This window comes from Leucopleurus acutus (genome assembly GCF_964270905.1).
Source record: "Leucopleurus acutus genome assembly, chromosome: 12".
Taxonomy (NCBI): Eukaryota; Metazoa; Chordata; class Mammalia; order Artiodactyla; family Delphinidae; genus Leucopleurus; species Leucopleurus acutus.
The window spans coordinates 15,675,633-15,819,811 of record NC_139154.1 but is presented as its reverse complement, the minus strand read 5'-3'; the positions used below and the strand labels follow the sequence as shown (position 1 = coordinate 15,819,811).

The 144,179-nt window shown below is 47.1% G+C and overlaps 1 long non-coding RNA gene across 1 annotated transcript; it reads right to left on the bottom strand.

Annotated features, from left to right (window-relative positions):
• Window positions 1-43,004: 43,004 nt before the first annotated feature.
• On the bottom strand, window positions 43,005-99,355 carry LOC309970065. Its single transcript, XR_014326666.1, has 3 exons — window positions 99,205-99,355; window positions 46,685-46,886; window positions 43,005-43,249 (listed from the first exon to the last, which is right to left on the bottom strand). It is a non-coding gene; the product is annotated as an uncharacterized lncRNA (long non-coding RNA).
• Between the last annotated feature and the right edge of the window lie 44,824 nt (window positions 99,356-144,179).

Below are 144,179 nucleotides of genomic sequence, written 5' to 3'. Positions count from 1 at the left end.
ACCATGGGACTCACCCAGGGTGCCATGGCTGGTTCAGTGGCAGAAGAGAGCATGGAAGCCAGGTCTTCTGGTTTGAAGGGAGGCTGTTTATCAGGTAGAGGTGGATGTCACCTGTATGGCTGGTGTGGGTGAAGGGGGTCATGTCATACACTGTTCTGGAAGGTTCCGTCTATGGGCTCCTGGACATTTCAGTTTAATCTTGACGTGCTTCCCAGTAAGTCCAGGCACCTTTGTCCCCTCTTCTCCGCAGCTGGAAGAGGGACCCACCCCCAAGGCTGCCAGGTCACACAGGCGCTGTTCCAGGCAGCAGAGATGTCATTCCCTGCTCTTTCTTGCAAATCCGTGGATACGGCCGACAGAGGGTGTCCTCCCTTTAAAGTGTCGTGGGGATCTCCGAGGCAGGTCTGTTTCCAACCACTGAGGCAGCAACAAGCAAAACAGTCCTGTCGGCTTAGACACATGCCTCATTGTTTTCAATCTGAGCACGTGTTTGACATCAAGAGAAGGGCTGTGGTCGGGGTAGAGGGAGCCGAAGGGAGATTCAAAGGTTCTTCAGCTCTCAAAGATGTCAACCTCTTCAAAGTTTCAACCCTCAGAGTGCTTGCAAGGTTTCATCCCACTCAGCAGGAGCGCTTCTGCCCACACTCGGGTGCCACGTGCGTTGAGGGACTCGGCTGTGATCCAGAAGGACGGCTAAAGGAAACAAGACGGTCCCCTCGCCACAGACATTTTCCCCAGAGGATGCAATTTCCCCTTTGGGATTTGATAAGCTCCCTAAGGCACACTCATATGCAGAGAACAGGTGATTATCTGTTAGGGAGGCCAAGTCTAGCCATGGGTGGTGATGGATGTCATGAGCTCACACCTGGGGGAATGAACAGCTTCTGTCTGGGACCCCGGGCAGGTGGATGCTGGTCAGAGCCAGAGCCAGGGTGGACAGGTGATCGGGAAAAAGGAAAAGGGCTTGCATCCAGTTGTAGTCAATTTCTAGCCTCCGTGTTCTCATTTGCAAATTGGGAATAATCACTTCCTCTCATGACATTTTGGGGGTTGACCAAATGACATCGTTACCTGTGAGAGTGCCTGGCACAGAGAGATGAGGGCTAGTTCTGTGGACACGAAGGCATTCCAGCACCAGCGCCAGCTCCTGGCTGTCTTCTTTCTGAGACGGTTGCTTCCAAGGGGAAGGAACAGCAAGATGGTGCTTCCAACTTGTAGATCAAGTCGAGGCAAGTCAAGTTGGAGTATAAGGGTATCAATTCCCATGCTTTGTGCTCAGAGGGTCACGTGGAAAGCGGCGCGGCAAGGTGATGGGCTAGGGCCAGGGGAGCCCAGTCTGAGTCCTGGGGTCACTGCCTACACTTTGCTACCCAGACATGTCACTTCCCCTCCCTGGCCCTATTTGCCTGTCTGGGGACTGGAGCAGACTACACACACACAGGGTCTGGAGAAGCTCCTGCAGAGTGATGCAAGGTACTGGAACGTGTGTGATATGGTTGTTCTTCAAGGAAGGGAACCGGGGAGGGAGGAGAGAGGAGAGAGGGGGAGGGGAAGAGAGTAGCTTTTTTTTATTTAATGAAGTTTTTATTGCGGAATAATTTTAGATTTCCAGAAAAGTTGCGAAAATAGTCCAAAGAGTTCATCACATCTAGTTTCTTCTGTTGTTAACGTCTTACATTACTATGGCCCCTTTGTCACAATGAATGACCAATATAGATACACTGTTAATGAAAGTCTACACTTTACTCAGCTCTCCTTAGTTTTTGCCTGATCTCCATCTTCTGTCCTCGGAGTCCATCCAGGACATCATATTACATGAAGCTGTCCTGTCTCCTAAGGCAGGTTGTGACAGTTGGTTGTGACAGTTTCTCAGACTTTCCTTATGTTTGATGATCTTGCCATTTTGCAGGAGTGCTGGTCAGGTATTTTGCAGAATGTCCCCAAGTTGGGATTTGTCTCATGCTTTCTCATGATTAGGTTGGGCTTATGGACTTCTGGGAGGAAGACCCAGAAGCTGAGTCCCATTCCCATCACATTACATCAAGGATACAAACATTCAAGATGCCTTATTACTCTTGCCGCTGACCTTGATCATCGGGCCGAGGTAGTGTTTGTTGAGTTTCTCTAAAGCTTCTTTTTCTCCCTTTCCACGCTGTACTTTTTGAAAGGAAGTTGCCCTGCACACAGCCCACACTTAGGGAGTGGGAGTTATGCTCTGTCTCCTTGGGGGCAAATTATCTATATCAATTATTTGAAATTCCACTGTGTGGAAGATTTACCTATTCTCCATTTACTTATTCATATTATCAGCATGAAATTATCCATATTTATTGTATATTTGGGTTATTTATCATCCAAAACTACTTTATTTTATTGCTCAGATTGTTCCAGCGCTGGCCACTGAGAGCTCTTCTGCATGGCTGCGGTGTTCCTTTGACACACTTCCATCATCACGCATTGCTGTTTGTTTTTCTGAGCACTTCCTTACTCTCTAGCACCATAAAATGCTCCAGGCTCATCCTGCATCGTCCCTGCCCGTCCTAGAAACAGCCACGCCTCCAAGAAGTCCTAGCCCCTTTTATGGGAGAATGGTCGTAAAATCTAAGACCTGGGCACTAGGTGTGCTCATTGCTACAGGGGCATCATTTCTCTCAGGACTTCTTAGCTGACAGAGCAAGTAAATATGGGTATTTCTACCAACCCACACCTACAAATACTTTGTATGCATCCGTCTGTATCTCTGTTAAGCTGAACATGAGCCCCTATTGAAGTCTCCGTTGCTATTCCTCTACCCCGTGGATCACGGCACCCTTCCCCCCTGCCTTGTCTGTAACCTCCCACTCCAATGGTGAGAAACTTGGCTCCCACAATCAGCCATCCATTTGTTTAACTTTTCAGCTCCAGATTTCATGACTAGTGGCTTCATTTTCCATACCCCCATGGGAACCAACTTCCTCGACTAGAATACAGAGATACGTACGATTCCTCCTGCTTTTGGTCTCTCACAGTCTCCCATCATTTCCAATGCAACTTAGGTGGGACCCTCTTCCGCCCACCCCTTCAGTGAGGTGATTTCATACATTTGCAATACAGTTAGATTCTTTTCTCACATTCAGCATTCCATCCCAGAACCCTTCAACCTCTTAAATCATTTTTAAAAATTTGCATACATTTAAAAAATTTCCTAAGAACTTGAATGTGGGTTTTAGATCTTTCTGGTTTTCTTTTTCCTCCCTCCCTTCCTCCCTTCTTTCCTTCCTTCCTAACCTGTCTGTGCCATGCAGCTTCCACAACCAGGGACTGAACCCGCGCCCTTGGCAGTAAAAGTGCGGAGTCCTAACCACTGGACCGCCAGGGAATTCCCTAGATCTTTCTTTTGTTTCTAATATATGCATCTAACACTATAAATTCGCACTCTTCTCCTCTCTGTCACTGTAGATTAGTCTGCAACTCCTGAAATTACATGTAAATAGAATCAGGCATTTCGTATTTTTTTTTCTCTGACTTCTTTCACTCAGAGTAATTAGTTGCAGATTCATTCATGTTCTTGCAGGTGTCAATAGTTTATTCCTTCTTATTGCTCAGTATTCCATTATATGGACATGGTACTGTTTTATTTACTTGTTGCTATACGTTTCAATTGTTTCCAGTTCTGAGCCATTAAAAATAGAGCTGCTCAATCCCACTACTGGGCATATACCCTGAGAAAAAGGTAATTCAAAAAGAGTCATGTACAAAATTGTTCATTGCAGCTCTATTTACCGTAGCCAGGACATGGAAGCAACCTAAGTGTCCATCGACAGATGAATGGATAAAGAAGATGTGACACATATATACAGTGGAATATTACTCAGCCATAAAAAGAAATGAAATTGAGTTATTTGTAGTGAGGTGGATGGACCTAGAGTCTGTCATACAGAGTGAAGTAAGTCAGAAAGAGAAAAACAAATACCATATGCTAACACATATATATGGAATCTAAAATAAATAAATAAATGGTCATGAAGAACCTAGGGGTAAGACGGGGATAAAGACACAGACCTACTAGAGCACGGACTTGAGAGGATATGGGGAGGGGGAAGGGTAAGCTGTGACAAAGTGAGAGTGGCATGGACATATATACACTACCAAACGTAAAATAGATAGCTAGTGGGAAGTAGCCGCATAGCACAGGGAGATCAGCTCGGTGCTTTGTGACCACCTAGAGAGGTGGGATAGGGAGGGTGGGAGGGAGGGAGACGCAAGAGGGAAGAGATATGGGAACATACGTATATGTGTAACTGATTCACTTTGTTATAAAGCAGAAACTAACACACCATTGTAAAGCAGTTATACTCCAATAAAGATATTAAAAAAAATAAAAAATAAAGAAAGCTGCTATTAACATTCATGTGAGCAGACGTGTGCTTTCATTTCTCTTGGGCAAATACCTAAGAGTGGAATGGCTGGGTCATAGGATGAGCGTATGTTTAATTTTCTAAGAAACTGCCCATCTGTTTTCCGCAGTGGATGTGCCATGTTACGTGCCCACTGGCAGTGTGTAAGGTGCCAGTTGCTCCACATCTCAGTATGATCAGTATTGTAAATTTCAGATGTTCTAATAGGTATGGAGTGGTATCTCATTGTTGTTTAAATGTTCATTTTCCTAATTACTAATGATATTGTGCTTATTTGGTATTCATACATCTTCTTTGATGAAGCGTATGTTCAATTCTTTTTCCCATTTATAAAGTTAGATTGTTCTCTTATTACTGATTTTTAGGGGTTTTGGTTTTTTTTTTTTAATATTCTGGATGCGAGTCTGTTGTCAGATACGTGACCTGTGAATATGATCTAGTCTATGGCTTATCTTTTCATCCTCTTAACAGTGCCTCTCACAGAGCAGAAGTCCTTAAATTTCGTGAGGTCTCATGTATCAAATTTTTCATATGTCATGCTTTTGCTGTCATATCTAAAATGTCTTTGCCTAACCCAGAGTTTCAGTTTCAGTTTCAGAGGCTCTCTGACCTCCCCCTTCTGCCTAGAATTTTCTTCTATATTTTCTTGTAGAACTTATATAGCTAGAGGCTTTAAAATTAGACCTATGATTCATTTTGAGTTAATTTTTGTATAGAATGCAAGTTATTGACTGAAGTTCGACTTTTCGTGCAGGTGGATATTCAATTGTTCCAGCATGACTTGTGGAAAGAGTATCTTTTTTCTACTGAGCTGCCTTCTCATCTTGGTTGAAAATCAGTTGGTCTATTTCTGAAATACAGATTCTGTTCTGTGGATGCATTTGTCCCTCTGCATTCCAATACCATACTGTTTTATTCTTGTAACTTTATAATAAGATCTAAAATCAGGTAGTGTTAGTTCTCCAAATTTGTTCTTTTCTTTTTCAAAACCTTATGGCTATTCCAGGTCTATTATGTTTTCTTTTGAATTTTAGGATCAGTTTATCAATTTCTACAAACAAAAAAAAAGCCTTCAAGGATTTTTGACTGGGATTGTGTTGAATTGATATATCAACTTGGAGAAAATCACCATCTTAAAAACAGAGTGTTCTGACTCAGAACATGGTATATTTTTCTATTTATTTAGGTTTTATTTAATTCTTCTCAGCAATACTTTGTAGTTTTCAGCATACAGCCTTTCAAATCCTTTGTCAGATTTATTCCTAAGTATTTCTTATTTTTTAGGTTACTATAAATCGTATTTTTATTTCAATTTCTGGTTGTCCATTGCTAGTACATAAAAATGCAAGTGATTTTCTTATATTGCTCTTATAACTTGCACCCTTTCTGAACTCAGTGTTCAGTTCTAGTAACTTTTTGTAGATTCATATAACTTTGCCATTTTTTGTCTGTTTCATGCGAGAGGATCAATCTGGTCCCTGCTACTCCTTTTGACTGTAAGTAGAAGTTTAGAGGATCTGCTTTATAAAAAGTGTGTCTACTAAGGTGAGGCAGGGCATGGGTAGAGTTGTTGTTTGAAGTAAGGGCACAGTGTCAGCAAGACCCGCACACATTGGAAATAATGAATCTAGTCTACTCTGGTTGAGGCCCACAGATAGGGAGGGTGGGTGATTCTTAGAACCCTCTGCCCCAGTCAATAAGAGTGAGATACGTGAGGACTTGGCTTGAGAGTCTCATCTGCAGATGAGCATGTTAAACTCAAGGATGATTTAGTGTCCGTCGTTAAAAGGACACCCACCAAAGTATGGGACATCCATGTGATAGAATACTCTGCAGCCGCTAAGGCATGTCAAGTAAGCTCACTGGCATGGAAAATGCCTGTGGTTTATGACAGGATTCGTTTTCTCATGCTGCATAACCATTTATCACGAACTCTGGCAGCTTGAAACAACACCCCCATTTATTATCTCACAGTTCTATAGATTAGAAGTCTGGGTGGGCTCACTTGGGGTTCTGCTCGGGGTCCCACAAGCTGAAATCAAGGTGTTAGCTAGCCTATGCTCTTATCTGGAGGATCTGCAGAAGCCCCTGCTTACAGATGCTTTAAAGTTGGCAGAATTCTCTTCTCTGTGATTCTAGGGCTAAGATCCCCATCTCCTTACTGGCCGTCAGCTGGGGTCATTCTCAGCTCCCAAAGGCCTCCCCCATTTCCTTGGCTTGTGGCCCCATCTTCAAAGACAGCAGTGGTACATCAAATCCCTCTTATGCTTCGAGACTCTCTGACTTCGCCTTCTGCCTTTAAGGGCACATGGGATTCCCTTGGGCCCATCCAGATAATCCAGGACCACCTCCCTATATTAGAGTCAACTAACTAATAACCTTAATTAAATCTACCGAGTCCTTTTGTGCCATGAAAGGTAATATTTTCATGGGCATGATAGCTCATGGTACTCATAGGTTCTGGTATTTAGACATAGACTCTTGGGAGGCCATATTTAGAATTGTACCTTACACAAGCACCAAATAAGCCCAGATATGATGCAGTATGTGCAATATGACAACATTTCTGTAAGAAAAAAAAGGAAGGCAGTAAAAAACTATGGGTTATATTCGCTTTCTCCTTTATCCTCGAAGTTCTGTTTTTACAATAAATACATATCACTAGGATACTATGAAGAGTTTACATAACACTCAAGCCCATAAAAATTCATTTGCAAGATGGAACTCAAGGTACATTTTCCCATGGACACAATGTTTGGGGGTGACTAGAGTCCTATGACATTCCACAAAAGACTTAGTTCTAAAACTCCATGCCCTGTGCATTATTTCTAGTGGGCACTAAATTCCAAGTTCTAATCAGGATGCCAAGAACATGGCTCTTTCCTCCTCGCCTTCCAACCCCCAAGAAGCATCAGTGGGCAAGGGGGCTGGTGACCAGGAGCTATTAATATTACATCTACACGAGAAAAGACCACTCCCTGATGTTTACAAAAACATCTGCCTTAAAAGAGGAGGAGACGGGGCCGCTCACAACGCTGCTACACTGGGACTGGCCTTGTGTGCACACGTGCAAAACTGTGTGTTTGCAAAAGGGCGTGTGCAAGAGCAAACGAGGGAGCGTGTCGCAAGCACGTGCAGGCAGGACCTGTGCTTCCTCTTCCCCAAAGAAGAAGAGTCCATCGTGAAAGTTCCTGTTTGTCTGAGAATATGAGTCTCACTGCAAATAAGGAATCTACGGGGGCGTGATTACATATCTTATGACCTTCCACTCTTTGTAGCTCTCTCTTCATCCCCGATGGCCCCTCCTGGAGAAGCCACTTCCACCCCCCCCCCATCCCGCCCCCTGCCCCGTCATTCTCTCCATCCTCACTCTCTGTGCAGCCTTGTTTGTTCTCTCTCTCTCTCTCTCATTTTTTTGTTTCTTGGTTTGTTTGCTTTGGTTTGGTGGGGTCTCTCTCTCCATTCTCTCTTGGACCACTTTCTCCCTGTCAAAAACTACAAACAGCCCAGATGTCCTTTGGTGATGAGTGGTTAAACACACAAACCGTGGTACACCTACACCACAGAATAGCACTCAGCACTCAAGAGGGAGGCTGGGTATCAATACACCCAACAGCATGGGTGAATCTCCAGAGAGTTACACTGAGCAGAGAAGGCATATGTACCACGACCCCATTTATATATTATTCTTGAAATTATAAAATTATTAAAAGAGAACAGACCATTGGCTGGCAGGGTTGAGGAAGTGGGGAGAGTGGGAAGGAGTGCGCTTGGGTTATAAGTGGGCAACAGGAGAGATCCTTGTGGTGATGGAAATAAAACATACCTTGACTGTGGGGATAGATACGCAAACCAACCCATGGGATACAAATGCACAGAACTAAATGTGCACACACGCACGCACGTGCGCGCACACACACACACACACACACCAATGAGTATACATAAAAGTGTACTGATGTCAATATTCTGGTTGCGATATCTACTATCATTCTACAAGATGTTACTTTTGTGAATAAGGGGCACACAGGACTTCTCTGATTCATTTCTTACAACACAGGTGAATTTCCAATTATCTCAAAATAAAAATTTAATTGGAAAAAAGTGAAGGAGAAAGAAAGATTTTCTCAAACAAAAACAGAGGGCGTTCATTGCCAGGAGATCCGCCCTGCAGGTAATGTTAAAAGAAGTTTTTCAGGCAGAAGGAAAGTGATACAGGTCAGAAACTTGGGGCTGCACAAGGCAGAGATGAGTGTGGAAGAAGGAAGAAATGAAGGTAAAATAAAATCTTTCGCTTTTCTTATTCTTTATGGATCTAAGTTCCCAGCTGTCGTTTTGCATCTTTGTTCTTACACCTTGGAGCTGCTTTTTGTGCCAGTGTCAAGCATGTTTTTTGAAAGCTTGCAGGCCTCAGGCAGGCTCTGTGCTCTTGGGCCCATGGCAGGAAGACACAAGGGTCTCCCGAGGGTGCCCTAGCCTCACCCAGCCATGATCTTCATTCTCCCTGAGGAACCATGACAGTATTTATGGGAGGGAGCACACGGATGCTGTCCAAGGCCACCATGGTGAGTGACAGAAGCAAGGGCACTGGAATCAGGCAGACTTGAGTCAAACCCCACTTCTGCCTTTTAGTGCTGTGTGACCTTCGGCAAGTTACTTTACCTCTCTGGTCCCAGATCTCATATTTAACAGTACTTTTCAGGGCAGTGGTGGCAGTTATAAGACCTAACACACGGATAGAGTCTGCCACGATAGGTGCTAAAATACGTTCGTTTCCTCCCTTATCAGAATGTACATGACCGTTCCTCCTACTGGGTAGACAGCTGTCACTCACATAGGAGATTCCATTCCCTGACAAAATTCACATGTGAGGTCTACAGTGCTCTGTCCTCTCCTGAAAGTATATACTTGCAGGGAGGCAAACATAACTATCACTTCTCAGTTGTCCTCAAAACTTAGGCTGGGGACAAGTTTCGCAGGAAGGCTGGAAGTTTAAGGAAACAGCTCTTGACCCAAACAACCTGAAGAAACAGTGACCCCAACATCTCCCTCCTCCCCAAATCCCTTGAGAGCAGAAAACTCCTGCTGCCTTCTCGAAGCTCCGAAAACTCGGCATCTTGGTTTTAATACAATTCTACAGTCCATTCTCCGGAGACCCAGCAGCCAAAATGGCATCTTTAAAACGAACATCAGTTTGTGTCAGGCCTCTACTCCCTAAATCCACTCACAGGCTCACGTTGTACTTGAAATAAGAGCTGTTAATCAGGAAGGCTTGTTTACAAAGCCCCCAGACCTGACCCAGCCTCACCTACCTCTACTCCCCGGGGGTTCACACTCTCCCAGCCACCCTCACCTTCTCTCTGTTTCTCAACTCCACAAGTGCCCCAGGGTCTTTGCACTTGCTGGCCCCGCTGCCTGGACCGCTTCTCCCCTGACCTGAGACCTGCTCGTCTCCAATGTCAGCAGGCAGCCTTCCCTGACCGTTTGTCTAAAACAGACACCCTTCCTCGTCTCCAACAGCCTTCTCTTCTCTCCCTGTTTGTCCCATATGCTCTCTCCACAATCTGAAATCGTCACATCATTTACATACTTACTTGTCTTTTTTGCCTGTTATTTTTGCCTGTTTCTTCCTTCAAGAATGTCAGTTCCATGGAACAAGGGACCATGACTTTGAAGTCCCTGGTGCCCAGATCTGGGCCGGGCATGTAGTGTGTGTGGTTCCTAATACTGATTTGTAAATAAATAATTGTTCCTTCCCCTCCTGGCACAAGTACTCACACCCTGTATAGGCCCCTGATCCCTGGAGAACCATCTGTGGATCCCAAGCCGTCCCCAGACCACACTCTGGGAAGCTTGCCCAAGGGAAGCAAGCCAGTGACCCCAGACAGTCACGTCTGGTGTTAGGCCCAAAGACAAAGGCTTCTCAGGACAGGCTTGGGGGGAACCAGGGCAGGAGATGCTGAATAAGGGGTCACTGAACGTGTCACCTCCATGCCTGTGCAGTCATGTAGCCAGATTGCCTGGGATCAGGGAGCAGTGCCAATTCAGCTGCCACCCAGGCAAAGGGATTGTACCTGGGAAAGATTTACTTCTCCTCTTCCGTGTCTCAGGTCACCGCCATGCCCCGCCCCCCGCGGAGCTGTACCCCACTCCCTCTGTAGTAATAACCCGCTCAGCTGCCTGCCACTCAGCTGGCTGAGCTGTAGCCAAGACCAGAGCGACTATCTCCCCTGCCCCCAACTCCCCACCAATATGTACAGATGTCTAGGTATACAAGGAGGAACATTTGTCAGGAGGCTCCAGGAGAGAGATGACTCTTCCATAAAGATTTCATTTTTGTTGGAGTCTATCCACGTCTCTGTATCTTCATAAAAAGTCAATAAGAAACTTCCATTAAAAAAAAAAAAAACAGGCATAATTAAATAGAAATAGGGACAGCTCCAGGAGAGGCTGAAGATTAAAGACCGAGAGGCCCAGGGCAGACGGGGGAATTTTATGAGCTCCCAAAGAAAGAAAAACACACCACACAGAAAACGTGCCCAGTAGAAACCGTCTTGGCTGCCTTAGGCAAGGCGAGTCGGCCAGTCTGGGGAGCTGGTCTCTGCAGACCCAGGGGGTGGGGCCGTTAACCTCACCCTGTGCGTGGCCTCTGTCTGGAGAGGAGCTTGGACCCCCGAGAAACGCTGCAGCTACCGCTGTCGGAAGCCAGTGGAATGTCAGGCCTCTGAAGCAGAAGAACCCTGCCCAGGTGGGAGCCACGGCGGTCCACAGCTCGGGACAGGCTGATCCTCTGTAGTTTCAGGATCTGGGGCTCTCTTCTGAGATGCTCTTGGAATGGCCCTTATGGAATTTTCCAGATTCCAAGAATACAGAGTTAGACTTCCTTTCTGGGTTTAAGAGACTGAATATCCAAATGGACAATGACCAGACCGTATATGAACACAGACTCTGCCCCACAACCTGCAGCAACCTGCCTAGGGAACCAAGCCCTTATTCGCAGTAAACAGCTCAGGAAGCGAGCCTGCGCTCAGTCACACTCGCAGGAACCCAGATTCCTATTTTGTTTGACAATCCGGGAAGCTAAACAGTGACTCTGTAACACTCAGCCCAAATGGCCAGGGCTTGATGAATCCCTGCAGCTTCCCTAATTTTCATCCCCACTTCCAACACAGGACCATCAAGAGAAAGTCAGATGTGATCCCTCACATGGGATGCCCCGCCCTATACAGCCCGTCTCCAGATCCCCCAGGCCAATAGCCTCCAACCCCTTCCCACCCCTCCCCCACTATAAAGCTTTCCCGCTCCCTTGTCTGCCTTTGAGTCTCTGCCACATGCAAGTGATGGTGGCTGACGCCTTCCTCTTGCGAGCTCTGAATAAATTAGTTGATCTTCGAGACTTTCCATAGGTTAAACGCCAGTCTCCCATCTGTTAGTTGCACAACCTTATCAGATCCCTTCCGGTCTCTGAGCCTCTATCTGGGCATCTCAATCACACGTCAGTGGCAGTAGTTGCCTCCATGGCTTGTCACAGGGATTCGTGAGGTCATTCACGTATAGCTCCTGGCGGAATACCTGGCACGCAGTTACTGCTCAATGAATACGGGCCTCCATTTTTATTATTATGTCATTGCTACCCACCCTCCAAGAAACTTAGAGATGATCTTCTCCTGGAACTGTTCTAAGGGCCAAACAGTCTGGGAGGTATGAAAGCTAAGTCACCTGAAATTCACTGGTTTCAATCCTTAAATCAAAATGGGCGCCTGAAGCTTGGCAAGCCGTGAGGGCCATTTGGAGAGGGAGCTGATAGGACCTGGAAATTCGATATCTCCACGAGGTGGGTGGAAGGAAGCCAAAGGGACTTCTATCCACATGGCAGCACTTAAATACTAGGGACCAACCCTGCGAGGTATGTAGGGAATATCACACCCATTTTGTAGATAAGGAGACTGAGGCTCATAGAGGTTAAGTGAATCTCTCTGAGTCACACCGCTAGGTCTGGAATTCTAAGGTGCTTGGGGTTGCAACAAGCCAGGGAGAGGGAGTTTTCCCCCTAGAGTGTGGAGCCCACAGAATCAGAGGCAGTGCAGGACAGGGGCAGTGTCAGAGGGTTCCAGCAAGGGTCCTGGCAGAGAGAGCCCAGTGACTCAGAGAGACAAGGGGGACCAGACACGAGGGGTGGGCTGTGGCTGCAGTGGGTCAGCCCTGGTCTCTCGTGTGGCTTTCTGGGCAAGATTGGAGGGGACAGGGTGAGCTCCTGAGTAAACTCTCAGGTCAAAGAGCCAGGCTCAAGGGAAGCGGCTGGAGGGGTTCAGGAACCAGGCTGTGGGTGTCAGACCAAAGGCTGAGGGTGGATTTTAGAACTGGGCTCCAAGGTCAGGCAATGACCTTGGTGCCAAGACATTCAACTCACTGAACTGGCTCTTGAATTCCTCTGGACTAAGAAAGGCCCAGCCCCGAGGCCTGTAACCTTGGTGGCTTGCAGGTGCCTGCAGATGGCCTTGGCTGTGGGGAGGTGGGCAACTTAGCCCAGAGGTCCTTCTCACCCAGCCCTGTACACCCACACTCATTTACACACCTGTACCCATGGCGTCGATTGGTAAGCAGAGAAGATGTTAACAAATGAATGCTGTTCTAGAACCAGCCTGGAAGGACATGCAGGAAACTGGTAACAGTGATTACCAGTCAAGGGAAGGAAATTAGCCTTCGGACAAGGGTTAGGGGGCTTTTTGTACTTGAAGTTTTTTACAATGTGCATATGTTAATTTTCAAAAAAATAATTATGACAAAAGAATATCCTTGATAATGAGGATGACAAAAATGACAGAGTTGAAAAGACAGCTGAAAGACAGTACCGGGACCCAAACCACAGTCTAGGAAGTCCATCTGCTCTGTGTCTCAATGCCCCTAACTGGGCATGGGGACAACAACGGTGTCTTTGGCTCCAGCAAGAAAAGCAAAGGCGAGGAGTGTGTACAGGCCAGGGCTAAGGAGGCAGGAGGTAGCCAGACTTCCCTTTCACCTAAATGCAAAGAAAATTGGGATCTCTTTTAGCAATTAGAAATGTGAAATGAACAAAGGGAAAGGAAGCAAAATAATGTAAAAACGATGATGGTTCACACTTATATAGTACTTTCTACATGCCAGGAACTTTTTAAGAATTTCACACACAATAGCTAATATAATCCTAATAATGGTGAGATAGCTACTATTATTGTCATATTCTACAGATGAGGAAACCAAAGACCAGGCAAGTTAAGTAACTTGCCCAAGGTCACACAGCTAGTATGAGTTGGAGCTGGGATTAAACCAGGCAGTCTGGCTTCAGAGCCCACACATATTTTTATATGTGTCCTGATAAAAGAAAATTTCACATGTTGAGGTATGGGGAAGTCGTTCTGGCTTATCTATGGGTTAACTTGAATTTTATGCTGACTAAAACAGCCTGTTTGCGGCCTACCAAACATACATTGTACATCTGCTTTAATTATTAAAGAAAAGGGTGCGTTGACCAAAAGTAAAGAATGTCCGTGTTAAACATAAAGGTCAAATGCCTTTCTTCCTGGGACGCCAATGCTGGTACTTTTTGATGATAAGATTCCCTTCCCAGGTGCCAAAGCCATTCTGACTCACTATGTACACGATGATCTGGTCTGGTACCTTGAAGGAATGGATCCCCGACTCATGTAATGTTCTTTGTTCTGACAACATGTAAAACTGCTGAAAACCATGCTTCTGCGGAGCAGTTCCTCAGTCATCTGAGAGGCTGTCTTCTGGGCTATAGTCCTCAGTTTGGCTCAAATAAAACTCTTTTCCAGTCCTATTATAAATTGTTGATTATTTTTGTTGGCAGTCCGAAGCATTCAGCTTCTCAAATCTTTTTATTTGAAGAGCTCAGATGAAAGTGAAAAAAACCCCACAATTTACAGATCCCAGTGGACTGGCCTAAAGTCTAAAGGGGCCCCTGGTCCTGTTCTCACCCCACATATAATTGTCACAAATGGTGACAAGGACAGAGCAGAGGCAGAAAGCGAGGCTCTCTCAGTTCCAGCTGCAGGAGAAGAGACAAGGTCGAGAAGGAGAAAGAGATGGCGCGAGGGGATCTGAAGCCCCAGAAGGAATCATGCATCCCGCTCAGAGGGCTGCAAGGCCTGGACCGAAAACAGACCCCTTTCACATCTTATCTGCAACTGCCCCACCCTCAGGATTAGCATTGCACAACTGGAGGGGCCCCTGGCCTGGTGTGCTTCCAGCCTTGTTCTCTGGATATAAGACTGAGAAGGAAAGGATCTGACTGAGTTCACAGGGTTCAAGGTGGAGAAGAGACAGCCTTCCAGGCCTCCCGCTGCCGGTGTCCTGAACCTTCCATCACAGATGGCTGAATCCCCCTCTTCTGGGAAGCCTTTCCTGCCCCCTCCTTCCACAGCCAGTCTCTACAGGGCTATTGCCCCCTCGCTGCACCCTGTCCCAGCACCAGCCCAGGTGTCTTTTTGGTTTGGGCCATGTTGCATGTGGATCTTAGTTCCCGGACCAGGGATCGAACCCGCCGTGGAAGTGCAGAGTCTTAACTACTGGACCACCAGGGAAGTCCCCAGGTGTCCTCTTGAAATTAGTCCTGGCTGCAGTGCCAGGATACGGGGCCCTTGGGTCTTCCCTCTTTGTGACAGTGCTGGCCTGGCTGGATGGAAAACAAGTGGGAAAGGGTTTGATCCTGAGGTGAAGGGGATAAAAGCCTATGGTGCCCTGGAGGTTAGCGGCCTCTCCACTCCACGGGTTGACCCACTCCATGGGTTCTCCTTCCTGTGAGGCTGCTTCCTTGCCTCCCAGGGGATCTGGTCATCCCAATCCCAGACCCCTGAGATGGGTCTGAGGCAGCTGAACTGGGTCCTGGATTTCTGAGACAGCTCCGTACAGCACCGGGCAGGAGTGCCCTGGCCTCACCTGACCCTACTTAGCCGGCTGGTCTTCTGAGAGCACGAGTAGAAGTAAAGTGGCTAAGAGGCCTGGCCTCTTACACTCACTCTTACACACATGACCACACACACACACACACACACACACGTACACACGCAGCAAAAGGCACCTCGTATCTCTGGGTAGAGGCAATTAAAGGTTGACCTAAGTCCTTTTGAAGCAATAAAACTTTGATAAAAGTCTCCGTGGCTTCATGACCACTGCCTCCAATGGGGGACTCTGATTTCCCTGGGAAAAAAACGTGGTGAAATAAACTTGAGTTTGGCTACAGAAAATATATACTAAGGAATATGTAACATTTGCCTGGATGTTGGAGGAGAGATGAAAGGAAAAGCAATCTGTGTGTTTACATGACTCCAGTCCTTTCGGCTTTTACGAAAGACGGCAAGTGTTTGCCTTTGGAAATCTAGGAAGCAGGACTAAAGTGAAGTCACACACGCAAAGCCAAATCCAGCATCAAAATATAAGAAATGGGGCTTCCCTGGTGGCGCAGTGGTGGAGAGTCCGCCTGCCGATGCAGGGGACGCGGGTTCGTGCCCCGGTCCGGGAAGATCCCACGTGCCGTGGAGCGGCTGGGCCCGTGAGCCATGGCCGCTGAGCCTGCGCGTCCGGAGCCTGCGCTCCGCAACGGGAGAGGCCACAACAGTGAGAGGCCCGCGTACCGCAAAAAAAAACAAAAACAAAAACAAAAACATAAGAAATGAACATTGTAGCAAATAAAGGAAAACCTGGTAAGATACAATGGGTCCCGTGCTCAGTGAAAATTTGTTCACCTGGATTCCACCAGGTCATTCTTGCCTTGGAAAGTTAGTGACACGGGAATCACAGACACTTCAAAGTACACAGCTGCCCATCCGTTAAAATGCTCCCAAGACAGTTCTCCAAAATACTCTTCTCTGAGTTCACCTTTTTCTATTTTCCTCTCTGAACCATGGTAGATAGTAGAATTACTCCTTCACAATTAAGATGTGCCCCTGTAGGGGATTCCCTGGTGGCGCAGTGGTTAAGAATCCGCTTGCCAAGGCACGGGACACGGGTTCGAGTCCTGGTCCGGGAAGATCCCACATGCTGCAGAGCATCTAAGCCCGTGTGCCACAACTATTGAGCCTGCGCTCTACAGCCCGCGAGCCACAGCTACTGAGCCTGCGTGCCACAGCTACTGAAGCCCGCGTGCCTAGAGCCCACGCTCCGCAACAAGAGAAGCCATGCACCGCAATGAAGAGCAGCCCCCGCCCGCCGCAACTAGAGAAAGCTCGCGTGCAGCAATGAAGACCCCACACAGCCAAAAATAAAAATAAATAAATTTTTTTTTTTAAAAAAAGATGTGTCTCTGTGTTCAGAGCAAAGGCTGATCTTGGGTTTTGATCTCTGCACCCACAGTGGGAGTAAGTCTGTGCGACTCCAGGCAAAGTTTTCTGAGCTCCTTGGGCTTCAGTAAATAAAGGGGTTAAAGCTCTAGCCGACAAAGCTATCAGACAAAGAGAGATCCAGTGATGAAGTCTAAATTCATCTGCAGGAAACGCCCATCACTGCTCAAAAGGTCTGGGGCCACCAGCAATTCCTCTGATTCACTTTCTCCCCAAGCTTCCTATGTCCTAAAAGCCACACTTTGCTTATCAGTAATAATGCATTTTGCCATTTGGGTTGGCCAAAAACATAACTAACTACCAAGCAGAAGTCCTGACTAGAAAAAGAAACCAAAGTCTCCGTGAAAAATGTCATTTTAACCAAAAGTAATGTCACTTAAAGTTTTAGTTATGGGTAACTCTGCTTTTTATATTTGGAAATAGTGTTTGTAACTTATAAACATTGTCCTTCAACCCTATACTACCTTCATGACTCCTTTTGGGATCCAGGGACCTTGAACCAGGAATTACTGTATCTGGTGGTCTCTAAGGTTCTGGCATTCCATTATATTTAGCCTCAGAAATTCTGGCTGCCAAGGGGGCAGGATATCAAGGACTCTCATCCACCACCAGTGAGAATGTAACTTGGTACCATATTTGTGGAGGCCAGTTTTGCGATATATTTTAAAACCCTTAAAATGGGTATAGAAGAAGTTCTAGTTCTGATAATGGTATAGTAGCTCCTACCGGGCCAATTCCCCTGCAGATAACAAGTATAAACTCCAAACAAAATATTAGAAACCAACGATTTGGAAGCATTGGAGAGCAAGCAGAAGCAGGCAGGGGACTTTGACCTTTGAAAGAAGGAACCGCACTGCATGAGATCTATGTTTAGACAGTTTTCTGCTGAGGGCTCTCCTCAGTCTGCCAGACAGAAAGCTGCAATCTTACTGTTTGAAGTGTCAGAGGACAGAGTTCAGGGCTGCCAGAGTGGCTGGGAATTGAAGAGCTGGATCCTGAAAGAAGCTAAAACTTTTAAAAGCTGAGTAGAGATTTTAACTGCTGCCCGTTTAATGAGAGACAGAGTTTGGAGTGTGAATCCTGCCAGTTTTTCCAGGAGAGATTTCATAAACATGTTGGACTTTCTATTGATATCCAGGGAAGGGGGAGGGGAGGGGAGCAAAGATTATGTCCCAGGATTAAAGACATTTCCCTCAGACTAAGAAAACTATCAAAACAGATCCATCTTAAAGAGTAAAACTCAAGCTTCCACAACTTCAAGGTGATATGCCGTAATTAACTGCCTTGCTATCATCAAAGCAAGACAAAAGATACAGAATCTCTAAACCCACTGTCCACAAAACAGTATACAATAAAAAAAACTACTAGATATTCAAAGAAACAGAAAAATGTGACCCCTACTCAAGAAAAAAATCACTCAACAGAACTCCAAGGTAACCCAGATGTTGGAATTAGCAGACTGGAAATTTATGGTATTGACAGCTATTATAAATATATTTGAGGAATTAAAGGAAAACGTTGCCATAATGAGTGAAGAGGTAGAGAATCTCGGCAGAGCAACAGAAACGATTCTTTAAAAAGAACCAAATGGAATTTCCAGAACTGACAAGACTCAGAAGTGAAAAATTCAGTGGATAGCTCTAACATCTTGGAGGCAACAGAAAAAAGGGTAAGTGACCTACAAGACGGGCCAATACAAATTAGCCAATCTTAAAAACACAGAGCAAAGCAGATTTTTAAAAATGACAGAGCTTCAGTGACATTTGGTACAACACCAAGCATTATAATAAACGTGTAATTGGAATCTCAGAGGGGAAGAGAGGGAAAATGGGCAGGAAAAGTATTTAAAAGAATATGGTTGAAAACGTCCTAAATCTGATGGAAAACATTATTAACCTGTAAACCCCAAGAATCTCAATAAACTCCAAGGAAGATAAACATACACACACACACCACAGAAAGGCATATCACAGTTAAACTGCTGAAAAATAAAAAGTTTTGAGCAGCCAGAGAAGAAAATGACACAGATACAAAGATGAATCACGTTTGACTTTTTGTCAGAAGCAATGAAGCCAGAGATCATGGGACGGTAAGATAATGAAATGATTAATGCTAAAGTTCTACATCCAGTTAAATAAATCCTTCAAAAAATTCAGGTCCTAGACATTTTTAATTAAATGAAGCTGAGAGAATTCTTCATCAGGAAATGTGAAAGGAAGTTATTCAGGTTGAAGAGAAATGACATCAGAAGGAAACCTGGGTCTTCAACAGGGGAAGAAGCTACCAAAAATGGTAAACATGTGAGCAAAATAAAAGACTACCTTTTTGTCCTTCTGTAATTTCTTTTAGAGATAACCAGTAATTGTTTTTGCCTGTGATCTATACGATATCATACAGCATGTATTTCTGACCACACGGGAATTAGAAATCACCAACAGAGTATCTAGAAAATCTCCAAATAAAAATTAATCAGCACGTATTTAGGTTTATCCATTATAAACTTAAGAGTAAAATCCCAAAGCTACGAAACCTGTGGAAGAAAACAGAAGATCTTGGCAATCTTGGGGCAGGCAGAGATTTCTTAGGACATGCAAAGCCCTAATCGAATTTTTTTATGATACATTGGTCCCCATCAAATTCTTCTCTTTAAAAAGAGACAAGCCACAGACTGAGAGAAAATATTCACGATATATTTAACTGGCAAAGTACTTGTATCCAGAATAAAGAATTGCTATAAATCCATAATGAAAGATATACAATCCAGTATTAAAAATAGGCAAAGAACAAGCATAGACACTTTGCAGATGACCAATAAGCACATGCAGAGGTGCTCAACATAATTAGTAATTAGACAAATACAAATTAAAACCACAATGAGATATCATTTCTCATGCGCTAGAATGCTTAAAATTTTATAAAGATCGACCCTTGCAAATGTTGGCAAAGACGCAGAACAACTGGAACTCTCGTACTTTGCTGGTGGGAACACACAATCGCTTTTACTTATAAATTCAACATACACTTACAGTATGACCTAGGTATTTCTCCTAGGTATTTTCCCCAGTGAAAAAAAATAAAAAACATTTGTCCACAAAACGACTTACACATATTCTTCACAGCTTTAGTCACAGGACTCCAAAATTGGAAATAGCCCAAACTACCATCAACAGGTGACTAGATAAACAAATTGTGGTATAATCCTGCCACTGATGACTTCCCAGCCAATCTGAGGACAGACACAGGTCACAGCAGCCCTTAGCGCTGTGCCCATGGTGAGAACAGCCCACAAGTAACCCCAGACACAGATGCCAAGGTGGGGGACACGGTGAGGTCAGAGGCTGATGACCAAAGGCCAGGAGGGAGGAACTCTGCTTCCTTGGGAGGCCAGACCCTCCTTTCTGAATGTGACAGGGCACACAGGTCCGCTTCTGGCGCCTGGACTGTGTCTTGGAAAAGGAAAAGGGGGAAAGAAACCTTGGGTGACATCAGAAACTTAGATCTCACCGAGTCTAAGTTTTAAAGCAGTAGAAACTGAGGACTCTTCAGTTAGTTAAATGAAAAATTTTGTTGCTACCAATAGGAAAGGGGCTTTGAGTGCAAGATGAGCTTAGATATTAACAAAAAAAAAAGATGAAAGTTAAAGTTTTTTGCACTTCTGACATGCACTTGAGTTATTTGTGCATTTCTAGAGGATCAAAATATGAGAGATGGGCCATGAGAGAAGCAGCCTCTGGGAAGAGAGAAGGGGAAACAGTGGCCAGAGACCTCACGACTCCAAATCTAGATTCCAGAGTCCCTCTGCACTAAGGTGGACGCCTGGTAATAAGACATGCCACAGTAGGATTCATTGAGCTGTGTTGGCTCAAAGTAAGCTGCACTCCCTTTGAAATTCAAATGAACTCCTGTGTAGTTTCACCTCTACAGAAAGGATATTTTCTTTTTTTTTTTTAATTATTTTTTTAAATTGAAGGATAGTTGATTTATGTTGTGCCCATCTCTGGTGTAAAGCAAAGTGACTCAGTTACACACATATAGACAATTTTTTTTTTTTTTTTTTGCCGTACGCGGGCCTCTCACTGTTGTGGCCTCTCCCGTTGCGGGGCACAGGCTCCGGACGCGCAGGCTCAGCGGCCATGGCTCACGGGCCTAGCCGCTCCGCGGCATGTGGGATCTTCCCGGACCAGGGCACGAACCCGTGTCCCCTGCATCGGCAGGCGGACTCCCAACCACTGCGCCACCAGGGAAGCCCATATATAGACATTTTAAAATATTCTTTTCCATTACACTTTATCCTAGGATATTGAATATAGTTTCCTGTGCTCTACAGTAGGACCTTGTTGTTTATCCATCCTATATATAATAGTTTAAATCTGCTAATCCCATACCCCGAGTCCTTCCCTGAGAAAGGATATTTTCTACACCGACTCAGTCCCAACTCTGAGAAACATGTCTGCATTTGTTTGAATATTAAAATTTATTGTTAAATAGAAAATCTTATTATTCCCATGAAATCCTAAAGGTTTTTAAGCATTCACCTTCCACTCCAGAGTCCAAAATCCTAGAAAAGCCCTTCTTCTGCTCCAGGAGGGGATGGTAGGGTGATCCTTCCCCCTATTCTCACCCCACCCCAAGCGTAACCAGTGGACAACAAGGGCATCTTGGTGGCCCCGGGGACTGAGGCTCTTTCATCGCTAGAGGATACTAGAGACAGTTGGGAACTTGAGTGACCCACCATCCCAGCTGGCCTGAGACTGTCCCCGTTTTAGCACCGAAAGCCCAGTATCTCAGGAAATTTCTCAGTTACCCTGCCAGCAGGCCAGGAGTTGCTGGTCAGAGGCTGTCCCTCTCCACAGGGCAGCTGCCTCCTGACTTAGAGCCTCTGTTCAAAAGGCTTCTTGATGTGGGTGTCTCCACCTACATCCTGCCTGTTTCAGCCTGTTCTCCTGGCTTTGAGTTCTGTTTGATATCATCCACCCCATCCCATGACTCCTTGGATCTCAGCTACAATCAGTCTCTCTTGGCTTTTCTTGGTACCTCTAGCCCAAGGACACCAGGTTAGTTGCCAAGAAGACCCATAGTTTAGAAAGAGTTTTTAACAACTGTAAGTTACCTGTAAATTTCAGAGCTATCCATTCTTATGATAAAGAATATTTACTTCTTGTTGTTTTCTTTAGATCTATGTCATTCCAAAATGCTTGAAAACTGTACAGCATCAATATTCACTGCCCTTTTCTGAGCCCTCTTACCTTCAAGTAAAAGCCCGAGTTGGGGATTCGAGTTTTGATTTTGTTTCTGGTCCATGGGAGTCCTGGAGGGGTAAAACATATACACAAAACAAAAAGGAAATGAGCAACATTCACTGCTCTTCAGCTGGGTTTGGGCGCTTGTTGCTGAAGCGTGCCTGCAGCTTTAGATGGGCACGTCGGTCCACCAGCAAGAAGGCTGGTTTGGACTGCAACCTTCATTCATTCATTCATTCATTCAACAAATATGCATTGCACACTGAGGTGCTTCAGAGATGAAACTAAACAAAAACGCGGCCAGCACTCACTAAGGCTCTGGCCTGCCCTTACTAACCCTCATGCCCGCTTCTGCATCCTCTGTGTCCTGCAAATAGCCGGGTAAGTGGGAGTTTAATGAAAAACTATAGGGCTGAAGGAGAGGAAAAAGTCTCTCCTTGATCATTGTGGGGTCCTGGGGTCTGAAAACTAAACTGACAAAGATGAACAGGAGAAAAGCATACGCATTTATTTAACAGAAGTTTTTGGTGATCTGGAAGTCTTCATAAGGAAATGAAGACCCGAAGTGACAGTTAGACCTGAGTGTTTTGTGCTGGGTTTAATGAGGAGCGTCCAGGCATGGAGCAATATGACAGGTGAAGGAGTATGAGTGTATTAAACTGGGGAGATCTTAACAAGGTCTGTTTGTCAGGGTTCTTCTTGGCGTCTCTTTGTCTTTAGAGATAAGGATGCTCTTTTCCTCCAGGTAAAGGGAGGGCACCTCTCACAGGAGGGTTTTATGACCTGTTTCAGGGAAGAAGGGCAAGTGGGGTAGAGGTCAGGGTAAGCTTCCAGCTGTATTTTCTCAAGTCCCTTCAGCTTAAAATACCCGATATGTCCAGGTGCCCTATCTTGGAGTAGCATATTCTGAACCCCATCACAGCTCTGGCGGCAATGATGCCATTGTATGTAATCGAAGAGCCTGTTGTTGTACAATAGATACGCAGGGGCAGAGATCAGTAAAACCAACCCCATCCTCTAGCGCTGCCCCTGCCCCGCAGAGCACCCCCGGCACACCCCTCCTTAACCGCAGCCAGGGCCGTGATGCCGGGACCTGGTTTCCAAGACGCATCAAGCCATTTGTAAGACGGCACTAAAGTGAATTCTCAAGTCCTCCGTTTATTCAACACAGTAGACAGACAATCCTTGTATCACAGGTCCTGAGTGCAAGCAACAGAACTTTCACCTTTGAACTCCATCACAAAGGGCCTGTGTGCTAAGAACACGGCAGTTCCCTGAATCACGGGGAAGGCTGGGTCGCTGGGTTTGGGAATGGGCAGGGAGGAGAAGAGAATGGCCAAAACAGGCACAAAGCAGGACTAATGTGGTCAGGGGGGCACTGCTGAGCTGAACAAGGTGAGTGCCCAAGTCTCAGAAAACGGCATCCCAATGACGGAGTGTGGTGATGTGTCCCCCACCGGCTGCACCAAAAGAGTGGGGGAAGAACTGGTACCTCTCGCGCTGGTGTGGCTTTTGCAGCCATCCCCCCTCCCCAAGATATTACAATGCAAGGGAGGGGCCCCGCCCCAGAGGAAACCGGATGCAACAGAGACGGGTAGCCCCGAACATACTGCAGCTCTCCTGACAGGGTCTGGTTGCATCTTTGTAACTAGGCTTCTTCAAGTATCAGTGCTACTCAGGGGTGCAGGCAGCCTCTAGAAGCTGGAACAGTCGAGGAAGCGGAATCTCCTCTAAAGCCTCCAAGACAGAACGATCCTTTGCCTTGACCCCAGTGAGACTGATCTGGGGCATCTGGCGTCCAGACCTGTCAGCGAATACACTTGTGTTGTTTTACGCCACCAAGGGTATTACAGCGGCCACAGGAAACCAAAACACTCTGCATGACAAGCAGGAAGGTAGAGAGGGGCCAAGGGGCTCACTTGTCACAGCCCAGGAACACAGACCCTGCCTCCCGCTGGGGAGCATCGTCCTCGTGTCCCAACCCAGAACCTCTCCCTAAGTGGGAGAGTCCTCCGGGGCTCAGTAGAGCCCTGGGACAAGCGGCGGTCCTTCATTAGCTCCAGAAGGACGGCTCACCTGCCCTCAGCCTCCAGCAGACAGGGCATCCTATGGCTGTTCTGAATCTGGCGACACTCGCGCTTGCCAGGGCCCGGGGTGGGAAGGTCGTAAGAGCTCTCAGGGCTGATCTGGGTGCCGCCACGGTTCCCGTGAGTCTGAACTAGCGTATCCATTGTGTGAACAAGCGCATGTTGGAAACACCCAGATCGGAGTAGGAGCTGAGCTACAGGCTAGAAAGGTAAACAGTGGTGCTGCTCTGAGAGCCGCCGCTGTTCCTCAAGGCATTTTGATCCCGGAGCACCAGGCACACGGGCCCCGTCACAGGTATCCTCTGAAGATGCACAGACAAGCCCAGGTGAAGATGAAGCATTTTCTGCTCTTTTTGTTCCAGCCTCAGCCCAAATGTATTTATCTCAACACTTCTCAGCACAGTGGGGTGTGAAGCAGGGGAGCGGAGGGAGGAGACGCCCCAGCGACTCATCATGGGGAAGGGTAATTGGGTCAAACTCCTGTTTACTGGAATGGCTTTCTACTGACACACACACAAAAGTTCTGAAATAAAGGAGGCCTGTAATTGTTTGTTTCCTTTTGCTTTTTTGGTTACAACAGTAAAAACTGTCCTTCAGACTTAGCCCCCAAAGACATCAGAGCTCGACAATGACGAATGGGGAACAGATGTTTCTGGGCCGTCAGAATGGCAGCTTCCTCCTCGACACGTGGACTCCAGGATGCAGGTCACTGTCTGGCCTTGGAGGCCAGACAGACCAGGCCTAGCAGCCAGGGCTCGGGCTGTAAGGGGGTGTGGGATGATGGGCCAGGCTTCCCTGGACCAAGTTGGGCAACTCGGGGTTTTTAACTGCCTTGGGGATAAGCGTGTGTGCCTTGAATGAGGAACTAGGACAGGCCCTGACTTCCCAGCAGGGGTGCAGCTCAATGTACAAAGTTCTTGCTCCCCAAGGCCTCTGAGGCAGGGGACAGAGGAGGATCTGCTCTTCTCGGGGCCTGGGGGCCAGCCCTGCAATTCTGTGCCACCCACCTTCCCACGTCACTTCACTCCCCCACTTCCTTCTCCCTGGAAACCCCACGTGGCCAGCCTGGGGATGGCAGATGGGGGTGGACGGATCAGGGCTAACGGCCAGGCAGCCTCTTCCTCTCAGAGGTTCCCCACCTCATCCAGTCTCTGGTCCCCAGTGGCACCAGCCTCCCAGCAGGTCACCCCATGGTTCTCCAATGGCCTCAGTACCTGCTACTTGGGCACCTGCTGCCGGTGTCCTTGGGGTGTTCAGTGGGAAACCCAGGCTTCTGGAGGGTCTAAGAGGGTGCAGTGGACATGACCATGCCAACTCCCAGGGCAGCTGATACCAGAGGCTTGGGGGGCAGCCCACCAGGAGCCAGAGGGGACGCTGCCACATGCCCTGAGTTTCCTCCACATTCACAGCCCCTTCCCCACCCACCAGGAAACAGCAGCAGGGGTTGAGGTCACCCTACACCCTCTTTCCCGCCATACTCACAACATCACGTGCAGTGGCCCCATCTCCACTCCTATTAGGAACCACTGAGACCTACCGTGTGCCAGGCTCTCGACGCCAGCGGCTAGGTTAAGAGGCAGCCCCTGCAGTCCAACTCCCCGGGTTCAAATCCCAGCTCCAGACACATCATCCTCCATGTGCCTGCGCATTTCATAACCTCTGCGTGCCTCAGTTTCCCCATCCTTAAATGGTGAGAAGTTTAGTACTTTCCAGGGGAGCTGCTTGTGACTATTAAATGTCCAGTGCTGGGCGCTGGGCTGACACGTAGGAGCGCCAGTTACAAGAGGCTCAGAAAGCGGAGCGCCTGGCCTCAGGGGTGGACCCAAGTGGTCGGGCGGGCTGTCCTCCAGCCACGGACCCCACCCCTGCGAGCCTTCAGTGGGCTGGCAGTGCGCATGCGCGGGCCCTGCGGTCCATGCGCATGCGCACCAGCTCAGGCCGGGAACGCTGCTGGGAGCGGCATCCTCCCACCGAAGGTTCGGAGCAGAGGGCAGGGGTACGAGGGGGCGGCTGGAGCCCAGTTCGCTCTCGCGAAGCACTTCCTGAACGGCACATTCAGTTACCACAAAATGAGTCAAGGTCCCTTTCAAGTGGCTTGCTGAGCTTCCCGCTGATCTGTCACGGCCTCCCCGGGATGGACGGGCCGCAGCCTTTGCTGGTGAGCTGTCAGGCCCCGCTCGGAAACCCCTCCTCTGGGCACGAGCGCCGGGCCCTGCACAGGCACTGCGTCACTTCTCCCCTGCAACAACCCCACGGGGCAGGGTTTAGTCTTGTCCGCGTTTTAGAAATGAGGAAACTGAGGCTCAGAGAGGTTGGGTGAGTGGCCTTGGATCACACAGCTAGTCAGGGTCAGGGCTGGGATTTGAACTCATGCCTGTCTGGCTCATAATCTGCACGCTCTTCCTCCGGGCTCACTGTGGTGAGGGGAGGCCACGTTCACCTTGCCTGCCTGGGTCAGAGAGAGGCCTGGAAGCTCTCATTTGTAAAATGGAGATGCCGGGGAGGTGAGACTATGGAAATGGAAGGATTAGAACCCAGTTCTCACAACCCAGGAGGAAACAGGGGATTGTACTTTCTAGGCAGGAGATACAAGGGCCCCACTGATAGGGGTAGTGTCTCCCTGTGGACTGATTCCTCATAAGAAGGGGGTCCCTTTGCCCATAAAATGTCTCATCTGAGGGAATTCCCTGGCGGTCCAGTGGTTAGGACTCCACGCTTCCGCTGCAGGGGGCACGGGTTCCATCCCTGTTGGAGGAACTAAGACTCCGCAAGCTGCCGCGTTGTGGCCAAAAAAAGAAAAAAAGTCTCCTCTGAAAGACCGAGGATGAGGGAGAGAGCCACAGAAGGCTTTCCCTGAAACCTGGCTCTAGGAGCAGGCACCTGCCTGGGTGGAGGGCGAGCTTCAGCTGGGAAGGCCCTTCATCCTGGGGTGGGGAGGTGGGGGGAAGCAGGATGGGGCTCCCCAGCTCTGCCAGAAATGCATGGCCCCAAGGCCCGTGTGGGTCCCACCACAGGGAGGTCCTTTTGGGCCCCTGGGAAAGAGGGAGGGCTTCTCAGTGGTTCTCGGGGAAATAAGAAAGAAAAAAGGAAACAGGTGCATTTGAAACACAAAGACGGCCTGTGGAAAACCCACGCTGGCCAAAAGGGTCTGAGTTGGGCTGCGGGTGACTTGGGGCTTTGTTTTTGCTTTTGTCATTGTTGTTTTGATTCAGTTTAGGACTTTTCTTAGTAATCACCACTAGGAAAGTCAGGTGGCCACACAAATGGAAAAAAGAGAGAGAGAGAGAGAAAAACAAAACGGGGTGATAACAGCAGATCAACAAATCTAAGGACATTTTCACAGGACTCGCCCATCGTTTTGAGATGGAAATGAGTCTGCGCCTAAAATCACATCTTTTTTCCTGATTCCCTTTGTCTTTTTTAAAAACCAACTTTCAATTACAGAAATAATTCACAGCCTCCTCGTAAAATACTACACATGATAAATAAGGCTCAGGAACCCCTTGACCACTGCCCCGTGGAGGGGCAGAGGCCCTCCGCCCATCAGCCGCTGCGTTCCATATGCTGGAGGTCTTTTCCGACTGGACAGAGTTTTTTAGGCCTCTCATTATTTACTGCTTAGTTTTCAAGAGTGGACTCAAAGCCGGCGGCTAAAGCATGTGCTTAAAGAGGCTTGTCCTGTAAGTCAAATCCCAAGCTTCGCCACAATGCCTAGCTCCTCAGAAGGACCCAGAAAGGTCTGAATTGCTCCCAGACGCTTCCTCCAAACAATCACTCAGCCTTCATCGCAAAGCTGTCTCACACACCTCCCCACCAGCCCCCATGCTCCCAGCCCAGGCTTGCAGGCATCAGCATTTCTATTGTAGAGATGGTGCACCGAAAGCTCCTCAGAGCTGAGTCTTGCCCCAAACTACCCTCCCTGGATGGTTTCTCCACAACAGCAGCGACTCCTGACCTCAAGTCCTGCCTTCTCACTGAGGTCTCAGGAGGTGATGACCTTCCGGGCATAAATGTCCGGTATCCGTGCTCCCATTAGAGTCCCTACACTTCCTGACTAAAGCCAACTGTTCCTGTGTCAGGCTTCATGAAGCTCTGAGTCTGTGTTCTTATGGAGATTTGCCACCTAGTCTCTCAAACCAGGAGCACAGGAGACTCTTGAGGTTCTGGAACATTCTAGCAGATCATAAATACCAGACCTTCAAGCAGCAGGTTGTAGAAACAGGGGAAAGAGATGTGCCAGCCTCCACGCCAACCCTGTCCTTCTCACACCCTCCACTCTGAGCTCATCCACACTGGGTCATGGGAGACACAGTGTCCAAAGTCCCTGACCAGACCGCAGTGTTGCTCTGAGGATGAAGTGGGCTATTGTGTGCATGGTAGCAACTGAGGTGGGTACCCTCAAGTGGGAACAGGTGGGACAAGAGGTAGAAAAGTAAGACAGTATGAAAAACTTTAGGACCTGGGTCTAGAACAGTCTTCCCAGAGTGCAGACATCATGCTCTGCACACAAAGGACTGTGCACGAGTTCAGGCCAGAAGGGGAGACTAGAACTGCTTTCCCTTCCTGGAGATTAATAGGATTATTAGCACATTAAAGGCCCTGAGAAGTCTTGCAGTAATGGAAACAGTTTAATTCTCTAGCACAATGTTTCCAGAACTTACTAGTTCAAAGAACTCTTTTCTGGCAAAATGCTTGTTGCTATCTGTCTGTGGAACACATGTTGAGACCTGCTGGTCTGGCTATCTGGGGATAGTAGCAATGTTGGCCGCAGTGCTTCTTAAACAGTTGTCAACTTCTGCCCCTTACTGCGAGGGCCCTGGCTCCCAGCCTTGCTTCTGATAGGTTAGACAGACCCAGTGTCTAAAACCCTAGGGTGTTTTAATGATGGCTTGAGTTTCAAACTATAGGGTCTCAACCTGTGGCCCCTGGGCCAAATCTGGCCCACTGCCTGTCTTGGTAAATAAAGTTTTATTGAAACACAGCCACTCCCATTCTTTTCCAAATCTGGCCCACTGCCTGTCGTGGTAAATAAAGTTTTATTGAAACACAGCCACTCCCATTCCTTTCCATATTGCCTCTTACTGTTTTTGTGCTACAGTGGTAGAGTTGAATCGTCATGACAGAGACTCAAAAAGCCTAAAACCTTTACTATTTGGCCTTTGGAGAAAAATTTCGCTGAACCCTGGTTTAAGAGAAAATCAAAACTTACCTGAAGGGCTTCCCCGGTGGCTCAGTGGTTAAGAATCCACCTGCCAATGCAGGGGACAGGGGTTCGAGCCCTGGTCTGGAAAATTCTCACATGCCGCAGAGCAATGAAGCCCCTGTGCCACAACTACTGAGCCTGTGCTCTAGAGCCCGCAAGGCACAACTACTGAGCCCACGTGCCATGACTACTGAAGCCCGTGCCCCTAGAGCCCGTGCTCCGCAACAAGAGAAGCCACGACAATGAGAAACCCGCACACCACAACGAAGAGTAGCCCCCGCTCGCCGCAGCTAGAGAAAGCCCGCGCACAGCAACGAAGACCCAGCGCAGCCATAAATAAATAAATAAATACAAACTTACCTGAAATATTGACTCTATAAAGCCTCAATATCATGGAAAATTTAGACTCTAAATCCCTATAATTTGGCCCAATACAGTTGTGCTGTGGTAAGTTGTTGGTATTACTGGCCCACGCAAGGGTGTGTGTGTGTGTTAGGAGGATGAGAATAGAAACAGGGATGGGGAGGGAGGAAAATTTTACTGCTTAAGAATGTTGAATCTGGAGTCAGAGTGGGGCTCAAATTCCAGCTCCATTATTGTCACCCCATAATAAGCCTCAGCTTGATCTCAGGTGAAAAACACGGAGATAATTCATCACCTGGACAGGATTGTTATGGTCAGTGAATAAGGTCACATGTGCAGAGACCCTCTGCCACCTCGCAGAGGACTCAGCATTTCTTATTAAGTGTGCCCAACATGCATTAAGAGCTCAACAAATATGGCTTCCATCCAGGAATTATTCAAGGGCCCCATAATCATATTTGAGGGGCTGGTACCATCTGGGCAAGACAAAAAGCCCCGCTCTTTCCTGATTGGATGTGAGGTGCTAATAATTCGAGTCACCTCCTGGGTGTGACCCTCAGCCCCGTTCTCAGATGCCGTGTGTGGGCATCAATCACGTCACACGTACCTAGGGAACATCCAGCTACTCCATGGATAGACCACGTGACCGCCTGGGAAGCAGATGGTCCTGGAAGTGTAACCCACAGACTGAAGCCCAGTGGGCGGAAGCAAGGTGTGAGCCACTTTTATCCTGGCATTCGTGATGGGGGACATTTAGGATTCCGGAGGGCAAACGGAGCAGGGATGCTCTCTGTCACCCAGCAAGGTCTGCCAGGAGAGACGCTGGCGTTTACCCGCCGCATCCTTTAGCTTCTATTGCACTCACTTGCGTTGTATATTTAATGGGGAGATTTGCTGAAGTGGTTACTAAGCCACAGGGAATAAAGGAAGGGAGCGGGGAGCCCCTCTCTGACCCTGAGGTTGGCAAAGTCACCTCCTTAATCAGACCTGTGCTGGGCTATGACGTTATTCACGTTTAGGGCATCAAGCCTGGAAGCTACAATTGTAGCAGGAGCTAACTGGAGTACAGGCAGCCTGTTTCTGCCATAGATTTATGATGTTTACTCAACGATGGATGGGAACGTTCAGGGAAAGGATTTTCCCTCCCTCTCCTCACAGTACATTGTCAGTCCCCAGTGATCAAGGTCCTGACTTGGGGGTGGGTGTGCAGAGCCTTTTTAAAAATGTCTTCATGGGCGAGAAGAACAGATCCTGTATCTGACCTTCACCGACTGTTCAGCGCTAAGCTGCAGGAGCTGTCAGCGGGACGAGGGTTTAATGCGGGACTGAAGGACCGCATTGCTTTGCCCGAGATGCCCTATTGGGTGCTATCCACACAGGCCCGATGAATCAGGAGCATCTGGCCGCCGTGCCACCGCGCCGGAGACTTGGAGAATCCCCGACAGAGGCCTCCCCGCTCCCTGCCGAGGGTTTGTTTTCAGGTTCTTGGAGCTGATTGCTGGTGACTCCAGAAAAGGGAGGTCTCCCGTTTCCCAAGTTTTCCTACCTCCTTTCTGTGATGAGACACAGAAAAAAGGAGAGTCGCGTGTTTCTGTGTCAGTCTAGGCAGAACAAGCCTTCTGGACCTACAGAGTGAGGGAAAGGCATCGACTCTCAGAGGGGAGCCCCTTTCTGGAAGTAGGTTCCTTACTCGCGTCCATCCTGCACTTGGACCCGGAGGAGAGGAAATGCGCAAACCCTAAAGCGCTCAGGAGCGTTTGTCTCCCCTGCTCTGGTCCTGCTGGTCTTTAGTTGTATGACTTCGCCTTGGGCCTGGTGATGGGTGATAAACTGAGGACAATAATACCAACCACGTGAGGTTGTTTCACAAACTAAGTCCACATTTTAAACAGTTTGGTTAAATAAACCCACTCCGAGTACCAGCCTTGCCGCTTCCTCACGGGGTCATTTGGGGCAATTCGTTTGCCCACTCTGAGTCTTCATTTCTCCATCTTAAAATGGGGAGGAATGGGCCATGGATGAGTGTATGGAAGTGCTTTTTTTTAAAACCAATATGCTCAAAGGTTTTCAATAAACATTATTTTCATGTCTCAATTTGATGGAAAGATGTATTTCTCCTTGAATTTAAGGAGGAATCAGAGGAGATCGTACAAACACTGCCATAAATCAAGCTAAAAATCTATTTTTACAGGCACTGGGAGGGGGGGATCTAAATGACACCCCAACATGTTACTCTTAGAGGATTTGAAAGTTTTGCCTAATTTGAACCCTGTAATTTCACAACCTTTTCTTTATGAGAGGCCCAGCTTTCCAGTACTTGTGTTTATTTGTTTTGTCATTTAAGCCAGTGTGGTGCAACAGATATAAAGTAGGCACTGTTTTTTTCTTTTTCTTTTTTTCCAGTAAACACTAGAATTTTCCTGTTTGAACTCAATATAAGAAACAGGGAGTATTTGCCACATTCGGGGAGCCCTTTTCCTAACAGGGGTTCAGGAGAGGAGAGCTGAAGGAGATTCAAACGTGACTAGCAGTGGGGAGGATGAATTGTTGGGGAAGATTTGTTTACCAGTGGAAGGAATACTTTCAAATATACTTTTCTCGGGGCACACCACAACTTCCATACAAGTATTTATGTAACTTTGCAAAGCACTTTCGAGATAGAAACACACACGTGCACATACGCAGGAGCTATATTTAGTAATACTACCCATGCAGTCTTTGCCTTTAAAACTCCTATTTCATCATCTGGCTGGACAGCCAGCAGCCTAGTCATTACTAGGAACCCAGGGAGGAAGAGCCCCGTAGATACTAGAATCAAGCACCCAACCAGAGCAGGGACAGCAAGCACCACCACAACTAAATGACTTTTTCAAGATTACAAGTGCATCCTAAAACAGCACACAATTTTTCCAATTTCAATATTGCAAATGCAAATATTGCATTTGCAATGCAAATCAACAATGCAAATCAACAGATTTACAAAACCAAAACAGACTCACGGACATAGAAAACAAACTTATGGTTACCAAAGGGGAAAGGGGAGGGGGAGGAATAAATTAGGAGTATGGGATTAATAGATAGATAAATAGATTAATACACTCCAGTATGTATAAAATACATAAACAAGGACTTGCTGTATAGCACATGGAATTATATTCAGTATCTTGTAATAACCTATGATGGAAAAGAATCTGAGGCTGTGCATCTGAAATCAGCACAACATCAACTATCGTAAATCAACTATAATTTAATAAATAAAATGTTTTAAAGAAAAATAGTTTGAAATGAATCAAGAGGAAAAAAAGTATGAACTGCAGGCAACTGAATTTCTCAAAAATATTTTATTTACAAGTAAAGCCTTACAAGTGAATATTCAGACTCACCAGTCCCAGCAAACGTTGCACTGACTGATACCCTTGTCAACTAGAAAGGTCAGAAAATGAAGGAGAAGTTTCCATTCTGTAGTATTTACTGACATCTCCCCTTGTTTGATTTGGGAGAGTGGTGATTTACAGAGCTATTGCAGTGTGTGGAACAGTTTGCTGGTAATGCAAGCTCAGGCCTTCCAGAACTAAACCTTCAGATGAATTGCGGGGGACCAAAGACCTCCTTAGGCTTTTCTGCAGAGTAGACTCATATGTGTGTATGTTCATAACATTTACAGAAGTGAGGCGCCTGGAGAACAGGAAAGGGGTGCTTTACAACACAGATAAGCACTGATTAGGAGTATGAGGTCATCCATCAGATAAAAATATCATACACACAACCTGGATTTTAGCCCATTCTTTAATTTATTCTGAAAGAAAGGAGGGGAGAACGATGGGAACCCAGAGCCTTAGGAATTGACTTCCCGTGAGCTGCCTCTCTCAATACATTTTGTGGTTTGCTTCAATCACGTCTTTAAAATTGGTGGGAATATAAGTTGGTGCAGCCACTGCAGAAAACAGCATGGAGTTTCTCAAAAAACTAAAAATAGAACGGCCATATGACCCAGCAATTCCACTCCTAGGTATATGTCTGACAAAGCCAAAAACAATAATTCAGAAAGGCACATGGGCCCCAACATTCATAGCAGCACTATTTTCAATAGCCAAGATATGGAAACAACCTAAGTGTCCATCAAGAGATGAATGGATAAAGAAGTGTTTATATATATATATATATATATATATATATATATATATATATATACACAATGGAATACTACTCAGCCATTTACGATAACATGTATGGACCTAGAGGGTATTATGCTTAGTGAAATTAGTCAGACAGAGAAAGACAAATACTGTATGATATCACTTATTTTTGGAATCTAAAAAATACAACGAACTGGTGACTATAACAAAAAAGAAACAGACTCACAGATATAGAGAACAAAACTAGTGGTTGCCAGTGGGGAGAGGGAAGGGGAAAGTGGTAAGATAGGGGTAGGGGATTAAGAGGTACAAACTACTATGTATAAAATAAATAAGCTACAAGGACATATTGTACAACACGGGGAATGTAGCCAGTATTTTACAATAACTATAAATGTAATATAACTTTAAAAACTGTGAATCACTGTGTGTACACCTGAAACTCATATAATATTGTACATCAACTAGACCGCAATACAAATAAACAAACACATAAATACATAAATAAATAAATAAATTTTTAAGGTTTTGGCACTTTGTTTCATCTTCTCTGCCCCCTTCTCCTCTGCTTCTTCCTCCTTCTTCTAAGAGGGCAGCAAGAAACTCTCTTAGAAGTGCTTTCAACCCTGCCCTATATCTTAGGAGACTTGAAACATCGTCAGTTTCCTTGGCTTCCCTTCCAATGGGGGCATGACTTGAAGGGTAGGCTCTGCCAGCCTTCACCTGAGAGACACAACAGTTGGAGGTATAAAAGTCAGGAGAGGAAGAGTTTTCGGAGGCTGGGGTTGCTGTCGGGTCTTAGGAACATTCAAGGACTTGCCGTCATCCACTACGAGGCTGACGCAACTCCATCACAACTTGATATGGAGAGAGTTTCTCTTTCCTTCCAACTATTTCAAAGCAAGTTACAGATCTGGTGTTTTGACCACATCTCCCTGAGGCTTCAGAGCCCAAAGGTCCTATCTTCACTTAACAGTTAAGAAAATTACAGGGTAGAGGTTAAATGACAGTTTCAAGTGAAAAGCTCATGCTACAACCTAGATCTTCCTTGTTCTGGTTAGTTCCCTGTCCTGGTTCTCCTTTATCACAAAATACTCTTGCACAATCCACCCACGGGGACAGTGTTAGTAGACAGTGATGGCTGTGAGCCACCTGCCTGGAGAAAGAAAGGCTATTACATGTGTATATTAAGGCTTTAGCCTTTGCTGCCAGGACTTCAGATGCCCTCTTGACTTCCATTAACATCTCAGAAGTTACAAGGGCTGGAAATGGACCAAGACGGTGAGCCAGGGCCTGAATCTCCAGGGAAATGAAGTTCGGGGAGTTTCTAATTATAAACAACAAACTGGAGTTTGGATTGGTTGTTTTTCTTGTCTCAGAAACTTCTACAGAATGACTTTTCTCCCTTTATTGTGTGAGGTTTGCTATTTTTTGAATTGGTGTGTTTATACATTTTAAAGTGTTTTCCATCAATTTTCGGTGGCCAAGCGTCTCCTGAAGGCAGAGTTAAGAAGCAGAAAAATGAAGCTTTTAATCATGCTCAAGACTGACAATTAGCTCATAAAAATCCTTTTTTTCTTCCTATTTCCTCAAAAGGCAGTTCTCAGAAAAACAATTCATTTACTGTATGAACCCTGTTTACCAGCAAGGTTAAAAGTTCAGGAAAAAGAAAGACATCAAAACATTTACATTAAAGCAAATCGATGTCCCTCTACCATGTCTGGCTCTGCAGATGCAGGATCGGGCCCTTGTCACACTGTCACGGCAGAGGAAACCGCGCTCTGGCTGGCTGGCCCTGCACTGCTCTGGCTCGCTCGCTCTCTATCCCCTTTTTTTTTTCTTTTCCTGAGACTGCTGTCTCTGCTTCCTTTGCTTTCTAGATCTTTTCTTCCTTTTGCTATGATTTTACATCTTAGGTCATTAGGACCCCATCTGAGTATTTTTGCTGATGATATATTTCTAGCACTTCCTGATACATTTATTATTTTTTAAACCTCAATTTTTATGCGTTAAAATAATAGGATGATGGTCACCATTTATTGACTCTGTACTCTGCGCCTGGCGTTAGGCTAAGTGCTTTCATATGTCGTTGCAAATACCCTCCTAGGTCGGCGTGGGAAGCGTTATCCTCCCTAGTTGCTGATTTTGGAAACCGAGATTCCAAGAGATCAAACATGCAGACCAGAGACCCTGCAGACCAGACCTGGGGCCCGACGGATCGAGTTCTGGCATTTACGGCATCTCCATTTCTCCAACTCTAGAGGAAGGGCCCCGGCACTGACCATGCCTTCAGAAGTACTTTCCGGGGTCATTCTTGCCTCGGGAAGAGACAGGTCAGGGAACGTCAGGTGGCCCTCAGCTAACGTGAGCAATGCTCTTCCAGAGGGGACAGCAGGTGAGGGCTGGGCAGAGGAACATGCCGGCCATGGGCCAGGCCAGCCGTCCTCGCCCGTGGTCAGCATCTAGCCACTGTGCTGATCACTGTGGAAACCTGGCCTTGACCAAGAGAAGGGCCCTGCCTGGCTGCGCTTGGAGGCCTCTGCAGTCGGTCCAGGAGGATGCAGTATCGGGGTGCCAGCTGGGGACGCCGAGCTGAAGCGAGAAGGTTCTCTCTCCTCACGCACGGACACTGGACATGAAATGTGGAGTAAGGAGCACTCCTCGAGTGCCCCAAGTCAGTGAGCAGGGCAGAGGGAAGTGGCTTCCAGAGTGATTCTGCCCTGAGCACATCCTTCTTGAGGCCCTACTGTGTGCCAGTCGCCAGCTGGGCGTGAGCAACATGGCCCGGGCCCACCCTCGAGGGCTCCGGGTGCAGGTGGCTCAGGGCCTGGGCTCACCAGGCCCAGAAGGTGTCCCCATACCTTCCATCCACGTCACCTCTCAGAGTGGCTTCCCCAAAGTGATGGGGCGGGGGTGGTGGTGGGAAGAGGCCTCCCTTTCCGCGGTGTCAGGTGGGTCTGAAGGGAGACTGCCAACGACCCCCAAGGGCTCAAAATCACCCCCCACACCTACCCATTTCCACACACAGACACACCCACCCGCCACCTGCACATACCGTGGACACACACACACACCGCAACACGCACATGCACACACAGATCACAGATAGTCAAAGGCACAAACACATCACACACACACACCCAGGCCTCCACGCCCACTCCACCTGTGCGCCCTGCAAAGACACCCGCCACACACGCAGGAACACGGGTGCTCACGCCCCACAGACACCCATGCTCAGCCACGCACGGAGCACACAGGCCACACACACACACTGAGCGCACACACGTGAGCCACACACGTGCCATCCCCACGTCCAGGCTTACGCACGTGCACACGTACACACCACACAGAGCACACACAGCGGTGCCCACACCCGCCCATCCACGCACCACGCCCACATCACACACCCGCTCCACACGCACGTGCCACAGGCACCCAGCTCATGTCTACCCACACACCACACCACATCACACACACCACACACACAAGCGCGTATGAACACACACACACTCGCACCACAGACACGCACACCACCCACACATACCACACGTGCACCCCACAATACTCACATGACCACCCCCCGACACACACACACAGGTGTACATGCACGCACTCATTCTCACTCCCCCGTTTTTGGCTCTGCTAATTCTAGGGCAGCCCTGCCAAAACCGTGGATACGCTGCCAAACCCCTTTCCTTCTGGAAGGGGTGACAGTTGTGTGCAGGCATTAGTGTTTATAAAGCAACTTCTTGGGAAAATTCAAAAGCAGATATAAGGTGACCTAAAGATAGAGCATCCACTATTTTATTGTCCGAACCAGGACATGTTTGAGAGTGAAAAGCAGAGCGGAAAGGAATTAACAGGCACTAATTGATGTCTAACTGGCATGGATGGGATCGTCCTGGGCAAATACGGTAAATGGTTTCCTCCCCTAAAGGGACTGTCGTGTTGTGCTGTCTCTAGAGGTTCCAAAGATGAAAAAAATAATGGAATCAGAACTGGTAGGAGCTGGAGACAGGACGCTAGTAGTTTTGGATGATAGATTTCTCTCATTTTTTGCTTTTCCTTCTCAAATGGCAGCGAGGACCACTTCCACCGGCGGCACTCGTTTCATGGTTCCTTATCCTGGACCCCTTCTCCATCTCATTGATTCTTGAATGGCCCCGCCGTTAGCTGAGGGCTGGGGGCCTGCCTGGGGCCCCAGGAGCCTCTGTCTAACTGATTTCCTCACCCACCCCACGAGCGCCTCAGAAGAATAAAGACCAAATTCACTTTACCAGCCTTTCTTCAGCACCTACGTCAGGCAGGCATATGTTGGGCTTTGGAGGTGAAAGGTGTGACCACAGAGTTCTGACCTCAAGGGGCCCAGAGAGCAGAGCAAACAGCTGTGCTCTCCGGTCCCCTGGGATCTTGTTGAAAAGCAGATACTGGTGCCAAGGGGCCAGGGTGGGGCCTCTGCCTGTTTCACCCACCCTCCCACCACACTTTGAGAATTAGGCACTTTTCAGAGAACAGGTGTGTCCACATCCTGAACCTTTTGTGACTGAGGATCCTCACCCAAGGCTGGCAAGAGGCAGGGCCACCATGGTCACTGAGTTACCCCAGAAGATGCTCGCGGGCTGCCACCCTCTTGCAGGGCTGCCGCAGCAAGAAGGGGACGAGGACCTCACACGGATCATTTGATTTCCAATCGCCCCATTTTCCATGATGCTCTAGGATCTTCCTTCCAACTGGTACTTACCATGCACAGTCCTTCGTAAGGAAAAAATGGCATTTGCTTGTTGTACATATTTATAAAATGTAATACAGAGAGGCGCCGTGAGAGAGATGAGCGAGGCCAGATTGCTCTGGATTTCAACCAAGATGAACCATCACATTCCTAGTTTTGTGCTTTGAAACAAAGGGAAACTCGGTTTTCTTAGCTGAAATGAAAGGATAATAATCCCACCTCTGCGGCCGGTTATGAGGACTGGAAATAATGTTGTGAATCACCATAGAGCTGGGATGATTCTCAAGGTGCACCTCTATCAATCCATCTACTGAGCCAGTCATTACTGAAAACGCAGTACCTGGAGACCTGGGAAGATTGAGGCCGGGACTCCCAGCTGAAGGATGGGGTGTGGAGGGGCTGTGCCCCATTCCCAGCCATGGGGACTCAGATGGCTTCTGAGATCCAGGTTAATCATGGGAAAAGAGAGACAGACCCGGGGTTACAGAAGTGAGAGCATCACGCATAGGCAGACCTTCACAAGGGAATCCAAGTCTCACATCTGGAGACATCGGTGCTCCCCAGGCGCCTGTGAGTCAAGGCTAGACGTTCCCCAGGTAGACTCCCTGCCACTGAATCAAAGCAAACGTGACTCAAAAGTACTCCAGTCTTAACAAAAAGATACGTCAATCTAGAAATTTCAAACAGAGCCATCTATCAGAAAGCCTCATCCTCCATAAGCACGCTGCAGCTCGCCTAAAACGATGAAACCCTCATGGCTTTTGATAATGGAGTCAGAACCCAATGTGGGGGTTCACAGGAGCGAAGCCGGGCCCCGCTGTTTCAATCACAGTGCATTTCTGAGCCAGAGGCTCACGTGGGGAGCAGGGGAGGAATGTGGCCTCACCCCACGAAGTTTTCATCTCTACCGGATTCATTTTCTCTTACTGGCATCTCTGATGAAAAGGGAGCACGTGGACCCACCAGCATGAGGGGGAAGCCACCTGAATCCCAGGTGGGGAGCCTGTGTGTGACCATGTCCATCCGGACAAGTACATGGAACGCTTAGCTCAACCATGTTTGTGCTGTGATTGAAATACATGCAGATTTAACTTCAGAGTAACTTGCAAACATCTTAGAGATACTGGAGTGAAAAGGAGAGGGTCTGGAAGACTGGGGACGAGCAAATATCCCCACCACTTCCTAAAAGAATGGGTTCTAAAAACTACAGAAGAGAGACTCACTCCGATTTCCGGGCAAGCCCAGAAGAGGTGTGAGACAAAGCTCACAAGCGTTTGGGAAGAAAGTGGTGGTCTCTAAAGAGGCAACACGAGTTCTCTAAGAGAAAGTCATTCCATGCTAACCTCATTTCCTGTTTTGACGAGCTTCACCAGAACAGTCGATTAGGGGAATGCCCCAGAAAGTGTGTCTTGCTTTCAGTAAAGCATCTGAAAACCTCTCATCGGATCCTAAGCACATAAGATACAAAAGATGGGCCAGAGGATGGTGTGACCAGAAGAATTCACAGTTGGCAGGACAGACGTCCCAAAGAGGTCCACTCAAGGCATGGTGTCAATCCTGCTACCTTGAATCCCGCTTCAGCTGCTGGAGATGGCCAGGCTGGCCGCCTGGGAGGTCTTAGTTGGACAGACTATTCAGTATTCTCTCCCCTGTGGCAAGTATGGTTTGAAATGGTTCTCTGCAGCTCCACACATAGAGAAGGTTAAAGATTGCAAGGGGACGGTGTCATTCTGTAGCTAGTTTTGCACCAGTTATAACCATTGAAGGGAGGAAAACATGTTTCCATGAAGGGGCCCGGGGCCCAGTCCTATCACCATTTAAAAAATAACTTGACAGAATGGGTAAACAGGAAGGTCCTACTGTATAGCACAGGGAACTATATTCAATATCCTGTGAGAAACCATAATGGAAAAGAACATAAAAAAAGAATGTGTGTGTGTATGTGTGTGTATATATACATACATATATATATATACATATCTGAATCACTTTGCTGCACAGCAGAAATTAACACCACATAGTAAATCAACTGTACTTCAATATAAAAATCAATGAATTAAAAGATTACTTGGACGGAGACACTGAAAGCATATTTATCAAATTTACAAATCACACAAACCTCTGAGAAAAAAATGGTTTCAAAGAATCAACTCACACGAGTTGGAAAGCTGGGATGAAACAAGACAGAACCCATGTGAAGTCCGACGTTTCCTTTCAAACCACAGCTCACTGTAGGAGCACAAAATCGGGGTACATTTGATCCTAGTCGTGCCACAACTACTTGAGTGTGGCCAGACATGACAAAACAACATTTCAGAGTCTTCACCTTCACTCGTAAATTCTTTTCCATAATAATAAGCTCTTGGGAGTTTGTGACAAGCCCTAAAAATCCCTTTCCTGCTTATGGGACAGCCTTGTTGTGAGGACAAAATAAGTCAAAGGTGGTAAAACGCTTTGAAAAAGGGAAAGCTCTGAAATTCAAAATAGTATTATTATTTGGTGGAAGGTGCTTTCCCTCCAAAAAAAGAAGAAAAAAATCTGACAGTCTGCAAGCGATAAGCAGAAAGTGATTCAGCGCCGGCTTCTGTTTGTTTCTCCAGCCCTAACCCCGTGCTGGTAGAGCTCGCCGAGCCGCCGAGCTGAGCCCAGCTCAAAACCCCAACACCTCCCAAACGCCAAACCCCTCTTCTGGCGAGCTGCTTTTCCAAAAGCTCTTTCTGGAGGGCCTGCTTCCCCCTGCTTAAATAATCATGCAGAAAGTTCCCCTTCCAGGGCTGGGTCTTCAAAGATGCAACCGGATAAAATGGTCAGAGTGAACGCCAGACGACCTCAGTGGGGGGCTTAGACTTCTGCAAATATTTTAAATTCCTTTCAATCCCACCACTCTTGCTGCTTGTACAAGCTCTGGCTCGAAAGGTAGGTGAAAACTACAAGGCAGGCCCAAGACGGGAGAGCAGGCCTTAGTCAGGTAACAGACAGGGACAATTACCTTAAACTTCTTTCAGGGTCAGTTCACTAGGCAGTTACAGGCGTCAAGAGTTGCCCTAGACTGAGCTGTCTGGTAGAACTTTCTGTGACAATATACGTGTTCTATTATCTGAGATGTCCAATATGGCGGCCATGAGTCCCAGGTGGCTAGTTACATCTAAATTAATTAAAATAAAAAGGACTTCAAAATGTAGTGCCTCAGTTACACCAGCCCCATTTTAAGTTTTCAATAAATACTGTGGCCAGTGGCTACCATAGTGGACGATAAAACCCTAGACCAGCAGTTCTCAACCTTGGCTAAACGATGGACTTACCTGGGGAGGTTTAAAAAACACTGATGTCTGTGCCTGTCCCCCGCCCTCCCATCAACCAGATTCTGGTGTGATTAGTCCTGGTGGAGCCTGGGCATTTGGATTTTTTAAAACTCGTGGGTAATTTTAATGTCTGACCTGGGTTCAGAACCATTACTTCAAACATCTACCCACAGGGCATGTCCACAAACCCATGACTGGGCTGGGTTCCTGACACTCTCGGGGTCTTTGTCTCTGCTGCCCTGTGATACTTTTCTGCCTGTTTCCTCCTCTTCTAGAACCCAGAGAGATGGAACCAGCAGAGGTGGAAGAAAAGAATCTCAGAGCAGGGTGGGATCTTGGGAATCGTTTCATCTGGTCTTCCTAGTGTTCTGCGAAGGAAATTAGCATCCAGAGAAGTCTGGTGACTCATCCGAGGCAAGGATGAGAGCCCTGTCCTCCAGACACTCCTCGGAGGACACATGCCTCTACTACATGGTCACCTGTCATCTCCCGGAACGTAAGCAAACACAATGTAACTGAAGGATGTTTATTAGCAATGCAAAGCTTGGTTTCAGATGAGAATCTGAATATTCAGAGGGCAGAAAGCTCACGATCAAACTTTCCTGCTGGGCAGTGACCTGGCAGAAAGCCTGGGTCCTCTCCGAGGCTACTCTGTTTACCTCCTTAGCTCAGCAGAGTAAAGGGACTGGCAACTTCCTCATCCACCCAACTGTGGTTAGGATACTGGGCTGCTCAGCTTCACATCGTTGCTCTGAGAAGCAGTAAGATAATGGATCCGGTCAACACATCATCACTGAGCGGAGTGTCAGGTGCTGGGGACAGACTGAGGGATAAGACAGACTAGAACCTGCCTTTATAGAGCTGAAACCTGAGGGGCAGGTGAAGGGTGACAGCTAATTAATAAGTGAAAAAACAGGATAACTGTGGGGGGGGGGCGGGTCTCTCAGGACAGGTGGTCAGAGAGACCCCTCAGAGCTGGGGACCTTTGGGCTGTGACCCAGATATACGTCTGAGTAATAAGTGATTCAAGTTCAACACGCTTCTTCTAGACGCTGGCATAATGATCTGTGTGGTTATGGCAGTGTTGCCCTGTGGTCCTAGAGAAACGAATCTCAAGTATTATCTGGTAACCTTTCTATCAATATTTAAACATAACTAATAAGCAAACAATCCATTTTTCTTTAGTTATGCTTTTAATGAAGGAAAAGGATGAAGACACACAGAGACTGGCCAGACTAGACCCTAACCACAATATCGCAGAGACATCATCACGGAATGTGGAGGCCCTTAGAGTCCAAGGCAGATGGAGTCAGGTCCCAGGGCCAGCCCTTCCCCTGCACTCGGCCGTGGGCAGCAGGTAGAGGTGCTGCAGGGGTTGAGTCCTGGTTTTTCGGCGCCTGTGTCATTTTCGAGCAAGTGTGTCATAAAGCTTCCTGTTTAATCTCCCAGTTATTCTGAAACAAAAACATGCACGAAAAACACAGGTCACTGCCAACCGCATTGAGACACAGTCACTCCAGTACATGGAAACCGAAAAGGGAAAGACAGATCTTAAATGCCACAGTAAGATGGGGAATCAAATTATCAGCATCTATTCAAACAGTGATAATCAACAAAGATTGCGGTGGGGATGGGGGGCAGGGCATCGGTTTAAAAATAATTCACAAGACACTGTGAAGGCAGGTGTTCCCAGAAGCCCACTGCCTGTTTACTGAAAAGTTGAAGTCAGTTCTGCCCCTCTGGGTCCAGGTCTAAGCCTGGGGCACACCGAGGCCCTTCCCCTAGGTGCTCCTGTTGGTCTAGCTGAAGTCACATAGGACTCTCAGGACAGCTCTGGTGTTTGCCCAGGTGATGTCCTGAACACCTCTCCCCAGGGGTCCAAAGAGACTTAAAAGAGGTCACCGTGGAACTGTGGTCCAACGAGGATGGAGGAGGGGGATGGTGGCTGAACCTCTGGTCCCCTCTCCTCTTCCCATCCAAGAGAGCTGGGCTCCCAAGGACATCACAGCATCGTGATCAGACAAGCTTGTACCGAGAAGCCTCAGCGAGGTGGAGGGAACGAGAGATGGTAAGAGGGGGGACCCTGACCAAGCAAAGACCCTGAGGACAGCACAGGGTTGAGAACAGCTCCCTAACCTATGATTCTATTAAAAACTGCCTTTGCCACTTGAGACCAGCTCCCAAGCAGCACATCGTTGGCAGAATCTCATTCTTAGTTCTCCCAAGCAAATGAAGGGATACTTCGAGAGACTGACAGAAGGATTGCTTGATTCATAAATACGAACGGTGCCACCTCCCCCAAAGACCGGCTTTGTGCTTAAATCTGCCGCTCGGATGCTTGGAGTAGGAAGAGAGGGGCGGAGGCAGCATTGCCATGGGAGCAAGGTCAAATCCACGCCTGCCTGCTATTCCCAGCCATATTCTCTGACCAGCCACTACTGATGGCCAGAGAAGAAATGGGCTCTACCCATGACTGCTCAGAGCGTCCCTGAGGACCCTGCAATCCCCTCCACATGCAATCTGCCCGAGGTGCAGCCCTGAGTTCACGGGGAAAGTCAGCTGCCCTGGCCCCTCTCCATTTCCTGACTTTTGTTAACGGCACAAAATTATTTGCAAAAAGGTTGGGGTGGGAGGGGCTGCGTGATTCTGGAAAAGCTCCATCCTTCCGGGAGACATTCACTCACAATGCACAGTAACATACAGAAGACCCTGAGAAGTTAGGAAATAAAGAAAGCCGTTTACATTAGTTTCTTGTGTGCTTCCCATACATATGTGGAGTGGAAACCCTCTTACCCAGGAACCTCTGCCCGCAGCGTTCCACAGGGCAGCAGACAGCAAAGCTTCTCTTTGATTGAGTCCTTGCCGTCCTGACACTCACACGACAGTTGTGACAGTCTGCATTTATTTCTTGAAACTCTGTATTGTTTTCCCTCAATATCTTCCCCAAATGCCCTCCACGTATGAGTTAGCTGAAGCACACAGACTCCCGCAGCCTTTGTTATTTTTTTTTCTCAGAGGCCTCCTATCCTAGTGGCAGTGAAATACTGGCCTTTCTGAGAGAGGATGAGCCTGGCTGTGTGGTCGCTAGCGTTCTGGGGAGAACACTGCTCAAATGAGCCTGCTGGGAAAACCAGTTTCCTGACGTGTGTTCTATGAGCTAGCATTTTCTAATGTGACAATATCCGAATCTGGGCCCAAGATTTTATACGCAGTGCCTTCCTGGGTGGGCAAAGAGAAACAGGAACTAAGAAATGCATCAGTGGCTGACATGGGTGGAAGGGGCGACCTTGTTCCTTTAGTTTGAAATAGACAGCTTAGGAACCTACGCTCCTTTCCAGTTACCCTACTTCTGAGTGGGGAGGAAAAAACCAAAGTGCAAGAGCCCGGGCAGGATTCGGTATGGACCCAACCACGTGGGCTTGGACCAGGATCACAGAGTGAGAGGTGGCAGGGCTGGAAGGATCATCTGGTCAACCTGCATTTTACAAGCACACAGAGCAAGGAAGTCGGCAATCTTCCTAAGGTCGCACTGGAAAAGACATTGCTGGGACCGAGACCTGAGTCTCTCCCACCTTCGTCCCTAGATTCTGAATTGCAGCTTTCCACTGTAAGACCTGAGCTAATTTGTGTGCGAGCTTTTGCACACCTAAGTCAAATCCTGAGTGACTTCACGTTGACCTGGCTGTCTGGTTAACACTGAAGAAACCCAAGATGGAATATTCAGGAACTCTAAAAGATCTGCCCCCAATTCAGAGCTGATCGCACATCTGGCTTCCCTTATGCCAGCAGACACTGGGAGGGGGTGGAGACCACCAGCGCCTCCCCTGGGTCAGGACATTCCTAGAGAATCTTCTGGTCACACGTTACTTCCTTATTCTTACTCCCAGTTTGGCTGAGCTGTGCTGTTTCTGCAGGTCTGTAGCATTCAGGGGGCCCCCAGTAGGTCTCCCCACTGTGGGTACCCAGCTCCGCTTTCCCTCAGATCTGAGGGATGGCCTCAGGGTCACGTACATCACACCGTGAATATGAGTCCTCATCAGGGGCCTGAGATGCAGCCCAGGCAATCTCGTGGAAGCTCCCAGAGTCAGCTCCCAGATCACACCCTTTTGGTTCCTAATGGCAGAGGAAAGGCTTCTAGCCTGGGACACTGAGAAGGGGAGAGAGACAGCAGCTCAGATGCCCATCCCTGGACTGGATGGGTCACCTGTCAGGGCATTTGCCCTTGATTCCATCCAAACTTCTATTTCCCAGGCAGTATGTACCAGGGCAGGGGTGTGGGAAGCAAGGAGCACAAACTTCAGTTTGCTGTAACATCCATGACACTGCCAATACCTCAGTGTCGAAAAGCCAGCCCAGAGCCCCCAGCCACCCATGTGCAAAACACACACTCGAGCCCGCTGTGCCTCAAGGGTTCCGTCAACGCTTGGGAAAACAACCGGCCAGGCGCTCACATCCTGTTCGCGTTGACTCACGTTGGATTCGGACAGGCTTGGAAGCCACATTTTTTGAGTTTTTGAAACAGTTGCCAGGAGGGTGGGACCGGTAGACAATACCAAGGTGTTCGCTCTCAGGAGTCCTTGGCTTTTATGTCTCAGAAAGTTAAAACCTAGAGGACATGCTCAGAAAATGTCATCGCTTTTTACAGACTAATTTTAGGGATGAGTGATACGGATCCCGTATGTAAAAGATTAAGTTTTTGTGCCACTAGAGACATCAGGGCAGGGGAGAGAGGAGCCACCCTTGAGGGCCCCCTTCCTTTGCTTCTGGGGGGGGGGGGCCATTTGTAGAATGAAAGCCACATAACTCTGAGCAGACTTAGAACCTCTCCTGAGGGGACCTCCCCGAGAAGCAGTTTTTACGAAGTGTGCCACGCATCATTACAGACTTACCCGTGGTTCAGAAAGTTTCAGTCTTTAACTAATCCATCAGCAGAGTGCGAGCCTTCCCCAGGGCTGCCCCGAACACAGCCGGGTCCTCTTGGCCGCCGATCGTTTGTTGAGCTCATCCCATCCGCTAGATACTGCTCCAGATGTGTGCTCTCCTTTAAGCATCCGCCCTCTCAGGTTGCTGCTTTAGGAGAATCGCTCTCACCTGGGGGGCAGGGGATGTTCAACCACCAGCCAATACATGGTAGCACCCAGCCTCCAGTCCAGCATCCTGACCTTCACACTCTGCCACCTTCTGGGATGAACAGGATCTCACAGGTGATTCAAATACCCTGAGCCCCTGAAGATCTCAGAAGTTTGCCCACCTTTTGGTACCGAGAGGGACCCACAAAATACCTCCCTCTGTTCATACTAAAGGTTTCCACTAATGGAGATAAGAGTGGGCAACCCAAGGGCTGGGCCTCCCTGGATTCTTTCCTGATCTAGTCAGTACCGTCCCCCTCACCTTGGTCACTTTCTCTATCCATAAAAGAAAACCTACTTTTCAAAGAACTAAACCTCAAAAACATTTTAGCAGATCTATAGTCTGGTTGACATTGTAAAAGGTCAAAATTACAGGGAACCTTGCTATACCATTACTAAGAGATGCAAAGGGCTTTCTGAAAGGCTGGTTTTACCTCTAAGGTTGGTCTAGAACGCACGAAGAGCAGCTCAGGGTTAGAGGGAAAATGGAGACCATCTACAGGCTGCTAGCTTTTCCAGTCACCCATGGCCCATGGCGCTAACCAGTGGTCCTCAGTGAGGATCTCTGGATCCGCAGCATCAGCTGAGAATTTTCAGAAATGCAAATTTTTAAGGTGTGCTCCAGACCTTCTGAATTGGAAACTCTGGCGATGAGACCCAGGGGTGTCTGTTTTCACAAGCTCTCCAGTGATTCTGACGCACGCCCAAGCATCACCAGTAGTGAGCGATACCTGGGCCGCGGGCTAAGTCCCTGTGACCGCGGTGACTGCCGGTTGGCCATCTACTGATGTTCTCAGTTCGGTCAACTGTACCCAAGCTCCTCACTGGATGGCTCTGTCCCAGGATCCCCAGAGTGGGAGGAAGAAGCCAGCGGCCCAGAAACCATCTGAGACGTTCAACATGTTCTCGGGGTGACCTCGGGAGAAATGTTGGTATGATTCATCCCTCACCCCCTTTCCAGTTGCTGCTCATCTGTATAGTGTGGGGCAGGCACCATGGGATACTACACCTGCCCCCGGGACTTCCCCTCCGCATCACATTTCTTTCCTGGCCAAGCCCCACCCTCCCACACGGTAGCCTTCCTCTCCCCTGCTCTCTTTGCCTGAGGAGAAATCTCGAGCCAGCTGTCTACTGGCATTTCTCTCAAATAGGAGACTAGAAAATGTCTCCACCAGCTTGACCCTCCTGACTGCCACCCTGGGAGGAGAGGGGAGCAGAGCCCACTCTGCTTTGGGGCCCTGCTCACATCGACACCTGATGATGTTCAGGTGGGCAGCGCCAGCCAAAGGCTCACAGCCGGACAGGTAGGAGGCAACACATGACCAGGTCAAAAAAAAAAAAAGGTTAAAAAAAAGAGTTTGTTTATCATTTTAAAAAAACGAACCTCATACAGGAAGTATGAGAAGAAGAAGAAGAAAAACACAAACGCAGGCTATGACACTGAAAGTGGCACTGGATACAGACAAGATGAGGGCTCCTCAGTTTCCATTCCCACTTTGCAGGGGCTGTGGGAACAGGTAGCGTAGGGCACCAGGGGAGGGTGAGGACTTAAAACCCATGGGGACGCAACAAAGAAGGGGACCGTGAGTCACAAGGCACAGCCTTATCAGACACAGGGCAGTGTGCGTGGGGTAGGACGATGTCTCATCCAGGGCCCTCCCTGCAGGTGTGACTGTCCCAGCCAGACTTGGGGAAGAAGACACCTAAAATGGAAACTGCTCTCCGAGAGCATCCCACGCGCCGGCCTCTCCCACCCCACGTTCCACCCCTTGTGTGTTTCAGGTCAAGACACAGGAGTTACCAGATCATGATCACCTCCCCCCACGCCCTTTCCTAGCAGCAGTCAGCTAGGGAGACCCCACCATCCCAGGCCTTCCATCCAAGCTGGTGGCTGTGCAGACCTTCAGGACCACAAGCCCAAACTGGCCCGACGTGCTTTGGTCTGATGGGCACTGACACGAGGCCACCCAAGGCAGATAGGAGTCCAGTCAGATGCCTAACCCAGAGCCATCTGCCCCCGCTGAAATGTGGCTCAAATGGATTTTTTTGAAATGGGGGCATGGGATTCACAATGTCCACCCAAGAATTCAAATGAGGGAAAACAATGAGACTAAAGAACATTTCCTCTTTCACAGCACAAAACAGTAGGAGGATAGGAAATAGGAATCTTCCCTTCCCACCATAAAAAATAAATACGAATGTTCTAAAATGGGCCCACACTGAAAAGATACCAACGAAAGGACTCCAAGTCATGACTATCGCTGTCAAAGAAAGCCATTTAAAAAAGAAAGACAGAAAGAAAAAGAAAAAACTCTGCACACCAAAAAATCTCAAAATAGAACCAAAACCTGCAAATCATACTCAGGCGTCTATTATGAACCTATGTTTTAGCATGCTGTTGAAAAGGTTAATAATTTTCCTACCGAAACTGAATGTGGGTTGTGAAAGAACATTAAAATGAAGAAAATTTCCCCGTGGCTGCTACTTTATTATCACCAAAGCCATCAAGTTTCAGTTTGAGTTATTTGTATTTATTTGTGAAAACAAAGATTAGATAAGTAGAAACATAAACCTCATCCTAATTAATGCCCTGGAGTATCTGATTTTTAGAACAAAAAAAAAAAAGAACAACAAAAAAAAAGACCATGAGACACACACTCAAGGCATGAGAATTCAGAACAACAGAGGAGAGAGAGGATATCTCGTCCTATCACTTGAAAAAATGTATTGTCTCATGTAAAACATTAATATTTGTTTACAGTCTGTGACGACCACATGAGAGGCAATGTGTACTTTCAGTTGTTAAAACTTTTGTCCACTGTAGGCTCAGATAGGGAATTTTTTTTTTAAACTGCAAACTATCATTTTTGTTTTACACTTGCAAAAATGCAGTCACAGCCATGTATTTCCACGTTGGGTCCTGAAAAAAGGGAATTTACAGTGCTGCTTGAAAAGATCCAATTATGAGCTTCGAGACATTTACAAGCAGGTGGAGCCCGGATGAAACGTGGGGTTTAGGTGCAAAGCTGGATTTTAACTCAAATGTGTCTCAGATGCCAGGGGAGCAGCTTATTTTCTGAAGTTTTAAAAGAAATCCACTAGCTGAAATGGTTCATCAGAATGAGGGGTAAGCAAAAACCTCTCTCCACGTTCTGCCCGCACAACATAAACATCAGAATGAAAAAAAAAAAAACATGCAAAAAGCCCTGCAGTGGTCTCACATCAGCGAACAAACTGTTTTTCTACCTATTTTGTGTTGCTGGCTTTTGTTATCTGCCCAATCGGCAAACTGTGGCCAATTTTATCATGGTTGAAGCAGACATTTTGTTCCCAAACTGCTTTCAACATTTTAGCTACTAAATAGTTTATGAGTAATTGAAGAAGCCACAATACAAACAGAAAAGGTACCTAATCTTGCTAAATTAACCCCTTTTTCAGGCTACAATGACACACACACATAAAAGATTAAAAACAAGAATTCTAGCAAATTCAAATTCTGAAATAACCTAAGTAGAGTTTCCTGGAAACAAGAATAATTAATGATTAACCTACAGATTGGATTTTGAAACTAACTACATGACATTCCCTGATTCTGACCACATGACACCACGAAAGGTGCTTTTAATGATACAACATGGAATTTTTATTTTTCATCCACACACATCAAATGTTGTGTGAAAGTGAAGAGCAAACTTCTAAAGGAGTCAGTTGAATTATGCTAAAGGAAAAGAATCGGTTAAGCAGTTATTTACTACTGAAAATAAATGACACCCACGTAGTTCATCTTATATATTAATATTGAAACCAAATAGCAGTCTTCTACCACAAATCATTTCATTAAAAAAAATAATGAAACTAGTTAAAATGAAAACACAGGGTTTTATTTGATGAAACATTAAATATTCAGATCCAAAATGATAGAAAGCTGCCATGGCTTTTCAAAATTTGTTTGTGCTGAATGCCAACAACAAATTGAAGATTAAAAAAAGGATGAAAGAATCCTCGCTAAAAATCCAAGAATTAACTAATTGGAAGAAAAGCAGAATTTCAGACAGAAGACTTAAGAAAACTCTTCTCTGTTTGCAATCCTAGTTCATATTGGAAGGTACAGCATTATGTACATTTTTAGCCTTTTAAAATACCAGCATGCCCACACACTATCTCAGATTAAGCCAAGGAGAAAATGACACATTCTGAAACCATTTTCTAAAGCTCCTTTTCCTGATAACACTCAGGCACTCACAATCAATTTAATGAGTTTCTAAAAAGCCCAAACAACTCTCCATAAAGAGACAGAATTGTTCACAACAGCCTGCAGACATTTCTAGATTTTACAGGCAATACTAAGAGCATTAGTCCTTGCTATTTACACTCAGAAAAACTAAGCTGTTTTCAACATCTCTATCAGAAAGAAATACTACTCAGTGCTTTGGCTCATTCAATACAGGAACAATTTGAAAAACCCCAATAGATCCAGCCCAGCAGTCCCCTGATTTCAAACAATTTAAAAATTAGTTAATTCTGTCCCCTCCATGTTCTTTGCACAAATATATATTCTCCTAATCTATTCCTACTTGAAAATTCTTAAGGTAATAAAGAAAGTAAACACCCACAGAGGGTACGAAGTCATTTCTTCTGAAAGTGGATTTCTTCCTAAAATATAGGGCAGCCAAGTAAACACTGAAAAGCACTACAAACAAATAACACAACTCAGGATGAACACTGAGAACATGTACTGATGGACAGAAAACTCTGGAGGAATTTTCAATCCTTCAGAAGGAGGGACACACTTGTGGTGAATTTACAGCACTCTCTGGGACAGGATGGCAAGGCTTTTCGTAAACTTGAACTGAAGACAATATCAATGTAATCACATCTTCTGGTCAAGAGAATGTGTCAGGCTGCTCAACATCAGACATGTTTTAACATGTGGTTCAGAATTTACACACTTCTTGTTTTTTGATCCAGCTCTTTCAGTATTATGGGACTGATCTGACACTTTAGAGCAGGCAGCCTGACTTGTGTAAGACAACAGCGTTTAGGAACAAACCAAAAAACCTTGAATGAACCCTACAATGAAAGATGACAGGGAATAAAAAGTCTCTGGGAATCACCTGAATTTGTTACTTGAAGACATTTTCTGTATGAGTATCTCACCCTAGAATATCTGTCCTCACCCTTAACCAGCATAATCGAATATTCACATTCAGAAAACCCCTGACCTTAGCTAATGCTTGCCTCTTAAACCACATATATCCCCTTCCCCTGACATAAGACTTGGAAATGATTGTGATTTTAGTCATCTGGAAAGAGTGAAACATGACATGGTCCTCAAGCACTTTCTTCAGAACCGTTGTCATTTTAACTCTGTTTCACCACAAGTAAAAAGGCCGTGCTCACGGAACAAATTCAAGTTCCCCCTCAATTGTACCTATTACCTGGGAATTTCTTATGATCAGGGTAGCACAGGACAAAAGCTTTCAGTGAAGGAAGATTCAAAGCATTTTTTTAAAATTCCCAATTTTTTGGCAAGTAGAAAAATCCAAAGGTAAACTCTTCCATATTATAAATTAATGTTCTCAGCACAGCTACTTCACCTGCAACTAGCTAACTTATTCTTCCTTTTTTTTCACAAAATGCATGTGTTAACACCAAGGTTTTAAAATACCATTGTTACATTTAGAGCCATTCCTAAGTGTAAGTAAGGGTTTTCTCCCCCATTTATTAGATACACATTTTTACTGAGAGCCAATCCATTGTGTATGAAATGACACTATTTTGTTAGAGCAAATCTGGCTTTAAGGGTTAGGACAGGTTACACTGTAAAATTAAAATTAGAAAACCAAGCTTTTTTTTTTTTTTTTTTTTTTCTTTAAAGCAAGTAATAATTTTCCAGAATCTAGAAAAAACTGCAACTGGCAAAAAGAAAATAAAAAAGCCAGACAGACAAGAGTGAAAGAAAAGCTCAGAAACTCAGAATCCTTGCCCTGGAAACAAAGGTCTCTCACATTCCATTTTCTATTTTACACAAAGAAAAAACAGATAGCTCTCTAGTCCCCAGATGAAATATGTAACAAGTATAAGAAATGTGCAAGCTCACAAACACTAATATATCTAAGTGAACATAGGCATTGCATTTTTTCTTGTTAGTATGAATTCAACCTACTGTGTTGGTAAGTTGACAGAGATCAGACCCTGTAACTGCAGCATCAGAAATAGGACGATTTGTGTTGGAAACTCGAGTTTGAGCTAAATGATTCTCCTCTGACAGGGTCTGTTAGCACCATTAAAAAACATCGTGAACACCCCCTGGATCATGAATAGTATAGTATATTTTTGAGTCTAAAACTCTTCAATGATGTTGGCTTGAAAGCTGTTTAATTAGCTGTAAGATGCCAACCAATGTCTTTATCAAAGCCAGCTGAAAACAAAACTGAGAGAAACAGCTTGTGGTTTCACAAAAAATGTATTTACATGAAGTATATTTTAAAGGGAGTTCGATCATTAGGTACGATGTCATCTGGGCTGTGCGGTGCAGTTGACATTTAAAGATGTCAGAGGCTGTCAGATTTATCTCCAGTCTATACTTAGTTTAGAAGTAACCACTTCTGCTAGCAAATCTTGTTTTGTTGCTTTCCAGCCTCAAAATCTGCAAAGATTTAACTCTTATTTACAGAACACAAATCCTTTCCATGTCCTCTCACTTCCTTACCTAAGATCAACTAAAAAGAAAGTGGGGCCGTGGGTGACAAAGTGGAATCGAAGCCCGCTTTCACACCGAGTCACAGGGATGGGGACAGAGCAAGAAAACCACGGTGAACAGAGCACGGAGGGACAGAGTTATTACTGACAAGCATGATGTTTCCTGAAATAGAGAGGGGTCCAAACCTTTAGCCCACTACTTCCTGCTGCATGTCTTGGAAAAAACATTCTGATAAGACGGGGTGCCCTTCACTTAACACTTAACATTGTCCAAGATGAAGAAAACCCAGAGTGACACCAAAAGTTTTACCATGATGAAAGCTAGAGCCGTCTCAGTAAAAGTCCCATCAAAGGAGCAGCAAAAAGATCCAGAGAAACATCGGCCTTTAGGCATCTTCAAGCAGGAACATGGTTTGGTAGTTTTGTCAGACTGTTTAGTGACCGTAAATTCATGCTTTATATTTTATCAAGAGTTGGGTTAGTGAATCACCACCATTTAACTATCACAAGAAAGATGTTTGAAGAATGGATTAGTCACTCATTCACTCTTTTCCAAAGACCGCTTTTCATTTTGCCTAATTTGCTGAAAATGGAAATTAAGCTCTAAGACACATTCGGCTCAAGACAAGCTATAGCAGACCCAAGCGAGATCTGCAGCCAGCAGCACCCCTGAACCACAGAGCCTCATGCCTGGGACCACACAGATCTTTCAAACAGAAAGGGAAATGGTTGTTGATGTTATATGACCAACATGTACATTCAAATAAGAACACTGTTCCTTGGGACCCTTTGACCTTAATTCACATCATAGAGCTCAAGGGGTACCAGATCCAGGATATTAATGAAGGAGTTTGCATGCAGTTAGCAACAGAGTTTTTAAAGGGTTACGGAAAGAAGTGTTTTCTAAGACTGCCACTACCCATCAATTACTTTCCATAGTTTGTTTGAAAAAGGGCTTCTCCCCAAACCCAACTCTTTCACTGTTAATCATTTTGTTAAAAAAAAAAAAAAAGATGTAGCATAAAATGTGTCCATATAGGTTGCCGTTCAACCCCAGGAGAGCCAGGTCAGAGGAAATCCCCACCAGGGTTCTGACAAAGCCGCTAGAAAAGGAAGCAGTACAGGGGCCCAGGCAACAGGCAGAGGACAAAAATGGGTACGACTTATTATCTGCTCTGCAACTGCCTTGTTAGTGGGAAATAGCCATTTGATTTATTTTCTAAACTCAAAGGCAACTGGACTTCATTTACTAAGAGCTCTCTTCTTGCCTGCGCAGTGGCATTCGTCTGGGAAGTTGCAAAAACCAATGCCTAAGTACCAGGAAAGCTGGTGTCCAAGGAGGGTGGGAGAAAGGGGTTTCACTCTCCCCTAAACCCAGGGGGCTCTGCTTCTAGATTCTGAGAGGCTCCAATCTGCCCGGTCCTTTGAACACCAGACTGAGGTTCTGAGCCAGTGCACAGAGGTCCCAGGGACAGCGGATCAGCAAATTTGCTTGACGGATTGGTTTTAAGAAGGACAAATACAGAAGAAAAGAGTTATGAGATAGCACTGAAGCACTTCTGATGGAACGAATCCAGAGCGGCCATGCGAGCCTGCAAAATCCGATGTGAAATCTTCCAAATATTTCAGCACACCAGAGGGGTTCCCACATCGCCAGGACCCTTCCCACCTGCCTGTGGCCACGGGCATAGACAAGATGGCCGGGAGGTGACGCACTCTGCCCGGCGTGGCCCTCCCTCTGGGGCCGCCTTTGTCCTTGATGCTGTTCCCACTGTGTTTATTAGGTGACATTCTTGCAATACTTTCTGCTTTCTTTCCGCTGCTGCCTGTTGCTAGGGGATGAGCCCTAATCGCTTCAAGGGAACAGAAGCGGCCGCCACGAGCACTTGGCAATGTCTCCGTTTGGTGACAAGGTAGAAACAATCCTTGAGATCACCCTCATTTGCATGTTCCCTCCGAAGGATGGCAACATTTGCTCCACGCTGGAATGTGTGTTTTCTTCTTCTTAACGCTGGGTTTGGGATGGATCTCACGTCCTCACCGACTGTCTCTTCTTGTCACCAACCGTCCTGCCCCAGGTGGCGGCAGGCGATTAGAATAGCTTGGATGTGGATCACACTCCACTGTCTGCCTTTATTTGCTTTTTTCTTTTTTGTTCTTGGAGAGAAGCAAACCACATCGTCCAAGCGTTTAAAAACAAACCAAAGGAAACTCGGTTTCCAGGCTTTAAGTAGATGCTATTCACCCACAGTTTATTTCCAGAAATCACTTGGAAACCGTTGTCATTTTTCACTCAGATCCACTGAGAAGTCTAACACTGCAGTGGTGTCAATGATCTATATTTGCTTCTTGCCAGTGGGAAGCAAAGCCCAGTCTCCGTCTTCAAACCCAGACTCACCTTGACTCTCTGGACGTGGCTTCCCCAGCTCTCTCATGTGCCTTCCGTGGGCGTGGCCAGAGTCTGGCCCCTGCTGGTGGCCGTGACTCAGACGCTGGTGGAGATGGAGTGAGCCATTCTCTCTATAGACGCTACCACCCCTCATTTGAATGGAAGGGCAGATGTCACTTTGTGGTTTGATATGTACCGCCTGTTACCTCTCCCTGGGAGGATGGACCTTGTCACCGGGCAACATGTAGGCCTCATGCTTCAGGCTTCCTTCGAGCAGTTGGGTGACCAGGGTCAGGGCAGGCTCAGTCAGGCTCGCAGTGTGTCCCCTGCCAGCACGGGGTTTGGTCAGAGTTGGCCCTGGGCGAGAATCTGCTAACTGGGCCCATGAATGGCAGGTGGACGAGCTTGTCAGGTAGCACGAGCCCACTCGCTAGCTTGGGACTCACCGCAGGTCCAGGGTGGGCACAGATGGGTACCATGGGGTGACCAAGACTGACAGCTACCACTTGCTGAGGTCCTGTCCTAGGTGCATTGTGTAAATTACCGACTTTGCCCAAACTTCTGAGGCCGATACCCTTATTACCCTCATTTAGAGAGAAGGAAGCCACGGGGTCAGGGTAGGGGGTTTAACTGGCTGCAGATGACAGCAGTCGGAAAGGATGGCAGACGTCTGTTGGCCCCGCCCACGTCCTTGCCTTCTCACCAGGCCGCCTTCACCACTGTTTAAATCAGTGGCCACCACCCCACAGCCCGTGGAGCCCCTTCCACGGAGATTGCTGGTCCACAGATCCGTGTGTCTTGTGCACTGCGAGTTCTCCAGGACGGACCCCGTGGCTGGCTGACGCAGCCTCGCCAGCACCAAGCACCCTGGCTGGAGCACCCTGGACACCCCATTAGCGTTTAAGAAGTGGGTTGCCATCTCCTGCCCGTGGAGCCTTCCAAAGCCAAGAGGACAGTGTCTTCAGTACTGGGTGTTTGAGCTCATGCTAAGAGGAAGAAATCCGAGTAATAGGTTCATCCCTCCCGCCTGGAGAAGGTTCCTCACTCCCACCATGCACTTCGGTGAGCCTGGGTCTCCATCCTTTAGAGTCCCGTGGTCCCTGAGTGTCCCCCACAGGCCCTCCTCCACCATACCTGCACCAAGTCCTAACAAACACTACCGTCTGCCGTCCCCGCCCCCCTCTGCCCTTCCGTGGAAAGACTGAGGAGGTGGGCTGTGGTCATCCGCCCCTGGGCTCAGCCTCCCAGACCAGCGGTGAACACACACCTGGGGGAGGCTCGTGTGTTCGTGAAGCTCTCCAAGCAGGATTTCTGGTCTCTTTTCAGAGCAAACTTTGGGAGTTGGGAGGAGGGGAGGTGATGTCTGGAGATAAGACCGTCCCCACAGCTAGCAGATTCCAAGATTTCTCCCAGGGGAGCCCTTGGTGTCTGTTTCTCCTTAACCAGTTTCTTCTCCTGCTTGGCCCGCGGTACCACGTTGGAGAGCAGATGGCCGTGGTCACCGGGAAGGCCAGTGAGCCCCAGGTGGCACTCCATCTCGGACCACCCAGGGCACTGTGGCTTTTCTGTTCCTTCCCACTGTTGGTGCTCTGACCCATCTCGTTCCCGGGGTTCGGGGGGGAGCATGGGCCCCGTATGGCCAGCTTGGTGGGAGTGCAAACCTCTCTGAGTCTCTCCACAATTGGAAAAAAAATAATAAAATAGTTCTGCTTCTGTTATTTGCTGCTTCCCTTGGCCTTCTTCTCTTCCTGTACATTAATATATTAAGGGGTGGTTTCAGTGTTTAATTCTTGTCTTTTTTTCAAGCAAAAATACGAAAATAATTTTTCCTGTATTTTTTAAAGTAATTTATGTACATTGTTTTTTTTTTTAAAAAAAAGTGAATAAAAAAGAGAACACGAGGGCTTCCCTGGTGGCGCAGTGGCTGAGAGCCCACCTGCCGATGCAGGGGACGCGGGTTCGTGCCCCGGTCCGGGAAGATCCCACGTGCCGCGGAGTGGCTGGGCCCGTGAGCCATGGCCGCTGAGCCCGCGCGTCCGGAGCCTGTGCTCCGCAGCGATAGAGGCCACAGCAGTGAGAGGCCCGCGTACCTCAAAAAAAAAAAAGAAAAGACGAGGGGCTGGGAAAAAAAGCAAGAGGACAAAGAGAGGAGGAAGAGGAGACGTTTGGGAAGAAAAGAAGGAGGGAGGGAGGGAGGGATGGAGGAGAAATCCACACAGACACCGGGGTTCCTCCCGAGAGAACCTGATGGAAGACGGGGCCTCCTTTCTGATTCAGATACTTATTCCATGCAGTTTTTAAAAAGTAATTGTAGAAATTAAAGGGGAAAGGAGCTTCGGTCACAGAATCACTATTCTGTGGAGCACGACCCTTTCACGTTGAGAAGAGGCACTCTTCCCCTGTGATGAAAATATGACTTTGCCTACCTAGCAGTGTGACAGGACTATTTGAAAAGCAGGTCAGTACATGAAGCCAGGAAGAATTATCTCAAGACTGTCAACATGACACTGGAAACCCCTGCTATGGGACTAAATCTCCTTGCCTGCAGGGGGAAAACAAATCCAGCCAGACCACTCGGGGAGGCAACGGGACATTTCTAGTCAATTTTAATAAACTATGTTTTCATGGAAAATGTTCCGATATGAATGAGAATTCTGCAATGTATTTGGAAAGTCCAAAGACGTAATAAAAGAAAAGGTACACCCATTATGGTCATCCATGTCCTTCCCTGTTGTGGCCTCATAACACTAACTCACAGTGATAAAGAGGCTGTCAGAGGCACTCCAGCGGCCACATTTGGGACGCTAGGTGTTATGGGGACAAAAAGCTCAGTTTTCGGCAGCTCCTGATTCAGGGGCAGAACTGCAGGTGTAGACCTGGCTTCCCTGATGTCCTTTCGCTTGGTGGTGGTGGTGGGGGGGGGGTCTGTAAAAAGCCACACTGTCCCTTGGGCCCTTACCTGGCCCAGTGCCCTGCCAGCACACACCTTATTTGCTAGTTCGTCCTGTTCATCAGCTTTCCCTTCTAACCTTCTTGGCAATGTCACCAGAACCAGTCTCCCTGTTTTTTCTGATAAGCCCATTTCACACTCTGACGGACACACCCCTGTTGGGAAGTTAATTTCTAATATTAAATTCCAGGACGTCCCTCCTTTGTTTCACCCCATTACTCTGGTCACCCTTCCTACCATGCTAAACACTGCTTTTATCTCCTGGGCATCAGTCACCTTCACGATGGTGAGTTCTATTCCTTTTCCCGCCCGAGCTCCCTTCAGGCAAGATCAACGCATTTAATTGTCAAGAGACTTGGATCACCAGGCTGTCCGCGGTGACCTCCTTTCTACCACAGATGATCCCAACTGAACGTGTGTGGTCCGCTTCTGAAGGAGCTCAGACCCAGGGAAACACTCATCAGATTAGGAGAAATATATTTTCGCCTAAGATTCCCAGTGAGCTGAATTACAAAACTAACCACAGGAAACAGCCCGGAACAACCCTGATGTTGAAGGTGATATATCTGGCTCCACGTTGGGACGGCGTGGGTTGGTCACTTATAAAATCCCCCAGAAGTGCTGTCATTTGTGCAAGATTTTTCTGAATGGCATCTCCATGGGCAATGGATGGGACGAAACGATCCTTTTCTCCAGCAAGACGTATTTTAGAAAGCGAAAGGCAAAATGGCTTTTTAGTTGTAGTGCTGCCTCACTTGGAAAGAAAAAGTATGTCATGCTCTTGTTTCACTGACATGCCTGTCTCACACATCAAGCATTTGTGGTCCTTCGCTCGGGCAGTTCCTTCATCTCACTGCAGCCTCTACCCAGAATTATTAATGCTGACATTGGGCACAAATGTGTTAGAATAAAACCTTGCACGGGCACAGTGTTTACCCTCAGGAAGTAGGCAAGTCGTCTACAAGTGGGACTATAGCTTGTGTGAAATTGAACATAATTCGTGTTAATTCCAATGAAGTGGAATTTTTTTAGTCAAACGGGGCTCAAGAACTTGTTTGATGAAAGGGGCTATACACTGGAGTAAAAAATAAAGGCATATCATAGAAGAGGCTTGAGAGATTGTATTCCAACGCCACAGAGTGGTTATTGAAATTTGTTTCATGAGGGTTTAGCTCCCGAGCTGATTTAAACCACACTACAAACATCACATGGATAAGTCTCGCATATATACTTCCCTTGGTAAGATGGTACACTTGAGAAAAGTAGATGTAAACTATATATGAATTAAGGTTTGAAAGCAGAGATAGAACCCATCAAATCCAAAACTCACATCGAGGGACAGGTGTCTTGCACTCTGGGAGAGGCAGTGGGCTGCAAACTGCCCCTATAGGAGCCACTTTGGTTTCAAACACGATTTTCCCATGAAATAAAAACCTGTCACGGGGCTGGGGAATCAATCAGCCTCTGGTCTGGGAGCCTTCCCTTAGTGACGCACCCAGCTAACGCATGGACCATCTGGATTAGAGGCTGCAGGATTAAAAGGTCCTAGCTGCAGGGCTTTATCACAAAGCTAATCTAACCAATGGCACGGTTACTCCCAATGAGAAGGAATGGCCATTCTGGGGAGCGGCAGACAAGTGTCGTCTAAGAGTCCTGGACTGGTCTCCCGTCATCACTCAGGAGTGAGAACAGGCTTCCTCCCGGGCCTCAGATCTCAGATCTGTAAAACCAGACGTCTGGACTCAGTGGTGGCGATTGAGATTTTTTTCCCCCTATGAGTCCTTGCAAATCACATCTAGCATCTAACTTTATTACACATAGTGATTCAGATGCCTTATTTCCATGCATGTGGTTTTTTTTTTACTGTGGCAAAATATACATAACATAAAATTTACCATTTTAACTATTTTTAAGCTTAAAATTTAGTAGCAAAAAGCACATTCACAATGTTGTACAACTATTACCACTATCCATGTCCAGAAATTTGCATCATCTCAAACAGAAATCTGGTAACAAGAACTCTCCATTCCTCCTTTTCCCCAGTCCCTGGTAACCCCTCTTCTACTTTCTTTCTCTTTGGATTTCACAGCCCTGGGCATCTCATGTAAGGACAATCATACAATATTTTCATATTCCCGAACCTTCTCAGCATGGTGAGGATTAAATAGGGTTATGGTTTATTTGGTCCACTGTCCTTTTGCTTTCCTGCTACATGTAAGTTACATTAAAACAGAGTGGCCTCCTTTAGGGCCACTGGTGTGAGAAGTTTTTTCACAGATTTGAAAAATGGATGTGAGACCAGACATCTAATTGCATAGAAAGCCTACATGCCGGGAGAGGATCCAGTGATAAATACCGCTGTTTTGGTTTGGTAAAAGACACGCTTTAAAAACTGCTATTTTAAAAGTCATTTCAGAAGTAAAATTAGCCAGGCTGCTATCTCATACCCATCATGAGTCCTCTGTACGCGAGCTCGCTCTCACCACTGAGTAAACTTTTGAGAACGAACAGGAAACTCATCATGGATCCCAACAGAAAATACAGTGAGTAATTCCCCTGAAGAAGGGACGGCTGAGGTTGATGATTTAGTGGTTAAAAAATTAAAAAGAACCAACAAAAAAAAAAAAAAAAAAAAAAAAGAGGAGGGGGGAGAGAAAAAGAAAAAGGTTTTCTTGCTGCTAGGAAAGGCAAGTTTTATTTTTCAAATTCATCTGTTAACATCAAAAGTTATGGAAAAGGCCAGCACGTGTCATTCATTTTGTACATGGAACCACATGCATCTTGCTAATTTTTTTGACTGTGTACTACAAGATGAGCTGCAGCATCACAGAAAACTTAATTGCATAGGCAAGCAAATATGAAATACTAATTTAATAGGTAAGCAATTATGAAATATTTATGCCATGCAATGTGGGTGAATTTGGAGATTAAAAATCACTGACCCGGTATGTGAATTACTGATTAAAGAGCACTGTTTACTATATCATAACAACAGCAAAATATGTGAATGATCCTATGACAGTTCTAATTTGAAATATAATTCTAAATCATATTTACCTTAGATCTAAAAAGGCCTGATGTGTAAAAACTATTAAGGCTTACCAGAGGAAAAAAAAAAGAAAGCTAAATGCTCCATTTTAATTCAGAGCTGAGCAGATATCAACTTGTTTCCATTTCTGAACCCTCTCCTGTTGGGATTATTATAATGTCCTTTTTGATATTGAAAAGAAATGGAGGGGAATCAATTAATATTATTTTTCTCTTTAAAAAGGACTCAGATCATTGGTATATATACATTAGCTACATAAAATATACAATGTATAAATATATATGAAATATTACAATAAGCAAGAAGATTTATTAACAGGTTTCCTAAGAAAAAGAGGAAAATCTTCTAGAAGAGCAAATTCCTGATTTGGCACAATTAATTGTAGGCTCTTTGAATTATCTGGAGGGAGAGGCTACAGAGAGTATATATTTACATATATTTATAGAAGAGAATGGATCTTTCAGACCAATGACCAAACATTAAAGCTCTCAAATGACACCACTGAGGTCCTCTACTGTTTCCTTCTTTTGGACAAAATCTAATTTCCAGTCATATGCTGTTTGCTGCAAAGGCAGGCCAATTAATGGGCCAAGTTAGCAGCCCGGCCACACCAGAGCCAGACTCTTAAGACCAAGTCTGCTCACACCATAGGGTTTTGAAATCATCAAGTCACCAGACCACACACCAGGCAAGGAGAGATCACTTCACAAAAAGAAAATAACTATGTTTAAAACGAAAGCATTATCGACTTTGGTCTTAAGCTGGTAAAATGACCTTGGGGAAATTTCAAAGCGAAACAGATCAAATTCATTTTCAATCCCTCCTTAACTATAAATTGTCAAAAATAAAAACGGGCTGATCAGGCTCAGGGCACCAATGTTTAAAAACGACTCAGACAGCCTAGGTCATGGAAATTCCTGCAATTTCATAACAGGGCCCTTACAAACTGGTGTTCAGTCGGATTGCATTTTAGGGTAATAAATTGTCCAAACTTTCAAATGGCAGAATCCAAGGGTGGGTGACCTTCACAGGACTCTGGGGTGGGTATTTTATTTCACACACATCCCACTACCGCCAAATACTGTGACAGAGTGGGGACGAACATGCTTCAGAAATACCTCTCGCTCACACATGACTGCTAGTCAACTCGCATTTGACTGTGGAAGCCACAGAGGGGGAAAGAGGTCTAAACCCGCCACAGGGGGAGGTAGAGTGGTTCTGTTCTGGAAGCCTTGGCATCTGTGGGTGAGCAGACTATTTTCTAATGAGTAAGACTGAAATCAGTGAAAATGCTCAGCGTTACAGAGAAAAATTACTTATCTGCTCTCTAACCTCTAAGCCCAGCCATCTAAGAAAAGACTCAGCAATTCAGGGGCTATAATATACTAAAGCAACCCGATGCTTCTTGCAGAATATCTTCACCTGACTCGACTTTTGGACTTAACGCCAATCATTTATTCTCACAGACGTGGCAGGGCTCTGGTCCAGGAAGCATTTAGATGCTCCATTGCCGGAACGTTCTATTTACTGACAGGGGCTAACTTAGGTGGATACAGTTCTTGACTCTGGACAGAAAATAAAATGGTAAAAGGAGTCATGAGACTGCCGGATACCTATGTACTCAACCTAAAACGTGCAACATCTTAGGGAAACCCACGGCTCACCTTTTCCAGAAACAGTGACCACTGCCCTCTGAAAGCGGACTGGCTGATCCTGTCAAAATGAGGCTTCTTTGCCCTAAAAAGACCCTGAAAGGTCCTTCAAACACCAAGTTCCACATGGAGACATTTGTCTCCCCGGAACCTTTCCCCAGAACCTGAGGGGATGCCACACACTTATACACATCCTACTTCTTCCCCAAAGAGGGCTAAGCCCAGAAGAGACCTCATGGGATTTCTAATTGGTGAAATCCTACGGCCCCAGAGGTTTGCTTTTCTCCAGGTTCAGGGTGACAGAGAAGGGATTTATTTACTCTCTCCCATTTTTTGACTTTCACAGCAACAAGAGCTTGTTTGAATGGCATCGAGGCTCCGGACCGAGGGATCCCTGGGGCAGGGTCTGGGCAGTTGGCACTCTCCCTCTTACCTCTGCCTATGTTCATGTTCCTGTGACGGCATCTCTATCTTTTCCTTCTAGTTTTTAACATTGAGTTTCACTTAGTACTAAGTGCAAAAACAAGCAAGACAGAAGGGCAGGTTCAGGACAGGCAGCTGTCTGGGTGGCGCAGGCGTCAGCCACGGGCCCAGGCTTGACCAGAGCAGGCACTGGGGAGGTTAGATGAGACCCAGGTGGCTATGGATGAAAAGCCCGGGTGATGGTGGAAGGGGATCCCCTGGGTGCCTCTGGGGAGGGGCGGGGACCCTGGGCACACTTGGGACAGAGCCTGGCCTGCCCCCTCCCTAGCATCCCCTTCCTGCAGCTCTGCCCCCCTCTTTCCTGCCTGACATCCCCAGCTATGGGACATCCAGGGAGGTGACACCATCTTGGGGGAAAAAGGTAAAAAGCTAGAGGGTCTAAAACTCCAGGCCTGGTTCCGCAAGCCCTCACACAGACCGGGGAAGCCCTGGAAGGCATAGAAACCCCACAAGTGCAGGGTTAGAAGAACGGAGGTGGCATTACCCTGTGACCGATAACTGTCCCACAAGAATCGGCACATCCCCGCACCTCCCCTGTCTAGCTTCTGCTTGTCCCAGGGGCCGGAGCTCCCAGACCCCAGTTCACACAGGCCAGGACTCACTGAGGGGCAGAGTGCCTGGGGAGGTGAGGGTTACTTTCAGAAGTATCCATTCTTGCCCATCACCTCATCATAGATCATGAAACGAACTACTGCTGTGATTATTCAAGTCACCCTTTCAGCAAAGGAAAACAAGATTCAGATTCTCTTAACCACTTGTTCCAAATGGCAGCAGCCCACGGTTGTAGCCAATGAACTGTCTTAAAGATAAATAAAAGTCGCACATTCCTGTTAAATTGTTTGCTCCTGGTTCTTTAACACACACACACACACACACACACACACACACTCACAGACACACACACACAAATGAGCCTTCAGGGGAAATGAAAAAGTCTTGTGAACTCAGAATGAGGAGTAAAGAAGAAAAATATTTTTTTCCATAGGAATGGCCTTACTTTCACATCCTTAAAATTCTACAACTTGGTTCAGGGCCAATAAAGAGGAAACCACTGGGAAGTCTGAGCAGCCCCCAGGGTCCCGGAGGCTGAGGCTTCACGTGGGAAGCAGGCAGCTGCAGAGCGGGGCGGCTCCAGCAGCCCGACTGGTTCATTTCTTTTTTAACATCACCACCTACAGGGGCTGCTTTGAATAGGATGGTCTGGGATGGCCCGTAATAAGCCTCGTAAGAAAAACAACGCTCAGAACAATTGCACCACATTTTTTTCAACTTCCTGTTTATTAGTATTTTATCTAAGAGCAGAACAAAAGTCTGTATAAATGGGGGGAAAGAAAACAAAAGCGCTCACTCTAACATCTTACCACACACACACACACACACACACACACACACACACCATCTTTTCCAAGGCTGTTACATTTGGATTTTTTTCATGGAACCCACTTCAGGGCTTCAGATGTCTTTTGTGGCAGAGGTTAAGATGAAATAACTAGAATGCATCATCCTATAAAAGTTGTATGTTATTAAAAATATTTAAGTGGGCTTGTTTTCCGTACATCTGGATGACGGCATTCATTTCAATGCTGGAAGAGGTCACACGTTATCAGTAAGATTTTGCATTTTGCCAGACAGACCCATGAAGACAAGGGAAATACAAATGCCACCCATAACATCTGTTGCAAAGCTGGGTTGTGTAAGAGAAGGATGAAGATGCGGGATCAAGGTGAAGGGTGTCCACTGCAGTTCCCAGGCTCAGAGGTGGACAAAAGGCTGAGACACCTGTATTTCTCCTCATAGAAACAGGGCCCCTGAGAGGGTCATTCCAGCTAAGACATGAGGTGATTACTGAATTATCAGTGACTTTTGTGAACTCTGTCTTTCTTCCTTAATCTGACTACCATGTCATTCTTTGGGCTCCTACCCTGCCCACATTTTACACAAGATTCAGGGCCAGTGAGATTGAGGGAATAGAGAATAAATGGCCACAGAACTTAAAACATTGACCTGGTGGCCACATTTTCTCTTCAAAATGGCCTGGAGTGTACAGTCTATCTTTGTGGACACATGTTCATCAAAGGCCTCGGCCCAGTTCCATGCAACCCTTCTCTGAACAGTTCTAAGATCATGTCTTCTCTTCTCAAGAAGGACACCTGAGAATTTGGAATCATCAACTCAAGAAATTGCTTAGGTTATTTTCTGTGCCCCAGTAATCCGGAATTTTATATATTATCTCCATATCTTATTCTCTTATAACATTAGCATGCCTAGCCTTGCCTAGGTATTTCTGATACCAAATTACCTTGTTCACATGAAAATGAGAAGGAATAAATAAGAAGAGGTCTTCTGTTGTACGGGGTAACAAGAAACATATCTGCAGATAGGGAAGGCATAAATCAAAGCTGAAATGTGAACTTAGCCCTGGTCAAGACCATTTTAACTAATCAGAAACAGACTGCAAATGCTCTTGCAGAACACATAAGTGTCTTTCTAAATGGCTGAAAATGAAGTGAGGTCTAAAAGTGAACTGAACAATCACAATAAACAATGAAGTTCACCAAATAATACAGCAGCCATCATTTGCTTGCTGGTTGTAATCATTGAGAACTCACTGAATATGCCTTGAACTTGGATGACAAAGAAATAGGAGGTTGTTTTGTTCTGCTAAGTGGCCTTGATCGACCTCTCAGTGGTCAAAACCGAGAAAAGGGATTCTTATTAGAGAGAACATCTCTGCAGCATTTGACTGGCAAAACAGATGGACCTTTAGGTGACAGTTTCTGCTAAGGAAGGACTTGCTCCTTGGGCATAAGAGAAGACAAAACATTTTATCAACATCAGAGAGCATTTTGGAAGCAAATCATCCTAGCTAAACGACACACAGAGAAAGTCGGAAAGACAAAAGGCCTGTGTTTGCTTCACAGAAAGAAAGTGTGGTTGCATGAAACAAGGAATCCTTCTCAAACACAAAAGACAATGCTTTGGGCCAATACGGAAGGAGCTAGACACTTGGCACCAGGAGCTGGGGTTGCTGGGAGGGAGGTGGAAGAAACGACAGACAAGATCTAAATAGAGACTATCCTGCCACCAGCTGCACGCCAGGCTTAAGAATAATAGACATAATACTCAATTTGTAAGGGGCTACCTTGTAAGATACTGAGGTCCCTCTTCCAGCCAACCTACAAAAGGGATAGCTAGTGTGACAAGTAAGGGACGGATGGCTACTTGGACGTCAAGACATGGCTCCTTCGCAACACCACGAAGCATACATTTAGTGAGTCACCTGTGTCGGTGAGTAAAATCTAGTGGACACCTGTGGTTTGCTGCCTTAGTGATCCATTCTCAGTCTTCGTAACTCCATTGCCCAGGCAGAGGAGTGAAGGTAAGGCAGGTAAATCAATGAGTACATCACAGTCCTTCACCCTCTGTGATTGGCTCAGGGATAGGCACATGACCTCAGCTGGTCCAATCAGAGTGAGTTTCAGCACTTCTGCGGGGAATGCTGGAACAAAAGGTCTTTGCTGCTGGATTTGGACCCAGAGGACGAGTGGCAGCCACTTGAGGCCCTTAAAGTTGGGTCTGTTTGAGAAGGGAGTCAACACGTTAGAGACAGAACCAGGAGGAGAAAAAAGTTGAAATGTCTTGACTTCACTTGAGAGGTATCTGTGCGAATCCTATTCCGAGATTGCTTACTGACATGAGATGGTAAGTTCTAGAATTTGTTTAAGCCAGTTCGAGTTGCATTTTCTGTCACTCTTAACCTGGAAAGATTCTTAATTAAATCCGGAAGCCTCTGCAATGATATACTCTCCATTCCTGAAGGAAAGGGTCTACAAGTGTGGATTCCTCTTTTATCCCTAAAGTATTTGACGTTACTGAACGGTCCATCCCCTTTAACTAAAGACACAGAAATGTATGCCGAAAGATACAATCAAATTCAACAGAAAACAGTTCTCTTAGTCCCTCCTAGTCTTAGCACGATGAGAAAGCGTACTCCCAGAGATGTTACCCCAGGCTTCCCAGGTGGGTCCCTCTGAGAGTCCCTTAGAACTGTACAATCATAAAGAAAGTTAAAAATAGAAGTTAAAACATACAGAAAATAATAGAAAGTCAGATGAAACTGCTGAAACAGAGAAGAGTAAGTCAGACAAAGGACTACATGATATAATCATTAGACTTCCTTCTACTTTCAACATTATTTCTCATCCAGCCGCCATCTTATAAAACTCCAATTCCCCCTGCCCCAGGAATTCTATTTTCTTTGGGGCTCAACAGTCTTTGCTATGGAATCTGACCAAGTAGGTTAGCATAATTCTTGAAGAGCTTAAAATATAAAAGCTCTTGATTTTCATTTTATGATAAATAACGCTCATAGGTTTCTTGGCCTTACGGGTTTCAGAATAGCTCTGTATAATAGGGCTTTTAAAAGGTGTTCACACATTGTAAACTTTGAAATAATAAGAAATATGGATTCAACTTTGATCAAAGTGCACTCTTAAAAAATAATCTCGATACCATAAGTTTTGCTTTGCTTTGTAGGAATAACTCTAATCGTAAGGGCATCTGCTGAGATTTGACATTTGATCTGCCCTAATCTTTCACTCATTCATCACTGTGCAGCCCTGAGTACAAATAAAGAGCAATAGGATATTGAACTAGAGTTTAATGTGTAACCAAGATCCACTGAAGCAAGAACCAGGGAAGGAACCCCAGCCAGCCTCCCGCTGGCAGTGGCCGAAAGGCCAAAGAGAGCTGGTGGCACTGAAGCGCTAGTGGCCAAGTCAGCCCGGGAGCCCATCAGGCTGCCCGTGGGCCTCACCCTTCATGGCCTCTTTGGTCTACGAATGGATTCTGGTCATGGATGCCCCGATTCACCCTCTGTTCGCTTTCCAGGGCTGGCTATCCGGGATGCCACACCCCTTAGGTGAAAGCATCTGTCTGGCACTGGGAATACACCAGGTCCCCCTAAAATCTCACCTGCCCTGTGGAACTCCAGGGGTGTGGATTCTCAATTCCTTGGAGGCCGGCTTGTTCGCTCTCATTATATAGGTGAGGAAGCTGGTCTCTGTGCAGTCAGATCAGAGCCTTTGTGGGCCTGTCTCCAGGTAGAATTGCAATTTCTTGGTCCCTCAGAGGTTCTCATCTGTCCCTCCAGGAGAGAACACTGACATACAGGGAAGGAAGGAGCCCCCTTCATTTCGTCATCTCCCATCAGTTATCCACTAGCCCTTTGTCAAGCTTTCTTATGGTTCCCAGGCCTGGTTCCTCTCACTGGCTCAGAAGTCTAGAGCTTCACCATACCAGTCTTCCTAAAACATTGCTTTGGCCATGGAATTCCCCTGCTCTAGGACCTACTGTGCTCCCTATTGCCTCCAACACTGAATTTAAATTCTCTGCCCAGGTTAAGAAAGACCTCTACGGTTTGCTTCTCCTCTAGCTATGCAACAGTTTCCTCCCCGCATCCATCTCGCCACGGGTTTATTCAACAAAAACACATCAGTCTGCTCAGGCTGCCACAACAAAGCACCACACACTGCGGGGCTTAAATGACAGGAGTTGATTTTCTCAAAATTCTGGAGCCCAGAAGTCTGAGATCAAGGTGTTAGCAAGCTCAGTTTCTTCTGAGGACTCTCCGCTTGGCCTACAGGTGGCTGCCTTCTCGCTGTGTCCTCACATGGTCTTCCCTTTACATGCGTCCGTGCCCCAATCTCCCCTTCTTATAAGGACACCGGTCATATTGGATTAACGTCCACCCAAATGACTTCATTTTGTCTTAATTACCTCTTTGAAGACCTATCTCCAAATCCCACCACATTCTAAGGTAGTGGGGGTTTTGGGGCTTCAACATAAGAACCCACAACAGGCATCAACAAATACCATGGGATGGAGAGGGGCGGACAAAGATGGGGAAAACACGGTCCCTGCTGTCAGGCAGATACATTCCCACTGCTCACGCAGGAGGACGCTGGGCTTTCTCCGAGCTCACAGCGGTGCTGGATTCTCAGCACCTCCCCCTGAGGTACCATCACCCTCCTGCCTGAACTGGCACGTGAGCTGCCCCAAGAGGATCTCATGCAAGGCTGGCCATGGTGGGCGCCAAACAAATATTTAGTTTTCTAACTAGAAGCCACCGAAGGGCAGGAGGGCCATCAGGCTTCTCCAGAGCCTGGCTTGGCATCTTTCAGGTGCGTATCACCTACATCAGAACATTTCAAAGTCGATTTTTCTCATGACTTACTGGGAGACTTTCTAGTAAGTCTAATACTAGACTTCAATAAGTGAGATCCGCAGTCAGCATATCTTGATGAAATATTCTCTTTAGTGTTGTAGTTTTACTCACTTTATGCCCTGAATGACGTGTATGAGAAGTAACATCTTGCTCTGGGGGGCAGGAATGTCATCCTCACCAACATTTAACCACATGGCCGGGGCGTGAGATCGAAGAAGACGAAGGGTAACCAGGGTCCTTTAAAATGTGATGTATCTTTAGGTGCAAACAAATGGCCTTGTGACACTTTCCTTCTACCGTCATTAGCAGGAGAAGCCACCTTATGTATTTATCCAACACAGGTGTCCCAACCCTTCCTGGTTGAGCTAAACATCAACGCTTCTTTGAACACACCCTGGACGCCCACAGACAGAAGCCTCAGCGTTCTTCTCTGTGCTCCCAGAGGGCTTCGTTCATAGTGTGGTTTAGTGCCACGGCAGTTGAGAATATATGCACTCTGGGATCCAACTGTCTGGCTTCAAATCCAGGCCCTGCCACCTAACCTGCTGTGTGACCCTGGACAAGTTACTTAACCTCTCTGTGCCTCAATTGCCTCATCTATAAAATGGGGATCATAATAGGACCACTCTCTTGGACTGTGTGAGGAGGAAGTGAGATCATTCACAAGTTGAACCTGGTCCAGAGCCTGGCACACATTTGCCCCCTGGGAAACAAGAATGTTGATATCACATTATCTTTCACAACCGTCTGCCCTTCTAAACTGTGATCTTCCTAAGGACAAAAGCACTATTTCCTTAGGGGGCCTTGGTGCCTGGGACCTAATATCATTTATGTAATAATGTGTGGAAATAAACACGTGTCATAACCCAATCCTAGGTTTAAAACTGTTTTTTCCTCCTTCTTCCAAAATGTAACAAGAAAAGTAACACAGCCCAGTTAAAATGTTTAGGTGAATTAAATAAAGGTCCCCCGCTCCTGTCTTTTGGCTGCAATCGCAGCTTTTCAGTGCAAACACTCCACGAAGGCCTAATAAAATCATACATGTGTAAATTATCTTCTTTTCAGTGTTCCATAAAATAAATACTTTTAAATTAAGAAGTTGATGGTGAGAAGTTATACCCATGATGGAAGAATGAAAAGTAGTTCCGTGATGTTAAGCCTGAGGCCAAATGAACAATAATCAAAGTTTATAAGTGAAAATTCCTAGAGAACATTTTGCCGCTCATCTCCTGAGCCTCTGTCATCACCCCTCACACACATTATGCTACTAGTTCTATTTTTATAAGCTGGTAATTTTTTTTTTTAATGATAGGCGTTTAGGCATATAAAAGAATGTTTATCATATACATTAAAAGAGCCCCGGGGCTTCCCTGGTGGCGCAGTGGTTGAGAGTCCGCCTGCCGATGCAGGGGACACGGGTTTGTGCCCCGGTGCGGGAGGATCCCACGTGCCGCGGAGCGGCTGGGCCCGTGAGCCATGGCCGCTGAGCCTGCGCGTCCGGACCCTGTGCTCCGCAACGGGAGAGGCCGCAACAGTGAGAGGCCCACATGCTACAAAAAAAAGAGCCCCTATGTCATAGACTACATAAATGCCAGAGCCATTAGTCTCTCAGTTATTTACAATGGCTGCCATGCAGGTGGACTTCAGAGGGCCTGAGAACATTAGTGGGGCTGAGACCTCCAGGGTGGGACCACTCGTCCAGGAGACCGTCTCCCCACTGTTGACGAGCAAGGGTATCGGCCAACTGCTGGCTGAAGACAGAACAAAAAGAAACACGGCTACCATAAGGCCCCTATTCTCACAACTCCTATAAGGAGTATATATTTTACAGCGGAAAATCTAGTACCGAGAACAAACCCGTCTTGTATGAAAAACACTCTGGTGCTAACTCCCCAACTGCCCCAAATTCACCCTGCTGCTTGGAGACATTAGCTAGGCAAAAACGACAGAACATGTAAGATCATATAATTTTCAAACTACTACAAACCCAAACTGCTTTGCAGTACATCAGGGGTACAGATCGAGTAGGTGAAAGATGCCGTCCCAGGGAGCTGCCTTTATGACACCCCGAGGGTTGAACTGTTCTCGATGAAATAGGCGGCCATGGGCTGCCCGAATCCTCTGGTTTCAGGCTCTGTAACACTCAAGCCGACTGAGAAACTGACTCTCAGGGCGGGGAAGAAGTAATTCTTTAAAAATGTGATCTATCCCCATTTTTCAAGACTTGCCCTGTCACACAAGATGAGACGTTCACACACGCCTCAGGAGAAAAGGAGGAGTGTTTCTTCACGGGTGAGACCAGGGAGCGCACAGCCGGCCCAGATCCAGGTGTTGATTCTGGTTTCACACTTGGTTCCCCAGCCCCCAGCGCCCGGCCATCCCTCTGTCTCCGGGGTTGGCTGCAGAGCATCATGTGTCGGCGGGGGCGGTCGTGGGCGACGGCGCTGACGTTAGGAAACAGGGCTCCACCTACACAGCCCGGGTTTCAGTTTCCCCCTGCAGCAAACACCATTATGCAAATGATTTCCCCGCCCACCTCACCCCCTCCCGGTCTTACATATTCATTCTTCACTCTGAAGTGAACGTACGTATTTTAAAATGCCCAGGTGCAATTCTGAAACAAGATTCTCCTTTTCCCGAAGGGCAATCGCGAATATAAAGTAATGAATTAGGAGCAGTGGCAGGAAGAAAGCCCTGAGGCTAAGAGCACACTTCTCACAGAAATGGACGTTGAAAGGCGTGTGCCAGGAATTACACAAATCCGAAGAAAGAGACAACTGGAGGTGTGTTCTGACTCCTTCTAGAATCCTGGGGTCTCCTGGGGTTTAGGAAGACAAATGTCTAATTCACATGCAAGTCACGTTCTCGAAACTGGGAAGTACAGTCATTTTTGTCTGCATTGTGTGTGATTTTATTTGCAGTTTAACTCAAGTGATATAATTTAAGGTAACATCCATGCTGACAAAAAAAAAAAAAAAAAAATTCCCAAGCAGAAACGGTGCAGATAAAATCTGGGGATGGAGCGGGGATGGGCAGAAAGGCGTGCCCTCCAGCACTTTTATGCTAAATAAATCATTTAGGGGTATTTTAATACAAGTTTGGGACCGGAATGATTCTTTTAAGTTGTAATCCTTATCGCTTCATTTATGAGATTCACATAATCTTGGTGAGTGATTTAGGATTTTTTTTTTTTTTTAATGTCAAGCAGATGCGCTGGAGGAACCATTTGCTGGACAGTCATTTCTGTTTCCCTCAAAGGGATGCTTCCTCGCTCCCACTTACACGCGGTTTCATTTTCAAGGTGCATTTGCAGGGTTTGTGTGAAGCTCCAGCTGCAGTGAAGTGACTGATGACTCTGTAAATTATCCTGAGTGCAAAGGAAATCTAGTTCATTTATAAAAAGCTTTGAAGTAATTATAAACTCCACTGCAGGTGGGAAACTTTTATAAGACAAAAACTACCGAAGCACAGACGCTTCTCGGAAAGCCCCAAGTAGTAAAGAAATCCTCTAGTGACCTGTCACTCAGTTGAAAGCTGATGCACATTGAGGGTGTTGCCCTGCAGCCCTCACGGTGAGCCCCATCCAATGTAAGGCGAGACAAAGCCCACCCTTCCCTGCAAGGGATTCTGAGCAAACTTAGAGGCTGTTTCTGCCTCCGTGGAAGAAGGTCCCGGGCACAAGGCCAGGTTGAGGAAGAGCTGTAACTGCACAGGTGGAGTCCTCCTGGGCTGTTCACTGATTCCCCACCCGCCACTGGCCTGAGCAGTATCCCTACATTGGGTGGGACCCATGAGATGGGCTCTGTCTCCAGTTAGAGTTCATAAAACCAAGACTTTGGAGACGTTAACTTGCCCGAGATTCTGGAAAAGCTAGAAGTCAAGGCATTTGCTTTTGCCCAACACACACTATTCCATCTGAGGGGGAAAAAACAACCAAATGTACAAATTCTGTCCAACTTGTGAACACCGTTTACTCAAGAATGACCTTCCTCTCCCTGGTCTGTGTGGACACGTCTGGTGAGCACTGGGATGTGAGATTAGGGACCTCATTGTTTCCACATACGAAAACCATGTTCTACACCAGCTCTGTCACTAAACATAGCTGATGTCTGGGAGGGAATGTTGGTCTTGGTTCAGGACTCTCCCCAGTGTCCTGGCCTGCAGGGAAACCCACATCCCTTTCTTACCCCTGGAGGGAATCTGAGAATCTAGGTCTCCTTCCCACTTCGCGGGGGACGTTGGTCATCTCCCTTCCCTGCGTTCTTCCCTGAGGAGCTTGGAGGTTGCCACCCTACCAGCTGCATCTTCCCTGATGCAGGGAAGGGAGGAGGGTCCCTGCATCCCAGTGGGATCATCGGTGGGTCCTCACGTACATTTGTAAGGAATGTAGCATCCCGGTGTTCAAAGTTATGGGGCTGTCAGTACTCCTAGTCTCAGAGTCGCCGCAGGGAGGGTGAACAAGCTTTCACTAGGGACCCGGGGACCTTCCCTGGCACCTGTCTTCTGTGAGTAAGTGTGTCTGAGGTCCAAACTAACAGTCCACCCCCGGACTCGGCCAACAACCTGCACTCTAGCTGGGAAACACCTTTTTTTTTTTTGTGGTATGCGGGCCTCTCCCGTTGCGGAGCACAGGCTCCGGATGCGCAGGCTCAGCGGCCATGGCTCACGGGCCCAGCCACTCCGCGGCACGTGGGATCTTCCCGGACCGGGGCACGAATCCGTGTCCCCTGCATCGGCAGGTGGCCTCTCAACCACTGCGCCACCAGGGAAGCCCGAAGACATCAAATTTTAAATTGATTTATATAAAATCCACCTTCTCATTCCTTCCAAGGAAGGTGGATTCTGGAGATGTTGAGGGTGAGCGTTGGTAGGTTTTAAGGGTGAGGAAGAGATAAAAATTGGAGCAAACCAAATAAGATGGCACCGGCAGCTGACTAAGGAAGAGTAGCAAGGCCCAGAGCTGGGGTGAAGGGGAAGGGAGACTGGGAGGGTGAATCAGGGGGGAGCTGAAGAGAGGTGGGCTGCAGGAAGAGACAAGGCTGCCTCGAAGGGGAGAGGCGCAGGAGGTGAGAATCACATCCTACCTGTTTGCAGTTGGGTCTGGGCTTATCTTGGAGGGACACAAGAGGGATGTGAGAACAGACAGATTGAACTGCTCTGTACAAGGGGCCAAATGTGGACGAGAAGTTGGCAAGTTTTCAATAAACAGACTGGCTCGATGAAAACCCAACTTTTCCAGCCATTAGAAGATGGCCCGGCACCTGGTCATGGGAAGAGCTGTTACAGAGTAGAGAGGTATAGATGGGGTTATACAAGACGGTCACGGGGTCCTCTCGAAGCTTGAGGTGAGTCTAGGGAAAGGAATAATAACTTTGTGAAATGCCACAGCAAGTGCAAAGTGAGAGTAAAAGTTATGACGTAGCTGACATTTTCCAAGCACTGACTCAGTATCGAACTCTGTGTTGAGTTTTACACTTAACACTGGCAGCAGCCTCAGAAATCGGTGTTATCGTTTACCTGCATCTTACAGGTGAGGATGTTGAGACTCAGGGATGCAAACTGAATTAGCCTAAGTCACGTGACTAGTAAGCAGTGGGCTCAACGTCCAAACCCTGGTCTGTGGGACTCCAGCGATAAAAGAAGCAAAGCTCTCAAGGAAAGTTCAAGTGGATAGTACTTAAGAGCATAAAACAGATGAAAAGTCTGGGAGAGAGACCTAACTTATTCATTCTGGTCCTCTTGGCCCTCACCTGAGTGAATCCCTATGTGAATAGAACATGTGGGAGAAATTAATATCAAAAATTGCCAAGTAAAAGAAATAAAACCCATACCTCTAGAGCAGAAAAGCACCACCAAAGATAGCCAACCCTTTGGAGAATGAGCCTATACAATTTGACCTTGAAATGTGCTTAGAGAAGAACCCTCGAAGGTGGGCCAGACGGAAGCCTCCCTATGATGGGACAGACCTGCCTGGGGGCAGGAAGTTCAAGCCTGAGAGGGAGTCGCCAGGTCTCAGTGGGAGGAGCTGAACTGGTCGTCAGCCTGCCTGACCCCGAGAGCTGCCTTCCGTCGGTGGGGTGGGGGTGGGGGACCAAATAGATCAAGCCATTTAGCAGGCGGAACAGCCCCTTATCACAGGAATAAATAGTCCTGCTCCAAACACCAGGAGCCCCTGTGCTCCCACAAGCATGAGAATCACATGGGTCAAAATATGTAGAGATGACAGTGTACTTCAGAAAGAGATGTAATACTCCAGCTAGCAAAATTCTGAATTTGCTATATAAAACATGGACCCCAGAATGAAGAATGCAATATGGTGAAGGTATTTTGTCTTTATAATCAAGAACGATGATATCAACTGGCCAAACATTTCACCCAGCCACTGTCTGCATAATTCATCCATTGGTATGGTTGTGAGTCTTTGAAATGCATCATCATAAACGGGCTGAAGTGTGTTTCCCTCAAATTTATACGTTGATGTTCTAACCCCCATTCAATCCCTCAGAATAAGACTGTATTTGGAGGTAGGGCCCTTAAAGAGTTGATTAAAGCAAAATGAGGTCGTATGGGTGGGCCCTAATCCAATATGACTGTCCTTATAAGACGAGGGGGATAAGACACACAGAGAGGTATCAGGGGTGCTCAGGCACACAGGAGGGGCCACGTGAGGACACAGGGAGAAGACGGCCGTCTGCAAGCCAAGGAGAGAGGCCCCAGGAGAAAACAAACCTACCAACACCTTGATCACGGACTTCTGGCCTGCAGAACTGTGAGCCATCTGTTTAAGCCATCCAGTCTGTCGTATTTTGTTACATCAGCCCCAGCAAACTAATGCACATTTCAAAATCACTTTGGTTTTTCTATTTGCTTACAAACAGTTGCAAGGTGTCCAGGGTTTGTATCTTCTGGGCCACCGGACACAACGGAGGCTGTGCCAGCCTGCAAATGCTGAGAGGACCCTCAACCCACATGGGCTCAGCCAATTTATGAACTTTGAGTTCACAAAACTTAGTATTATCCTCTCAGTGGAATCCTAAATAATAAGGACTATGGTATAGAGCCAAGACTGCCACATCGACAGCACTGAATCACACAGATACACACACGCCCCGTGGAGTTAGTGAGAGAGAGCTGTGGAGAGAAGCAATTGAATCCATGTTGAGCACTGTGACAAGTCCATGATGGTAGGAAAAAAGCGCCCAGCATCCCCAAAAGAAAGACCCCAACTACGCAGTTTGGAGTCATATTCCTTATTCCTGCTATAACATGTTATCAATAAAGAATATCCCAGGGCTTCCCTGGTGGCGCAGTGGTTGAGAGTCCGCCTGCCGATGCAGGGGACGCGGGTTCGTGCTCCGGTCCGGGAAGATCCCACATGCCGCGGAGCGGCTGGGCCCGTGAGCCATGGCCGCTGAGCCTGCGCGTCCGGAGCCTGTGCTCCGTAGCGGGAGAGGCCTCAACAGTGAGAGGCCCATGTACCGAAAAAAAAAAAAGAATATCCCAAAGGGATCTGGTTCTTTCAAGCCAGGGCATTTTCTTGCTATTCGGAACCAGCAAAATCCACTGCTCACTGAAATGCCTGTCCCGGAATCTCACAAGTTTGCACATCGAGGTTGTTCATAAAGGACTAAGCAGGTAATTCAAACAAACCCTGTGGTTTGGGAGTCACAGTTTGGGCTGCTTAGGTTTCCATTTTCAAGCTCTTCTTCTGGAAGAGCTTCTGGGGCCACCGTGCTTTTCCTGGATGCCTAACAGAGTGACAAATCCCACGGGAGAGAGTTTAGAAACTGCCAGGTGAAGTGAGAGGGGTGCGGGCCTGGCTGGGTCACAGCTAGGGCGGCCAGGGCTCTTTCCACTGTGGCTCTCCGAGGCGCTGAGAGGAGTCCCCCGGAGGGGATTTCAGCCCTGTTCGGAGCAGCGTCAACCATGGCAGAGTGCGTGTCCTGAGGGCTCTGGGGTGAGGGGCCATACTCATTTGCATATTTATGTCACAGCAGGTCTGATCAGGACACACTTTTCCCTTCCTGCTGAGTTCCGCCTCTACCTCTGTTCACTCTTTCACCAGCCACATGACAGCCGACACTCATTTCTGGCACCATCTGGACTCGCCCACCTTCGTGTTCCCACACCTGCTGCCCCCCACAGCTGGACGGCCTTCTGTCATCACCACTGCACATCCAGGTCCAAGTCCACCTGCCTCTCAAGGCCTGGTCCAGATGCCGCCTCCTTCACAGGCACCGTGGTCTCAGCGTAAGTCATTCTCCCCGCTGACCTCCAGTTCCTGTGGCCCAAAGCCCCCTGCAGCTTAGGCGTGTACCCCTCACTGTAAGTCGTTTCCACCAGCATTCTTTTCTGACTGATGGTTGCGTCCTCATCAGAACCTATGGTGCTTAATAAAATATCTGTGGGTTTCCACGTCATTCAAATCTCAGTACTTCCTCATTGCCACCAGAAATATTTCCCATAGTATATTCTGGTGTCCTTTATAATGTAAGATGATGATTTTTCTGCCCCTCTAAGTACGAAAAACCTTCCATCAATCTGTCCTGGTTATATGCCTTGATTGAGGAGGGATTAAAATTTCATGGTCCCAGTGTCTGCATATGAGGGCATATCAGAGCATGTTCACACAGAAATGTGTGCCCAGGATGGGGCAAGAAGATGGGAACGGACAGAGACCAGGTGAATTTCTTTGGGAGACGGTCTGGAAGTGCGGCCTGTGATCCAAACATAAAACCTGGGTTTAGGAGATATTGTTCCTCAACCTTTGTCTCCTGCATGGACACTCAGCCCCAGAACCTGTGACTTCCAAACCACAGGGCTCGCTTTAATCATCTAATTAGTCCTTTATTAAGAACTTCAACGTGCAAATCTGTGAGATTCCAGGGCAGGCAGCTCAGTGAGCAGTGAATTTTGGAGGTTCCAAATAGCAAGAAAGTCCTCTGCTTTAAAAGAGCCACATGCAGGGCTTCCCTGGTGGCGCAGTGGTTGAGAGTCCGCCTGACGATGCAGGGGACACGGGTTCGTGCCCCGGTCCGGGAAGATCCCACGTGCCACAGAGCAGCTGGGCCCGTGAGCCATGGCCGCTGAGCCTGCACGTCCGGAGCCTGTGCTCCGCAACGGGAGAGGCCACAGCAGTGAGAGGCCCGCGTACCGCAAAAAAAAAAAAAAGCCACATCCGACTGGAATATGCCTTATGAAGTGCACGTCTGGGACTGCAGTTATTGACCAGCAGTGCTCAGCCATCCATGACTGAAAGGGCCTGCCTATTCCTCCAGCTTCTGCTCGTCACCACACAGTTTCCGCATTGACAACTGGCCAAAAGAGCTGGCCACGCCATGGCGGCCCGCAGGGCACGCTGACACGATGTGCACCTGGCACGCAGGGGTTCTCATTAGGTATTGGTGCCACTCAGCCAGTGCACACGAGAGAGAGGGGGAATCCCTCTGCAATCTTCCTGACGCTTGGGTGAGAGAAACTACTTCCAACCCGTGCCCACCCCTCGCATGGTCGCAGTCACCCTCCTGACCCACGTGTATGGATGGGCCCAGATGTTACCATCTGCTCTGAGTTCTCAAATGTCAAGGGTGACATGGGCGGCCTAGAGTTTCACAACTCAGCCAGTTCTCCCCGCTGCCACTTCTGTCTTGATCGCGGCTCTTGTGTACCCATCTGTGCCGGCCGCCCCCCGTGGTCCAGGCCAGTCCTTCCTGGCCACGCACGGCAAGTTTCCGTGCCGAGTGCCTTCTAAGTAGGCTCTGAGTCTCCAGTAGGTCTTCAGTTCTTCCCAGAAAGTCACTTTTCTAAATCACCATCATCCTGTTCTCTACTCCAAACCTTTAAGTACTGCGCACACACGTGGGCACACACACGCTGCCTGCAGGTGAAAGGCCCAGCACGGTGACCTGGCAATCGAGGCTCTAACAGAGCGCCCAGGCTCCTCCTTGCACCCCGGCCAGCCCTGCAGGCACCACGTGCCACTGTGTTCTGCCTCTGACCATACCACTCCTCCCATATGGGGTTCTTTTCCCATTTTAAAATTTCAATCCAAATGTCACCTCTCCTTCAGCCCATACTAATATATTCCTTCTAATCTTCTATAATATTGAAATGTGTTATCCCAAATTGCATTCACTGGAACTCTGGTTCCAAAAAATAAAAGAGAGGGGGGTTTCCCCACCATCTACCACCTACTGCCTATTTTATGCTATTTTGGATATTTACAAAGCATGGCCAAAGGCTCTGAGAAGTCCTGCAGTAAAAAAAAAAAAAATCTCTTGGATCAACTTGGATTTTCCCACTCTATCCTTGCCTGTAGGCTCTTGGAGGAGTATATCCTTTATTGTGGTCTACACCCTCACCTCCATGGCCACGTTATGAATGACTTGACCCACAGGTGGCCTGAACGTGAAAGCAGCAGAGAAGAAGTTGTTCTGAAGCCTCTGCTTCCTAGGGGGGCAACTGCAGCCAGATGTTCTGGGTGTTTCACCATCATGTTGTTGAGCTACCAGATTCCAAGGACCCTGCAGCGGGCTGACCTCAGTGGGCGCTCCGTGGTCACAACCCGATCCACGAAATCCAGGAGAACTCACCTGGGAGCCACGGGTTTAGGAGAATTGGGGCAGGAACCTGGGGTGTCATCAGGCCCCCTGGTGCTTTCTTTATAACTTGACAGCAAGTTTGTCCCCAGGTAGGGATGCCTGAGCCTAATGTCCAGGAACATCCCTCTGGGGCTCTCTCAGTGCTGGGTGCGGAGGCCACGGTGGTGTCTTCTGCACAGGGAGGACCACAAGGTAGCAGGACCGTGGGTGCTGAGAGAATCATGAACAGAAAGCACGATTCTCTCAATCTTGAGGGCTCCCCAGGAATGGGTGGGTCAACTGGAAACGTGGTCCAACAGCTCCACCCCCTGGAGTGTGCCTTTTCAGGACAGAGATATAGTCCCTCAGCCTCCTGGACTCTTAGTTCTGGAAGGGAACCTGTTTAGAAGAGGAGGGCTGAGCCATCCATTTAGCAGAGCTCCTGGGCCTCCTGCTGGCAGCCTCCTTTCTCTGTGGGCTCTTCCAGCAGAGAGGACACAGCCCAAGCGCAGGGAGTCATGTGGCTGGAGGTTCTTTCACAGGGGCAGAATTTCTCCGCAAATTCTCTCCTCAGCCCCTTCCCCTTCATTTCCGTAAGCTGCTTTCAAGCCATGTTTCATAAATCAGGACCTGCTGTTCCATGAAGCAGCCGTGGAGAGGCCACGTCACCATGGACAAGTCCATTTCGCCTCCCGCAGGCCCTGCCTTCCTTCCATCGGGGGCTCCCTGGAACAGGGTGTGCAGGACTGCAAACGACAGCTGGGCTCCCAGGACAGCGGCTGGGACCTGTTACTTACGTCCAGGCCCAAATTCAGAACACATGGGGCCCAGGGAACAGGCACGGTCCCTTGTTCAAACACTATTAAGAATTTCAAGATGGTGACAGCAGAGCGTTAAATCAGGCACGGACCTTGTGACCACGGGGACCTGTGTGACGCACAGGTCACACAATCACGTGGTTGACTCAGCCAATCTCTGCCATGGACCCTGGGGACTAAATGGTCTCACCCTAAGTCTTCGCAGTGGTAAGACAGACATCACAGCCTCCCAGGAAGACTTCTCTGAAAGGGGGCTCTCAGGCCGGCCCTCTGGGTGCCCTTAGCAGACCTGACAGCCCCTCTAATCATCTGGTTTGATTCCACCTCCACTTCGTGGGGTCGGCTCTTTCTTACAGATTGTGTCCATACCTGATCGTCATTGATCTGTTTATTTTTGGCCCCAGAAAAATCAGGCTTCTTTTCTACCTGGATAGCATGTCTACTTTTCCAGGTTCAGGTCAAATGTTCTCAATACGCAGATATCCATCCAACCCTGATTCTCCCAGCGCCCATGAGTATCCCAGGAACTGGCCCGGCCTGGCCTGTGTCCACCTGAGCATCTGTGTTCCATGAGCTGGCCGCCCGCTGGACACGCTTACTCCAAGCTTCCCCTTAGCCCTCTCCTGACATCCTCTCCCCTCTGCTGTGGCTGTTCTGTTCCTCCAACTGTGTGCACTGTTCATATGTCCCCATTTATCTGCCCCGACCCCTTCCTGTTTCTGTTTCACATTCTCTAAAAGCACCGAGCATCCCTCAGCCCTGAAGTCACAGGATGTTTGAAAAGCAGACGGGTTGTGTCAAAGGCCTCAATCCCACATTCCAACCAAAATCACCTATGTCACCCCCTTCTAACTCCCCCAACCTAAAATCTATAAACTTAAAATATATTTTCAGCAGGAAAAAGTGAACCGCTTCGTAAATGGTGCTGGGAACAATTTCTGGCCATTTAGAGACAAATTTGACAACCTCCCAACACTTCAAATCATAAACCAAAATAAATCCCCATACACTTGGCATTTTGAATCTCGAAAATAAAATTACAAATCACCTGAAGGAAAAAAATATGTGAGAATATTTTTGTCATCTAGAGGTGGGAGCAGACCTTCTAGGCAAGCTAAAACCTCGAGGTCAGGAAAATAATAACAAGTTGGACTATGTAAAAATTCAATATTTCTGTAAAAGAAATAAGACACAAGAAACAAAGTAAAATGTCAAGCAACAGACTGGAGAAAAAATACTTGCAGGATATACATCAAAGGTTTAAAATACAGAATATTTGAAGAGCTCTTACAGAATAACAACAAAAATAGGACGGAAGGAAGAAAGGAAGGGAGGGAGGGAGGAAGGGGGAGAAATTAAGAAAAGGAAGGAAGGAAGGGAGGACGAAAGAAAGAAAAGAAAGAAAGAAAGAAAGAAAAAGAGGAGGGAAGGAGGGGAAACAGGGCAAAACATATGAGTAGGCAATTTTTAAAAGAATAGTTAGTAAGCCACAGACTTCTCCTTTAAACCAACTCTCCTCAGAACAATCTGCTAGTTTTTACATTTGTTTTTAAAAATCAGTATTTGTGGAGGTTGGGTTTCATCCTTTATATTTTTTGATGCATAGCTACAATTTTATCAGATTTATGCCATAAAACTCTTTAGCAGGGAGGGCAAAATTTAAAGACATCCCTGAACAGAGAGTCCCCTGAAGAGAGACCAGCTGTGCACGACTGCAAGGTAAGCTGACCCCAAAAATGAGGCAAAGGGTGTTCCCTAAAGGGTACTAGTCTAAATGTTAAAGGAGATTAATTATGTTAGAGATTACTTATGCAATTACTAAATAAGTACAGAGGGAAAAGACTGGAAGGAAATATGTGTGAACGGGAAGAGCAGAAAGTTCTAGCAATAGGAATATAGGTGGGCATCACTGTTTTCCCAATCTTAATTTCTAAAGCCTGCACCTGCTGTCAGGACAGCGGTCTGGGTGCTGCCATGGGGTCCCAGCAGAACCCCTTTTCTGTCCTGGGACAGTCACACAGCACCTCTACCTTCAGGTCACCTTCACCTGGCGCATTTGTATTTTCTTCAGATAGTACCTTAAGGTAATAAGCCATTTACGTCCCACAGACGTAGTATTTGTTTCTAAGCAGTTTTTGCTTTGCTTCAAATCGTGCCCTCAATTTTACAATAAAAGAATTATTTAAAAATGTAAAAGCTGGCACTTGTAGCAAATGGTGGCGAGCAGGGGACCCCGGCGGTAGGTGCATCCCCGGCCCAGCCACAAGGGCATCCCGGCCAGCACATGATGCCCGAGACGGGGGCTGTGTACGTGGGCGTCCACCCTGCCGGTGGCCTTCTGTTCTGAGGCTGGGCTCCTGTGGACTTTGAAGTCAAGGTTTCACTTGACAACTACTCATTGCTGAAGGCTCGTCTTGCTGCTAAAATAACTTTCCATGAAATACTCTGAAAGAAGCTTCTTGACTGTAAATGCTCTTATATGATAAGAAATGCCCATGTTTGTGAGTGGTTACATCTTGTGTAACTGATTGCACCAGGTTTTCGAGGTGAAAACTGCTCACTTTTGTCATTTCCCAAACCTGACATTCTTTCACTATAATGTGGCAACTTCTCGGTTCTTTAAACTATTTTTTTCTTTAAGTTCTCATGAATTGATGGTTCCTGTTTTTCTGAACTGCTTGTCAAACCCATGTTTATGTTAGACTCACAGACACCCGTGCTCAATAACTAGGAAATGCGGCAAAAAATCCCCTCAGAAAATGTGGCTTCCCGGGCACTAGAGAGCCCCTGCCCTCGTCCTGTGAATTTGGAGTGATGCATGTGAACGTGGGCAGAAGGGAAAGGAGCCGGAAAACGACATTGCGGGTGAAAGTTCCCGCTGTTGGGGAGGTTCTCGTGTGGGGTTCTCTGCTCACATGGGGCCCATGGCTCAGTCGCGGGCCATTGGGGGTGATGGCCCCAAACAGCCCCCTATGGGGACACACCCCGTAGGCTACGTGAAGTGATGTGATGTCAATCCCATCACTTACAAAGATGAAGCACGCTTTTCCTTTTCTTTCCTTTTTAACTTTTTATTTAAGCAAATGTAAAGACCAAATCCCATTTTTGCGCCTTTGCCTTTCGGCAGTTCAGGAAGTGAAAACAAAGTGAGAACATCTTATTTGCTTAAATAAAATCTGATTGCCTGCGTCCATCATCCACTCATCTACTCGTGGGCAGATGCTTCTTGAGGGTTAATCCTCGCTGGGCTGGACGCGGATGGAGACCTGCTCCGAGGTGCCTCCTTCAGGACCTTTAAGGATGTGCACCGTATCGTATTCATGTCATAGAGCTGCCATCACAAAATGACTGGGGGGCTCAAACCACGGAAACGTATTATGTCACACTTCTGAGGGCTAGACGTCGGTGATCAAGGTGTCGCAGGGCCACGCTCCCTCTGAGGGCTCCAGGGAAGCATCTGTTGCGAGCCGCCCTCCTCGTCTCTGGTGGTTCCTGGCCACTTTCACACAGCATCCTCTCTATGTGGGTGTCCCAAAAGTCCCCTTCCTATAAGGACGCCAGCCATCGTGGACTAGGGCCCCACCGTACTCCAGGATGACCTCATCTTACCTCACTACACGTGATACGATTTCCAAATAAGGTCTCCTTCTGAGTTACTGGAGGGGTGGGACTTCAAAATGTGAACTTGGGGGAGATACAACCCAACCCGTGACACACCCAGAGGCCCTCGACGGTGACTCACAAAGTCGGACTCCTACTCACTTTCGTTATCATTGACTCTGCCCAACTCTTCCCCCAAACTCATTCCCCCGAAAATAAGTCCCCTTCTTAATAAACACCTGTCATGTGCTTTCTCTTCCGTCAGAGTCAATTCTGTGCCGAGAAGGAGTTAAACTAAAGGTATTAAAGAGCATGGAATTCCCTCCAGCTCAAAATCCTGCTGCTGATTTAAATGGTCCTCGGCAGGAAGGGCCTCTGAGGAAGCCACCGGGCCAGCCTGGCATCTAAAAGAAACAGGGACGGACAGAAGGGCCGGGCCATCCCCTCTCGGCAAAGCTGTCACGCACCCTGGGCCTCTGAGTTGCCTTCTGTCTCCTGAGCCCCTGGCTGTTCTGAGGGTAAAATCCAGCTAGTCCCACAGGCCTGGGGGCTGCCATGAGGACAGCTGTCCACGGAGGAGCTGGCGTGGCTGTGGCCTTGGGCGACTGGCTGGCCTGGGACTCCAGCTACCCCACTTGTCAGCTGTGTGACAACGAGAAGCCCACGCACTGCACGGAAGGGCAGCCTCCACTCGCTGCAACTAGAGGAAGCCCGAGTGCAGCAACAAAGACCCAACGCCGCCCAAAATAAAATAATAAATATTAAATTAAAAAAAATAATAAGCCCCTTTCATTCCACTTTACATTGAATCTGTTAAAAAAAGAAAAAAAGAAAAAGCAGCACCTCAGAGGGGAAGCAGCGCCTGAGTCAGCACAGTGACTCAGGCGCTCCTTCCCCTCTGAGGAATGGGGGCCTTCGTTTAGGGGGATTCGGTGAGTGACAGCGTGTGAGACACTGGCCCAGAGCAGGTGCTCGCAGAAAGCCAGCCGTGACTGCTTGGGGAAACTTCTCCCACCACAGGAGCGCTGACTTTCACTAGGCGCGGAGGTTTGCTTAGGAGAATTCTGAGATTAATTCTTTGGGACCCGCAATCCCCGTCTCCGGATCTGCCTGTTCTGTAAATACAATTTGGTGTCAAGGTGACTCCAGGGGTCTGGGACTCTCATGAAGCACAGGGCATCAGAGTCACTGCTCTCCTTCCTGGTCCTCGGCCGGTTTCCAGATTCTCACCTTGGGGAACGGAGACACAACCCCTGGGAACGTGTCTTAGAGCTGCCCGATCCTGGCAACTCACCCCTCTGGCTCCCTGGGGCTTCGCTGGGGACCGGAGCCCACACGTGCCTTCCCAGAGTGTGAGGGCCTGCCTGCCTGTCCCCTGGACACCTGGGCAAGCTCAGGGCCTCCCCCGCAGTACAGAGAAGAAGGGGACGTTCAGCCAGCCCCGCTGGAACCCCGAGAGCAGAGCTGCTGAGCCCAGCGCCCATAAGCCGATCCTCTCCACACACAAAAGCGGTTTCACAGTCAACGACTGTGATCGCTTTTATGGAAAATAGGAAAGAAAAGAAAAAGACTCTTTCAACTACGTGCTTATATTTGCATAAAGTCTGGATGGATATGTAAGACGCTAAGAATAGGGTGATGGACGGGGGAGGTCAGTGGGAACCAGATGGGAGACCGTGGGAGCAACATGCTTTCCACTGGACAGCTTTTTATAGTTTTATTTCTGAACCTTCCTCAAACATATTAAAGCTGGAAACCTTATTGCCTATTCACCACGTTTGCAGATTAAAAGAGACAACCCATAGGGTCATCTCAAGAGACGCTGAGACACACCAGCTAAACAGCGCCCCCTGTGCACCCCTTTCCAGGTGCCGCCCTCTGGGTGCCTGTGGCCGGAGGGTGCACCCCATCACTCACCAACCTCAGAGCACCTGCGAGACTCCCTGCAGCCAGGGACGAGCTACCCCAGAAGGGATTACAAAGGAGTTGTCTTCTCTTGGAAATAATGTGCTTGAATGATCCTAAAAGCCTTTCATCTGGATGTGCTCTTGGAAAACAGAATCCCTTCTCGAGTGACCGTTCCTGTTCCATCCAAGTGTCCCCCAGTGATGGACACAGCTGGTGAGCACAGAGCAAGTAATGCCCGCTTTGGACCAGCAGACAGAGCCTGGGAGACTCACTTTCTCCCGGGGAAGCTCGTGGTTTGCAGTCACCTCTTGTGCTGCTGGGTGGCAGTCTGCGCTCATTCTGCGTCTCACCTCTCCCTCCGCAGATCTTAACCCTGAGCTGGCACTCCTGGGGACTTCAAAGGGACCGTTCACAGACAGCCACCCGTCTGTCAAGCTGGGCTCAGTGGCTCCAGCTTGAAAGGCAAATCTGAAGCCAATCAAATGCATGCAACCCACAAACTCTGAGGATGTGACTATGTACAACGACTGAAACAGCAATCATTTGACAACGGAGCAGTCAAATGTTCTGAAAGTTTAAGGTAACTTACTGCTAGCATCTAATTAACAGCTGCCCAAGAGTTAGCCAGCCTGGCCATAAGCTCCCCATGCTTGAGGATGAGGGAAAGAAAGAACAGAACGGGAGAGAAGGAGGATGGCTATCCATCCGCAGTCTGGCTGAGTGTCTAAATTATTACTGCCTGCACCACCAGTCTATGGGATCACATCACACATCTGATTGTATGTTCCTCGTCCTTTCATCCACGTGATTGAAACCTGTGCAGCAAGGTAAGCTGTTTGCATTAGGCGAGGTGCCCCGGAGTGTTAAATGCTGGCAACCTCAAAGACGATCACTAGCGGAGTGCCACAGGTCTCTGCTCCTGGTCTACACTGATTCAAAAGATCTTCCGGTAAAGAAATAAAAGGGATACCTCTCCAACTGGCAGGTGATGTGAAGCTTTACATTTTAATTAGCGAATATATGGGCCAAATCTAGAAGATCAAACTAAGGAGAATGTAAAATTTTACTTCTGTTTAAAAAAATCAAAACTAAGTCAGCACCTCAAATGCAAAATGAGAGAGATGTGGCTTTAAACGTGTCCCCACACACAGAGGCAGGGATGCTTGCGGGTCCAACAGATGGGCGCGTTGGCCCCAGACCTCAGCCTAGTATCCCTTACAAGGGAGAGTATGGTGCTCATGTGTAGAGGGACATCAGAGAACTGCAGTCTGTGCCAAGGAGGGCAGCACAGGGTCACAGTTGCTGCATCTTTCAGGAACCACAGGAGGAGGGAAGAGCTTGAATACAAGTGCTGATGTCTGTGCATGTGGAAGGGCTCTGGCGTGGAAGAAGCTGGGGCTCATGTTATCATTCAACAGTTTGGGAGACAGAATAATTGATCAATGAATGCTAATGAATGTGTTGAATTATGACTATAATTATGATCATGACTATGATGGAGTGGCTTCAGGGGCAGAGCTAGGTCCAAAATGTGCAAACACCAGAAAAGAGGCTTTGGATTAAGCTGTGTCTGGAAGGAGAGAAGGGGTTTAAGTATAGATCAGATGACCCCTTATGCCATAAGGTGTCCCCATCTTACGCAGTGGTCCCCAACCTTTTTGGCACCAGGGACCGATTTCGTGGAAGACAATTTTTCCAGGGACGGGGTCGGGGGGCAGGGATGGTTCAGGCAGTAATGCGAGCAATGGGGAGCGACAAATGAAGCTTCGCTCGCTCGCCCAGGTGCTCACCTGCCGTGCGCCCTGATTCCTAACACGCGGTGGACCAGTACTGGTCTGTGGCCTGGGGGTCGGGGACCCCTGCCTCATGGGGCTCACACAGAGGGACTGTGAGGGTGGTGGGAGTGCCCTTCGAACCCAGGGAACTCCCAGTGGCAAATGAAGCATGTCTTTGTGATGATGATGCCTCCAAGTTGGGCTTTGAGTACCTGCCATTGTGGGTCCCCTTTTGCCCATATGCTGTACGAGGACCAGAGACGCTCAGTGACTGACTCCTGGCCACAGAGCTGGTGAGGGGGAGACAGGGCTCCACTCTAGCTGCCAGATCTGCACAGGAAAAGCAAGCAACACACACACACACATACACCCCTACGCCTCTCAGATCTCCGCTCAAACGTCTTCTCATCAGAGGGACAACTAGAGACCACTCCTTATGTGGGAGACACCCTCGCCCAGCGCTGCTGTGCCCCCTCCTCTGGCAGCCCTCCTCACAATCACATTTGTTCATCCCCTGCCTCCATAGGTCCTAAGAAACATTTGCTGAATAATGAGTGCATGAAAGGATGTTGACATGTACACACTACTGTATTGAAAATATGGGGTTGGCCAAAAAGTTCATTCGGGTCTTTCTGTAACGTCTTACAGAAAACCCAAAAGAACTTTTTGGCCAACCCCACAGATAACAAACAAGGACCTACTGTAGAGCACAGGGAGCTCTGCTCAATATTCTGTGATGACCTAAATGGGAAAAGAATTTGAAAAAGAACAGATACCTGTATATGTATAATTGAATCACTTTACTGTATACCTGAAACTAACACAACATTGTTAATCAACTATACTCCAGTATAAAATAAAAAGTTTAGAAAAAGGAAAGGATGGACTATTGAATCTCTTTCCCCCAGTGGTCTAGGGCTCCACAGCCATGCTGCCCCTGAGCCTGGAAAAAAAAGCCTGTGGAATTCCTCGGATGCCGAGGTTGGAGTGGATGGACCACCGCTGGGGTGGAGATCTGGGGCCCAAAGAAAGGTCAGGAGTAAACGGCATATGAATCATCTACGCCTTGATTTTAAAAAAAAAAAGGGAAAATGAAAACAGGTAAATGGCAAAAAGGCATCAATTCCGAGCTAATACTATGAAACACTATGTGTGGCACTTCTCTAAGAATTCTTCGTGAAGGAACTCCTTTCATCCTCCAAACAATCCCCTGTGCTCATTGCTCCTGCTCCCATTTCACAAATTAGGAAACTGAGGTCAGGAGGCACGGATGACTTGCCAGGCAGTGTGCAGCACACTAAGTGGAGGTCCAGCTCCAGCAGCTGCTGCATCATAGTGCCCCACAGCCTCCCCACCGACAGACAGTCCACGAACCGAGCGCAAACGGCACTGGGCCTGGGGGAGCCGCCAGGAGCGAAATGTTGGAATTTGGGGGGGGGGTGCCTCAGGGGAGGGATGGCAGTGCGTCTCAGCCCACGATCCCATACGTGTGCAAGGACATCATCTGTGCCCGAGAGAACGTATGCTGTGCTGAGAGCTGCAAGGCCAGGGACCGAGGTTTGCCATCTTCCCCCCGGGTAGATCATCTCCCCCCTGCTTGCGTGTTTCTTGTCAACGATGGCTGAGCACAGTTAAATGCTTCTCTCTTAAAAAGTCAGAAGAGTCAAAAGACACACTTGGGGGATGTGTGGAAGGCCAGTGACAGGAACCACGCCTGAGCTCAGTCCCTGGAATGGCTTCACGCAAACAAAACAGAGGATGCCTATCCCCAAACGGGAAAGTTCACTATCAGATATGCACAGACGGTCAGGCTGTGTGCTCCTCACTTGAGGCCCCTGCACCTCGAAAACGCCATCAACCCCACTGGCAGAAATGCTCCAGGGGTCGGGCACCCAGCCCCGGCTTCCTCCTGGACAGGTCCCTCAGCTGGGGCCCTAGAGCCCCTGAGAGTCACTTGCGGTTTTATCCCCCAGAGATGGGGATATTGAGGCTCACGGCCACTGGCGGCAGAGGCCCTGGCCCCCCACCTGCCTGGCCCACAGCTCCTGGCTGAAGGGTTCTCCACCTGGGAGGGACACCCACCCTCCAGGGGACCTCAGCACACGCGGTGCCCAATTCTGAACTTTCACCCCAGTGCCACATCCTTCCTCAGGGTGACAGCCCGACTCTCAAAGCTGCCCGGATTAGGAAAACAAGCTCTAGATCTGTGCTGTGCAATAGGGTAACCACTAGCCACATGTGGCTATGTGCCCTTACATTTAAATTAATTGAGAGCTTCCCTGGTGGCACAGTGGTTGGGAGTCCGCCTGCCGATGCAGGGGACACGGGTTCGTGCCCCGGTCCGGGAAGATCCCACATACCGCGCAGCGGCTGGGCCCGTGAGCCATGGCCGCTGAGCCTGCGCGTCTGGAGCCTGTGCTCTGCAACGGGAGAGGCCACAACAGTGAGAGGCCCGCGTACCGCAAAAAAAAAAAAAAAAAATTAATTGAAATGAAGTAAACATTGAAATTCAGCACCCAGTCACACTAGCCACATGTGGCTGCAGTCACTCATTGGACGGCTTGCCCTGGAGGTTTGGGAAGCCACAGAGGACACCATGTGACTCCCATGGGTCCCCCAAGCGTCTTCTGTTCCTTCCCCTCTGTTATCACGGCCAAGACGGAGGCCCAGGTTAGAAGAGGTCCAGCAGCAGGCAGCACAGGCATGCAGAAGGCACTCCCACCGGACACAGCCGAGGGCAGCTACAGGGCCTGGGAGCTCACGCCAAGACGCCAGGAGCGGTGGCGCACCTCCAGGCAGGGCTCTGTGGTCAGGCGACAGAGCCCCGGGTCATGCGGGTCCCCATTCGGCTGGAACAGGACCCTGAGTAGCTCCTTCAAGTCTTCAGCGTTGAAGCAGCCGTGCTGGCGGCCGCCTCAGTGGACTCCCCCCACCTCCAGCCCCGGTTTTCTGGAACCGGGTAACCCCAGGATTGTTTGATGATACCAGGACAAACAGGGATCCCTAATCATAAAAGAATCTGAGTTCCCCAACAGGCAGGTCGAGGGGGTAAAGTAGGGGCAGGGTAAGCTTGGAACAGATTAATGTAATTTAGAGATTTGGAGAATAAAGGAGAGTTCCGGTTTTGATGCCTCAGCATTGGAGGCTGAAACCCTTACCCCCTGAACAAACCCATTGAATGAGTGGAGCGATTACAGGGAGAAAGAGGAAAGGGGAAGTAAAAATGGACACGGGGTAGATGACTCTGCTCTGAGAATGCTCATCTGAAAACCCACATCGTCATTTCCAAAGCTGACTTGAGGCTCACCAGCTATGCACAATAGGCCAGACCCGCCTGCCACCCTCAGAGGCACTGCCAGGGTCACCCATAGTCCAAAGGACCACCCACAGTCTAGAGAGCCACCCATAGTCCAGGGGATCACCCACAGTCCAGAAGCCATCCCCCCCCGCACTGGGACCAGCCTCCATTCTCCAGGACAAGGCCCTCCCAGGGCCTTCCTCTGCACTGGGCACACAGGGGACAAGGCCTTGGGCCCATAATACTCTCAAAATAAAATGTTTTAGTTTATTTTCACATCAGAAAAAAACCTGAGTATAATGAAATTGAATATATAATAATAAATCCAGTCTGGATGACATGCACCTTTGTACCAAGACAGTCATGATACTTTTTTTATCAGGAAGGGCCCACGAAGGCAAAAGCACCTGAGGGCCATGGAAGTCACTCTGCAGCCCTGAGCCTTTGCCTGTTAAACCAGAGATATGAAATGCAGCTGCACACAGAAGGGACCCTGACGACCCTATGGACCCTCCTAGTTGACCCACAGATTGAATTTCTCCACCAGTGATTTCTCCCACCTCTCTCTGCATCATGCAGGTAAACCCACTCCAAAAAGAGTCACATCTCCAGGTAAAGCTCCTGGCCTCCCAAACCTGCTCCATCCGCTGGCTCTGCCAGCCTTAGCACTGGCTTCCTTCCTCCAAATTGTCTTATGGTTTCAAGGAGGCTGCTGGATTTCCAGCCATCACCTCTGCATTCCACACAGGAGGAAGGAGGGACCTGAGGGGAAAAGGTTAAGCCTCTTAGATGTCAAGGTCCTTTAAGGAGCTTTCCGAAAATCCCCAGCTACCCCACGGCAGACTATGTCTTCCACTGGCCGCCCCATCTATACAGGAGCTGGAGGAAGAAGGCCCTGGGAGGCAGGGCAAGCAAAGCACAGGAGGGGCCTTAGGTCCAAGGTGGGGTAACAGCAGACACTCCTCCTCCCCCAAATCCTTCCTGTCCTCATGCATCCTCCTGGCCCTGATTGTGTCACTAGATAACAGGCAGTTGTGTGGAGTGGAGAATGTGACAGTTTCCCCTTCTCTCGCCTTTGATCAGATTGAGTGATGTGACTAAACTGCAGCCCCTTGAAGCCCAACCTCTTCTACTTCAGCCATTCTGCTCTTCGCTGGAACCCCGCCCAGCCTTTGAAGCCAGGTCTGGGCAGTTTCCCTGCTGCACCCTCAGGACTGGAAGGGCGTGGTCCTGACTCAGGAGGCCGAGTAGCTGGCTGTGAGGAAAGGGGCGAGTCATGAGCCCAGACATAGCTGAGATTCCTGGTGTGTCCCCTAGTGGGGAGGTGGGGGGGAAGAATGCTCAGCTTGGATTCTATAATGCGTCTTCCCCAGGCAGGAGGTGCTGTCAGAGGTGAGGGTTCCCCGCTTCCCTGGGCCGGTCTCCTGGGGCACCTATGGCGGCCTGACCTTATTGGACTTATTTATGTCTATTTCACCAGAAAGATATAAATAGGAGAGACCTGTCTGCCGGTTCACATCTCTGGGTCCAAGAACCAGACGGTTGGGTTCGAAGCCAAGCTCCTCTACTGACTAACGGTGTGACCTTACTCATCTCCTTAAACCCTCCTGTGCCCCAAGTTCCTCATCTGGGTGATGGGGACGATACTTGGTAGAATCTGCACACAGTTATGTGAGGCCTAAGTGAGGTCATATGTACAGAGTTTCCTTAACCACGCCTGCTACCAAGTCAACACTCCAAAAACAAAGCCGTGCTCGAATTATCATTATTTTATTGGATAAATGAGAAATATTTGCTAAGTGCATGAATGAAAAGAAATCCTACTTAGATATAACAAAAAAATCAAACAAGTGATTGCTGTCCCTTTGAATGTCTCCTCCAGTTGTTCAAAGCCCTTGAAGCCACAGTCTCTTGTACGCCCCTCCTGATACTTCCAGTGAGAGCAACGTGTTATTTCATGTCTGCTTTTTGCCCCTCTCATATCCTTTCTCCCCTGCTTCCTGTGTTGTCAACAACCCCTGTTGTCAGGGGCAGCAATGTGCCCAGTTAAAAAACAACGTTTCCCAGGATCCTCTACAGATAGGGGGCCAGTCAAAGACTTAGGCAGAAAAGGTTCCTTGGGGATTCTAGGAAGGCTCTTTAAAGGAGTCTGACATCTAGGGTTCTTAGCCTTTTGCCCCCACCTCCTTCCTTCCTCCTGTGTGGAATGCAGAGGTGATGGCTGGAGCTCTAGCAGCCTTAATAAAACCATAAGACAATGTTGAGGAAGGAAGCCAATGCTAAGGATGGTAGAGAAGAGAGATGAATGAACTGACTGCCCTTTGACCTTCACCCTGGACAGACAGCTTGCTTTGTCTTTTTCTACCTGAGAGAAAGTAAATCTAACACTTGCTGGAGGTACTGTTACCTTGTAATTTCCCTTTATACCCCTTTATATCCAGCTGAACTGATAGAAACCCATGCATCCCTCTCACACTCTGTAAATGACTTGTCCAGTGAGAAGAGCTAAAATGATACATTTCTGCCATCATTAAAAATTCCAATGTTTTAAGTATGACACATTTTTGAAAGGACAGGGCGGCTAGAAGGGCTAAAAGTCCCTGCAGCAGAAGTCTTTCCTTGCAGGATAATCAATCCTGAAAGCAAAAGATAAGCAAGAAAACTGTAATGGATAAGACCGGCCATCACTGTTAGTTTTTCCAATTATACAAGATGCAATAAAACCAGCTTTTGTTGTTGTTGTTGAATCAGAGTAATCCTCTGAGAACAGCCAAGCATCCCACCCACCCCTCCTTCCTGTGGCCTCGACTTCCTTCTGATCTGTTGTCGGCTTTTCCCTGCCTGAGCTCTGTGGTCTAACCAGAACCCTCCTGAGTCTGGTAGGAGCCCAAACCCTGCCCCGCAGCACCGCCCCGCCCATGGCTCTGGGCAGAGGGTCCTCTGGCTCATGGCACAAGTGGCAGCTGCAGGGAAAAACTCCCCACAAAGCGACGCCATTTGAGACTGACATACACGCTGGAGCCAGTGCCCAGGATGCAAAGCCTAAACTCAGAAAGGAGATGGACAGTGCACCTGGCGCCTTACTTTGACGGGGCCGTTCTGGAGAGGGCAGACGGAGCAAAAGGACACACTTCTCTTGGACCCCTGCAGAATGACTGTAAAGATCTGGCTTTTGAGATTTGAATACCTCCAGAATCAGCAAGGAAAGGTCCTGCTATGTTCCCCCAGGTTTTAGTTTTAAGCGTGTCTTACTTAATATTTTCAATATGAGTCAGCTCCATATACTATGATGATTTTCAAATAACCAGAAGTTGACTGTAGCTGGCTTTAAGACAGGAAGCACGAGTACAGAATCCAGCTGCTTCCACCCCGGGGGCAGGTCTGAATTCAGTGGTCCTGTATTTTCTGGCTCGTGACCTCTGTCTGCTGGATGATGAACTCTCCTGGGCCCCTGCTTTTCCTGACTCTCCTCTCCTGATGGGGGTAAGGGGCTCTCCCGTCACCAGTGCGCTCCTTGAAGCAATTGCTCTGCCTGATACGCCCGCCTGGGAATCCTGGACCTCCAGTGAGTTGAGTAACTGGCCATCCTTTCTACCTTCCAGGGTGGGTATGTGTGTATGTTGGGAGGAGGGGGTTAAAGGTAATATACAGAAAGTTACTACCATATGGTTGGAGCTGAATGAAATGGGAGCTGTTCTCACTGTGATGATGTGAAGGGTAAGTATGATGACGATGATGGTCATGATGATGGTCGTGACATCTAGAACCCCAGGTATTCCTGGAAAGAACCAAGAAGCACTTCCCAATCACCTAATCAATAAATATCCTGCAAATACAGAACATGCCATGTAATTCATGACACAGACGGGATCTTACTTCGGGGGCATGAGAGCCAATTCCTTCTGGATTCCCAGGGTTCGGGGCCCAGGGAGAGATGGAAAGGCGTGTGGGTATATTTCTAAATCACTGAATGTGTACTTAATGGCTGTCGAGTCTCCTTGTAACTTGTGTGCCAATTATCACTGATCTTCACAAGGTCCCTCGAGGGTGGTGCTATTATATTCCCATTTCACGATGATGAAGGTTGGACACCAAGAAGTTAAGAAACTTGCCCAAACTGCCAAACAGAGGGACACACACACACACACACACACACACACACACACACACACACCCCTATCGGGTACCATGGAAACCCCGTGGCAGGAGGTAATGAGAGCCCAGGTCGGGGTGTTGACTAGGAGTGGAGAGTGGGGGACCAGGCCAGCAAGCCATAGCCAGTCCCCAGGCTGAGGATGCCACGGCCATAGGGCACCGGGCGACTTCCAAATGTCATCAAACTCTCAGCATTTGTCTGTTTGTTTGTTTGCTTTTGACGTAGATGTCCTTTTAAAACGTCTGCTCAGTTTCTATCGTAGAATGTTTCCCTCTTTACTCCCTGCCTGCATCCACACTTAGAATCAGCATCTTTGGGTAGTTAGAAAAACATGACCACACAGCAAATCACGTTACTAAATGCTCCCTTTTCAGACCTAGCCATGGCCTTATTTCTGACCTTTTTAAATGACTCTTTCTCCTGATTACAGAAATGATAACAGCAGTTCATCACAGGCTCATGTCTCATGGGTAAGAGACCAGTGGACCTCTAGCATCCATACAGCTGCCTGACTTCTACATGACAGAATCGACGTCTAGGATAAAATCAGCCACTTCAAAGCCACTTCCCAACAGTGCTTATCCGGGAGGATTTAAAGACAGTGATAAACACAAGTTTGATACCTGGTGTGGTCTCTGAAACGAGGACAGGAGAAAGTGCAGGCAGACATGGAACACAGAGGCACCTCCTAAGGCATTTCTCCTCTTACGGGCTCTTCTCTCCATGAAGATGGCATTTCTCTGAGCGCTTATGAAGATGACTCACCAAGAAAAAGACACCGGGCAGGTCTCCCACCTTGGAAACCCCCGGTCTCTGCCTGGCTGGGGTCCCAAGTTGACACTTGCATGGCTGTGGCTCAAGCTTTGGAACACCGCTGATCCCACTGGAATTGCAGGATCTTGCTTGAAAATGTCAAGACACTACCTCGGGGAGCCCAGATACCTTTAGGGTACAGGTAAGAAGAGAAGCTAGCAGAGCTAACGTTGAGGGGGTCCCTTCTGAGTCCAGACCCTCTTCTACGCACTTGGCAGACGCTGGTTCTCTGAGTCCTCCCAGGCGTCCCCTGAAACGGGTGGTGTCACGCACGGTCTGGAAGCCCAAGGCTATCAGAGCCTTGAGACATGAGGGTTCATCAGGGCCTGTGACCCAAAGAATACGGGATCCCTAACAACAGTCATCAGAACACAAGAAATCAGTCCCGGGCGGGTCAGCAGAACTTAGTGGGGGGGATGGATTTAAACAGGCCTGCACTGGACCCTTGAGCTGCTAGCCGGCAACCCAATCATTAATTTTTTAAAAAATTTTCTTAATAGTTTTCTCATTCTATAGATAAGAAGGATAAAACCGGAGGGAGGTTTTCTTCCTCGGAATCCCGCTCTTGGATTTTAAGCTGACAATCTTCCCACGCCACGTGTCACCTGCAGAACTTGGGCTTTGAAGCTCACACGGTGACCGCCTCTCCCACTGGGTCCCTCGGCCAGGACAGCTTCAGCCCTGGGCCACGCCAGCCTCTCATAAACTCTGGATTTTTAATTGAACCAACCGTATACTCAACCAATCCGGTCATGGCATAACCTAAAAACCATCAACGTCAGCCAAAGGAGATGGTCCGGCACAGGGAACCCCTCCAGCCACACATGGCAGAACTGGGACCGAAGCTGGAGACATCACCAAAACAGGGGAGGCATCCAAAGTTGGTTTTAACGGAAGACGAAACAGCTGAATCCTCCTAGAGGGGGCCCGCCAGCCACCACACGGGTGCTGGGGGCAAATCGAATGTTCTCTCAGCTGCTCCAATTTTAGAAATCAGATGCTGACTCATTATTAACCCAGGAAGCCCACACACTCAAATGACTGTGCTGAAAAAGCTCTGTCATACCCTGCTTACTGATGTGCAAATTTTTAAGCAAATTTGAAAATTGTTTACCATAAGGTATTTATGACATTTTAACCGTTTCATTTACAGTAACCAGACGACATTCGAAAAAAAAAAAAAGTTTCCTGTATCTTACTTGACAGTAAAGCTAAGCTTTATCAGAATGTTAACAGCTTGAGAAACACATACCGAGGTCAAGTCAGGTCTCAGAACCACTCAATTCCCCCTTCCTCAGCCCCTGCCCCCCAGTCCGCGGCATCACTTTCTTTCTGGTTTTACTATTGTGTGTGACTTTCAGTGTTAAGGAAAGGCGAAAGACACCAGATAAGCTCCTGGAATCTTTCTCATGCTCGTAGAGAGAAAAGCCAAAATTCTGCCTCTTTTTGTATTTCTTGCACTAAATGTGGGCAGCTCAGACCACGCGGCCAGAAATTGCTCAGAAGCTGTCTTTCCTCCACCTCTGAGAAGCGGAAGCCAGCCCGGCCTCAGCACCCCTGAGTTAGTCACCCACCTCCACCTCTGAACTTCCCTTCGGCTCCACAGAGGAGTCTCAAACAGCTTTTAAACCAGCCAAGCATCACTGTCTCCTCGGTAATACAGGATGAACATTCTCACAATGAACCGCTAAGAAACTCCAAACAATCAGGCTCACAGACAGTAGCTCCAGGGACAGGGCAGAGAGCCACCTTTCTAAAGCCAAAGATCTTCAACGTCTGAACGAAACACAGTATCCGCTCCAAGACCCCTCAGCTTTCCTAGAGCTGAGACTCTGAGGCAAAGTGCAGAAATGAACATGAAAGTGACAGAAACCTACTCACCAGGGAGAAGCCGTGGGCTCCACCTTCCCAGGACCAGGCTGTGAAGATGTGAAAACAGACGCTGGCTCGGGCACAGCCCGCCTGGAATGTCAGTTTGAAACTTAAAAAGCAACGACCATACAGTCAGTTATTTCCCTCCATTCCCAATGATGTCCACACGATTGAGACTCAAAAAAAAAGGCGCACACCTCAGTCTTCATTCTCATTGGAACGAGATGACTCATGCTGACTCACAGCCACCACTTCCTCTCCCGACATTCTCTTCATACTTGTGAGCTGGGCTGGTCCCGTTCCCAGGGTCTTTGCAGCCCTTCCTGGAAGAACAGCCTTCCTGACCCCGGCGAGCAGACCCGGCCACTGCCCTACATGTAGCCCTGGGAGCCTACACTAGGGAAATGCTTTATTTAGGAGATCTGGGAACAGCTGAAATAGAAAATGCATGAACTTCCTATGCATTTGAACCTCCGATAGACACTGAAATTTTGTAACGGATTGCAAAACTCCTGCAACTAAACTGCTCTTTCAGAGCATTTCAGGGGGAGAGAGGAATGAGGTATTATCTTCTTCTACCAGGAGGTTAGTTTGCCCTTAGTCATGCTTATTTCAGTGCATGTTTTCTCCTGCACCTCTTCCTCTGATAGAGTAATAAATCACGGGCTCTAAAATCATGATCTCTTCAAAGCTATTTATTAAGACGTTGGATGCCCTGTTTTTAGGATTAAGTGATGTACAAAATCTCTTCAGTCCATCTTTCAGGCTTCAAGACCAGATTTGAATATTCAAGTCCCAAGGGATGAAATGAAAGTAGAACCCTGGCAATTTTAAAAACCGTTGATGAATGTTTCCATGCAAGAACGGAGACCAGCTTCAGCCTCCCAGTTTTCTTTGGAATGATCCCGGGGGTGGGGCGGCTTTCCACAGCTTCCCACATTTTTAAATTATGAGAGGCAACGGAAGAGCAGACTCTGTGTGATGTTGAGCAACCAGGAAGCGTGGCTGTGGCTGCCATCAGGCCCACCCTGGTTTCTGGAGGGTGACCCACGAAAGACCACGGGTGAACACTGGTGCCCTTCACCCTTTCTAACTTAGTACCTATCACCGTGCAGGCCACACTCTGATACCCCGAAAGCACAGAGGGCAAATGAGGCAATGATGCTCTGGAAGAGGACGGAAGACCCAGGCCAGCGGCATCTGTGTGCACCCGGGAGGGGTCAGGAAACCTATTCTCCATTTACAGCTGGATTCATTTTAGGGAAATGATACTTGTTCATGACTCTAGATCGCAGTTCTTTCAACAGGACAATCGGGGCATTTTCTATGAGACAACACCAAGTGCTTTGAGGTCCCTGTGAAAGTTGCAGTATATTAGTCAACTGGCCAAATATTCGTGTTTCTGGCAGTGTTTTGATTTTTTTCCAGGAGAGTGGAAAGCCTGTTGGTCTTCTGGAATTTCAGAACAGCTATGTTGTGCAATTCGTTGCAGTGTGTTTTCTTTGGGGGGAGAGTGGGAGTGGGGGTGGGTGCGGTGGGCTTGTGAGAAGCATGTCCTAAAGGGACACATCTTAGGACATGAGGGTCTAGCAGCCCCACGAGAAGCAGGCATTGATGCCAGGAGGCTGTGAGTGCTATTGAAGCAGGGATTATGAATTGTTATTTTTGTGCTATATGTAGAAAGCCAGCCTCTACTTATGAAGACTTGTATTAGGTCAACTCATTAATCCCTGGGGGAACTGAAAAATTATTAATTGAAAATAAAACACCAGGAATGAATTAAAGAAATGTGAAATAGTTGGGAAAGGTAGGCTCCAAGGGACAGCCACTCCCTCCTGCCGGAAGTGCCCTACCAGAGGCGTCATTGCTTTACCAGTGGTTTCTTCCTTAGCCACGCTGTTTCAGTGAAGCTTCCGGAGTCCTCCAGGGCAAGGCCTCCTCTTATAGCAGGAGCCTTGAGCCACCAATGTGGAAGGACAGTGGAACTGTGTTCTCCATGTAGCGTTGCATCGGATAATCCCAGGAATACTGGGTCCATTCCTGACTGCCCCTCCTTCCAAAGCTCTTCTCATCCGGGCCAGGAAGTGGGAAAGGGTACCGGTGTGAGAAGGGGCTGCCATCAATACATTCATAAATAAATCATTTATTAAGGCAAATCAGCACCACCTCCCATGATTGTTAATACGGAATGTTCTAGAGAGGATTCACTCTGCATAGTTCAACAGAAAGGAACCAATGATGCCATTTTAAACGTGGCTACACGGAAACACGTTTTAAACATCGGCATGCTTTTTCCCCAATGAAAATAGCACTGGAAGAATTTGGGTTTCCGTGACTTAGGAAAATAAACAAGTTTCACTCCTAAAGACAGCGAACGGTCTGAAGACAGTGCATACTAGCATTGTCACAGGATTCTTACAAACACTGACGGCTCACATGTAAGAGTATTTAAGATGTGCCAGTCAGTCTCCTAAACACACGCAGGTATTATGACCTCTGATCCTTCAAATAGCCCTATGAGGAAGGTAGCGACACCATCCCCACGTCTAGCAAGGACTCCGAGGCACAGAGAAGGCCAGGAGCCTGCCCAGGGCTGCAGAGCCCAGATGTGAACCCAGGCCGTTTGGTGTCAGAGGCCACATTCCTAACCACCAGGCCACAGGGATTCCCAGGAAGGACTTTTTAAAAACCTTTGCCCATACATCCCCTTATCGCATGATGTGTTCTCCCAAATTCTGCAGATATGTGTAAGGTAGACGTATTTTCTATTCTTTAGAGAAGTGAATAAAAACCCTAGCCTTGAAGTTCCCTACCCCTTAAGATGGTAACAATTCTCATTAATGGAAAGAGTCAATTAGAATTATCCACTGACACTTCCCAAAGGGTCCCATGAAGTGCACGTGCCAAGACGGTGCTCACCCCACATGAGACACGAGGGTGGCAGGGAATATCCTCAGCGGTCCTCCTTTCACTTGACTAACGGATCTCATCACCACCCTCCTTTGAGGGAGAAGATCCGTCCCTCATTTCAAAGCGAGCCCCTCCCCCCTCTCGCCACCTCACTTCTTCTCCAGGATTTTGCTCCTAATCACATATAGGCCCTCTCCCTCCATCATCCTTAACCTTTTCCTGTCCACGGGCCTAAACACAGGCCCAAGTCTCCTCCGTCTGCAAAACACCCTCCCTGGCCTTTGACGCTGTGACGCAGACCCCATGGATGCCCCCATGTTCATTCCATCCCTCCCTGTTGGCAGCAGTCTTGACGTTTGGTTGGAATGGACTCCACCACCCATATCCAAGGGAGAAATTTGATTGGATGAAGCAAAACAGGAGAATCCCACTGCGACTGATTCTGGGATGGGCTCCCGGGCCCATGTCAATTAGGGCATCACTACTTTTAGCCATGGTAATGGGCTCAAGGGTATTGCCATTGCCTCAGGGATGACAGAGAAGAATGCACAGAACTAAAGAGTCTCATTCTTGCTTTTAAGTTTCAAAAGTCGAGGACAGGGTATTATGAAGAGAGAAGCAAAGACTGTAGGAGTGGGTGAAGCCAGGTAACAACACACAGCTGTGCATGTTGTATACTGCACAACCCCACAGGGTAAGTTCCCCTATAAGTGGCAGGGCTGGTCACAGTACCAGGTGATACCTCTCCAAGACCTCTCTATGATCCCACAGGCTGGGCAATGAAGAGAGCTGGGGGAAAGGAACAGAGAAAAGAGTGTGAACCCCGCCCCCAACCCCAATGGCTTGGGACAGAGAAGCTGGGCCTCTCACCCCAGAGCAGCTCAGGGACTCTTAGAACAATGGGACGTGATGGACATTGGAACGATGGGAGGTTAGAGTTTAACTGGCAGTGTTTTTTCCATCCTTGGTGGAGCTGAACTCAGTGGTGCTTTTAAAATTGAAGGCATCTTCAATTAGATGGAATATAGTCTGTAAAGCCAGGAGGCTGGAGGAGTTCCCAGAAGAACGAGGGTAGAAAAAGGAAGCAAGAACTGAGCCCGGGGCCCTGCATCTTTCAGGGGTCGGGGTGGTGACGAGGAGTCAGCAGGAAAGGAATGGAGGCGGCGTCGGGAGGAGCGGACAAGGTGGGAGGAAGACAAGTGAAGAAGGGGCTTTAAGAGGAGAGAACGATCCCCTGTAAATCACTGCTGAGAGGTCACATGAGGTGGGGACGGAGAGCATCAGTGAGTTCGGCAAGAGGAGGTCTCGTTGGGGAGGATGGGGTGAAGGTCTGGGTGGGGTTGGGGAAAGGGTGAGAGAGACAGAAGACAGTGAGAAGAGACACCGCTTTCGAGAAATGGAGCTAAAACTGGAGGGGAAATGGGGTCAAGAGAAATTTCCTTTTCCGTAAGATGAGAGAAATAATAGCTCGTCTGTAAACTCACTGAAAGAAATGATTTATCAGAAAGGAAAAAAATTGATGCTACAGGAGAGAACCAGAGGGAAAAAGAATTTGGTCCAGTAGGAGGAAGGACCAGACCTACCACACGTGGGGAAGGCTTGGCCTCTGCGAGGGGAACCTCGCACAGGATGCTGACCAGTGGGGAGGGCCAATGCAGACCTGATTTACATGCTCTTGTATGTTTCATCATTTGTAATAAAAGAAAAATTACACCAATTTTTAAAATGCAGTGACAAGTAGTCCACGATTATAGTCTTTCTATGAAAAACCCTAAAACATTACAGACTAATGTCCCCTTTGATGTGGAGGTGGAACTTTTCACTATGGTAATGCGTTAGAGGGACAGAAGAGGTAGGATTTGGGATGTGGAGAAGAAGCATAGGAAAGGGAAGACAGTTCCTAGAGAGGATTGCCAGCGGTGGCCCAGGTTGGATGGAGGGTCAAGGCAGTTCCCCAAAGGGAAGGCTGCTGGGTAAATATCAGTGAGATAGAGTACGCCCTGCTGTGGGGCTGGACACCAGAGACGGACTCCAAGGGGATACTCTGCAAAGAGCTGGGGAAGGCTGGGCACGGAGCTTCCTGGGCTCTGCTGGGAAACGACTGAGGACGCAAAAGTACTAGTGTACTCCAAGATAGCCTCAGCACACTCACGTGCACGCCCTTGGCCTTGAGATCCACCCAAGTTATGTGTATCAATATTTGCTTCTTTTTCTTTCTAAGGCTATTCCATTGCATGGATATACCATTGGCTGTTTACCCATTCACCTGTTGAAGGACTGAACTGGTGTTGACAAAGAAAGCTGCTGGGAACATTTGTGTACAGGTTTTTGCATGGACACGAGTTTTTATTTCTCTGTTGTAAGTTCCCAGCAGTGGGATTGCTGATTCATATGGTAACAGATATATAGATACAGATATAGGTATCTTTATCTTTATAAGATGTATATAGATATAGCTATATCTTTCTAAGAAACTGCGGAATTGTCTTCCAGAGTGGCTGTACCATCTATTCTGCATCTCCACCAATGTGTGTATGAGGGACCCGTTGCTCTGTATCCTTACCGGCACTGCTATTGTCAGTAGTTTTTAGTTTAGCTGGTCTGGCGGGTGAGCATGGTCTCTCCTCATAGCTTTATTTTGTATTCCCCTAATGACTAATGAGGTTGAACAGCTTTTCATGTGCATCTTATCATCTGTGAATCTTTTTTTTTTTTTTTTGCGGTACGCGGGCCTCTCACTGCTGTGGCCTCTCCCGTTGCGCAGCACAGGCTCCGGATGCGCAGGCTCAGTGGCCATGGCTCACGGGCCCAGCTGCTCCGCGGCATGTGGGATCTTCCCAGACCGGGGCACGAACCCGTATCCCCTGCATCGGCAGGCGGACTCTCAACCACTGCGCCACCAGGGAAGCCCTCATCTGTGAATCTTTTTTGGTGAACTGTCTGTTCAAATCTTCCACGTGCTTTTTTTTTTTTTTTTTTTTGTGGTACACGGGCCTCTCACTGTTGTGACCTCTCCCGTTGCGGAGCATAGGCTCTGGACGCGCAGGCTCAGCGGACACGGCTCACGGGCCCAGCCGCTCCGCGGCATGTGGGATCTTCCCGGACCGGGGCACGAACCCGTGTGCCCTGCATCGGCAGGCGGACTCTCAACCACTGCGCCACCAGGGAAGCCCCCACGTGCTTTTTAATTGGATTATTTGTGTTGTTACTGTTGACTTTAGAGCTGCCTTTATACACTCTGGATGCAGCTTTTTAAATCGGATATGTGATTTGCAAATATTTTCTCCAGACTGTGGCTCGTGTTTTTCATCCTCTTTCACAGAATCTTTTACAGAGCAGAACTCTTTATTTTGAGGAGGTCCAATAGATTGATTTCTTTCTTTATGGAATGTGCTTTTGGTCTCATATCTGAGAAGTCTTTGCCTAACCTTAGGTCTAGGGAATGAAAATTTTTCTCCTGTTTTATTCTAAATGTTTTAGAGTACTGTATTTTATAGTTAGATCTATGATCAATTTTAAGTTAATTTTTTACAGAGTGTGAGGTTTAGATTAAGGTTCTTTTTTGTTTGTTTGATTTTGGTTTTTGCCTGTGGACGTCCAATTGTTCCAACGCCATTAGTTGAAAGCAGGATTCTTCCTTCAATAATTTTTTTTTTGGAGATCAGCTGGCCATATTTGTGTGTACCTGTATTGGACTTCCTGCTCTGTTTCATTGATCTATGTATTCATCCCTTCCCCAATATCACACAGTCTGAATATCATGCAGTCTGAATGACGTCTTAAATCCAGGTAATGTGATTCCTCCAACTTTATTTTTCTTTCTCAAAATTGTTTTAGCTATTGCTGTTTCTTTCTATACAAATTTTAGAGTCAGCTCTTCTGTATCTATCAAAAAATCCTGATGGGATTTTGAAAGGAAATGCACATCATCGATTGGGGAGAATTCACATCTTTACTACGTTGAGTCTTCCGATCTGGGATCACAGCCTGTCTCTCCATTGGTTTAGGTCTTCCGGATAGTCTATAGCTTGGTGCCTCCCATGTATGAGGTAAAAATTCTCTTCACTCCAGAGTATGGGTTTAGTCATTCTCCAAAAGTCCTCTTATCATCTTCAGAAAGTCCCAAATTGAACAACTATAGATTATTAAAAAGATATTGAATATAGTTCCCCGTACTATACAGTAGGTCCTCAGATCAGTTGTTCTTAATTTGGGGTGCACAAAGATGTCTTTGAGGGTCTGACAAAAGCTACAGATGGCTCTGCTAAAGAACCATAGAATATACACCACACAAAATTTTGTACACAAGGACCATGGGTTCTAATTCTGGATGCCTCAGGTGTCCAGGCATGTTGGGGTTGGAATCCCTGGACCAGATGATCCCAAGGTCCACTCCAGTTCTGAACTTTACTGTTTACTTGGACTCATAGCCTGGTGTGAGGCGATATCTGACCCATTAGGCAGTAACCTAATTCTTTAGGTGCAAAACCAATCCAGAATCTCACGTTTACGTCTTTTCTTCACGTGAATTAAAATATGAAGGAACCTCAGAACCGAGGATGTTTTGGTTGACGGCAAGGGCCAGCAACCTTGCAAACTCCAGCCCTCCAGGAAACACTGGCCCAAGCGCAGAGCAGAGGGCTGTTCCTAAGTGCCAGCTAGGAGCTCTGGCCATGGGGAGCTGTGGTATAGACCCTGGTCTATACCACAGGGAGCACGGGCACACGGGGCCTTTCCAAGAAGGCAAAGTTGTAAAAGGCAGCTGTCCTCCTCAGAAGGGCACAGACGCTCATCTCTTGGAACACCAACTCAAATAAATCACATTCCATTCTCTCTGATTCATTCACTCGGAACAAGATGGGCCTCTGCCAGCGCCTCTGCGGAAAGCCGAGCCAGGAGCTGTATTTTACAACTGCTCAAGGTCAGTCCTGGCACCTCATCTTTTACCCCCCAAAAGCACCGTGTTAGACTTAAACCGACAACATTCTTGCTGTTAAGTGATCCCCGTCACTGTCAAGTGGTAAAAATGAAGAAGAAAAAAGAAACACTTGTTGTGGCTCTCGAGAAGTTTTTCTAATTAAGATCATTTGTGAGCATGGATTATAATTTGGACTTAATGATTGTTTGGACAATAATGATAGTCTCAGTCTTGTATCTTGGGTATTCAAGCAAACACTAATCTATTTGGGGGAAGGGATTTTGCAGATGTAACGAAGGCCAAGTCAATTGACCGTAAGATAAGGGTATATATGGCTGGGCCTGACCCCGTTAGGTGAGTTTCCCCTGGCTGAAAGCAGAAGAGGAAATCAGAGACTCAAAGCACAAGGAGGTCATGTGCTCAGGAATGAGAGCAGCCTTTAAGAGCTGAGATCCAGCAAGGACACAGCAACCTCAGATCTACAGCCACAAGGAACTGGATTCTGTCACCAAACCAAATGAGCTTGGAAGCAGATTTTCCTCCAAAGCCTCCACACAAGAGCCCAGCCCAGCTAACACCCTGATTTCATTGGGTAAGACTCTGCTCAGAGAACACAGTGAGCTCTACCCAGACTTCGGACCCACAGAACTGTGAGCTTATAGTAAATAGGGGTTCTTTTAAGCCACTCCGTTTATGGTAATTTGTTACACAGAATTGGAAAACGAATACATCCAGCCCATTTGCAAAATAGAGACAGTAATCGTTCCAGATTCACAGGGTTATATGAGAATTAAAAGTTAATATATGTAAAGTGCATGGAATAATAAGGACTGTCTCTAAGTAATGTCTATTAGTCATAGATGCCATTGACTTGGTACAATGGTTGACTACTTGAAAGTTTTCCCATCAATACATTATTTGAGTCACAGGATACACTCAAAAGTCTAGAATTTTTAAAGAATGAACCACATACTAAATATACATCACCTTTGAAAACTCAGGACTTATGAATGAGCTGCATGGTTACAAAAAATTATGTAACAAAGCAGACAGTAATAGAGAAGATGTCAGACCATACGGAGCAAAATACAAGACTTTTGGAAACTCAACCATCCAACAAATATTCAGTTAATGCTTGCCAGAGGGCACGCACTGATGCAGGTCCTGGGGACACAGCAGGAAAAAAGACACAAAGGTCTCTATTCTCATGAAGCTAACATTCTGGTGGGATGAGACAGAAAATAAGGGTTAGAGAAAAATCCAGGCTAGCAATATGAAGTGTGCAGAAACGTAACACAGGGTGGAAGTATACTACTTGAGATGAGTAGACCATCTAGAAGGGCCATTCTAGAGAGGTCCATTTAAGCTAAGCTCTGAATGATGGCCAGGAACTAACCAACAGCATTCGGGGACAAGCAACCAGCTAGAGCCTAGACCCCCAAGGCAAAAAGGAGTGTGGTGTGTCTCGGGACCTCAGAGGGGGCCAGCAAGGCTGCTGCTTGGTAAGCAACAGGGAGGAAAGAATGGGCTTGGGAAAGGGACGAGGAGGGAGCTCAGATTTTATGCAAGGTCAACGAGGAGGCACTGGAGGGTTTTAAACAGAAGAGGGACATGGTCTGATTTGGATTTTCCGAGGCTAACTCTTACTTCTGAGTGTAAAGCCCTGTGTGGGACCAAGTGGAAACAGGAAGTGCAGTGAGTCCCGTTGGGAGTCTGATGATTGCGGCAGAGATAGAGGATGAGGACATACCAGAGTTAACTGTTTGGAGGTAAAGCTGATGAATGGGTTGGATTTGGGGGCAGTGAAGGAGAGACATTCATCAAACACAACCCTTAGATTTTTGGTTTGAGCAACTGAGTGGTGCCCTTGACTGAGATGGGAAGGTTGAGAGAGAAGGTGGTTTGGGGCAGGGAAAAATTGAGGGTTCTTGCTTTGGCCATCTTAATCTGCACGTGCCTATCAGACATCCATGTGGAGATGTTAGCAGGTCTGGATTTCTGGGGAAAACTCAACGTTGGAGGCAGATTGGAGAGCATGTCGTAGAGATGGAATTAAAGATCTGGCCTGGATGACAGAGAGAGATAATGTGTAGAAACAGGGATGGAGGCCAGAGCCCTCGGCCAGTGAGGTTGGAAGAAAACCAAGACAAACAGTTCTCAAATGGGGAAGGTATTATATCAGGGGGTTCGGTGGACGCTAGTGAACATAGCATGATACCATTCATCCGGGCAAACATGTTATTAGTTACTGTTTGTATCAGCTGTCTCTGATTTGCTGAAGACAGACTACACTCTTGAAATGTTAACAAGAAAAACATAAAGCAAAAGTATTATTAAGAGCCAAGGCCGTGAAAATCCTCCATTCTTGGCCAGCAGGAAGAACTTATGAATGGTTTTTTCCGTTGTAAATAGTGGCAAATGATAGTCTTCATTATTTTGCAGGATTTGGCATAACTGGGAAGTTTCTTAGGCTTGATAACTGGTGAAACAAAACCAAACAAAATGCTTAGTGTCTAAACAGTTCTTTGGTCTGAGACATACTGCCAAGAGATCAGATGGACACTATTCCTCAGATGTACCACCGTGATTTAGAGCCGAGTGATTTTTTTCAATAGCAGCATTAGCTTCTTAATTTTCATTTCATTTCACACGGACACGTACACCCCCAAGCAATCTGAGTTTGCCCCTTGAAAAGCTCATGATTAAAAAAAACTGTATTGAAAAAAAATCAGCACACTTCCTGATGGCCAGTAATGGGTTATAACGTGTCGTCAAACATGAACTTGAGATAGTGCCTTCATCTATAGTGGCTCTTAGTGGAAACTTACGAGTTAAATCTCATAGCTAATAGGGACCAGCCCCACCAAGGGCTTGAGAAGGAGTTACCGGTGAAAGCACTCCGGTCCCGGGGACCACTCAGCGCAACCTCACAGGCGTTGCCCGTCTCCATTTAGTCCGACTCAATGGCAGGCTCTGCTGTGTGTCTTCCTGCCTCTGGCCTGCCAGGTACCACTCCCTTCTTCGATCTGTTTCTTTCACTTTTGTGATGAGACAAAGCCACAGATCTGATTGGGGCACTTTCCTGCTTTCATATCTGCACAGCTTTCTGGGGTCCATGTAGGACTTAAGGGTTTGTCCCTGAGTCAAAAAGATCCAGCTTACAGCCTGGCTCCCAAATAAATGGCCTTGTAAAGTGACCTTCCTGAGTCTTTGTTCCCTCATTTGTACATTGAGGATAACCATGGTCACAAGAGAGTCTTGTCACAACATTTTGGTGTGGATTAAATAATGATGCAGGTGTAGCACCTAGCAGAGAGCTGAGCCCTTAGTAAGCACCGAGCAAGTGACAGGTCTTTGTAGTGGGTATGCTGTCATTTTGTCTAAGAGAACTATTGCCTGGTGCACCCTCCCCTACCCACTTTATTTGGCCCTGGTGGTTCTATCATCCTAGTGTACCTCCCACCGGACCTAAACCACCTATCACACAGTGGGGGAGTGCATCAGCCAGGATTCGATCTGGTTGTATATTACTAGAAAAAAGAAACAACTGTTTAAATTAGGATTTTATTTCCCACTCATGTAAAAGCAGTCTGGCACAGGTATCAGGGGCTGACGTGACACGCCCAAAATATCACTAGGACTTGGGCTTCTATCTTTCTGATATACCATCCTGGAGCACGGCTTTCAACGTCAAAGTGACCTCATGGTCCAAGATGGCTGCTGCAACTCCAGCCAGCAAATCTATATTCCTCCATCTTGACATTAGGAGGAAGTGAGGGAAGACAAAAAAGTGTATAATGCCTCCCCCAGCCCCACCACTATGGAGTCTTACTGAAAGTTCTAAATAATAGTTCCACAAGTAGAATTAAATCTCATGGCCTCTCCTAGCTGCAAGCTAGTCTTGGAAATGCCTTCTTTTCACTGGATACGTTGCCATCTGAAGTATGATCTGTTTTTGAGTTAAGCAAGAAGGGAAGAAGAGATATCAGTTGTCAGCTAGCAGTAACCCCACAGCATAGCCAGGCTGAGCCATCAGTGCCCTTCCATGGGATCCGGTCTATGACAGTGCGAGAGAGGGGATCCACATTCCCTGTGGACCACAGGCTGGAGGGGCACAGCCCCACACACGGTGGACACTGGCAGCACAGAGACAAACGTGAGCCAGGGAAGGGGTAGAGCCTGAGCCTGAGTGAGGCTCCCAATGGGTACCCCTCTCCCCTTCCCGCTTTCCTGTTTTACTGTAATCCTTTACCCCTCCCTCCAGACTGAAAGGTCCTGGAGGGAAAATCCCCTCCAACCCACATGCACATTCCTACAGGTGACCATCAGTGTTGGTCACTGGGTGATGGAAAGAACAGAAAATGCAGTCAGGTTTGGCAAATGAAAAATATATCCCAACAGGATGTGAGCAAGGGCTGTAGAGTCAGGCTGCTGGGTGTGACTCCTCTGTCTGCTTCCATTGTTCCATTGTGTGAAAGAGATAATAATAATAATGAAAACTCTCTCCAGGGATAATCCACAATGCCTGGCACCGTGTAAGACCTCAGTAGATGTTGGCCATTCATATTATGATTAGTACTGCATGCCAGGGACTCTGAGATGCACTTTTTTTTTTTTTTAACATTGTAACAGCATTTGTACTAGATGACAGGTCGTGATTAATTAGCAGAGGTTTTTTTTTTCCCTTGGTGGTGCATAAGATCATGGTCTGTTTTACAATCAATGGTGTCTGAGAGTCAATGAAATTGTTGTCGTCAGGAAAGGAGCAGAGAGAGTTTAGAAATTCAGGGCCTTGTGAAGTCAAAAAAAGTCAACTGCTTCTAGACGCCAAATAGTAAGAGCTGAGCCTGGGATGGTCATTGAGTGATCAAGGCCTAAGTGACTCAGAAAGAGAGGAAGAGAAAGGCATGGCCTTCCCCACACCATGTTTCAGAAAGACTCGGGGGAGCTACCATTCGATCAAAAGAGAGAGAAGCTAGAGGCAAGAAAGGAAGGAAATAAAGCAGGTCTGAGACCAATGTCTTGGCAAGAACTCTGGGTATGCTTGTAACCATGTGGAACTGACTAGAAGCAAATAGATCAGAAGTTGACTGTGTATTCTTTTTTCTTAACCCGAATTGTCAAAGAAACCATGAGCTTAAAAAAAGCATTTGATGTAATGGAATATCATTCAGCCATGAAAAGGAATGGATTACTGACGCCACAACATGGATGAACCTTGAAGACAAGAGCTAAGTAAAAGAAGTCAGACATAAAAGATCACACACTGTACCATTCCATTTATATGAAATATCCAGGATAGGCAGGTCCATAGAAATAGAAAGCAGATTAGTGGTTGCCAGGGGCTGGGGGGAGGGGGGAATGGGAAGCAAGTGCTGGATGGAGAGAGCATTTCCTTTTGGGGTTATGACCGTGTTTTGGAACTAGAAGTGATAGTGGCACAGTGCTGTGGTTGTACTAAATGCCACTGAATTATGCATTTTTAAGTGGTTACTTTTATATTATGTGAATTTCACCTCGATTTTTCAAAAGCATTTACTATCCAACTATGGAACTCCAACCCGTCAGCATCAGGAGGTGGGCTGGAAACACTGGGCTGCCCCAACTCAGGGCAGGTTCCCAACCCATATGATATACAACCAGAGGCCCCAGAGAACAACGGATGGGGAGGCCCCCCAAAGATGAATCCACAGATGGTGGGACCCTGCACCTCAGGGGAGGGGTCTCACTCTATCTGCCTGGAAGACTTCAGAATTTCTGGACCAGGAGCCCCTGGGTACCTGCCATCATTCCCTCATGGAATGGCAGTGCTGTTGTCGTTATCCTGCTCCTATTGCCCTGAGGGAAACTGGCCTGTGTGGAGCAGCTCTTTCATCTCACTGCTTTATTATGTGTTTATAGGCTGCTGGGACACTGCTAAGAGATCGCCATGCCTCACCTGGAGATCCAGGAACATTCCACCAAATGTAGCTTAAGTTGTGGTCATGGCAGCGACTGCTGGCTGCCTAACCCTATATCTGCTCTCCTTTTGCCCCCAATAATGGAGCTCTTGATTTTCAGTTGGGCACAGAATAATTCTTCCTAGGACAATTCTGCATTTGTTAGTCCCCCTTGCAGCTGGTTTGGCCACCACCTGAGGAGGGCAGGATGATGAGCTAGAAGGGGCCTGAGTTAGCCAAGCTGGGCAGCTGCCATGTAACTCTAGACTGCCTGCCTCTCGGTTTCTTTCACATGAGAGAATAAAACTTCTCGTATTTGAGCCTCTGTTGTTGGAGGTTTCTGTAATGTACAACTAATTCTAATCATAACTGACATAGTGGCCTCTGTCCTAATCAACCAATCAATTGTTTGGGTACCTAAACGTAGGAGTCTGCAATGCAGTCTCAACGCCACCATCATTTGGGATTTGATGGACCTCCTCATTCTCTTAGAACTTTCCAAATTGGCCAGGCACACTGTTGTACAGCAGATCTCTAGAATGCATTCATTTTGCACAACTGAAACTTTATACCAATTTTCCCCCTGTTCCCAACCCCTGCAAGCACCATTCTACTCTCTTCTTCTATGAGTTTGACTATGTTAGGTACCTCATGTAAGTTGAATCATGCAGTATTTGTTCTGTGACTGGATTATTTCACTTAGCATAGAGTTCTGCAGGTTCATCCATGTAGTCACAAGTGACAGGAATTTCTTCTTTTTTAAGGCTGAATAATATTCCGTGGCATGTATATATCACATTTTCTTTATCCTTTCATTGGTCGATGGACATTTAGAGTGTTTCCACACCTTGGCTATTGTGGCTAATGCTGCAATGAATAAGGGAGTGCAAATACCTGTTTGAGATCCTGATTTCAATTATTCTAGATAAATACCCAAAAGTGAGATTGCTGGATCATATGGTAGTGCTTTTTTTCAATTTTAAGAGAATAGATTTCATGATAACTATTCTCATCACAATTTTAAGAAAGGAAGGAAGGAAGATGTCATTGTCTGCAACAAACAGTATATAAACTATATATTTTTAAAAGTTGGTCAGGGCACTAACAGTTTCAAGCAAAATGATCCCACAATTCCATACTAGAAATGGCAAAAAAGAACTTGCCAAGTGCAGGCAAGATGGTCATCTCTGACCTCCCTGGACCCTGGAGTTTCTAGACAGATCTACAAAGCAGTAAAGGAAAACAGCATTGATTACTACACCCTTCTGTTCAACGTAGGCTTGAAAAACTATTGAAAAGTACCTTAATTTTACTCAGAACATTTCTTAACGTGTCCTGAAGAGCAAATTCACTTCTGACATAGAATACGAGATTTTAATTTTGTTTTCATATTGCTTTTGTTTTCTTTTCATTTCATGGGCAATTTTATCTACCAATTACCCAACTGACACTAGTTTCTGTTTCGCAGTTATCTCATCAATGGTGAGAGAATACTGTCAAAAAAACAAAATTCAACCCAGTAAATGTGAAGATCTAATTGGCTTTCTTTGGCAATTCATAAATTGGGCAACATCCCTTCTAGCAACCTTCTAGAGTTGTACAAAATGGAAGGTTTTTATAGAAAACAGGGTGGGGCAAGAAGGTGATTAGCAAAAGAAAAGAGAGAGTTCTTCGGGGCCAGGACTTCTACTTTTGGGACTGGAAGGGGAAAGCAAGGGTCTTTATCCTGCAGATTTCCTCACTAGTGTTGATCGATAAATTTCAGATGGACTATTTTGAAGGTCACATTTCTGGGAGGGGTTGAAACTGTATTTAAGTCTCGGTGTGCTGTCATGGGGGGAAAATGACTCCTTTTTTTTTTTTTTTTTTAACAATACAGTAATCAAGGTAGCAGCTGCTGCTTCGAGAACCAGAGCTTCTTTTATCAGATGTTCTTGAAGCTGGGAAAGTATCAAGTCTTGAAACCATGTATATTTTAATATAAAGTTTATTGTTTTATGATTGTAGGAATTATAAATGAATTATAAATGTTGCCTGGGGATGATCTAGAAAATACAGAGGAGTAGAGACCATTAATCTCACCTCCTCAAACCAAAGCGCCGTTAATATTTTGCTGCGTTTCCTTCTGCTCATGCACATTCTCTCTCTCTCTCTCCTTCTCTCTCCCCTGGTTTACATAGTTGTAGTCACACTGTACACATAACTTTGTGCCCTGCTTTATTTCACTTAACACAACAACATAAGCATTATTCTCCATTATTAAAACTCCCTAGTGCCCACAGTGGAGGGCTATTTTCATGGTAAAACTTTGATGGTCCTCAAAGGGATCATCACACCCAGTCTTCATCACACACAGGCAAGTTCCCTGCAAAGTTGCGGGCTGCTCCTGGTCTGCTGAACAGGACCCAGAACTAAGACAGTCACAGGAAGACAGACTCAGAACTAAGACAGATGGGAAGGACATGCCCAGACTTGCTCAGCTGCCCACTCCCAGGGACCAGTAGTTTGTTGCCTGCTAGGCAACCCCATTAATACAGAAGTTCTTTCCTGCAGAAACATACACTGGCTTTGAACCAAGGAGGCAGGCTCATGGCACAGCACCCCCAGGGTGATAAAATCCAGATGCCAAAAGAAAAAGGAAACTATGCTATCGATTGTGTGGTGGGATAGTGAGACTGCTCATTTTAGTTTCCAGAAAAGAAAAGAATTGTCCTAATTCACAGTCCTGGCATGGTGAAGACTGTCCAACAACCAGGTCCCCACCCATAACACGTGGCAAGCACGTGGAGAGCACACTTGAGGTTACAGAGAGCCTGTGGACCTGGATGAGGGGAGACAGCAGGCATGGTGCAATGAGCAGCCTCCGGCATTGACCACAGAAGGGACCCTGGTGAGGCTCCCTGGTGTCTGATTTGACTTCTCTGAAGCAAAATATCTTTTCTGCAAAAATGCAGCACCGTGAGGGCGGGCTCTGTGTATATGTAGATTTCTGTGCTCCCAGCACTTAGCATATACCTGGCACATATTGTAGCATTTGATATAGTCTGTTGAAGAATGACTCTTTACAGACTCCCTTAAATGTTGACAATTAGAACTAAGTGCTTGAGTTCACAAGCATTTTCTTGTGAAGGAGCACATACCTGGGTACGGGTATGCCTGCTTGGCTGTCTGTCCCTAAACTGACCGCCTCCCCAGGGTGAGGTGACCTTGGCTTCAGCAAAAGAAGAGTGGAAGGACATGGGAAGGTGGACATTATACTGAAGAATGGAGATGCAAGTGACTGTGTATGAACAATGTTGCCTGCCTTTTCAGTAAACAAAGGACGTTGCAGCCATCCAGCCATCACATTACAGCAGCTCTGAAGGTAAGCCCTGAGGGAACTCAGGACAGAAAAAGGATACCCCCCATCTAGCAGTCAGCTGCTGCAGCCACCCCCAGTGGTGCACCCTGAGGAGACTCAGGATGAAAGCACAGGATGCTGGCCCCAGATGGCTGAGGTGCATATCAAGGAATGATTTCAGTGAGCCCAGACTCTTGCATCTTCCCATACATAGAAAAGCACTGAATTCCTTAACTAGAGATGTCTGATTTTCTTTAATTAACAGTAATCTTTTGATGTTCCCACTACCCAGTCTTTGTGCAAAAACTCCTATATGTCCTGGCTCCTTCCCTTGCCTCTTCAGAGCAGTCCCTCAGAGTTATCTGAGATGCTGTGTCCTAGGCTTAAGTCCTCAGTTTTGTCTGCCAAATAAAACATAATTCTCAACTTTTAGGTTGTGCTTTTTTTTTTTTCAGTCAACAGACCATATTTCAAAAGTTTGCTTCGGCATACCTGTCTCCTTTACATCTCTTCTTCTCTGTTTCTTATTCTGTTATCTTCTCCTAATTCCCAGGACCCAGAACTCAGGTTAGTCCTATTAATGCTAAAGGTAAGCCAGGTTAAGAGTGAAATATACCTTTGGTGAGCAGGCCTGGGTGCAATTTATATCATTTTTTTCCTGGGAAAATGCAATGACAGTTATGACTTTAAAAGAATACCTGGGACCACATGTAAGCTCGTAAGTCAGGTGTCACTTGTCTGTAGAATTGTATGGGCATCTGGACCAATCAAGAGTTGTTCTGACTGGTGGTTGCAAAGCGGGGGAGGGGTGGGAGAGGGTAGGAATGGGAGTTTGGGCTTAGCAGGTGCAAACTGATATATATAGAATAGATAAACAACAAGGTCCTACTGTATAGCCCAGGGAACTATACTCAATATCCTGGGATAAACCATAATGGAAAAAAATATGAAAAAGAACGTATATATATATATATATATATATATATATGTGTGTGTGTGTGTGTGTGTGTAACTGAGTCACTTTGCTGTACAGCAGTAATTAGCACAACATTGTAATTCAACTATATTCAACAAAAATTAAATTAAAAAAAAAGAGTTGTTCTGGAATCTTCCCTGCCCTGGGAGACAAGGAGGCAAGGGGGTCCATCTGCAGTGTAAACATGTTCTCTCTGCATTAGGAGCAATAGACAATATATACAGATAGACATATCCTCATAAGTAAGGAAAGGGTAACTGCATTCTAAAATGGAAACAATCATTATTCTCCCCATAATCATCATCACAATTATCTCTCTGGTTGATATGAGCACAGCTCTTACCATGCCCCTGACACTATGCTAACCAACATGCATGTTTTCATATAATTCTCCAATGGCTTTCTAAGGCGGGCACTTTATAAATGAGGAAACTGAGGCCCAGAGATATTCAGCAGCTCACCCAAGGGGACCCAGGAGTGCTAAGGCAAGGACCCACACCTAGATGGTCTTCCTCCAGGACCTGGACTCCTAACTATTCATTATTTTAAGGAAGACAGAAGCCAGGCAGATGGCACTCCAGGACTCATTTAAGCCCCTGGCAGAGCAGGGTGGGTCTGGGACTCTCCGAGTTACTCCATGCTTGCCTCTCTTATTCTCCACAGTGGCCCCAGGCAGTGCCAAGCGCACTCCAGACACTCAGAAGAGAGCTGCTGATGGATGAATGAATAACCCAGTTCCTCAGTCTGTTTTGCAATGTGAACTTACCCAAGTTGTGTTCAGATATTTGAATTAACTTCCTGAGCTGTATTTAGGAGGTTGTACTTGTGATTTCTGTGCCCCCATTGACAGTGATAAAGCTCTAATGCTGCCTTCCTTGTGGGCTTGAGAGTGAGTGGGATGGAGGGGGTATTGAGGTTCCCCTGCTCAGTCACACAAACTCACAAAACACAAGAGCAATCATTAGTCAAGTTGTGACTTCAGGGGCACAACATTGGATCGAGGGGCAGGCATGGTGGTATAGAAGAAGGGTAGTCAGGTCTGTGTAGCCAGGAGCGGTGGGAAGGGGCTGGAGGCAATGGGCACTTTGAGATAATGGTGGATATGGTTACATTTCACAGTCTCTCTAGCAGCTAGGGATGGCCATGGAAATGTGAATTGAGCTTTTGAATGGAACACCCTAGAATGAAGAGGATAGATGGTGGGCTGGCACTCTTTTTACCTCCTTCCTCCACTGCCAATGTATTCCACTGCTACTTGGAATGCAGACATGATGGCAGGAGTTCCAGCAGCAATCTTGGAGCTGTAAGCAAAAGGCTAGAAGAACCACAAAGCCCTTAGCCTCTGAGCAAAGGCCAGCAGCTACCTGCCTCCAGATTTCTCATTATGTTAGAAAAATAAATGCTGTGTTTGAGCCACTTGGATCAGGTCTGTTACTAGCAGCTGAACCCCTGACCCACGCACCCTTTGTGGTAGGCAGTCCCCATCTTATCATGGCCCATCATCTCCTCCTGGGAGGCCTTATGAAGTTAGAACACTATTTAATAATGCCCAGTATTTATCTTTGGATATAAAAGTAAACAAAATTTTATTTATTTCTGTGCTCAGCTAAATGACACATGAACATGATGTGTGAAGGCCAAAAGTCACCTCCGGTATTCATACTCTTGTGTTTTTCCCTTCCTTGAGTCTGAGCTGGACTTACTGACCTGCTTCTAACAAAGAATATGGCAGAAGTGATGGAATGTCACTACAGACATTAAGTTATAAAAAGACAGTAGCTTCTGCCTTGCGTGCTCTCACACTAGCTTCCGCGTCACGAGGCTGCTCTCTAGAGAGGCCAAGTGGTGAGGGGTCAGGGCCTGGCAGCAGCCACAGGAAGCAGACACCACCAGCCCCAGCTGAGCCTTCAGGTGAGATCACAGCCCCGACCAACAGCTTCTTGACTGCAACTTCATGAGAGGTCATAAACCAAAGACACCCAGCTAAGCCATGTCCAGATTCTTAACCCACAGAAACTGGGAAAACAATAAAAGTTTATTGTTTAAAGCCTGTTTTAGATAACTAATACATTCTCCAAACAACAGTTTTCTTGGGTGAATATCCAATTTAGTGTCTGTTCTCTAAGTATTCCATTGTATGTCTTAGTCCAAACCAGCGGTCCCCAACCTTTCTGGCACCAGGGACCGGTTTCGTGGAAGACAATTTTTCCATGAATCAGGGTGGGGGTGAATGGTTCAGGCGGTAATGAGAACGATGGGGAGCGGCTGTAAGTACAGATGAAGCTTTGCTCGCTCACCCACTACTCACCTCCTGCTGTGCAGCCCGGTTCCTAACGGGCCATGGACCAGTAGTGGTCTGAGGCCCGGGGATTGGGGACCCCTGGTCCAAACCATCCTCACTGAATTATTGACAACTGAATAGAACTCCTGGCATAGAGTTCTGCTCAACAGATGGATGGACAGATGAATGAATGAATAAATGAATGAATGAATGAATGACAGAGACTGTGTCTTGCTGAGCTATTCTACAGAACCTGGAGCCTCAATAAATGTTGAACAAAGCACACTGGGAAAGATGAGGGGAAAATAACAACATGCATAAATCAGCCAACCATGATTAGAGCATCAGTAATTTTACTTGGGTCGGCACTTCTAGACTTCGCTCTGTGATTTACTGAAGGCAAATTCCTCCTGAGAGGCCTTATTAAGTTAGAAGAGCATTTAATAGCTCCCAACGTTTATCTTTGGGTCTAAGAATAAACCAAAGTTTTATTTATTACCGTGTTCAACTAAACAACGCGTTAATATGATGTGTGAAGGCCGGGAGTGACAAGTCCCATGAACGAACTGACAGCAAATGCAAAAACTCACCAATTTCCCTAATAATGTAAAAACAGACGCAGAAGGTAAGAGCCAACTTCAGAATCGGCTTCAAGGGCTGTGGAAACAGCAATGGCAGCTGTGTGAGAGGCAATGAGGGCTCATTCCTTGCCATCCAGGGCAGACAAAGCTCTTAGGTTCGTTCATCCAGTTTTTTATTTCATCATCCAAGACATTTAAATGGCAGCCTGGGGTAAACTGTAAACCCCAGAGTGGGCTTTGGTCTAAAGCATGTCTATGTATTTGGACCGACATATACACACTATTATATATAAAATAGGTAACTAATAAGGACCTACTGTATAGCACAGGGAACTCTACTCAATACACTGTAATGGGATTTTCCTGGTGGCGCAGTGGTTAAGAATCCACCTGCCAATGCAGGGGACATGGGATCGAGCCCTGGTTTGGGAAGATCCCACATGCCGTGGAGCAACATGCACCAAGCCCATGCACCACAACTACAGCATGCGAGCCACAACTACTGAGCCCATGTGCCCACAACTACTGAGGCTTTGCTTTAGAGCCCATGCTCCGTAACCAAGAGAAGCCACCACAATGAGAAGCCCGCGCACCGCAATGAAGAGTAGCCCCCGCTCGCCACAACTAGAGAAAGCCCACGCGCAGCAACTAAGACCCAACACAGCCAAAACATAAAATAAATAAATAAATCTATAAAAAAACAAACCCCAAAATTCTGTAATGGCCTAATGGGGAAAGAATCTAAAAACGAGTGGATGTGTGTATATGTATAACTGAATCACTTTGCTATACAGCAGAAACTAACACATTGTAAATCAATTATATGTCGATATAAATAAATAAAAGCAAGACTATGTAAAAGCTTTGTGCCAACATGTGATGGTTTGCCAGATTCTATTTTTATATTAGAGGGGTTGGGGGAAACGATTTGGGGAAATAGAGATAGAAAGTATGCTGGTTGCTGGGGGCCCTGGGGAGGGGAGAGGGGAGGCAAGGAGGATGCGTGGCGGGGTGGGCATGGTGGCTGGGCCCTGGCTCCGTGTCTGGCTCTGATCACCCCTCACCAAGAAAGACACACTAAATGCCTATGGGCAGGAGCCACAGCACTTCTATGCAGTGGGGACACCATTCCCTCAAAAGCTGTTCACACGGCAAGGACAGTATTTCTTAATCTGCTCTCTAAATCTGGTTTTCAATTCAGAGAAAAATCTGTCTAGGCTTTTTATATGATTTGCTAAAATGTGTCAAGTACATGAATGTTTGTCACTGGGTCTTGCAGAGAGCTGGCTGAGAGGAAATTCTACACAGCAAGGAGCCTGGGGGCTTTCTCTGGTATTTATTTTGGCGGCAATTCGAGTCCCCCCACCCCCTCAATGCCCCCCTCATTCTCTCCACGCCTGCGCTCCCACCCCACCCCAGGACAGGGCCTTATTGGTCTGTAACACAGGGCTCCCATGCCTGGCACGAAAACATCCCCTGAATGTCTTCAAAAGAATTTGATCCTAAGCAGGAACATCCTGGAAACATAACTGGGTTCTACTACTGGCCTCAGAAGAGAAAGGAAGTTGACCGAATTACTCAAGGAAATAGTTAACATTGAGAAATAATTTCTTACACTGACCTTCTGGTGGAAGACAGAAATTTTCTGGGAGACCCAGGCTTGCTTGGATAAGGCAAACTCTGTCATCATTCTACTAGCTCCCTTACTGGCCCACGAGACAAAAGGAACTCTTCAATCCCACAGCTGCTTAGTTCCCGGCAGCTCTTATCGTGGTACATTTCCATCCTCATCGTTCTAAAGCCATAGCCCTTTCCTCAGGTCTATTAGCCTGTTTACATGACAGCGTCATTCCCCAGCCGCAGAAGGAAATCTTCCCATGCTCCCCAAACACCAAGGTTCTCCCATTGCAAAAGCCAAACGCCTCCTTCAAAAGGCACTCATCCGTTCTCACGGCTTCCCCAGGCCGAGATGGTGCGCCTGGGAAAACGGCCCATCCCTATAGCTAGAGGGAGGCGAGGGAAAGCCTGTGAGAGAACCAGCCAGAAAAAAACAAAAAAACAAAAAAAACACATGTGGCTAAAGAAAACACGCACACGGACTTCCCTGGTGGCACAGTGGTTGAGAGTCCGCCTGTCGATGCAGGGGACACGGGTTCGTGCCCCGGTCCGGGAAGATCCCACATGCCGCGGAGCGGCTAGGCCGGTGAGCCATGGCCGCTGAGCCTGCGTGTCCGGAGCCTGTGCTCCGCAACGGGAGAGGCCACAACAGAGAGAGGCCCGCGAACCGCAAAAAAAAAAAAAAGAATTACCGAATGATCCAGACCTTCCACTTCTGGGTATACCCAAAAGAATTGAAAGCAGGGTATTCAAAGTGATATTTGTACTCCCATGTTTGTTACAGCTAACTCACAGTAGGCAAAAGATGGAAGCGACCTGTGTCCATGACATGAATGGATAAACGAAATGTGGTCTATATATACAATGGAATATTATTCAGCCTCAAAAAGGAAACAAAATTCTGACACCTGTTGCCATGTGGATGAACCTTGAGGACATTATGCTAAGTGAAATAAGTCAGTCACAAATGGACAAATCCTATATGATTCCATTTATATGCAGCATCTAGAGTAGTCAAAAATCATAGAGATAGAATGTAGAACCATGGTTTCTAGGGGCTGGGAGAGGAGGGAAGGAGGAGTGACTGTTTAATGGGTACAGAGTTTCAGTTTGGGGTGACGAAAAGAGTTCTAGAGACAGATGGTGGTGCTGGTAGCGCAATATTATGACGTATTTAATATCACTGAGCTGTACACTTAAAAATGACTACGATGGTAAATTTTATGTTATATATATTTTTATCACAATTTTAAAAATTTTAATCAAAAAAGATTTTAAAAAGATGCAGATAAACAACAAGGATTTACTGTACAGCACAGGGAACTATGTTCAATATCTTGTAATAACCTATAATGGAAAAGAACTTGGAAAAGTTTTATATATCTATATCTATATCTGTATCTATATCTATATCTATATAGTGTTTCAGTATATACCCTGTGCCGTGGACTCAGGGTCTGAGGGGAAGCCGCCCTCCCCGGCAGGGGCTGTGTCTCTTTGCTCAAGGACCAAGGAGCCTTGTTTCCACATGCACACCTCTTTCTGTCTCTCCCAGGTCCTCCTCCTAACATCTTTGTGACTTAGCAATCCTTTCCGTGGTAACCAAACCTCCACTCCAGCAGCGCTTTCTCTAAGTCCAGGTTAGTTTGCACTGATAGAGCGGGTACCTTGGAGGGTGTCTACAAATCTAGAAAATGACATACCCACCCCTGCCACCATCCACAGGGGTGCGTCCCCATCCGCTGTGCTTCTGCTAGTCCCTCTGCCCGCCGGGGGCCAGGGCTGACATGGACTGACTTGTGCCCCACCCCTTCCCAGGCCTCACTCTTCAAAATTCTTTCTGATTCTATGAGATACTCCTGAATCTTCCCATAAACTCTCTTTCTTACGTGACCTCCAGTTTTCTCTTTCTTGCTACCAAAAAAGCCTAACAAACACAATATCTGACCCCCACCCCACCTTTCTGCAGCCCAAGGTACCCAGCACACCAAACGACAGTATTTCATGTAATTTTTACAACTTCACGAGCTGAACATTTTCCACAGCTGCAGTGACTGACCAAAGTTTTAACCCCAAGGAGCAACATTATGATGACACTTTACGATCTCAGAGCCTCTCTCATTTGGGGAATGTGAATTAGTGTTTCTATCATTAAAAGCCGCCTTGAGGATATGGGGATAAGAGCAAATCCATTGGTTTTATGTGAGCAGCTGAATTAGAGGTGCAAAGACAGCCAACATGGTGCAGCTGACAGTGGCAGACATCCATCCCACTCCTGCCATCAGTGGTCTGTGTGGCCCTGAGCGAATCACTCTCCCATCTGGCCCTCCCTCCAGGGTAAATGCATTCAGCAAGATGACAGTAATTTATTACCTGCCTGTAACATGGTAGGCACCATGGGGCGGGGGAGGACAGCATGTGAATCACAGAAAACCCACTGCAGTTTCAAAGGTATATGAGGTCTGACGGGCATGCGCAGTAGGTCCTAAACAGGCCCAGAGAAGAGACAGACCCCCATCCTGCCAAGACCCCTGTCCTTGCAGGGTTTCAGTGTGTAATCCCAGAGACAGAGCCTGCAAGAGATGGAGAATCCTCTCCATGTCATTTTAACACCTCTAAGAGTTTGGGGGTTTACCCAAGAAGAAAAATGGGAACAGATCACAGCCTCCTTTCCATGGAAACCATGGGTGAAATTAGAGTCTCTGCCGGTTGATAGGAGGAGGTGAATTTCTGAAGAGAGGTGAGTGGAGAGTTGTTAAAGCCAGATGAGTGGGGATGAAGAAGAAAACCAGGAATGCACACTCAGCCAATGACAGAGTCAAAGGGACCAAGAACAGGGCAATGTGCACCTTTGATATAAGGGCTGAGGTCAGAGGAGCTTCTCTGGGTAAGTCGTGGTATCTGTGCCAGAGTGAATACACACGTTGCTGGGAAAACTCAAATCCTGAGTCTGAGACCAAATCCCTTTGGTGGGTCCATGAGTTGGAAACTCCAGCTTGCTCCTTCCAGGAAATCGGTGCACATGTGTCTCTTAACACACAAGGTCACAATTAAGCAGAGAAATGAGGCAGTAAATCAAACTCATAAATGAACCGCATTAATTTTAGTAAGCAATCAGTGCGTGCTGCATCTTTAAAAGGTTTGTAATATTTCGGAAATGTTAACAAATCCAACAGATTAGCCTACTGATTGTAGAAGATATAATCGGGTATTTGATTTTCGAATCAGGATATAAGTTCAAAGGTAGAAAATGATTTGTCTTAGGTTGTACATGGATTGAACATACATGGCAAGTTGAATTCAACAGAGTTACAGAAATTGTTTTAAATGCTTGGAAAGTTTTGCTTGTTACGGACGTTGGGAATTCTTAAGAGGACGATAAAATGTCTTAGATGTTAAATGCAGTTTAAAATATTTAGGGGATGTAATTATTGGTTGTGAAACTGGATTAGTATATAAAGTAATGAAATTTATAAATGAAATTTATTCAAATTTATAAATTTGAACTCTAAAGCCTAAGGAAACGAGGTTTGGGGATGTTTAATAATTCTAGCATTCATTTCTAAACCTCACTCAATTGCACCTGTCTTCTCTGGGCATACTTGCCTCTCCAGTACTGTCAACACCAGTGGGTGAGTGATTCTGTAAGTAAGTGTTGGGGCAGGGGTGGGGGTGAGGATACAAGTAAAATAAAAAATGAGGGGGGAAATGAAGAATGCAGTTGAGGCACTGGAAGACCAAGAGTGAAGGAGGTGGGTCCAGAGAGCAGGAGGGGGAAGGCATTCATTCTTTCCATGAATGTCAGTGGTTTCGACTGGCTCATGTTTAGTTCAATCAGATTGAACTGGAAATCGTCAGCTGGGGAGGAGAGGCGAAGGAGATAGAAGAACAAGATGGGATTAGACTGCAGGACCTTGACCATCAGAGTAAGATTTATTTCAGGGCTTCCCTGGTGGCGCAGTGGTTGAGAGTCCGCCTGCCGATGCAGGGGACGCGGGTTCGTGCCCCGGTCCGGGAAGATCCCACATGCCGCGGAGCAGCTGGGCCCGTGAGCCATGGCCGCTGAGCCTGCGCGTCCGGAGCCTGTGCTCCGCAACGGGAGAGGCCACAACAATGAGAGGCCCGCGTACCGCAAAAAAAAAAAAAAAAAGATTTATTTCAGACTCAGGATGTTTAGGGCCTGGCGGTCATTAGCAAGTCTCTTACCTTGTGGGAAGCAGGTGGCCTCAGCAGGCTGCTCGGGGGAGAAGAGCTGTAAGAAAAGCTCATCTGCTGGGTATCTATTTTAAATGTAGCAGGACAGCCCAGGGAACTCTGCTCAATACCCTGTAGTAACCTAAATGGGAAAAGAATTTGAAAAAGAATAGATATGCGTATACATATAACTGAATCACTTTGCTGTACACCCGAACTAACACAGCATTGTTAAGCAACTCTACTCCAATGTGAAATAAAAATTAAAAAAAAAAAAGTGCATCTTGCCTTGATGTGGAAGGCAGACTGGAGCGACAGAGGATGCCAGGGATGGAGCAGTGGCTGGTGGGACGGGCAGAAAAAAGATCACCAGAGATGAAGAGTGAAACTCACATGGAGGTGCCCGAGGCGCCTGAGAAGGGATGGTGGAATGAAACAGGAATGGAGGATGAAGGACGAGATGCCTGGGAAGGAGGCCAGCTGGTGTGTGGCATGTGTATTTGCAGCCCGAGACCCTGGAGAGAAGATGCTCCCTGATAGGAGAACAAAAGTGTGGGTGGGGCAAGCAAGCTGCGGTTAGAGAACCAGATGTGGGGTTTGGGCTACAGGGAGGAGGGGCCTGAGGAGGACTCTTTCATCAGGGGGTGTGGGAAGGAGACAGGGGGAAGGAGTGGACTCCATGTAAACCATTTCCCACCCACGGCTTACTAGACACATGAGCCGCTCCCCACCCCATACCTCCATCCAACCTGGGAACTCGGCAAAGTGGGTGATGTTGCCCCATTTTATAGATAAGGCAACTGAGGCCTAAGAGGTGAGGATTCTTGCCCAAGGTCAGATGCCATCAGGTGGCAGAACTTGGTCAAGACCGAAGTCTGTGGGACTCCACTATTTGGTCCTTCCCTCTAGAGCCCTGTGTCTCCAGGCAAAGGCTGCATCCTTCCCAGCCCTTTGAGATGTTTGCACTCAGAACAAAGGAGATTGGGGCTGGGATTTGGTTACTGGATGACTTTTAGTCTCACAAGAACTTGGTACATCTGTGTTTTAGCAGGGGAAAAAAGCTCTACAAAACTCTTTGCAGGTTCCAGTAAAGTTGTGAAATCCAGGGAAGTAAACAGTGCCAAGCTGGCTTGAGCCCTGGGCCAGTTCTTCAAAGGCTCAGCAACTCCTCTGCAACCCTGATTCTCAAGAAATAGACTCGAGATAAACCAGATGGTGGGTGCACCGGCGGGGCCCGCACGGCCCTGAGCCCTGTCTAAGACAACAGGCCACAGAGCTGCTTCTGTGCACTTAATTCCTTTCTCATTTGCTTGCTTTCTTTTTTTTTAAATTAAAATCAATACCATAGCGATGAAAACAGCAGGCTTTGCAAAGCACAAGAAGTCCCTGGAATCTTTGTTTCTCCTCCCACAGCTGCCAAAACACAAATAAATTTCCCTAGGGCTTCGATTTACTCTCCATAAATAAAGATACACCAGTCACTCAAACTTCCACATAAGAAGTACCAGACATCTTAGAGGAGATTTGCTTGTTAAGACCTTGAATAAGCACATAAGATGTGGTGGAGAAGGTGTTTGTCAACCAAAATGTGGGACTCCCTCTGCACACTGTGACCTGTGCCCAGAACTCGTGACCCAGCCCCACTGCAGCCTGCTGGGGCCGTGCGTCCGGTTCTTCCCAATGAGGGGTGATGAGAAGTGCGTCCCATCCAGGCCAAGGCTGTTGAGAGGCACGTGGGGTTTCTCCAGCTCTCCCATCTGCTGGCTGGATGCAGACGCCTTCCTCTGAGGCTTGGGACAATGGGGGCTGTGAGATGGGAGGAGCCAGGGTCTCTGAATCACTAGGGGAAGGAGGGGGCCTGTCGACTAGGAACCACGTGGTTGGATGGTTCCTGAGACTGAAGTCACCAGTATGCGGGGCTTTGTTTATAGCTGCTGGTGTGACTCTCTCTGATGTATCTGCACGTCTATAAATGTATTTATGGACGCGTGGCGTTTGTGCATTGCTTTTCGAAGGCTTTTATTAAGTGAACTGCATTTGCATCCCAGGAGGGCTCCTCATTGTACAAATGATTTGCTGCAAGATAATCCCATCCTCCACTTGCAGTGCAACTAAAATCTTATTCTGCTTACAAAATGCTGATTTCCTTACGGCTTGAGAACACACTGCCGTGTCATGAATGTGTGGGCTGATTTGCACAGAAGCCAGGGAGGGCCCTGGCTAACTCTGGAGTCCCCAGAGGCCTTTCCCTTGTCCCCTGTCTCCAAGCTGATGAGGCTGGGCCAGATTTCCTGCACAACCTGTTCACCCCGGGGCACGGCGTGAACTGAAGCCTGGCTGAGTCTCCGTGTGGCTGTTTCTTACCGAGCCTTACAGCGCGGTTGACAAGTCTATGAGATGCCATAGAAACAGCAAAACCTGGATTTGAGCTGCAGTGGAGTCACTTCTTGGTGGTAAACAGGGAAGGGACTCAGGCTTTTCCTTCCAGCACGTGAGACTGAGGGCCCAGTGAAGAACGTTTGGGCACAAGGCACCTGTGCGCACGGGGCTGGGAACCTAGGAGTCAAGGCTGGGAGTAAATGCGAATGAAGCTGGTGTGTGTAGCCAGAGGTGGAGGCTGGTGAGAGGGAAGAGGGGAGGAAAGGGAGGCCAAGCATGACAGCTGCCCTGAAGTCTCACTCATGCGACAGAGCATGTTTTATGAAAACTCAAGGCAATCAAGCTGGGGTTATGCGGGTAAATCCAAGATGGAGAATGGATCCTTCGAACTAGTTGCCTCTAAATCCATGAGTCATTTATGTAAAAAGTCAAAGTGGCAAAATAGGATTTTAAAATATTTTTTAATCTAGATTTTGCTGGGGAGAAGTGTTGTTTGTTTGTTTTTTATTTTGCGGTACGCGGGCCTCTCACTGTTGTGGCCTCTCCCGTTGCGGAGCACAGGCTCCGGACGCGCAGGCTCAGCTGCCATGGCTCACGGGCCCAGCCGCTCCGCGGCATGTGGGATCTTCCCCATTCAGATGCCCTGAGGATTCTGGCTCTGAAGGTCTCCGGGAAGCCCACGATTCGGCACGTCTTACAGGCTCCCAGGTGAGGCGATTGCTGCTGGCCCCACGACTGCGCTTTGAGTAGCAAAGGGTCTAGGGCAATTCAGAGACCAAGCAGGAGCTACGGATATTAGCGACACGGCTTCTGATCTGGGACTTGAGGTGTGCAGAGAAACTGCGGCACCAACAGAGCCTGGCCCCGTCCTGAAATTGTCAAGGGTTATACACACAGACACAGACACACTGTTGCTCACACACATGAAGGCATCTCTTCAAAACCTAAGCTACACATTTTTATTCACACCCTACAGCACATGGGTAATACATTCAATCTGGAAGTTTGAACATTAATTCTTGAAGTTTCTTTTTGAGTCTAAATCATAGGAGGAACTCCTAAAAGCAAAAGTCTAAAATACGTTCTGATATCCAGGCATATGTGCCAAGTCTTTTAATACCATTAACCTCAGCAGACGGGTGTTGGAGTTTTTAATTGATATTAACATGCTACATGGCACTCAAGTGTTCAGAGCCCAAGACCCCAAAACGAGTGTGATCACCTCGTTCTTCATAAATCTTACAGCTGTTGACTGCCAGCAACGTGAAGTGTACCAGACACCATGGAGGGAAGGAGATTCAAGGACACTGAGTCTGGGCCAGGTCCCAACAGGCCTTTCTCGAATCATTCAGTAGTTAACTGTCACCTTGAATTACCTTGGAACTTACGGGGAGGAGCTGGTCTCATTGTTCCCTGTCATCTAATTGTGTCATATGATCCTCAAACTGAAAAAACTTCCAATGAAAGTATAATTTAGAAGTAAGGAAAGTTAACAGCACCGTTTCTTTGAATACATGCTTCGTTTAGAATTTACGTTGTGATTTTTTTTTTTATCAAACAGTTCATCCGTACTCAGAATGAAACCAAACAGAACACGTGGCCAAACAGGAGGTCTCATCAGAAGAAAGCAGGGATGGAGCAGACAGAAACTCATGGTAAGCTTGGGAATCAATTACTGGGCTGTGGTCAAGGGCACAGCCCCATGGCCTGCACCCAGGGGGCGTATGGCATGGTGCCCTCCTGGACCCACATGGGCTCAAATTTCCCAGTTACCATTTAAGAGCTGCCTGATCCTGGGCTAGTCATTTGATCTTGCTTAGCATCTTATCTACTTCACTGGCTCACCATTAAGATGGAAAGAGATATCGTGCATAAAGGGGCAGCACACTGCAAGCTCCCCAGCCCCACACAGTAGTGGCTGCTGCTGCCACCCATGAACCTTTCTGCCCCCCAAAGAGTGTTTACCCATTTGCCAATTAACACTCTTCTCCAAAGCCCGTTCTTCCAGGAGAAGGAAAATGTCCCACCCACAGGCTCTTTCTGATTCTCATAGCCTTCTTTGTCATCCAGGTGGAGGAAATTAATTTCAGTACCCAACATGACATCAATGACATTATTTTATCCATTCTTTTCTTTTATATTGCTTTTGGTGTCCGCTTTAAGAAACCTTTGACTTTGCCAAGAACATGAAGACGGTCTCCTATGATTTCTTCTCAAGACTTGTTCTGCTTTTCACATTTAAACCTGTCAGCCATCTGGAACTAATTTTTAGCAACATTATTTTAAATATTGATTTGGTGTTTAAATATAGTATGATTAGTCATTGGGTTGTGTTTGTCATAATTTTTTCTTTTTTGTTTTTAAATAAGAAATCGGGAAGATAGAAAGTATTGATTTTCTGGGTGGAAAAAATGATAAACCCTAAAATTACAACATTGTTCTATTTTAACTTTAGGAGAGTCAGAATAGCAGAAAACAATTTTCCATTTTATGACGACAAATAAAAATCAATTTGTTGGGAATTCCCTGGCGGTCCAGTGGTTAGGATTCCGTGCTTTCACTGCCACAGGCACAGGTTCAATCCCTGGTCGGGGAACTAAGATCCCACAAGCCACGCGGCCAAAAAAAAAAAAAAAAAATTCAATTTGTCATATTAATTACGCGCAGAGAGAGACTGCTTATACGAGACGAATGAATCATGGCGACTATTCAAGACACTTAGACTGTTTTAGGGAAGGACCCATTTATTCATTCAACAACATTTTATTGATATTTGTATTGTAAGTACACATTCACAATACATTTATTTATATTTTATATTTATACTTGTTAGCTGTGCTATATACATTATATTTACTTGTACTTATTTATATATTTATCAATATTTATTATGTTAAATACATTTATATTGGTGCGCCTATGAAAATATGTGATTTGCTTGGGTGAAATTGGGGAAATTCCAGAAAGAACCTGGCCTAACCACCAAATGAAGATAATTTGGAGGATAGGTTAAATGATACCATTCGTGTGTAACAGCAAGCATTTCGCTTTACCTCTGAGCATGATCGATATTTCGGTCACAGAGGTGACTCCATGAGCACCCAAAAAGCAACACGGTCTTCGTCCTAGTATGGAAGACGCTGGCGTTTACGGGGTGGCATCCTGAGTCAGAACCAGAACATCTGAGACTGATTTAGAGAGATGTGGCGAAGCACAGTTCTCCCGCTGGGAACTGACTTCAGATACTGGCTTTTCAGGTGGCCAAGCCACTGAGCAAGGGAAGCAGTTTATTTATCCTTCTCTTGAATATGAAGACAAATGAAATCAATGGTCTTAGGTAAAAAGCAAAACCATATGCTGTCCTATTTATAGGATCACAAACAACGTTTTATTCCAAGCTGTAAATGCGATCATCAGTGATCTTGGCAGGTTTACATTAAAGAAAAAAATATTGCTGCCTGAGGGAAGGGTCCAGCCAAGGGAATCTGAGTTCCCATATTATAAAGATTCGGGCAGGGTGAGATTCAAGTACCTGAATCCCAGCCTGCTTGAAACAGACAGAGCTGTCTGGCTGACGTGAAAAAATTTTTAATTTGTCCTTAATCCTGCCCAGTTGAAAGACCAACTGAATTATACATCCACATGTCCTGTGGACTCTGGAAAGACCCATGTTTTCCCCCAAATCACTTGAACCAAAAGTCTTGGGTAAGATACATGACTGAAAATGCTCTCCCACATATGGGTCCTGAACATGATGATTTTTGAGCTGGAAAACTCTCTTCAGAGATAGATTACTAAGGACTCTATCAAGGACACAGGAATGTCAGCAGGGAACAAGCAGACTGTGTGGCTCAGGAAAGAGTCATGCCCATACTGGGGCTACAGAGCTCTACTTAGCTCTGTTGTCCATGCCAATGTTGCAAATGTTTAAAAATACCCAGCTTTTGTTTGCTATAAAGGATTCTAAGCCACTCCTAACTATTTACCTGTATGATTTGCTTCTTTTAACTCCAAGTTAAGAATAATAGAACTGAGACCTCAGCGCAAGGGAAAATGTTCACCTTCTGGGCACAGCTGTCACCACTGACCGCTCCAAGTTGTCAATCAAAAGTTAGAAAGGGGGGGCTTCCCTGGTGGCGCAGTGGTTGAGAGTCCGCCTGCCGATGCAGGGGACGCGGGTTCGTGCTCCAGTCCGGGAAGATCCCACATGCCGCGGAGCGGCTGGGCCCTTGAGCCATGGCCGCTGAGCCTGCGCGTCTGGAGCCTGTGCTCCGCAACGGGAGAGGCCACAACAGTGAGAGGCCCGTGTACCGCAAAAAAAAAAAAAAAAGTTAGAAAGGAAAGAGAGTTGATCCATGGCCCCGTTTTACATAGTGTTTCAGGTTGCTAATATCACCTTTCTTTGCTGATTTTTAGCAGGTGTGATCTAACCCACAGCCAGCCATGCCAGTGAGGCCAGCCCCTAACAGGACAAAGGAGCTCTGGGAACAGCCTCTCATGTTCTTGACTGGTTTGTTGATGAAATTAAATAGAGCGTAGAATGAAATCTACCACACCCGCCTACTCTTTACCTTGTGCCGGTGGAGATACCCCACTCTGCCCTGCAGGCCTTTCATATCCTTTCATATCCCCCAATGCTCATCAAAGAAGATAGTAGCATCCCTTTCTCTTCTGTGATCCGTCCCTTAACAGCAGAAAATGCCCCAGTTAACATCCTAGGAGCGCTGAATTTTAAAACTGCATTGGTGGATTCAATATGCAAGTTCTTTTCTGCCTAACTTCAGAAAGAGACGGCTAATTCTCATTGTTATTCCACGATCTGCCCAAATCAAAACTTTATCCTAAACTTTGATTCAAGGAGGTAGTATAAAAGATGTGCAGCAGAGACGATGGAAACTGCCATGACTGATACTGTGGCCAAAACTCTTCCAACTATGATAGAAAATTCGAGTTGATTTTTGTTTGGGGTTGGGGGCAACAATACGTTGGAAATGAGAGGTTGGAAGAGCTGGGTGCAGTATTTCCAACTCTTATGCCAGTTTTCACCTTCATGGCTTCAGCAATGCAAAACGGCATCAGTGCAAGTCACCAAACAGCACATATACAGGGAATGCAAGTACCCATCTACTGAGTATGAGGCCACAGAAAGGACAGAGGGTTGCATTTCATGCCCACTTTGCTCCTCCGTGGCCGACTACCTGAGCTGCCTTGTTTATCTCTTTGGCCCTTTGCTAAGTCACAGAACAGAGAATGAAGGGAGAAAAATACCAGCATACCGTTTTCCAAATGTCAGTCATCTGACATTTAATTGTGGTTATGCTGATTTTATTGCCCTTGGCAAAATCTTGTCCTTCCCACAGTGCAGCCGAAATACTAGGTTGTATCGATTGCCATTGAAAACACCACCACTTGTATGTCAGACACAAAGGAAATAAAAATCGCTGACACTCTGTTTTGCAAGGACAAATTAATTTGCCCCAGAAACGGCATGTTTGCCACCAATCTCATTAAAAGTACTGTGAGATTATCAGGAAAAACGAATACAAGCTTTTGGTTATCAGCCACATCATTTCAGCTCACAAAGGCAGGTCCTGGTTGTCAGTTTGCTGCTGGGGGCAAGGACAGGCGTTAACAAAGAAAGTCACATTCAATTAGAAACCATCACCCGGGCTGGCATTTGCGGTTACTCTGAACGGATCAGCTTAAAGAACAGCCCTGCTGCTGCTTTGGGGTTTGAATTTGAAAGCAAGGGCACTTTTGGCAGCAAGGGGAATCCAGTCCTCCCTCCAGTGTGCTGATGAGAAGAAAAAACAGTTTGCCTGGAAATTTGGAAACAGAGGCTCCATGACACTGCGCATACTCAGGACATTAGGGATTTTTTTTTTTTTTTTTTTTTTTTGCAATACGCGGGCCTCTCACTGCTGTGGCCTCTCCCGTTGCGGAGCACAGGCTCCGGACGTGCAGGCTCAGCGGCCATGGCTCACGGACCCAGCCGCTCCGCGGCACGTGGGATCATCCCGGACCGGGGCACGAACCCACGTCCCCTGCATCGGCAGGCGGACTCTCAACCACTGCGCCACCAGGGAAGCCCTGAGTAATTATTTTTAAGGTGACCTGGCAAAACTCTTTTACTGACGATTGGGCTGGTTGAAGCTGCAAGGTGCCAGTGTAGCCTCTCCCGTGCCCCTGTGCTCAGGGCTTCTCAGAACCTCTCAGGTGACTGGCCCATGGGCTCGCATGCTTGGCTCTTAGACAGTACAGGCCCCATGGGGCACTCACCTAAGGCCCAGGATGCCCACTGACAAATGCCACACTGATGGCCCTCATGTGTCTTCTGGAATAGCCACTTAACAAACTCTAATTGAGTCATGGCTACGGGCCTAGCACCACTCAAGGCACTGGGAGTAAGTGACCAAGAACAGCAAAGGAAGAGGAATCATGTTCAGTAATGTTTCATTACTAAACAAATCACGTTTGGTGTCCAATGTTCACAAACTGGTCATTTGCGCTGAAGTTCATGTGAGTTATGTTCATCCAACACTTTTCAGGAAAAGCCCATTTTCCAGATGTTCTGCCCCAGCAGCTGTTGGAAGTGCTCCCCATTGACCAACACAGACTCAGACACAACACCAGAAGAAGGCCACAGCCTCACCATCGGCGCCGGCCTCAGGGCGTTTGCATCTGCTGCTCTCTCTGCCGTGAGCTCGCTTCCCCCTGGGAATCTGAGTACATCATGTTCTCTGTTCCTTTGGGTGTTACCCCAAAGTCGCCTTTTCCCGGTGAGGCCTTCCCTGGCACCCTTCTCAAATTATACCATTCTCCCGATGTGAGTTCTTCACCCCTTTCCTGCTTTGCCCTTCATCCATGACCCTCTTCATTGCCTACACTCTACACATTATGCACGTTGTTTATTCCTGTTCCCTCACTAGACTGTCAGCTCCCTGAGGGCAGGCACCTCAGTCTGCCTGGAAGAGTTGTCTGTACATAGTAGGTGGTCAGTTGACATCTGCTGGGTGAATGCATGCATGTGTGAATGAATGAATGAAAGCCTTCAGTGATTTTTCAACTTGGCCTTCCCTCTATTTAATGTATACAGTTGAAGCTTCTTATCACAAGCATACAACACTTTCATTCTGTTTCCTGTTCATTTTTATAAAATAATAGAAGCAAAATGCAATGGGCCATTTGGAGACTGTACCAACATGGCTTGGAGGACATTCCTGAAACTGACTTCGATGGCCCGGGGGGGAAGGTTGTCATGAAGAGTTTCTCAGCCAGTTCATGAAAGGACAAATTTAGTCCCTATTATAGGCCCCAATATATTAATGACCACACTTGTTCAAGGTTATTTATTCTTAAAGGTATATATATTCTAAAGGCATATATAAAGTCCAGGATGGTCTCCATCTGATTTAGCCTTGGTTAGAGCTGGCCTGTTGGCTGGTCACTCTTGCTAGAACTTCGCATCCTCGGCGGGGAGGGCAGGTAGGATTTGTCATATCATATCCTCCACAGTATTTTGCATACAACTGAGCTATAGTAAATGTCCAAAAGAAAGTGTTGAAATGGCTTGACCGTGAAATTTGCTTCTTGATCTTTTCTGGGCTGTGAATCCCAGGCTCCACACCCAGGACTGCTAGCCTCAGTACTGAGCAGCCCTTGCTCTGCCCTGAGAGGCAGGGGGAGGTCCCAGGCCTGTGGGTGAAGAGCCAGGAGACAGTCACCTAAATGGCCTGAGATGTGCACCTGAAGGACCTGGACGCAATGCAGCTCCAGCCTCCTGGGCCTCCAGACAAGCCTCCCCTCCCACTCCTGGCACTGACTCACGCATCCAAGAGGGCCCCAAGCGCTCTCCCCTGACAATGTGTCTGTGAGTGGCCGATGACCAAGCTGACCGAGGCTTCACTCCCCGGGTCGAGAGCCTCATCACGGTAACAGATAACAGAGGGGGTGAAGGGGTTCCACTCTGCTTTCTCCTTAACTGAGCTTCTCCCTGAGGCACCTGTACCTCTTCTGGAGGCGGCAACCTCCTCCCGGTTCGTTCTTAGTTCCACCTACCAGAGGGAAAGGGGTCCTCAGTGTTCAGCTCTACCAGCCTTGAGCTCTCAGAGGTGTGAGCCAGTCAGCTAGCAGCATGGGGACTGGAGGACCAACCAGAGACACTTCCAACCGTCACATTCAGTTTCTCGCAACGATCCAGGAAGAAGCAAGAACCACTCTCACGGGCTGAAAGAAACTGAGATGATCCAGTAACACAATCTCTAGATCCTGCCTTCAGTCTGGGGCTCAGGAGACCAAGCCTCCCATCAGAGACTTGTGCAAAGACAAAGCCACTGAAAACAACTTGATTTACACCCAGAGAGGGTCTGCTCAGGTGGCCTTCATGATCAGAAGTTTCTAGAACTTCTTGGGGGTCTTTCGTGGCTATGCAATGAGATGAGTTTGTCAAAACCCTACTTGCAGAGGGAGAGGAAGCCCTGTCTGGGGCTTCCATCTCAAAGACATGCACTTTGGAAAACAGATGGAACTCAAATGATGGAAAATCTACATCTGATGGAAATGGGAGGGGCAGAGTCACAGAACAGTGCCTGAACTTCAGGGTCCTTCAAAAGCAAGTGATTAAAATACAGGTGATCACTTGGGACAGAGACCCACTAGGGCATCACTGCTATGGAAGGGGCCAGTGGGCACAGCACAGAGGAGAATGTTTTGGTTGGCTTCTAAGGGGTGAGCTAGACCATTGTTACAATAATGAGATAGAGTGAGGGACCTAGGTACCTCCAGATGAAAGAAACACATTACTAGTTAGTACAGTAGAGAACATCTTTTCTTGTTCACCCTAGAGAAAGTGTCCACCTGGAACCAGGCTGGGCCAGAACTGCTTTCCACTGAATGCAAGTGAGTGGTGTTTAATCAGACATCATCTGATTGTGATGAATAAAGCAGCTCTTCACATATTGGTTCCAATTTTCCATTTCTCTTCACTCGACATCCTCTGACGAGCTCTCTGAACCTCATTTTGGCTCAATATCTGAGGAAGTCATGATGGTGAATATCCAACCATATTATAGAACTTTTCCTCTATCCCTCCCACTTGGTCTTCCCTCTCAAGGCTCCTCCCTGGAGATGGGTGATCAAGAATGGTGGGCTGGGTGGTCACGACTCGATAGGTGTGCTGTGGTTTTCTCAGCACATCCATCTTAGGCTTGTGTGGTATTAAATTTTTCTGCCAGTAAGTAGAAAAGGCAATTTTTGTAAAAACTGAGAAACAACATGCAGGCGAGAGCAGATATTTCAGAAATGACTCAGAATCGTGTTTTGCTAGAAGAATACTAATGAAATACAGAGCATATATTCGTGAAACTGATAACACGCCCTCGGAAAAAAAATGGCTCTTATTAGACATCTGAACTTGAGCAAAACATTCATGTCATGATGATAATATCATGGATTGACTCCTGCTTTATCAGCAAACTACAGAAGGGAAGGTTATTCTTCAGAGGATACTAAAAGAGCACATCTTTCCGATCATCTGAAAAGGTTTATTCACCTCTGAAACTGACTGTAAACCTTGGTGAAGAAGCTTCTCAGAAATGTCTGACCAGTAAGCTCAAGGGCCAACTCTCCAGTGCATCCCTCCACATCTAACCCGCACCTGTTGGGTGCTTATTCCCTGCGCTCAAGTTCTCTGTTCCAAAAAAAAGTTGTGAAATCCACTTTGTGGAAAGAATTACATCGTGAATGCCTGAATGGAATTTTATTTAAAGGAAGTCCATTATGAGTTATCCTAGAGAAGTTCTGGGGTTATCTGTGCGACCTCAGGCAAGTTATCTAACTTCTGCATGCATCAGTTTCCCACAGATAAAACAAGAATAATAATAGTGCCTACTTCATTAGGTGGTTGTAAGGATTAAGTGATTAATACATTTGAAGGGCTGAGGACAGCACCTTGGATGTAGTTAGTACTCACAAAGCCTAACTATATTGTCATTGGGAATATCAAATGTTCAATACAGTGAGTTTTCAAAGATGAATAAAATTTGCCATGTTCTATGTGTTCATTTCCAAGAGTGTAAATGAAATATACAGAAGCCACATGTTATATAATGTGCAGATGTTATGCTATTCATAATAACCCAATTGCAACATTCGTGGGCATGCTCCCTATGTGCGCCCAGTGTACATCCAAGCACAGGCTCTCTCTCTCCTCTGGCCCTGACTGCTTCAGTACACCTCCTGTGTCATTTTCCTGGCTCCCACTCATGGTTCTACAGCACTGCCAAGTAACTCCTAAAAGACTAGCTCTGTGTCACCTTCTGCTCAAATACTTTCAGTGGATCCCCTTTGTCTACCAAAACCCCAACCTCCTCAGTGATATTTGAGGCCTTCCAGGATCTGACCCAAACTCCATTTACATCTTCTGGAAGCCCCTATCCCTGTGGCCTGAAAATCTAATGAATCAGCAAGGCTTTCTCTGAATTCTTCACTACCCCTTCTCATTTGAAGCCTCTGCTCAAATCCCAATTAGACCTCTGGATTTAGCTCAAAGGACCTGCTGGAGCAGCCTGTCCAGCTCACTCAGCCCAACAGAAGAAGCCTCTTTCTTCCCAGTGCCCCCTCCCAGGCAGTGTGTGCTGGCCTAGCTAGGGCTCCTATTCCATGTGTGTTGGACCACATTGGGGGATACAGTTACTATCTCCCAACTAGGGTTGTTGGTCCCTTGGGGGCGAGGGTCACGTCTCTTTCGTGTTCTCCTCAATGACCTATCAGGATGCTTTGCATGTATTAGATGATCTAAGGACATCCTTGGAATTAAGTAATGAATGAACCAGCAATACACACACACACGATTTCATCCATAGGCACTGTTTGCTGTGGAAGATTTAGCTGTTCCTAGACCTTGGGTCTTTGAGGAAAACAGGTCTGTCCTATTCCATTCTCTTTGAACTCTGACCTCATCAAGGAGAAAAAGTGGCTGCTTTTACTGGTCTGTGTTCTTGCTGATCTATCTTTTCCACAGAGAGAACAAGCCTGAGGTTCAGCCTCCAATGGGCCAGAGAATGGAGAACATTGCTTTGTTTCATTGCGGTCTTTTTCTATCAATATAAAGTTGATCATATGGTTCAGTCTGATATTTATTAATGACAAGTGATACTGGCTTTTCATTTCTGATAGCAATGCAAAGTATGCACCCTAAATCCAGTTATTTACGCACGAGTGAGCCATCATAAAGGAAATGACCAAGTGAACAGTCTGCTGGCAGTGCGTGGATAAGGCAAGCATCACGAGGACGTCATGGGATGCTTGAGAGATACGGGTTTACACACCCTCTTAGCCTTGTCAAACTGACAGGGCAGCCATTTCTTCCCTCAGTGTCTGTGTCCTTCCCCCACCTGGTACCACCCCACCGGCCCCCGGAGCAGTTACCAATAGTATCAGCACAGGTGCCCAGGGCAGCCCTTCCCCTGCTCTGGGAGCTCTAGCCTGGAGTCACCACATTCTCAGGACCCAGCATGACGTCTGCCTCCTGGAAGTCACTCAACGAGCGTTTGAAGTGAACAAGAAACAAGTGAAGTGAAACGCCCACTAGAAGACAGCCGGCCAAATGCTAACGGCGAGGGTCAGATATTACACAAACTAATAAAGGCCATCCCTGCCAACGTTTTATTAAATAGCTACCTTACACAGTACCATATTCAGGGTGGGTGCTCGATAAACATTTCTATTCTATTAATTTTATAGCAATCTATTAATGCTATTTTATTTCTATGTGACAACCCGTATTGCCCTAAGATCTTTCCTTTCAATTTCCAGAAAGTTCGCTTACCACAGCTAAGAGTCTCTCTCCTGACTTTGGAGTGGTCCAGTGAACACTCTAGGATTGGTCATATCCATTTTCTGCTCACCTGGACCAGGCTATGCCAGCCACAGGGCGTCATCTTTGTGCAAACCAGGAATGCAGCATCCCCGCCTTCTGAAGCAGGAGGCTGCACTGGGGTGCCCGGGCGGTGAGGTAACCAAAGGCTGGGTGTGCCCCCGTGCCCCCGCCCTGCATGGGCCAGTCGGACCTGAAAAGGACCTCTCCTTATGAAGGCAACATATTTCCCTTCAGGCAGGTCTCATCTCCATCCACATCAGGGCTTTGTATGGAATCCCACTGGCAGCCAAGGGCCAGAGAGCAACTGTCATCAGCCTGGTGTCCTGTCGCCAGGCCTCAGCCCCAATCTCACGGGCTGTCAGAGCTCACGGAGGCACTTGCTCCCTGACGAGGCCGGGCCGTGTCTACACCGCATGAGCAGTCCTCTGGGAACGGACAGTGCCCTGCACCCTTCCCCTTTCCTTTCTCATTTTTTATGACTCATTGATTGTTTTCCCTCTAGGTGGATTTTTATTGATAGACTTTTTTTGAGCAGTTTTAGGTTTACAGGAAAATAACCAGAAGTACAAAGAGTTCCCATATATGCCCTCCTCCACCCTATTATTAACATCTTCTTCCCTATTATTACCATCTTGCATTAATGTGGCACGTTTGTTACAACGATAAGCCTTATCATTATTATTAACTAAAGTCCATAGTTTACATTAGGGCTCACTCTGTGTCGTACATTCCATAGGTTTGACAACTGTAAAACGACATATATCCATCACTACAGTATCATACAGAGTAGTTCCATTGCCCCCAGATCCTCTGCGTTTCTTTCCTTTTCTACAAAATCTGCTTCTGGCAGAGCTGCTTCAGGGGCGTCCACTTCGGAGGCCTGGCAGAATCTGTGCCGTCCATCAGCTGTGGGCGCCCTTGCTTACACGTGGGCTGGGGGGGCCGCGGGAGGGGCTCTGGTGAGAGGAGGGGTGTGGAAAGTGGCATCATCGCTGAGAAACAGCAGGAGAGCCAGTGAATTCTATTCTTAAATCATTGCAGGTGGTGAAGAGCATTCTTCTTTCTGCAGCTATAGCGAGCACCTTGCTTCTGTGGTCATCACGCGTGGGGGTAGGACCCAGAGGATCTGGGGTCTGTGTGGCCCACGTGTCCCGACCACCGGAGTCAGAGGACCTGGGGCCAAGTTCCCATGCATCTGCCCCTGCTGCCTCTGTCAGCAGCTCTGGGCAGACTGGTTGCCCCTCTTCCACACAAGGGGAGGGATGCGAGTAGGGACAAATCAGGGCCAGACTGGGATGGCTGTGACATGCAGTCTGTTCCATGGGCCCTGCCAGCACAGTGTGGGGCCCACATCTCAGCCTCGGGAGCACAGGAAGAACCCTCCAGGGAGTGCTGGGAGGATGGGCCAAATTGGGGGATGGGTGTCGGGAGGAAGACTGGCTGGCAAAGTTGAACTCCTCTGCTCAACTTAAGAAGATTCCGTCGAGGTAAGTGTTCCCCATGCTAGGTGTTTCTGCACAGACACAAGCATCGCCTTCCCCCTTTCCTGGAAACATCATGTCCCGAGGCTGCAGCCAGCCTGTTTCTGGAAGTGGGGTGAGGGAGACCCCTATAAGGCAAGGTCTGTTCTGGTTGCCACTTCCTGGGTGCCCTTGCACGCTCTGCAGGTGTCCACACGACTCCAGATACAGACCCACACCAGACGTGGATCAGAGCTCCAACGCTTTCTTTCTTCTTTCCTATACAACCTAACGCAAAGGATTTGAAAAGCAGTAAAACAAAGAATCCTATCAAGAGCCCCAGAGCATAAAAGATAAAGCATCCCACCGCCACCCTGCCCCCGGACCCACGTGTGGTCTGCCCAAGTGCAGGGGGGCAGAGTGGGCCACAGGGAGCTGCGGGCGAGTGCCCACTTAGGAGGCCCCAGAACCACACCCCCATGCCCGCTCTTAGAATTCTAAAGAGAGAACTAGAGAATTTTTCTCCAGCTCTAATCTTGGCAGACTGTGGGGAAATGGATGGACACGGGCCCAAGACAAAATATGACATCAAATGCACCTGCCTCTCACATCCTCTGGGAAGGTGGTCGCCAGAAGGGAGTCAGGCCTGGACCACACTGCTGGGGGAGAGTCCCAGTGTAGCTGCTTATTAGCTGTGCAGCTCTGGGCAGGCTGGTCTTCCACTCGTGGTTTTATCTGTAGAATGGAGGTGAAAATAACCGTGGGCCACAGAAGGCAATTGTGAGAAGACACAAGTGACTTTGTGCATAGCCCTTAGAATGGAGACAGGCAGTCAAAAACATTAGCTGTTCTTATTTGTTCAAAGGACTTGAATGCATTCTTTTACTTATGTATTTATTTATTTTTGGCTGGAAGATGAGATGGATCTTTTCTCTCTGATTCATATTTGGTGACCAAAACCACCTGGCTTCTTGGGATTCGTACGAATAAATGGACAAATCTCACTTTCCGATTGACACCGTTCCCGTTCTTGCCCTGTGGCTGTCAAACACAGGGACCTTTGTTACCGGACAGACACATGCTCCCTTATTCTCACCAAACTCCAGGAAAGAGGATCCAGTTCTATAAAGCAGGAACATCAGAAAAAGGTAATTGTCTCATTAGGACGTTCTTCCCTTGGCCATATTAAGACTCTAAGTTTTACTAAAAAAAATTAATGGTGAAGATGAAGAAGTAAGACACTGTCAGTTCTATTGATACAACCCAGCAAATATTTTTAATGCTAATATTAAATATTAGTTTAATATTTAATTGCATTTTTAATAACATAAAATGTTTAAAATACAGCACGCATGTTTGGACATAGACGCAGTAAGACGTATTTCAGAATGTGCAGCTTTTCCAATATTCAGCATTGACATCCTTAATAAATACTTCTGTGCCTCTTCACCATGGCCCACAGCCACACCACCCTTCCGTTGCCCACTGAGGAACATCTCAGAATTTAGAGGAAAGGGTTTTGAGATATCTCTAACACACATTTTAAAACCTAAGAAAAATTAGGCTAAAAGCAGTGGAGGCAACAGCAGCAAAAAAGGAAAAGAAAAAAACCACACTCTTCTGTGTCGGGGAGAGTGTTTAAGAGATGTGCAAAAAGAATTCCATGTGCACATGTTATACCCAGACACTCATGCACTCATACACACACACACACTCATACACACACATACTCATACATACTTATACACTCACACACTCATACACACATTTATACACACATACACTCACAGTCATACACACACATACTCATACACACACACTCACACATACTTAGACACTCAGACACTCATACACACAGTTATACACGCATACACACACACTCATACACACACACATACATACACACACTTGGTGTCATGCTAAGGCCCTGCTGGTGTGAGGAAAGCCATGTCACCTTTCAGCACAATTTGGGGAACCCGACTCTCAAGGAAAAGCTCCTCTTGGCAGCAGCGAACGCTGCCGAGGCTGATGCTTCCAAAGGCCAAAGAAAATTGAAACGAGTTCCTTTTAGCCTCCCCCAGAGGCAACCCCACTTCACGTTTCACAATGACGCAGCTCTCAAAGAGCTCCTTTGGGGCCCTGTGTAATTTCCTTAACTTCTGTTGGCATTGGAAAGCAGGTCTGCCACATCCGATGGCTTGAGTGGTTTCATCCGAGGCACCTGCCCTCCCTAAAGCACAGCAGGGGGTGGGGTAGGACAGCAACCTGCCTTCCTGGTTGGCAGCCAGGCAGCCAGCATTGGAAACACACCCTGGCCCCAGCCCTGGTGGAACAGTGGTCCCCAGAGGCAACATCTCAGACTTGTACTGGGCATAAAGCCCATGGCCCTTCGCAAGGGGAAATACTGCTCAGTCTTCTTCCATGTAGGAGCCAAGAAACTAGACCCCCCAGTCTTGCTTCTCCTTGATTCTTGGGACCTGTTCTTCCCGGTTATGTGGGAATTGCCACTTA